Here is a 121,896-nt window from a genome sequence, read left to right on the forward strand (position 1 = left end):
TGGTCCAAGGGCACAGTGGATGGAATGGTGGGGGAAATAAGCTCTCTCCTGATGGCAGCAGCTGCCAGAACAGCTCATCAGCACCCAGTAACTGCACCTGTGTCCTGCCACCACAGGTGCTCTTTAACCCTGCTCTGGGGCTGCCTCCTCCTTCTATATGCCCAAGGAGAAGGACATGAGCAGCCCAGAGGGGAGCAGGTGGGGATGGGAGAAAGGGAGGGAGGGAAGCAGGAACTTCATCTCCCAGGGGCTCTCTTCATTGCACCAGCACACGTGGGTTTGAAATGATGGGATCAGAAATATTTGAGCAGCACGTCTGAGTACTTGTAATTGAGAATTTTTCTTTGATTTTCTTTTCTTTTTTTCCTGGAAAGTGTTGTATTGCTGAGTACTAGATTGTCCTCTATGACTTGAAATTATCAATATGTGCAGGTTTTTAAGATATATAGCTGCTTTTTGTTGTTGAAAAGAACTGTTCTATGAATTAGTTAATTTATATTCACAAAAATGATCTGGAATAAGCATTTCCAAGTCATCCAACCCTTTTTTTTTTTCAAGTTGCTCCCTGTTCCCCACAAATTTTCACCTGTTCATCCTGATGAAGGCTCGGAAAAGCCTCTCAGATTCTCTTTCAGGTGCTTCCTGTGCATCTCTGGCTGTGAAGCAACATTAGCAGTAGGCAGTGTCTGCTTGTTCTGCCATCCCTTGAGCCACTTGCTGGAAGCAGCTGCCCATGAAGGGACCAGAAGGAGCACGAGTCACAGTCTGGATGCACCAGAGCCCCTGCAGGGCTATCTACATCCTTCACCACATCTCAGAGAATACAAGTGTTCTGGACCTGAATTCCCAGACAATATTTTAGCAGGAGCCACTCCTCACTGGGAGAAATCTGAAAAGAAAAATCCAGGAGCAAGGACTTAAAGAAATGAATCTATCCCTTGTTTAAAAAGATGAAGTGCTGCAGGGAAGCATTGGTCTCTAGTGGGCACTTCCAGGTGTGGCAAGTTTTCTTTGTACTTAAGTAGTTGGCAATAGATCATCTACTGCTGTAATAATGTGATTTTGAACTATGATCCCTGATGCTGGCTTGGAGTTCATGGAAGAAAACCCTTGCTTAGTTATTATTAAAGCTCTCCATACGTCTTAGAGGTGCAGGTGCAGGTTTCCTGACAAGACAGTGATACTTGCCATTTGTTGTGCTGCTGCTGCTGAGACTGTTTATATTAAACCTGGCCACCATCAAATTTGGGGTGAGAATTATCTTCATACAGTTGGACCCAGTTGTTCCAGAATCAGTAGCATATTTTAACTATATTTGAAGTCCCTATTGCTTACAATTAGACTGGAAATTCATTGGGAGAATACTTAGCTAGAATGACTGACAGGATGAGGTAAGAGACATTATTTTATCTCTGATGTGAATTATTTTACATTTCCTTAGCTGGGTGTCATCCTGAAGGGGATGGAGTGAAGGAGAATGGTCCTCTTTGTAACAGTGAAGAATAGGAAGTTGGGACAAATAGAAGTTTTGTCCAAGTGCCTGTCAGGGGCACAGATACACACAATGGAGGGAAACTTAACACACCCTTATATAAAGGAGTGAAAGGCTATAAATTCTAGGTAATCAGGTCTTCATTTTTATGGATCTACACACCTATCCATTCCTTGGACACAGGACTTCATTATTTAAAGAAAAATGCTGGACAAAATCATAAAGATCCAAGTACTTTTCAGTTGCCTCAAAATTTCTTGACTGATAGTAAAACCAAAATTATATAAAAACAAAAAGGAAAAAAAAACAAAACAGAAATGAGACTCAAAAAAAGTATTGCTAGAAAAGAAGTGTAGCCTTAGATGAGCCCATCAAGTGCTGAATGGTTTGATAGGCTAGACTTGTGTTAGAGTGCTAATAAATACAAATAATTAAGCCATGAAAACACGTGGGTGGACATGTCTGCTGGTCAGCCTCAGAGCTGCTTTAACATAATATTGAGAAGGGAACTTGGAAAGGGAGACTCACCTGGCTGAAACACTTTTGGCCAGCTTTTAGGGCTCATCCTCTGAATATCAGCATTGATGCTGTCAGCATTTGGTGTGCTGCATTGGCAGGCAAAGAGAAGGGAATCAGGAACACAGCCATACCGTGATCCACAAGGAAGCTGATGCTGATCCACGAGAAATTAATCTTCAGACTCAGAAGGGTGAATGCTTGTGCTGTTGGTTAACATTCTCCTTGAAAACTAAAGCACACCTTTGCCTACATCTTCACACAAGTTTCTAAGCAAGTAAAAATTAGAATTCATATGGGTAAAAGTTCTTTATTATATATCTTTTCCCCTGAGCACGGCTGGTCAGTTCAAACTGCACCATCTGTGTCCATATGCACGCAAGACATTTCCAGACAAATGTCCATCAGCTTTCTATCCTTCAGGCTTTTTGAGATTATAGTGTGGCCTGAGCTCTATAATGAGTGGAGGGAGGGGTGTTGGTTGTACCACCAGAGAGATGCCTTGGCTCAATCTATTGGTATGTATTTCTCTCTTTCTCCACCTCTTCTGTCATCTCAGTGACACAAGTAATACACACCTCAGTACCATCCATGCACTTGACATGTCATTCTTCACCAGTTTAAAGCCTGCCATGTGCCATTCCTGCCATGGGTAGGAATTTTTAAGAGTGCTCAGTAGTGACAGTAAGTCCTGAAGAGCTACCCCACAACAAATTGAAAGTTTGACTTGGCAACTAGAGTCCTTGTTTATAGCTTATGACAAAGCTTGTCCTAAAGCTGAACAAGGTTTGGTGTATTTCAGTGTAGAATGTCTCAGAGTACTGAGTGACTACTACTATGGCTTTTTAAGACATACTGCCATGGCACGACATTGTACATAAGGGATTTTCTTAGGTTCTTTCCTCTCACATCCACTTTGTCATTGTTTGTAATTTCTCTGGCAGATGAGCTGAAAATCAAAATCTTACTGCTGGAGAGAATATACTGCACATCTGTTTCCAAGTCCAGAAATTAGTGAGATCATATTGTTTGTGGATCTACAAAGACATTCCCTTGTTCTAACAAAGACTAATGTCAGTTCTGTCCTGTTCCTGCTGTACATAGTTATATTATTGCTGTTTATATTTCCCTTATTACTTTTGAAAATCATTGCAGTTCATCTTGATCATCAAATTGGTGTGACACACAACACCATGTAGCTGCTTAATTATGCATGTGAGTGTTTTTTTGTCAAACTGCATCTTTCATGAGACAATCTCTAATAAGGAAATTACTCCTGTGTAGTTTTTTGTGAGGCACATCACTGCATGGCTTTGCAGACAGACACACCAGTGTTACATTTACATCATAGCGTGCTGCAGCCTGCTATGACACACAATGAGAAAATAGAAAAATACTGCTATTATGTCATGCTGACATTGTCTACTGTAAAATTTGTAGTGGCCACATTGCCCCAACAAAGCACAAGACTTACCTTCTCAAAACCAGCCTCATCATGGAGACCAGAACAGAGGAAAACCCTTGGGGGAGCTTCCAACAATTACAAAGCTACTGTTATTTGTCTGCAGCTTCTTTCTTTGCCTTCAGTGTCACTCCTGTGCAATGGCACTGGGGCAGAGGGAAAAGCTTCCTCTTTATCAGGGTCAAGAGGAATTACTTCTCCAGCACAGTGGCCCAGGACTCTGAGTCCAGACTGAAGCCAACTGACCTTCATACCAAAATCACCCCAGATGACACTCCTGGTGGTTTCAGCATGCAGTTAATGACTGAGCACTTCCTTTACTCCAGAAGCTGGCTCTATGGATATGGCAGGACACTGCACTGCCAGAGTCTGTACTCTAGGCACTGTGAGGAGACAGTGAGTCATTTTGTCCAATTGCTCTCTACAGCTTTGCACAGTATCTGATCAAAATATAAAGAAAAACCTATGTGATTGTTCTATAACTTTTGTAGGCTGAAGGATTACTTGTCAGCTACCTCTGTCTCTTTTGATTTCTGCATTAGATAAGTCTATTCTCTTGGACAGGAAGTGTTATGCTTCTTAAACTGTGCTTCTGCAAAGAAGACCTAAATAATTTGCTTCTTTGGCTCATTAGTTTGTCCTTGCACTTGAGAAAGGACAGTGCTGCTTATGAGTTGAATGCCCACTTCAGCTGATGAAGAATGGCAAAGAGATTAACATGGCTTTATCACCATTCTGTCTACACTTCATATTAAATTTCCTTGCAGATTAAGAATTATGCAAAATGCTTAAATCACTGCAGAACATTTTTTTGTGTTGTCCTGAGGGTAGTAAGAAATAATACTGAGAAAGGCAGATGGACAGAACAAAGAGCTGGGATATGGCAAAGATAGGCAGGACAATGACACAGTAATGAGCAAAGCAGTAGAACAAGAACCTGTAGATCAGTTTGGGAAGTAATACAGGGAAGTAAATGGTCATGATCAATATGTCATTTACCTACAGACAAGTGTCTGATAACCAGATTAAAGATGTTTCCCAAAACAATGATAATCTTATTTTAGTAAATTATGGCATAAATCAGTTTTCCCATATCTTTTATCTGCTTTCCCATACACAGTGACAGCACATGATAGAAATTCCTCAGATGAGGTGAGTCCCAATGTTCACAGGTCCTAGTTGTGGATCTCTATTTCTCCTCAAAGCCAGGCCCCCTCCTATGCTGTATGACAAGGTGTATTGGGAATCTGCCTCCCAAGGACTCACATTTTAGCTTTAAATCCCTGTAATTTTGTGTGTTACCCCAAATGCCTTATTTTCAATGGCTGCAAACTTTTTTTTTTTTTTTCATAATTAGACTAGCTGTGCATTCATTCCCATTTGGATAGAATTTAATTACCTAAATTCTGTACATCAATACATATGTCATGTCACTCTTTCAAAAAATGCAGCATCCTCCTCTTAACATTCAGTTAAATCTGGCTTTAGTTACTTCTGGGTTTGAATTTTTGATAGCTTTGGTATCCATAGTTTTAGGAAATTAACATATCAGATGGGTTATCTCCCTTTTTCTTGGCCTTTGTGTAGAATCCTTTCCTATCAAATACAGAAAATCATTATTCAGTACTATCCTTATTACTTAGACTATGACAGCTGAATAGAAACATGACTGCTGTCTCTTTTTATTCCTCTAAACAAGAAAATCTGCCCAATTGCTAGAATGGAGTTATACTGACTCATAATGGACTAATCATTCACACAACCCTACCAATTAACAATATTACACCAGGGATTAATTTGTCTTGTGACATTTAGGGCACATGTTGCACTTAGCAAGGGTGCATGCAGATACACATTAACTCCATAATCATTCTGTTATTAGCTCAAAGTCTTTCTCAAAGTGAAAATCCACCAGTACCCATAATCACCTGTGTAGAAAGCCATCATAAAACATATTTCTAGGAAGTTGCTGCCTTCAGTATTTTACATAATAGCTGCCCTGGTATTTTATATCATAAAGTGTCTTTAGCCATAAAATATTTCCATCTTCAAATACTTCTCTGCATCAAATCAGAATGTGTGGAGTGTTTCTACAAGACTGCACCCTTAAAGCTTTGATCCTGCAAGTGCTTGACTTTGATGACACTTGAATGTGGCTATTATTCATGTTTCTAAGGTTGAGCACATTCATGTCCACAGGATCATTCCTTAGCTCTGGAGCATCTTGAATCAGGAGCATTGCCTAGAGATGAGCATGCCCCTAGGAATAAATTTTCATTGATGTGCTTCCATGCACAGTGTATAAAGAACCAATGATGTATGTATTTCTTTTCATTTAATGAAAATAAACCCATCCTGTGTCCTCTGTGAGACTAGTTTATCACCAGTACATCACAGCCAAATGAGTCACGAGCCAGCTAAGGCCAGTCCTGCTCCTCAGGCCTCACCTCTGTGTCCCATGCTGGTTTCTACCCACAGGAAGCACAGCCTTTAGCAGCACTTCACAAGGACTGACTTAGAGGAGGGCATGATTACAAGTTCAGATCTATGTGTTTCATATATTCCAGGCAAATTCTGTCCTATTTTTATAGGCTCCTGCTGGGATGGAGCTCAAACAGGGAGTTTTGAATTAAACTTCTCTGGCAGCAGCCAACCCAATGAGTACAGGGCTTGAAAGGACCAGGGCTGTAAAAAAATATTAGTCACATAGCATTATTAAGTAGTGTTTCAGAAGAGCATACCTTGAGTTCATTCTTGCTAATTCAGCAAAACAGAAGAATAACTGCAGTTTGTTATTTTTCACATGGGCATTTACCATTTTTGAGCAACAGTAAAACAGGACAGGATTGGGACTGCAGCACGTGAGCAGCAGAGCAAGAAATACACAGGTTCCAACAATCACAGCATTTTCATTCACACAAGAAATATTTCTGTCTACCCAAAACCACCGTTGAAATCAGCAGCCAGGGTCACAAAAATAAAGCTGTGCACTGGGTTCTTAGTTTAATAGAGGAAAAAATGGCACACCATAACCTCCAGTATACAAAAAAACGACACACCATAACTGCACATACACACACATGCAGACTCAGTCCTGCAATGCCAATTTTATGGACAATGCCAGCTCTGCACCTGCCTTGCAGCTAGAGAGCAGAACCAGGGACTTCAAAGACAAATTTTGCATGCACTCACACACACACACAGAAAGAACAAAGGTGTGGCTCAGAAATAACCCTCTGAGCTCTTAGGGCAGGCTAATTCATCCCAAGACTCAGCAGCCTGAGAGCTGCCATCAGTGCTGCTGTGGGGGGATGCCACACTCTTGGGAAGGCCTCAACCCATTCCAAAATCCTTTCAGCTTCCCTGCCACTGGAAACATCCCTGCTGCTGCCCCCCACACCAATGAGCACCCCCCACTTCATCCCTCACCCCAGACAGTTTTCCCAGCCGGCGCTGCTGGTACCCTCCCATCCGCAGATATCCATGGCAACCGCTCTCGGCTGAGCTGGATTGAACGCCTCCCTTCTGCTCCTGCCTCCATCACGGGCAGCCAGTGGGCAGGGGGGTGGTTTTCCCTGCTCCCCCAGATTGGGGAATGCTCTCCTGCCTCCCCCTGTTCACTTCTCTCAGGCCAGCACTGCCCTCACCACCAGCACCCTCACTGGCAGCTGATGCTCGCTTAACCAAGGCGCTGTCGGCCGGCACCGCTCACACCCTCCCAAAATCAGCACTCAGCGGGCGAGCCTGGCAAATTGCTGACAAATCCAGAGCCTCTGGCTGTGCCAAGGCTTTTGTTGCACTGCCCTCAACAACCAGGCAGCCGTGTAATAAATGTGTTCTGGTAACACAATTAAACAGGGGGAATCAAATAGCTGTTATGGTTATAAAGCGTTTGTTGATGCCACAGATATTTAGGCAAGATAACAGACTGCACATCCTTTGCCTCTCCTTGCCAGAGGATGCCAGGATCTGATTTGCATGCCATGGCCCCGTGGCTCGGCTGCTGAGCCTTCAGAGGATTTGCAGCAAACCTGTGGGCTGTGAACTGCTCAGCAAGCACATGCAGACCCAACCCTTCCCACTGATTTCCTTTGTATTTCAAGGTATTGACAGCCCTGGGCCAAGCCAGGCTGCCAAAAATTTTGAACTCAGTTTGGGGAGCATTTCCATTCTCATTTGTAAGCTAATATTCTTTGGATATCCAGGTAAATCTGTCTAGAAGTTTGGCTTTGTTATCCTTGAATGAAACATATTTTTTTCACTTGGTTGCACTTCGTGCCAGATCCTCGGAAAGAAGAAAGACAAAGGAATTTGATGGGCACAGCACCAGCACAATCCTGCCCCACCTTTGCTGCAGCAGTTCAGAGGCTGATGCTAAATCTCTGTGCAGGTTTAGCTGAACCAGGCTGTCTCTAAAAGGAGGCTAAGAGACAGGCATGTCATCTTATTTTTATCATGGAGAGACCAGTGCCAAATGTGTCTGGATCTATATTCACAAGAATCTGCCTTCCCTTGGCCGATGCTGACTAACCCTGTACAGCTCTGCAGACTTAAAAAGGTCTTTCAGGATTTGTCACTGAATACACAGTCCATTAAAATGCCTTAGAATATACCTATGAAGCATCTGTGATAAATTTAAGTTTTAAGAAAAAAGCTGCAATTCATAACTATTTTAAATAGTAAAAAATTGGGTTTCCCTCCAAGCACACAGAAAATTAAGAGAATCTGCAACATGAATAATCTCTTTATATCCTCTTTTTAAAATCCAAATTTGAATGATGGTGGAGGGTGTGTTCCTGTTAGCTGGGATGCCTGAATGTTTTGGGGCACAGACATGTTTCAGGTGACTGATGGACCTGACAGGCTAAGATGGCACCAGCACGTTCTTCAGCTGCATTGTGAAAATAGCAGCCTACAGCAACATCAGAAACCTGTGTTTTCCCTAGACAGACACAGTGGATAGGCCACATATGTAGCATATTAATACATAGAGATGATATATACAGGCTCTTTGTCTCATCCTTCTAAAAAGGTTATTAACTGTCTTTCTTACATCTAAGGGGAGAGATTGGCCAGAGCTGTCATATGTTCCTGTCAGGTTTTTCATACCAGCACTGCAAATTAGGGCTTTGGGGAGTTAGTAAAAGAATAAAGATAGGTGATACAGAGCCAGGTGGAGAGAAATGCTGAATGTTGTATTTGCATAGGGTTTAACACAAACAGGATGGGAGTGAATCCATTCCTTTGCAGAGGGCTGGCTTGAGACCCATGAAATACCCCATTAACCCCTGATGGCTCCACAGCCAAGGTGGAGACAGATCCTTTGTACAGACAAAACACCCCCCTTAAAGAATAGCAGTCTGGCTTGGATGTCCACGGTGTTTCCAACTGACTACAAAAATATGAAATGCAACATTGGAAAACACCATCCCACAAAACTGTAAGACACAGCTATCACTAGAACCTGGAAGGGGAGATAAATATCTCATAGCAATTTTCTCCAAGGCAGAACAGCTATTATTGGCTAGGAATACAAGGGCTATAGAAGGGATGAATTTCTGAAGTACAAGTCCAGTTACAAGAATCCTTTGCTTTGGTGTGATTTGTTCACTGCATATGTTTACAAAAACAATTCTATCAGATCTTATTCTTTCATGTTGGCTATTCATTTATGATGTGGTACAGGCTATATCTTGTCATAAGCCTGGGTATCTCAGAGGCTGCCCCAATGTACAATGCCTCCATGAAAGGGAGGGGGAGAAGGACCACACCTGTTCCTGGCTGTTCCCACTCTAGAGTGAGGAATGTGGTCAAAAGAAGGAGAAACTGGCTAAAAAACCTAAGCAAATAGTAAATATTATTAACTGCCTGCAATTGAAGTTCAAAATACAGAACTACCACAGGAGAGTTTATTTCCAGCCTCACCCAAGCTTCACTTTCTTTGTTTAGATAGCTCAGGGCAGCTGGAGGCAGAACCTCATCATTTCATTGCTCAAAAAAGATCCATGAGCACCTCTTGTCACATACATACAATAGAACTAATACTAATAGTTATAATAGCAGCAATGGAAGGCTCATGCAAAAGACTTCAAGACCCATCCCTGCCCAGATAAAAAAAAAAAAAGAAATCCAAATACGTAAGTGTGAACTACAAATAAGCATTATGAGAGTCTCCAGGATTTGAATGTTTCTCAAAAATCTACATCAGCAGAAGGCTTTGCTTACTAGGAGAGAGATAACAAGGTTTGATCATGCAGTTAGAAATTTGACTTTAACTATTTTACTCCCATTGTTTTGAAGATATTCATGTTTCCTTAAAAAAAAACTTTCTCTACCCAAAACTGGGCTACTTCTGCTTGATTATTCAGTGAAGTCACCATAATTCTTCTTTATGATGCCAGTCTGTCACCTTCTAAATAATTGCCATGTCTAAAATTCAACATCATAAGTTTACAGTGAGATGAAGCAAGAGGGAAGAGGCAGTGGGGTTAAAAATACTTGGTGAAGTGAGCCTTTAAAAGCAGTCTCTAAATGCCTTTGGAAGTAGCCACAGAGGCTTGACAGAAAAAGAGAAAAACCACCTGAGAAGTAAGCAGATGTAGGCAATGACACAAGTCAAAGTGGCCCCAGTGTGAAAACTCTCCCGCACGAGACAAATGAGAGCATTTGGGTCACAGAACAGTCACGGCTGTGTGAAGGGTGGAACATATGGAAATTTTTGCTGTTAATTAGGGTGTGCCTATGGCAAGGCCACTGCAGTTGGACTTGCTTCAATTCACAAATGTTCAGCTCAGCATAATGGTCTGGTTGGAATTCAAAAAAGAAAACCAAGGGTTGTGGGTTTTTTCCTTTTTTTTTTTAAACAAATGCCAGAGCAGACTGTGTAGAAATCAGGAGGAATAACAGTACAAGGAATGGAAGAATGCCCAGAGTCTGAGCTGGGAAGGTGATGCCCCAGGTGAGACATCCTCTTTTGGGATGCCAGCTAGGACAGAAGACCCTTGCCTTTCCAATCTGCTCAGGGTCAGTTTCTGCCCTTCACAAAATGAGGATAGTGATGTTCAGTGGCTCTGTGAAGTTCACTGGGTTGGACAAAGGGGATCTGGACTTTGTTCTTGTCACTTCCATCACTGGCTGAGTGATGCTGGGCCAGTTCCTTTGCTCTACCCTGGGTTCCTCAGTTTAATCAGGGCTAACAATACCGACCCCCTCTATAAAGAGCTTTCCAGTCCACAAAAATCTGGATGTTATTATGATGACTGGCAATCACATCATGAGAGTGGGATTAATTTTTTCAAATTCAGAAGTTTAAAATATTTTAACTCCTTCCTAACAACCCCAAGATAATTCTACAGTCACTTTAGAAATTAACATTCTCTTTGGTGTTTGTACACAATATTTATGGGACTTGATCCAATCACCAAACATAGCTGCAGTCCAGAATATGAACTACATTTAGACTCACCTTTTGAAGGAACTGTTGAATACTCAGGAATTGAAATATTAACCAGTGAAGAGAAATACAAAGAAATGTGTATTGGATCCAGCTTTTCCAGGCTTATTTTCATTACTAATGATTTGGTAATAAAGAGAAATCTTACTTCTGATTCCTAAATAAATCAAAGCCATCCATATATCTGTTAAGGTGACGGCTGTTTCTCCAGCAAAATGGGATTTTTTGTCACTTTGCTCTTCTTTGAGCTGAAGGTTAACAAAAATTCAAATTCAGGACTAATGATGGATATCCAAAGACACGGGCTTTGGATGAGGTCTGTGGTGAACTACAGCATTGTGTCCTCACTGGGCCTCATACAAGTATGAAACTGTATTGTCACAGCACCCATGATGTACCTTAGGGACCTGACACAGCACTGATGCTCAGGGGGAAAACCTCGAGTTTATTTAATATAGTCCCTCAGTGCTAATTAAGAGCTTAGGAACTGATAGAGGATTTTAAATAAGCCTTTAAAATTATACTCTCTCACCTGAGAGCATGAATAGGTCCAAATTAGCATTTTGAATGAGATAAATTGCTGTAGATCCAAGCAGGTAATCAATCACAATTTATCTAGGCCTTTCCAGGGATAGAGAGAGTGAAGGAAACTGCAGTATTGAAAAGAAAAAGGACACAATACACCAGCCATGCTCCCTGCCCACTCCAGAATGAAGACAAGGAGGTTTTAGAGAGTCTCCACTACAAGGAGATGCCCCTTTTTGTGAGTAAGCTTTATGGGAAAAAAAAAAAAAAAAAAAAAAAAAAAAAAAGCTCCCTCCTTTAATTTCTTCTGCACAATCTGAGAAATGGAGCAAGTAAGACCAGCCAGTTGTGTTCCAGACACCATTTCCATGGTCTGTTGCCCTTTGACATTTTCTGCTCCTCATTCTCTGTTTCAGCAGCACACACATTTGACAGCCTGTGCTGCCCTATACATAGCCCTGCTGACTGCATCAGGTTCATGGAGGCTCAAGAGCAACTCAAATGGGAAAGAGAGCCCTCATTTAGTAATCCACAGTAATCTTGTAAATGCTGCACAAAGGTACCTCTAATTCCCCCACAGAGAAGGACACATTGACCCACAGACACTGGGGGACACCATGATTTTCCATCATTGTTTCAGGGGTTGAGGACCTGTAAGGGGTTTTTTGGCTGTTTTTGTTGTGTTGGGCTTTTATTCTGGAATGATAAAACAATGGAAATCTACATCACATGAGATCTTCCAAATATAGCCCATACTGATGAGAAGAGATATATTTATCTCCATTTGTTCTTTTCTGAGACCACCACAGATACAAAGAGTAGAGGTTATTAAGTCTGATGTCCCAGCTGTATTAGCCTTTCTATGCTGCAGCTGAATACACAGAATTAAATTTATTGATTAGGTTTGCATCACTGAACGCAGGTATCCAGAAAAAGATTCCTTCAGTGAACTGGAGGAAGCGACAGGGTTGAGGAAAAACATATTTTGATTTTTTTTCAGTTAAGACCTTGGAAAAAAAATGTATTTCAAAATATACAGCAGCAACGAGATGTTTCCACTGTGTGTGTATTTGCAGTCCAGTGTGTCAGAAAGTTGTGAAATTATTCATGGGCTTTTTCTCTGAGATAAGTCAGCAGAGACAGATATTATCTCCTCTCAGCTAGTTTCTCCTAGGCTTGAGATAGCCTCTGATGTTGATTGGCTTACTCATATGGCTAGAAAGATCAAATAGAAGACACAAGTTGGATGCTTTATTCAGATAACCATCCATTTTTTTGGCTTATTTGAAGTACACAGATAATAGCTGAAAATTTCCCAAAAAATACACAAAACCCCTCAATAATGTCAAGAGTCATTCTTGTCATATGTGGGAAGACTGTCTACAGTGAAACAACACTATTCCTTATTTATGTTCATTGCTATCCTTACAGAGGATATTATTTATTTATTTGTTTCCACAGAAATTTAATGATGGTCATTCACTCTAGACTGTTTTCACCCCTGTTTTCCTACAGAGTACACAAAGGACAGCAGTCTTCCCAGAGCTGCTTCTGCAGCAATCAAAATTGCAATCACAATTGTTATGTTGCAAGCAGCAAATTTCATATTTTCTGCTACTCTCCCTTCAGGGTAGGTCAGGTTTGAAGCAGTAGTTAGGATTCTATTTCATTGATAGACATGTCCAATAAGAATATGATTTATTTGAAAACACTGCCTATACTTGTTCAGTCAAGGAGTACAAAACTCTGCATTTTTAGACTCAGCTGAGCTGCACATTGCTTAGGTGCAAAATCTTTACCTTCTAGTATGGCTAATACCAGAATTGGCTTTCCTTGGCCAGATTCTGGAGGGATTTCTTTAAAAATCTAGACATGACCAAAAAAATCTAGACATGACCACTTAATTGACTCAAGCCAGAACGAAGATTACTTATTAAATAAAAAGGGTTTTGATTTAATCACCTTTCAGAACTGACTTAGATGGTCTGAAAATCCAGGAGGCAGTGTAGACACCTGCATCCTGAGGCCATGTGAGCAGCAGCTACACCACCCCTTAAACTGTGCTCCTTGAGCAGTTTGCAGCTAGATTAAAACAAGGTATGCATTTCTAAAACTTCAGCTAGTCCTCTATTGTGAGGCTTAAAGACAATTTTTTGTGGCTTCTGTGGCAAGAATCCTCAGCCCAAGTTAATTCAGAGGATAGATGAAGAAATACAGAATTATCTGAAAATGCAGTTGAGTATTATTGTTGTCACTATCTGCACTTAGTATTTGTGACAGACACTACAAGAAGTGCCAATACATTATTCAAGCAGTCCATCCTAGAAATAGGCAGCTGTGGTGAAGGGATGCTTGGACAAGCACTCTACACTGGACAAAATTCAAAGCAAAAGGACCTTCCCCAGTGACACAGGAATCACTCTCAGAAGCTTTGTTTTTGGGTGAGATACACCACAGCTGTAAACAGAGGCCTGGATAGCTGTGTGATCCACAAATGACAGCTCTGACACCTCTTTTCCTTTCCCACAGCACACCAAACAACATTTGAAGGCAGCCTTGCAGTAGCTCGTGGCAGACTTCATCTCACTCTGCCTTCTGGAGCATGTTGCCATTCTCTCTCCACAGGCTGCCACATCTGGTCTCTGTCCCAAGCCCACAGATACTCATCTCTGGGCTATGGAAGCAGCTGCACACTGCTTGGAGCAGGTGGAAAATCCCTGATCCATGCCAGGGCTGAAAGGAGTCTGTTGTGAAGGTATTTTAGACCTTACCTGCATTCAGAGAGACAGGAATGGTTATACAGCTTGCAGAATAGAATCAAACCTGCAGTGCTAAATCCAGAGATGCAAAATGCAGACTTTGGAACCATGGCAGAGATCTCAACAGAGTGACCAGAATAGGAAAATGTGGGGCTGTATGTATGATGGAGGATGGAAATGGGTGCAGGCAGCTGCCCCATATAGTACAGGAGTACACAGTGAATTGAGCAATGGTCACAGAGGTTCTGGGGTTATTCTGCTCTCACCCTGTCTTCTAGACAATCCCTGCTAGGTGGCTACATCCCAGTTACCAGGTTTCCCCAAAACAACTGGAAGAACCAAGGATTGCATCTTAGCATATAGAGTAAAATCTACCACTTTTCTAAGAAAAAAATCTCATTATAGACACCATTCCCCATATAAAAGAACATCAAAAGTGCCACACATCTACCCATTTGAAAGGCAAAACTGAGAAGGCCTGCCAGGTTCCCTTGCCTACAGAAGAAAAAGTCACCTCTGCCCAAAACAGGAGCCAGTGCTGATAGTTTCTAACTAATAGGTCAAAAGAGAATTACATGCTTGCACACTGGTTGGTTTACCAGAATAATTTATGTTGTTCAGCTAATTCCTCAGCTATAGCAACAATATTCACTGCTCACTGAGACTAAGTCTGTCAAGGGAGTAATTTTCCCCATGAAATATGTAAGCAGTTGAAGGAGCAGAGATGAGAATAGTCGATTTTTACATATCAGATACATTTTTGCTTTCTATAGTGACAGAACTTCAAAGGAGAGTTAAAATGTCAGGTGTGACTCAGTTTACACATCCATATGTGTCATCCAGCACAGTACCTGTTTGAAACAAGATTTCCTGGCACAAAGGACTGTGTTCCCTGTGCCAGGGGATGGAGTCAGTACTATAGCCACCTTATTTCCCCCTCTTTCACTTTTATCAGCTCATAAATTCTAAGCATACGAGAACACATTGTCTTTTTAGACAACAGGCTTCAAAAACAAGGGGGATAGATGTGTTTTCCCAGGGCTAGGTGGCTCAAAGGATTGTGCAGCAATAAAGATCTACTCACAAGGGGATTCACATGAGAAGACACACAGGATATGATGCTGGGAATTAAAAAAAAAAAAAATCAAGGCAGTTCACAAGACTAAGAAAACAAGAAAACATTCAAAAATGTAAAAATCCCCAAACCTGAGGCATTTCAGGATCCTAACTAGTAACTGCTGAAGCTGTGAGAAGACAAAGATCATTGAGCTGAAATATTGGTAGTAGTTCTTTCACAAGGGAATGAAAGGTCACAATGACGTCTTCTCTCCAAGATGTAGTTTCCTAATTTTCTCCCCAGTATCAGGAATGAATTCACTGAGAAAGCTGTGCCCTTGTGGAAGGCATGAAATCTTCTGCTCAATATTTACATCTTTACTGAGTGGTAATATGGAAAACAGGTTCAGGGAGTGTAGAAGCAGGCAGCTTGGGGAATACTCTGGCTTGGTCTGGGGCTCTGCAGAGGCAGACAGCCATCTACTGCCAGCAAATGAAATAGAAAACAGCCCCACAGGCTTTCTGAGAGCTGCATTTACAGAAAACCATGCCTCACAGGAAACAGCTTTGCTTGGCACATCAGGCTATCCATGCTAGCCAGCATCAGGACAAACCTGTCTCAGGAAAATGTAATATTTTCTTCTCCCACTGACATGTTCGTGCTGCATCTAGGGGAAAAAAATCAGGAGCAGATGATGGAATGGAAGCCTTTTTCATACAGATATGCTGCAGGTTTTTGGATTCCATTTGTGGAAAATCCCTTCTCCCCCCTCCCCACCCACCTCAGCATGCACAGTCGGATTCACAATGAATCCTCACAGACTGAAACACTGAGCTCTGACAAGGCAGGGCAGCAAATGGAGGTCAGCAGTGCAAATTGGAGCACTGGGAGCACACTGCAGGTAGCTGAGTATCAGATTATCCAGGCACCACAGCCTACAGCTTCCACCTGGAAGGCAGAGAAACAAAAGCCTCCCTTTGTGTCCCAGGGTTTTGCAGGAATTAAACACAGCTCCTCTTTGTGGTAGACCCAGACTCTCCCAAGGAGCAGGGAGCAGGCAGTGAACTCCCAGGCTGTCCTCAGGGAATGGACTATTTTAAGCCTGCTTGCAAACATCTCCCTGCCTATGTGCTGTATTTTCACGGAAGAATAATTTAATCTTCATTGCCATCATTAATTTTTGACAGAGAGCACCATATGACATCCTGTTTACAGCCCACTAAATCTCCATTATGAAGCCATGCTTACAGAAAGAAGAACAATCTGAAGAGCTGTGTTAACTTTTATGATTATATTCCAGCCCTGAAATACAGAAACATGATTGAAGCTACATACGTACAAAAAAAATTTGTTATGCTGTTTTCAGGATCCAGGGGGAAAGATTCTTATTTAAATAACCTATACTAATACAACAGATACCTTTAAAAAGACCTGCATAACATAATGGCATTCATCATTATGCAGTATTTACCTAGTTGTTTCCAGCTGTGTTGAACAGCACAGATAAGTTCTGCTATTTGGGGAAATTCTATGACAACAGCAGAGATTTAACTGTGGTGAGCAGGATTTTTTTAATATTTCTTATACTTATATTCCTTCATTTGGAAACCTAGGAGTTTTGGTGAGATCTGCTACTTTTCCTTGGAGTGTAAAACCATTGAGAATTAAAAACCACCATCAGCAAAGAGGCTTTTGACACAGAGACATCACAACCACCAAGGTTCTGAGAGGGACTTGTAAAACCAGGAAGAGTTCAGCAGCCACAACACAGCATGGCACAATTGCACCAGTTCAACAGCAGAGAAATCCCACAGTTTAGGCCTAGATTTACCCAACTAAGTAAGGCACACTCAATTAATTTAACACTTCTTCAAAAGTCAGTGGGACAAAAGAGGTCCATCCAGGGAGTAATTCTAGTCTTAGACCAAACTACTTGAAGAAAACATAAAGCCAGGATTATCCTCTGGAGCTGTCCCACTCTTCCCTTCCTGCAGAGAGTGCATAGAAATACTCAAATAAATGCCAAAACAGTGTGGAATAAATGTGGACAATAACTGTCCTCTAACCCACCTCCTTAGAGATGAGACTTTCTCTTTGCAGCAGTGTGAAGGACATCCAAGACACAGTGAAGTTTTCTAGTCCTACCTAACTATTTCAGGTGAGACTATTCTCTTCCACTATCTACTTTAGTAAGTATTTATTCTATTAAGCATTTTATGAAGCATTTAAGTATATATTTAATACAGTACTTCCCTTTCAATCTTGCTCCTAGCAGCAATCATTCTTCACATACACCCAATCTCCTTTGGATTCAAGAAAGTTGAGTCATGGCTTAATACTCTAAAATGATTCCCATTAACATTAGTTCCCAGTCATCAGTTTCTAAGGAAAACCTCAGTGGCAGTATTGAAGTGACAGCTCATGATAACACAGGGCAAACCTGTGTGGGTAACTCCAGTCAGCAGGAATCCCTGGAAAGTATTTATCTGGAAATCAAGGTGATAAAAATTAGACACTACAGACAACAGCCCTGTGGTTAATTTAATTTCCATAGATTAAGCAAAAATTTCTATAAAATTTTATTACTGTGTGCATTGTACAAATTCACACAAAGACTGGGTTTTGGATTCATTAATCTTTTCAGTCTCCAAAAACCAAGCAGCAAGTAGATGTAAGTATCTTTGGTAGAGGAATGAATAAAATTCTGGGCATCTTTTTTTGTTTGGTTGGGTTTGGGTTTTGGTTTTGTTTTCTCATTATTATTTGGGTTTGTTTTTTTTTTTTGTTTTGGCATTGTTTTTCTATTTTAGGTGATAGAGACAAAATTAAGAACAACAGTTTTGGCGGTTTCCTACCAAGTTCTCTCACAGTAAAGGGTTTTACAAAAAGAGCAGGAGATGTTTCTGTCACTATCATCAAGTAGTGCGAGACGACTGATGGCTATCAGATATGACCATATTTTTCTTTCTTTCTTTCATTTCCCCCCTATTTATTTATTTTTATTAGTAGTATAGCCTGTTGAACTTCACCCCCCAGCGAGAGCATTGCACAGCCTTCATCTGGGAAACACTGATGTCCTGTTTGACACCTCTTCCATGACCCACATGTATACTACCTCAATTCTGTTTTTTGCCTTCCCCACCCATTTTCTTGAAGAAAGGTTGTTCCCCTCTCTCGAAGCTTAATGCTCCCAGCTGCCTCCTGCCTATTTCCCATATTGGTGACAAGTGCCCTCCCCAAGACTGTCCCTAAGCCCTCAGTACCTTAGAGCCACATTCCTGCTTCCCAGCGCTATCTCAGCCATCACCAGAGGCTGCTGAGAGCTGGTAAAAGAGCAGAGGAAAGTTGGGGAGTGTTCTTTGAGCCCTGCAGAGCCCACCTTGCCTTTGCTGCCCGCACTCCCCTGTGGAGCTCTCTCTGCTGCTGCTCCACCAGTACCCACACCTGCCCCTTCACTTCAGGTTTCAGGGAGGGCACATGGACACAGCCTTGTTTTCCCTGAAGTTTACATCACATCTCAATTTCCTGGGTCATCTCTGTCTCAGCCTGCTGCCCTGCTCCTCCATCCTGCCTCCACAGCTGTGAGCTCTGTGAGCTACCTGGCTTCCTTCTGCCTTCCCCTCCAGCATGTAGCACTGAGAAAACAAAGCTTTTAGTGCAGGCTGTGGTCAGGAAAGAACTGAGCGAAACAATTACTTTTACTGGCATTTCTTTATTCCCATGGCTGTTAGGGGGAAAATTGAATAAGGGAGGGATAGGATTGGTGATCACATCAGCTCTGTGCTGTGGTTAAGGGCTGTGAACGCTGCTGAGAAACTGGTGATCTTTTTCCTCCCATCTATATCCAATGCATTTCTATCTAATTGCTCTGACATTTACCTAGTGGAGATCAGATGTAGGATTTGGAAGAGAGAATAGGTTTCAATGAATGTAACAATTAGATTATGTAAATGAGAAGAGTGCTTAAATACTGCAGTCTTTGCAGAAAGCTCAACATCCCAAACCTTTGCTAGCTACATGGTATAGTAGTCATGACTATGTGTGGCTTCTCATGTGAAGGCAAAGGGAGTAATAAAAGCTTCTGTAAAAGGATGACTAAAGGAAGCCACTCTCAGTACACAAGTTTTAAAGGCCCTGCAAAGTCAAAGAAACATGCTACACGTTCTTGATTCCTCTGTAATGAAATTATATCTATCATTACATGAACAGACCAATGTATATTCTGATATTAAAGAAAAGTTCAGCCATCAGACCATAAGGGTGCTGTTAATTTGGAGGGTTACAAAAAAGGCTGATGCCAAGGAGGTTTTGTGCTCTAGCTGCCTGACTTGGCATTTGGATTTTTATGAAAACTAGAGTTCCTCTTCACCTGCAGGTCAGAGATCAACCAAAGAGATGCAAGAATTTTGTGCACTGGATCTTTGTTCAAAAGCTCACCTCTTCCATTTCATGACTTCAGAAGTTTTAAGTGAACTTGCTCTTTGAGAAGAGAAGAATGTTTTACCCACTCCAGTTGTTCAAGTGACTTTGTGTTTTTGTGACTTGTTTCCTGTAGGAAAAGGAATCCTGTTTGTGGGAAGCAGCGATTGTGGGTGCCATCAGTGTGCTTTAGGGCTACAAAGCGTTTTGCTGGTAGGTGCTTCCTCCTCCCATTGTTACTGTGAAAGGCAGCAAACATTATATCTTAAGATGCTTACAGCTTGGAGAGGGTTACTGGCAGAGCTCTTGAGAGATTTCTCAACCAGATTTGTGACTCCAGGCACCTCCAGCAGGCAGTGAAAAGTGTCTTGGGTTTCTCCTCACATGCCTAATGCAATCCCAGCCCTTGTCCTCTCCTGCAGTGTATGTTCCTCCTTCTCTTCTGTTTCTCCTTTTGCTTCCCTGCCTCTAGCCCATTACACTTTTAGTTGTGTTTGTGATGTGCTGCTGTGCACACACACTATGGATGGTGACAGAGAACACATTTATTCTATCACAGATATATGGAACCAGGCCCTAAACTCCAGCATGCTCTGTCTACTTGAGGCAGCAGCAGTAGAAAATCCTTCTCCTTCACCTTTCCCTGCAGCCCCAGGCAGCAGCAAATCCTCCTTCACCTTTCACTCCAGCTCCAGGCAAAGTTTTATTGCTATTCATTTTCCCATTGCACACAGGATGGATTTTATTTCTGTGTTCAGAGGTTTACACCAAGACTCTTTTCAGACTCCCCTGAGATGAGGAGAAAGAAAAGGAAGAAAATAAAAATAATAATAAACCCCCCTGCAACTACTAGCTTGAATGACACAGCAGTTGAAGAACAGCAATTTTGGCGTGTGTGGAGAGACAGTGACAGCATCACACTTCTCTCTTCTCCTTTTCCTGCCCTCCCCAGCATGGTGGCTAGAGATCCCAACTTTGGAGTCTGGGAGCAAGAATGGGCTGGAAAGTCCTGTCAGGATTGTAGCTCACACTACAGGGAGCACACTCAATGGAGCAGAGGATCTGCCACAGCCTAGATAGCCTGAGGGGTCATGTTTTGTTTAATAGCATGCTCATTATAATTTCTCTCAAAGTATGTCATAAATGGGGGGAGTGGGAGGAGGAGAGGGTCTGTAATTGAGATCCTTTGAGGGTTCAGTCCTGCTCAATATTTGAATCTCTTAAGTATAAGAATAAACAAAGAGGCTGTGGAAGCTGTCCATGTTATGTTTCCACTGCTGGAGTTTTTTCCAAGATGCATTTTTTGACCAGAAATGCTTTTTGTTTCCTTAACAATTGTGCTAACCATTAGTTTATTACATAGAGGGACAAGAGGTGCTGCACCTATACTTTTCTTGCTTGTATTTGCAGTGGATGGGAGAGAAGGAAGTTGTAAATATTTTAGGACTCATCATAGCCAGAATAAGGTGGACATGAAAATTAGATGGATAAGATTTACTCTTTGGAGGTATCTCTACAAAGTCAGTGTTGACCCAAAAAGCTTGATGAAGGTTAAATCAAATCATCCCACCTCTACAGGCACTTACAATACAGTTGTACATCTGCCTAAACTGATCATAATTGCCCTGGGCTGGTGCTGCTCTTCCCACATCTTTGATTTAATGGTAAATTTTTGGGATAGTGTACATCTTCTGCCTTCTCATGAGATTTTGTGTTGTATAGGCTCTGTTACATCACAAATAAATATAGTTTCCTAAATGAAGGGCTCTTCTCTCAGCAGTTTTGCACCATTTGAGTGCTTTGCTCTCTAGGATGCTATGATCATTTCAAGTGGTGCTAGGAAAAATATATATTTTTTGTAAGAGGTAAGTAGGACAAATGCCAAGAAACCAGAATTCCTCCAAAACTGACATGGTGTCATAAGCTTTGGTATAAATAAGCTGCTATAAAAGGAGAAGTGTTTGTGATATCTACTTTATGATTTCATACCTTAATTCCATTTCTTCCTGCCTTCCCACACACAACCACTTTACACATCTCCAGCCCCCTCAGCTGAAGTTTCCTCCAGGGCTGTTTAACTGCATCAGGCTGTCTTCCACTGAGAGAGAGTTAAAAATAAAAACCCAACAGCTCCATGTACTAGGGGTGCTACCAGGATCCAAGCCCTGGACCTTTTAATGGCTGGCCAGCTGTGGCCATGCATGAAACATCATCTGGCATTGCCTATGCACAATGTCTGCAGGAGCATGCAAACCAACCCCAAGGAACAGCCAGGCAAGGCTCTCTGCCTTCTCACAAAAGATGGGAGAAATGATACTGTCCCTTGAGGTGATGGAAATACATTTTTTAGGAAAACACAACAGCTTAGGTGTTATGTTTCTCCAGCAGGCTGAGGTTGGTAAGAACATCACCCACAAGCCAAGGAAATGGTCACAAGTGTCACCCTTTGTGAAGATTGCAAACAGGACTACAGTGGCTACACATATGGGGCCAGCTGGCCTAAAGGGAAAAAAATACCCTGTCCTCCTACCAAGAATAAAAAGTACTAAAAGCAGTTATGCCACTGTGAGCAGTTTAGTGGCTCAGCATTCCTCATTTCCCTTCCCATTTACAGTAGGAAAAATATAGCTTTTACTTGTCTAGGGCAAAATATGATAAAATTTTGTTCTTTCAAAAGAACTGCCACTTTTCCTACTTCCACAACATGCAATACCAAAAGTCAGTGCAAAAATACTCATTTCAGCCTATCAAAGTCCTCTGGAGTTTTTAGGACACAAAGGTCACAAATTTTGGTCAGGATGATAGCTTGACAATGCATCCAACCTCAACAGCTGTGACTGTTCAGCAGGAAAAGGGCTGCAGGGAATCACTGCTCCCAGAACTGTGCAACCCCATCCCTGCTACCAGGACCCCAGGCTATGCACTATGGAGGCATATCAGTCACTGAGTTTTTAAGATACTCTCTCCCTCTCCAAAGCCTTAAGCACTGCTGAAGTTAATGTTGTTCCTAATTATATCTTAAATAAACATGTGACATCAAAAAATTACTCCATAGATTCTCCCTCATCTATATTTACTCAGGCATAATAGCAGCTGCCTACACGATTTTTGTCTTGCTAATGCACAGCAATAATCATTGAACCACCCACAGCCCATCTATTTTGGTAGAGTGCAGAAATAGACATTAAACCTATAAATGTCAGAGCATGCCTTAGATTCAGATGTTAGTATCATTTAAATTAGCACTTGAATGATGTTTCCACAACGTGAGAGCTTTTCAAATGATGGTATATTGCACGTGGAGTGCACTAGCCCTGCTTTATGCACCTTCAACCCATTAGGCCCATCTGTAATTTTTAGAGCTTTTAGAAAAGCAAAGGCAACATATAAGAAAGGGCTGTGGTCTTTTTTGTTTATGCCCAGAGGTCCCCAGGGAATTGCTGATGGCACAATTACCTGAGTATGTGAACATGGGGCTCTGGCTGGGAGGTAAACATGACTTGTGCTTGTTGTCCAGAGGCATTTGGGAGCAGCTGTGTCTGGATGGTTGGAACATCGCATTATCTGAACGTGTCCTCCACCTTCCTTTTGACCACCAAACCCCAATAAGATTAATTTAAAGAAAACTAAGCAAAAAGGACTGATTATTTGAGATTTAGTGGACATGGGGAAGCTTATTGCAAGGAAGCCTTGTTTTAAAAAGACAAAACCAGTGTAAGTGTGAAATCAGACAGCAGTCAGACCAGACCAACTCGATGCTGCTTTCAAGAAACACAAATTCTGCTCAAAAACAGTGCAAAAGGAGACACCTGGGATCAGATTGCTGGGAACAATATATGTGTGTTTTATATGAAGTACTACCATAATTCTCTTATACAAGAGCAAACAGAAACGCTGTTAAGATATCAATTTCTGAGAAGGCTCTATAAGACATTTAGTAAGTCCTTTCATTATAATAAAGACTTAGACCACAAACATCACAGTTTATTACAAACAACATGCAAATAGAGCATCATGCTTCATCAGGCAGGAGACTAAGTTGATACTCCACTCTAAAGTAAGAGCCACAGCAACCACCAAACCACCACACACACACATGGGCTGTAAAAAACCAACAGTGACACCTCGTGGGCAACATTCAAGCACAAATCGAATAACTATGATTCCTTCTGGACATCCACTTTAGAGATTGATCATTACAAAAAAAAAAGAAGGCATTTATTCTTTTCTAGCCCTGGGGAAAAAAAAAAAAAATCACCCTTTACTGAGTGCTGCAGAGGATGATGCAGACAGCTCAGCAGCTCCACACAGAACTAGTCAGGTATCCTGTATGGCACTTGTGTCATCTCTCATCAAAAATAAAACCCATGTAATAAAACCTTCTTACTTTCCTTTATCAGAGTGAAAACTTGAGTAAGCTGCAATTTGAGCACAGAAACAGTCTGGATAAGCTGCAAGAGAAGTTTTTTCAATGGGAGGACTACGAACCACAATTCCCAAATCTCTTATTAGAAGTGGCTGCTGAGCAAGAGTTCTGAAGAGAACAGCTAAGGACTGGAAGAACTCAAAGGAAATGCCAACAGAACATTTTGGTAAAGGAGCACTGCCAGCTCCTTCCTTTGGTCCACAGTTAAGGTCAGCATTAAAGTGAAACCAAACAGACCAAGTGCCAGTCTGCCCAGACTCTATTACACTGAAACCAGCCAGCACAGAACCTGTCAGCTGCTCAAGGCACACAGTCATCTTTGCTTCACTGCCCAGCTTTTTACTGTCACTGCAGAGCTCAACACACTTTCAGACAGACTGAGCTAACATGTTAAACTTTAGGCATATAAACCCTCTCTTGCACACTGGAGCAAGGATATAGCTAAATACTGGATATGTCTTTTGAAAAGAGTGTTAAATTTTGGGTTTTTTTAGTGATTAGAAAGACTGAAGAAGGAAAAGCATACATTAAAAGCATTCAAGAGCTAACAATGGCAGTAAAAAATAAGCACAGAAATACAGAATCAATTAGAATTCCTCTAAAGGATGGTGTAGCCTGGCATAAATCTTGTCATGTTACAGCCTGCACATGCCTGTCAACACCCATCTATGACTACAAAGACTGACTGGATAATCACTATTAACACTGCCTGGGGTTATTCACCTCAGCACAGAAAAGGTTATTCTCACTAGCACCTATGTGGTTTCAGGTTTAGATTAAGTGTCCAGATGCAGACCCTCAGGATCACAGTAGTAATATCAAATTCTTGGATAAACCACTGAAATTCTTTTGTATGTTACAAATTGTTCAGCTTTCTTGTAGTAATACTGAGCTAAGAAGCATCATGTTGAGGAGGGCACAATCAAACCACTTAAGATTAACTAGATTTGTGATTTCAAGAAAAGCAGTTTTCTGTAAAATCTAGTGTTTTTCTTAGACAAAAGTGAAAAAAATGCAACTTCCAGGCATCTTAAATAAACATTCCTCTTTTGAGGAGAGATATAAATATTCTACTTTGTAGGAGAAGAAAAAACCCAACAAACAACTTTCTGGCCAGATTCTCCATCCATAAAAGAAGTGAATACCAGAGTCTCCTACATTAGCCCTCCTTACCAGACTGACTTATTTTGGCTCTATTCCTGCCAAGTGCTACTCTTCACTTACCAGCCAGGCTGGGAGCTAGAAGGACATATGTTTTCCCAGACTTTGAAAAAGCTCTCTACCAGCAGAAAGCAGTCTAAGTCACCTGTTTCTGAAAACAGCAGATACTTTTCACTCAAGAGTTAGTTCTCCAGAAGCTGAGAGCAAAAACTGAGAGCTCTGTTGTGCTCAGGTCAGAGAGAACAATAGCTTTGTTCTGAAAACTTTTTTTTCCTATCAGAAAAATAAGATATAGAAATAGAAAAGCAATTTTTCTGATTCCAGGAAATGGTCTTTTTCCCAAGCAATTCTCCTTGTAGCTCTGCCTCTGGCCCACTGCACCTGAAGACCTCCCTCCTCACAAGTGGAACTGCAGAGAGCAACTGTAAAGCTGTTCATACATTACAGATGGACACAAACACACATCCAGTTCACTATTCTAAATAATCTTGCTAGTTATTAATCTGAAGATGGTCTGGAGGATACCTGCTTGAGTGCAGACTTTAAGCTACACAGCCTAGAGATACCCAGGTACAAGGCACTCTTGGGTTCAGCATACAAACATTTTCAGAAGTGTCCTGAACCATGAGGCACTCACCCCACTGTGGTTTTACTTCTGTAGTTTATTCCCATGTGTTGTTGCACCCTCCTCCCCCTCCAAAGCTAGATACACAGAGCTCATCAATCACTATTCTCAATATACATATGTACTAACTGAACTGCTACAGAACAAAAATAACTTTAAAAAATTTCATCTTCAATTAAGAACAATATAAGATTATTCTCCCTGAGAAGAATATCCATCCTTGTCCTCTGTGTACTTTTACAAATCCTGCAGGTTTTCTTCCTCACAACTAGAAACTAAAACCAGATCCTTTTCATATTTCATGTGAACGGTGCTATTGAGAATGAGATTGGCACTTGAAGTGTAGAAAAATAAAACTAGTCAGAAGCTATGGGAAATGCAGCAATGACATTTATTGGAATTTCTCCAGGCATTACATGAAAAAATTGTAAAGTGAAACAGAGGATAAAGCTCATTCAGTGCATCTTTAAAAAAAAGATGCACCTGAATAATCTTGGTTCTTTGTAATAGATGCTGCTGCACTTCCTGGGATTAGTTCTTTATGTACACATCAGTTAAAATTCACTCTGAATAAAACTGCAAAGAACTGCTTTTTCACTTGGCATTTCCCCATCTAGTACAATACAACATTCTTAAAACATCTAGACAGAGTCCACATAATTTTATACATTGTGCTAAGACCTTTCACCCCAAATGTAAAAAGAGAGATTGGTAAGTAAATCAGTATCTTTAATCAAATAAAACATCATGGAAGTAAAAAAACAACAACAAAAGACCCAGGAGAACTGAAGCCCCTGAGTTCCACAGCAATGTGAAGCAAGTAAGTGTTGTTGCTCCTCACTTTTATGGTAACATAAAACATAATACTCAGAATGCAGTGATATTCAGTCCTTGCTTTCTAAATTGGACAATCTTATATGAAAAGACACTGCTGTATTTGGCACTTTGTTTAATTGGTTTTCTTACTTAAAAGAATAAGTGTTTCCTGAAATACAGTAGAAATGGAAAGAGAGAACATGAGCCACTGTAAAACACAATTAAGGGTTCAGACATGCACTTCAAAATACTTCTCTATTACACATTTGTCTAAGTCTTCTCAAAAATTCCACTCAAAAAACCATTTTCAAATCTATATGCAACTTTTTATACCTCTATAAACATTAATTTCTCCCTTGAAATGATCAGAGTTAATCCCACCTTCTGTCCAGAACACATAAATTCATGACTTTTGTTTTAAAAAGAAGACCACAAAGCAGTATTAAAACAGGAATAGCTTGGAAAGTGTCATTAAAATTGTGCCTGTACTTCAGGATCCCCTTTGAAATGTATAGCCACTGTATATGTGAAAACTGAAAGGTACATAATATCTGAGACTTGCTTGGTCCTCTCTTGTGCACTCACACTTCCTGCAACCTACCTCAATTTTCTTCTCAAATAAAAGTTAAAACAGCTTTCTGCATCCTGATACAATTAGACAAGGCTTCTTGCAGCATTTCTTTGGTTAAGTGAGAACCCCTGACACACCTAACTCTTACAACAGGCAAGTCTCCAGTGGAAAACTAATATCAGGATAAATCCCATGCCACTGTTGTGCTTCCTTCCTCTCCTCATCACGACCAGCCCCAGGGCAGGTGGCAGCAGCCAGGCCAGGGAGGAAGTGGCAGTCCCTGCCAGCTCTTGCCTTTGCCAGCCCTGTGAGTGTGTGCAGGCCCCTGTTCTTGGCTCTGGGTATGGAGGCACAGCTATGATGTGATGCTCTTTTGTTTCCAGCTCCAACATGCATGTGGAATTACACTGCTGGCTGTACAGCCCAGGCAGTGGATGGCACTACAGCTCTCTCTGTGCAAACCATGTCATGATGCTTTGTCTCCTTATCTGTGCTCACAATCTCAGTAGAATTAAAAGAGAGGCACGCATGAGTTCACATGGATTTTCCACAGAAGACGTGAAACGTGCTGCTCTTTGGAGGGAAAATTACATTCTCCTTTTTTTTTTTCTTCAAGTATTATTCAACATATTCAATATACATATATATAAAGACACACTATCCTCATTTCACTACAAGACAAGCACATCCAGAGTGAATTTGCAGATCACCATTATCTTTCTCTACTCCAATTTCTCCTTTCCTTTAGGTCAACTCTAAATATACATCTACTCATCATAATTACATGTGAGAATCCTTTATTTCCCCCTTGTGATTTATTTACATAATCATAAAAAAATTAATAGCCTGAATTTGCATACTGACACTTGAAGGCCCATCTGTAGCTATGAGTGTCCCAGCACTATTTTTGGGTAATACCATTGCCTATATTGCTAAGTAGCTATTGTAAGCAGCATACAAATTTTTTCATTCCCTTTTTGTTTTTGAAGAAATGCTGCCTAGAAAACCCTGGTCTATGGCTTACTCCATATTTTATTATTTGGGTTGTAGTTTACTTCCTTCAGGAGCAGTTCACAGTCAGATAACACTTCTGCTGGCAAATACTTCACTATCTGCTCAAGAGTCTTTTGATATGTTATCTTCTCCTGTTCCAGGGACTGAATTACAGTCTTCATTTTGCTCTCTCGTGTCAAAACAGTCTCCAGGCTGGCTTCCAGACTCTGAATTTTAGCGTGAGCAACCTGTAAACAATAACATTATAATAAATTGATACATTCTGAAGACTTGACTTTTAATATTATGATATAGTATCTGCTAAGGAAAGAATTAGATAGCTACTTCTAAAAGACATCTGTGTAGGCAGACAATACAAGGAATGCATACTGTGTATCATATACAACATCTCCTCATAGTGGCCAGATCAATCTGAATAATTTCTCGAAGCTTTACAGAGGGAAGGAGATATACAATTTACAGTAAGCAAGGGACGCTGAGAGTAACAAGGAACTGGAGCCAGAGGGAGAAAAAGGAAATCAGCAGCTGGAGGACATGACCTGTCTGACAGTGATGGAACACAGGGAATCCTCTGTTATAAAGCAGAAGGCTGGAGAGGTTGAAGGGAAAGAGAACCTCACCATTAAGTCTAGAAGCAGACTGTGTTCCCTATTCTCCAATTAAAAACCTACAGCTTCCTCTGACTAACACTGGAAAGAAACTCTGGGCCACAGCAGCAGCAGGTCCCTCTGTGGGTACTGGAAGAATTCTGATTGTTCCTGGGAAAGGGTACAAGAAGAGGAATGAAGAAGTTACACAAACAAAATGGTGAAGAGGTTAAGTGCTGAGAAAGATGCATTTTGAAAGAGGCATTCTGAAAGAACAGAAAAGCTTTGATAAAGCCTTTCAAATCAGCCACTCAATTATTGCATGCCTTTAGTGCATTTTCAGAACAGCTGCAGTAAATAAACAAAGAAAAATAAAAAAGAAAAATTAATAATAGTAAAAAGTTCAAGCTATTCCTGTTTTCAGTATCAAAAGAACGCAGCACCCTTAGCCCATAAACACAAAAATAATGAGGACTTGATCTTTCCTTTTTTCATCCCATGCTCATTTCAGAAGCTGAAAGTGCTTTTTGAGCTCTTGGCAATGCTTGTACAAATTCACAAATATAACAAGCAATAGCCTGATGATGAAGAAAACAAGAACTTACCTTTGAAGAAAATGCAAGACAATACAACATATTGCAACTGAAACAAGTCTTGGCCAGGCTATGAGTCAAAGGGCAAACAGTGGAGGAGAGGAGGCCTTCATAAAGCACAATTTCACCAGGCAAAGTCTGGTGGGCTTTCAGATGTAATCAGGTCTGCTTGGACAAACCACCTTCCAAAAGTGGGACTGTGAGTTTCAGCAGAAGGAAACAAAACAACACTGCCTACCAAGACCTGGACAAAATATGTCTGCTGTACTATGGGTTATTTCTTAAAACTTTCCAATAGGGAAGCAGAGAGATAAAGGGACAGAGAACCCACTTTTCAGTAAGATACACCGATTTTGCCAACAGATTTTATGGCAGATAAGGGTAGAGAGATTTTGAGAAAAAAAGAAATCTAAATCAAGAAGGAGAAGTCCAAGGAATGACAAAGGAGTTAGAAGTATGCCTAGCAGAAGTGAATGGCTGTAATTAAGAGAGAGAACTGCTCAGCTGCACAAGGTCTTGCAGTAAGAAGACTTCTCACATACACTTAAAACATTTTCCTTTATTGGCTGAATCATAGGAATGACTCCACCATGAGTTTCTAGCCCAAGTTGTTTACCTGTAGCTTCTCCAACAAATCCATGTTTTGCCTCTTCAGATGATTGTTTGCCCTCTCCAGCTTCTCCAGAGGTTCACTTTCATCACAGGGACTCACATTTTCCTGTAGCTCATCCTGAAGAACATGGTACTCTACTTCATAGGCATGGAGCTGTTTTGAAATATCCATCTCAAACACCTGCCATGAGAGAAAAGACCATTTTTAACTACAATAGGGAGGACTTATTCCACATGAATGTTTGACTAAGAGTCAACTCTTCTTGATTAATGCTTTTCCTGTTCCCTTCAAAGAAGTATTTTAAGGGGATGTCTTGGAAAGAGCATTATAACAGAGTTGTAACCATAATAAATCATAGACTTCAGAATAAATTGGATCATGCCTTTCACAATTACCAAATACCATCTCTTACTAAGAGATGTATCAGCAGAAAAGTCTTATTCAATCCAAGAATTTTATAATATAATTTTATAATGACAAAGGTTTTTGACTCTTCCTCAGGAATATTAAGAAATTAAGATTAATAAGATCTCTGCCTTCAAAACTGGATCCCTTGACTCCAAGAGCTCATTTACAGACTTCTGTAAAAACATTCCTCATGGTTACAGTTTCCATGTGCTCTATCCCTGCATGATGACACACTACTTTTTTACTGGGATACTTTAGGGACAAAGCATTGTGAAGACTACAGAACTGAGCCCCTAACAGAGATGGGACATACAACCCTGATCTGTTAATACATGTAGTCACAGCCTCTCAGCTTCAGAAAATTACCAAGGATTCTAGACTAGGACTGGAAAAATGTCTACTGTGATATCAATTTTCCGTTCCTTATCCTAGATATCACAAACATTCCACCAACACAAGACACACATGGATTCCCTGAAAAACCAAGTTCTGTATTACTTTCAATGTTCTGTTCTATTCAAATGAGATAAAACTTTAAATTATGTAATGTTCAAGCTGGTAAGTACCATTTACCTCTACATAGCTACCTGATCAATCATCTGTGTATTACAGATCTGCATAATGTCTACATTTTTCTTTCATTACCCATTATAAGGGGATGGTCCTGGGAACTGCAAGACTGAGATAGCCAAACAACTGCCCCAGCAGCCAGGCTAGATAGCAGCAAGAGGATACAGGCAGTCTGCACAGGAATGCAGATCTGGGAGGCTGCTCAGCATGAGACCACAGTCAGCAGAGCAGAGCTGAGCTGAGCTGCTCTGCATGTAGCCACATTCAGCTCTGCAGGCAACATAACCATTCTTTACTCTATCAGACCTGGCTTTGCACAAAGCCATTTCTACCCTGTCCACACAGCACAGCTGCTCTGGAACCCATGCAGAGCACAGAACAGATTTAATGTCTAAGATCATCAGAAGAGTTAAACTACCATCTCTGTCATTCCAGTGTCAGTGAGTCACGAGAGACATGAAAGTGCCTGACACAGGTTTAGCATGGCAATGACAGTCAATGCAAAGAGGAAATGAAGATTTACATTGTCTAAAAATGAATTCTTATCTAACAGCACCTGAAAGAGTCAGACCTTAACAAGCCACAGGAATGCACAAGTGTTTACTCCACTCCTGCACATGGACATGGTTTTCTAGAGCTCTTCTGTTATCTCTGAACTACCACCTGAAGGGGGAGAGCTGCTCAAAGTTTTGCAATTAAGGTACTAGACTGAGGCTCATTCTCAATTTGCAGCCCCAATGCAGAGGAAGTTTAGTTATAGATATAAAGATTCCAGCCACTGACAGTATTTCTCAAGAAGCTTTACGTATCTTCTTCTGAGAAGACTTTTGCATATAGTGTAGGCATTACTCTTTTAAACTAAACTAAATGGGGGGGAAAAAGGAAAGAGAAAAACATCCTTACCTGAGTAATAATTTTTTCCATTTGAGGTTTTGTCATATCTGGAATAGTGGTTTTAAGAAAATCAACAATGTTCTCAAAACTCTCACATCCCATTATAGATGACTCTTGACTGCTAAGTAGGCTCAGTGCTACTTTAAATATGACTTCTGTTCCTTGGAGAAAAATAATGTCTAAAAGAGAAAATAAATAAAGTATCTTGAAAATGGGAGCTAGAGTCATTGGATTAATACATATATTTACTGGGATGCTCTTTTTAATCAATCACACACAGATGTATTCAGTTCAGAAGTGCAATCTGTCTTATTTCATCATGAAGATAAAGCATGAATTTTCTTCAATCTTACAGACGTGAGAGAGCATTAAAGAAAACAGTGCATGCTTATTATGTCTGTAGCAGTTATCTGCAATAAGCATTTCATCACTGTCTGCCAGAGACTGTTAACCTACTGCTAACTGGTTTTAGGGGCTCCTGTGACTGAAAAGCAATTGGGGAGCATGGGGAGCAGGTCACAACACAATAGTTTTCAACAGGCAGAAGCTAGTCCTTAAAAAAAAAAAAATCATTTCGATTCCACAACCAGTTACATTATTTTCAAAATTCATAGTAGTGATCTTACTGGCTATAATCTAAGCCCCAAACCCTTAGTTTGAGGTATAATTACATGGATAAGAGAGGAAGGTCTCTGGGCTCTACAGTAGACAAACCGCATAGAAATGTGACTCTTGAGGACAGTAAATAGAAATTCTGCCTCAGAATCAATGGTGGACTCCAAGTTACTGAGATGATGGCAGCACATGGGAACTCCAAATAAACCTCCTGAGCTGTTGGCTCTGTCACACCACAGGGTGTTTGTTCAGGGCTACATAACTGAAGAAATTCAGTTCCTGATCCTGATACTTAAAAGGCCATCCCTGGCCTAATCTAATATCACATGAGGCAGCCGTACCCCTCCAATGCAGTTCCTGAAATTCTCCCTTCTCAAGTCTATGATGGACACTCAAACAGCATAAATATAAGTATATAATTTGTGAAGGACAGACAATAGCCTTTTGTTCCTGGAATGACAATGGTCCATAAGATACTGAAAATTCAGGAATTCAAAGCATTAAGAAATAAAACGACACAGTAACTTTTCAATTTCAAAATGGGAACCTGCCTTGCAGGTTCTTGCAGAGAAATGAACACCAAACTTCCTTCCCATCTTCCTCACCCATAAAAAATTCATTTAGGAAAGGAAAAAAACAAACAACAAAAAAGAAAGAACCATAAAATGCTCGAGTGTCCCAGAATCCAGAAATCCCACCAGGAAACAGATATTCACATGACTGGTAGACCACTGAGAAAGAGATACACCAATCATTTGTTTACCCAGACAGCAGCCAGCACTGGGTAAAAAACTAATTAAAAACTTTAAATCAAAACCAACCACCCAAAACCCTCTTCCTGACACCAAGCCACCACACCACACAAATTGAGAACCTAACACAGTCCAGTATTAAAACACGAGACAAAGTCAAGTCAACCTTCTTAGAAAAAGACAAAAGGCGCCATATGAAAATGGGAAAAAAGTATCTGATTTATAAGGAAGTACCTTACACATGCATTTATATTTTTGTACAGTGAGTTTTGCATTAATAAATAAATTTAAATTTTTTTAAAAAAGAGCATTATTAGAGATTTGACTAAGTTGAAAGTTCTTATGGATAAGAAAATAACACAAAAATAATTACTTGACATCCTGATACTGTAAACACTACCAGGCATAATCAGTATTTAGGCTTCTGGACTAGATGTTGCCTGAAGAGAAGGTTTTAATGAAAAAACTACTTAAATGAAATCGGAGGCATATTAAGACTCTGAAATTGTTCAGTATATACATGAACATCTAAACCAGCCTTTAAGTTCAAATTAATTTGAATTTTTTTAAAAAGCACTTTAGAATCAGAATTCAGAAATTTATTTTCTTTTTTTCAGCTTGCATGTTTGACAAGATGAACTTTTCTATTGATATAAACTGAATACATTTGCATAAAATACATTTGCAACAATAAACTTTCTGCTCTTTACACTTCGTAAGTCTCTTAGGTAGCAAGAAAAGATATAATTATTTGCTCAAGTCTAATGTTTCAAGAAACATCTTTTGGATTTTCTTCTTAAGAAGGAGCTGACATCCCACCATGAAAAGTGTTGCTACTTGCCACCCACAACAAGCACCCTAAATGTCCCCAGCATGTAGAAAACTGCTCCTGGAGTGTTTCAAAACACAATAGACATTGTTCTGTTTATTATTTCAAAGGAATAAACTTTCTTACCAAACACTCTGGCTACAAATCCTAATGAAAATTGAGATGCAAACAGTGTAAGAAACCACGGTGCAGCATAAAGACTGGGACTGATTTCATTCTCTTCAAGATGATTATACAGGTCTCTGTGGTAATCATGCAGAAGCCTTGAGAGCTGATACATCTGAATCTACAGTGCATGAGGGGATTGGGGGGGAGAAAGTAAAGAAAGAAAAGTTCAGCTTTACTCAGTTTTCCAAATCATTCATATTTCATTCAAGGGAAATTAACTGCAATACAGATGGCACAGTAAAATGAAGCTTAATTGCCTCCTGGGGCCTCGAGTGGTATCTACTCACATATAAACAACCTGCCACTAATGAATTAAAACCAACAGGGCAGTCAATAACAAAGAACAGTTTGAACCTGATTGCTAATGAAGTATCATTTCAGATTCACAGGCTTAAGGTAAGAAGGGAATATACTGCTCTAACTTTGTCAAACCAGAACTTTCAGTCTTGCAGCAATGAAAGTAGTTGTATTTCTTCCAAGATGTCAAAACTCTCCATGAGTTGAGACTAAATTTACACATTTCAGCTTTAATTCTTTGAATTTTGGCCTTATTTTTGCTGCATTTAAAACTCCAATGCTACAGTCATCACTTTGGATAGTTTCTGTACCCACAGAATACATTTTACACAGAAGTGTACCACATACATATTTCCCAGCACACCTCTCAGTGGTCCTGTGGAATTTAAGATTCTGATGCAAAAGAGTGTTGCTGTACAACCTATAAAAGGTTGAAAGGGAAAACGGTTAGAAGGTGCTGTTCACAGATAAAAAATATCACTCTGTGGTAAATTATTTCCTTGTGATGTTTCTCTCAGAGCGCTGAAGATGAGAAGCAGACACATATTGATCAGTTGCCAGGTCCAATTTTATTGTCAACAGTGCTTTATGCTTAAGGTGAATCTGTTCCTCAGAAAGAAAATGACTCCTTAAATCCAGCTATTTTCCTGCTTCTAGAGGTCATGCTTGTTTTCTACCAAAAGCTGAGTGAACTTGAAGCTACCTGTTTGTCAGCACTGAGCACAAGCAGAGGATCACTTTCATTCAGGCAGAACAGCTAAATTTGTGCATGAATTTCAGTTCTTGCTTTAACTGTGTAAGATACCAATTAAGCCAGTTTGGACAGTGTCAATACAAAACATATATGTGAAATCAGAACTGCATCACAGAGCAGTAAACCAATTGGGTAGCTCATTATGAACTAAGGATCTAGATTACTACTTTTTCCAGACAACAACTAGAAAATCTAGGTCAAACAAGTTTTCATTATCCTGAAAAATCATCCAACATTTTTCTTCTACAGGACTGAAGCCAATTCTGCCTATAAACTTGGTGTGTTTCACTATTGTAAATGCAAAAGAATTTGCAGCACTCTGCTCCTATTAGGAAACAACCCAAATATAGTAAGATCCTCTAAGTGTTCTTGCCTAGTTTGTCTAGAGTAGAAAAAACTTCAACAGAAGAACTGCCTAGAAGCAAACTGGCAGGAAAGATAGGTCATTTAATTTAAAAGGCAAACAGTACTACAAGTGATAAACTTTCTGAAAAGTGTTTAAACTTTAAAAGTGTTCTTACTAAGACGTTCTGACAATGAAAGAGTCACACTCATTTGAATTAAAATATCAAATCCTGGACACATGAATGCTCTTAAATCATCAGAGGTTGGAAGTCTACAACTGCAGTATAACACACACATTTTCTAGGGAAAAAAAAGCCACAAAAAAGCCACGCATTTATCACACTTTGACCCTCACTGGTTTAAATATTGTGGGGTGGAATGGAACAGGAGGAGGTGAAACAATGCCTTTTATGGCTGTTCACTCTTAATTCATCAACAACAAACTTGTTATAACATACTTACATCCACAGTCCTCTATCATTTCTAGAACAAGCACATAGAGCTTATTTAACTACAACCTGTTCCATTGCTCTGGACATTTGCTAAATAGGCACCTAAAGTGACTGGTCATGAAAAGTGGGCTGAAACTCTCCCTTTAGTTTTACTCAATTATAAGTGTTTGCTATGCAGGGAGCGTGGGAAAAAAGGGGACTTTGTATCTGCTGCTTTGTTTTCTCTTCCTCCACTGTGGATTATAACAGCTTTAACTCATCAATGGTATATTCCTTTATAATATAAGGGGTTTTTAACATATCATAATTATTCAAATCAGTGGACAGTTACATGCCAAAGTGAAATATTTCTCAAACTTTAAACCCTGAAATTTATACAGATCTGAAAATTTTCTGTCTCCCTTCTAAACAGTCTTGAGTATCTACAGCGGTTATATAATACTGCAGAGCATGCATCATTGCATAAGATAATGAAACAATTAAAAATTCATCTGTTTTCTCTCTCTGTTGAGGGTGATGAAGTAGAAGACAATGAGGGAAAAAGAGATGAAATGATGAGTCAAGGCAGAGCATCCCCAAGTACAAATGCCTGCAGAATACATTAACTGGCCACTGTGTGTCACTATTGACTTGCCTTGGCCTTACAAGAGAGAAATCTACAGTACTCATGGACTGAAGAAAAACAAAATCTAATTCATTTTTAAGCTCCATCCACACACAACAAAGCATATCAGTTTTTTTTCTGGCATAAGGAAGAGAGAGCAGTGAGGAAAAGAAAAAGAAGTGCAAAATTTCTGAAGATATTACAGGGCTGTGTGACATGAAAAACTCTGCAAGTTTTAAATTTCTCTGTTTGCAAATTGAGAGGCAGAGAAAGGCTTGATAGTAAAATAGACATGCACCTCAAAACCTCCAAGACAGTATAAGAAGCTTCATAAGGCCCTGGAGAAGCTAAGAAACCCCCAAGAGCTCAGAAGTGATTTAAAGCTGAGGTTGGCTCCAGAAGGACTGCCTTACCTGCAGCGACATCATGTCTGGTCTGTACTGTTTACGGAAACCAAGGTCATACATGAGGAATTTCAGCATTTCAAAGGCCTGCTCTTCACTCATATGTAGAAGCAGCACTCCAGCTACAAAACTTATACCTTGGCAATAACCCACTTCTTTGTCCAGCAAAGAGTACGCTTTCAAGAGGTTGAACAGTGACAGCTGCCCTGCTCCCAGGTGTGTGGAAAAGTAAGGATGTGTAGGGAATGTCCGTCCTGATACAAAAAGAGAAGAGGAGTTGATATTCAATTCTTCTGAAGAAAAACCCCAATCCATCTAACAGACAGCATTTCTCTTCCCTCTCTTTGCTTTCATATGCAGTTTGCCTTTAATCAATCTGTGTCTTACCACTGATTTTGGACTGCACCTTTTGAACTCACATAATATTCTCATCTGCACAGAACTTGCAGAAGCAACTGACTTCTCTTTTCAGACAGATGCAGAAGGGTGTAAATATGAATGGCATAGCCTAAGAAATCATCTGCTTACAGGACTCTAAGAGGCATACACAGAATGTATCCTGATGACACAGAAAATGGAGCTCACAGAGCAGCATCTATCTTCAGCAACAGCTTCTAATATGACTGGTGTGTTTTTCACTCCAAGACCCACAAAAGCAGTCAGAAAGGACAGACTTACCTAGATCTACAAGGATGGCGTGCTGTTGAGCTGTCAGTTGTTTCAGAAGTTCTTTGTAAGAGATGTCTGGAGGCTGCTGCTTGTTTGGCAGCCTGTGCCTGACTCGGTGTTGCACAGCCAAAAACTGCCAAATTTCTCCCCGACGACTTTTTGGTACACCTGCAGGTCAGTCAAAAAAACAAGAGGCCTAAGTAAGGGGATATTTTCAGTGCTACAACAAAAAGAATTTGCTTTGTCATAATTTTGGCTGAAGCACTCTGGAGGATCCCTTACAAAGTGAACTCCACTCAGCAGTGCATTCACTCAGCCCCACAAACTAAACATGACCAACAAACTTAAGGGCAATCAGACTGAGCAGTACCCTGGGCAACAGGGGTACACATATCTCTTCCTTTGCCACTTCTGAGCTGTTAGCCTCCAGCAGGAAAAGATACACAACTACACTCAGAATGTGGCTGTTGCCTGTTTAGAAAAGCTGAACTAAATTCACAAGCATAACATACAGGGAAGTCCCACTCCTCTTTCCCTTTGCAAAGGGCTGCTCATGTCAGCCCACAGATGTGGAGAGATACATCCCCCTTCGATATCTGACTTTGTAAACCAACCTTTGAAAGTCAAAATGCCAATTCTGCTAATACCCTCTAGGTAAACAATTATTTAACAAGGAGACAAGTTAAAAAGCCATATCCTTGTTTCCAACTCTGAACTGCAACCCAACAGCAGAAGATAGGGTATCAAGGTAAATAATTTGTTGGCAGACTTCTGCAAGTCACTTACAGGAACTGCTTTATATCTACGACCATTTACTCTAGTAGCAACTTAAACTTCCCTTCTGTACCACAGCCAGATTACACTGAATTATTTTTCAGCATCTGTAACACAAACATGAGATTCTATGGAGGAGGGCAGAGCAGTGCAATCAGGCCCTACATCTGCATCATACTAACAAGGCCCTCTGGATACCCTCTTGGCCTATGGCTAATCCACAGGAATATCTACTTCAAGACAAAATCCACAGCCTTTCACTCCAGGAAATGAAATACAAAATGACTGTATTCCAAACTCTCCAAAACTTGGCTCTGATTCCTCTAGGTTTTGGGCACAGTCCACAGCAGACATTATGGTCCTGCCTTCTCAGTAAGCAAGTAAAATCAGAACATCTGAAATTCAGACTCAATTGGATCCCTGACCAGAACTCAAAAGCTCATAATGCTGGCTGCAGAGGCTCCAAGTTCAATCTTGAATGTAATGATAAATGGAAACAAGATGCTGCTTTCAGGAGTATGACTGTACATGTTTCTGCAGTGCTGACACTGCAAGCTGCTGGCACAGCAGAAATTATTTTCTGTTCTGCAGGAGAAGGCAGCACCTTTGTGTAAAGAAGACAATTTTTTGCTACTGGAAAAAGTGTACTGCTGATTTCTGTTGGTATCAAAAGGAAACACAAAATATGATCTTGAGACTTCAGAACTAAAAGCCCTCCTACATAAATACCTTCTTTTAAAGTGGAATGGATATCTTCCATGTCACATCGGATTTTGGCTCTGCAGTTTAGTAACTTCTTATCCCAAATATTTATGGCATCTTTCTGACATGTGCCAACTTCATCATAATCCAGTTTTACTTTTCTTGATTGGAGCTCATCTCTGCTTGCTAGAACACAGAACAAAAAGGAAGAGCACATGGAAAACCAGAAAATCAGAAAATTACAATGTAACAACAAATACGTTTCTGTATTCAAATTCTGCATTCCCACTCAAATTAAATACATCTATCCAATAATTTAACTACGAATAAACACAGCTAAAATTCATTAGTTTATAGCTTAGATGGACCAGTTGTCATAAGATGTTGCATATAACAATTTAACTTATCTTACTGGGTCATGAATATTAGCAATTCATGAAGCACATAAAAATATTTTTTAAAGCTTGGGGTAAAAAATACCCACTTAACAAAACTTTGCAGCACCTGCTCCGCAAAAACACCTTTGATCACGTTATTCTTGTTTATATTGAACATTACAATTGTTTGAGTATGGAAAGTCCCAAGCATATGAATATTTGTATTAGAGATTAAGGCAAGCAAGCTAGGCAGGTATCCTGAACTGAAGTCAATCACACTGGTTCCAGTTCTTACATGTCCCTTAAGAGAGTGAGATGGGCTCTTGGCACTGCTACCTAGCATCATCAGGCTGACTAGTGCAAACAGAATGAACCAGCAGGAACCATATCCAGAAAGATACATTTGTGCTAAAGCACAAAACTCTTGCTGTTATAAACTTAAAAGCTTTGCTGCATAGGACTACCTGGTACAAAGTATTTATTACACTACTTCTGAAATAAAAATGCATTGTCACCGTGGCATTTCATGGAGAAGCAGCTTTCTTTTCCATTACTAAGAAATTAACTCTGAATATTTTATTATTCATGATGCATGTGCAGACAAACACTCCAGTTCCTCTTACTACTGGTACAAAAAACTTAAACCAAGACTTGAATATGTCTTAATTTAGAGCTATGTTTGACTGTCATTGGAGTGAACTGCACATTTCACATCACCTCTGAGCTGCAACTGAGTTTAGCCAAAATTTGCCTTGATCTGTGCACACTACTTCTTGCAGAAGCCTCCTTTCTCTTACAAATGTATCCCCTTTCCTACCATCACCTCTAACTGAAAGCAAGCTCTTGCTCACATTTTTATCATCCTGCAAAACAATACCATCTTCACTTCAGATAGAGTCAATATTGGATCAATCCACAGGACTAGCTAATTTCAAAACTGACAAATTATTTCCAAAAGCTCAATGTTACACCTCTGAGATCTTACCCACTCAAGACTACAGGGGTCCCTGCAGAAGCAGGTATTGTACAAAGTGCAGTGTACTGCCATGAAAATAGGAGTGTGGGAATTTGCAGTTCAGCTGGGGTGATTTCATATGCTACCCTACTGCTGTATGATTTCACCCAAGAATTCCCACTCTCATAAGCAGCATGCAACAGCTGCAAGACAGCAATTACATATTTCAGTGTGACAACAAAGTCCCACATTAACTGTGCAACTAACCCTAGTGAAAGCCAGCAAGTCTGCCTGTTGATCATATGTGCCCCACCTCCTACCCCATCCTTGGTTGTTTTCAACCATCCTTGCTAACATTTTTCCCAATCATTTCTAGGTGGCCTGCTACTTTTTGCAGCTCTTATATTTCTAGGTGAACTACTGGGAAAAGGAGCTTCTACCTTCTCAGAGAAAAGAAAGGAAAAGAAAAAGAAAGCAAATTTGTGCAATTGACAGAACTTACCTTCTGTAAAATAAAGAACTAATAGCATTCAAGTCTCCTCGACAGCAAAAGGAATAGGAAAAGAGGTTCTATTAATATTTTGTACATAAAACTCAACAAATGATTAACAGAAATCCACTAGAAACAATTTCACAGTGATTCCTGTCTTAAACCAGTCTAATATATACAGCTAATAAATTCACAGCTAGGAACTGGCTTCAAGTAAAGAAATTTCTGCATTTCTGTTACTACATTTCCCTTTCCTGGGATGTATATTTAATTGTAGGCTAGGATGCAAAGAACCACCTGAACCTATGCTTGTCTGGGATATATCAGGTCTGTACATGTCCTGTCCATAAAATGGCCCATGTTATAACAGCCCACAGGAAGGAGACCTAGAGATAGGTGTTAGAACAGTTTACTTTTCATCCTTTGAAAACAAGGTGATGAATTCCAGTTAGCAAGAGCACCAGCTTCACCAGGAGTACTCATGAACCTGAATACAAGAATGGAGACATGCTCCTCAGAGCACAAACCAAGAATGTGGGCTGGCAAATGTGTGCCAGTTTGGCATCTCTACTGACAACACTCCTGTTTTCACCACAAATGATCAGGTTGGAAGAACCTGATTTCTACATATCTGTTACAGGATGGAAGCAACTTGTAACTGAGTCTGAAGGAACCAGACTGATTTAACAGTTTTCAGCACCCTCATCCACAGAGCGCAGGAATAGCAAAGAGTTTATCCTTCAGCAGCTCCAAGTATCAGAGGGAATAACATGAAATTAGTCACCACAGCAGATCTCCACCTTGCTCACTCCACAAAAATAGACTATTTGCTAAAATAGTTTATGAAATGAAGATTTTGGCTGGAGCTCTCTCTAGATGTTCCCTGAGAATCTAGGAGTTTCCACAGAACTGTGTGTCAACAGGGAGACAAACTGTAGAGAGAAACAGAACCAAGAAATACACTACATGTGTAGGAAATACATTCAAGGATGTATCCTTGTATGGAAATACTTCTGTCCTGATGTTTTTCTTTCCTCTCCCTGCCTTCCCAGTAAGCTAGTCTAAAGGAGAAAAAAGAGTTAACTAACCTCAACAAGATCACCATATTTGAAGTGGTATAGTAGTATGAAGAATCAGACTACCATATAGGTTATACAGCATAAAGGAGAAGATGAAGGCAGCACTTATAGAGGACACCTGGAATTTTCAACTTGCACCAAAAGCTTGTTTGTCTACTATACATTCTATCTTATTTGTGTGAGTCTTGACCAGACTTAATAAAACATCCTAGCCAGAAGCAGAGGCAGTTGACAATCAGAATAGTCAACTTTATATCCTTCTCTAACAGCACTCAATTTTCAGTGTACAGTGCTCATGTTCCAAAAAACAGAACTTTCTGACATACCTCAAGAGCCAGTTGCTCAAAAATCATATTTGGATGCAAGCATTAATAAATTACCACTGTGATGTGGTTAATGAAGAACAAAAAGCCTGGAGAGAAAGGCCATGAGCTGCAAAGGACTGAAACGAGATAGAAAGGGTAAGGTTTCACCACACCTAAGTGTTCACACAGCACCTGTTCTCCTCACTCCACTTCACACTAGAACTCCTAGACTCAGACAGATACAACACAGACTGCAGAATCCTTTGTATAACATGCACTCAAAAAGGAAAATGTACCACCTTCTTCTGTCACTAACATTACTCATTTTAAGTCAGGTAGACGGAGAACCTGGTAGACTGTGGATTAGGACTAGGAAAACACAGTTTTTTTCTAGAACTGTTAACTAAAAAGTTAGAGAACCACATCTGTGTTTGAGGTGCCCAGCACCAGACCAATTTTCATCTTCAGGCAGCAGGATCTGCAACAGCTTTTAGGGGTATTTTCTAAATAGCTAACCTTCCAGCTTCTGGTTTTCTTTTTCCATTCGAAGTAACAGAATTTGTTGATGGATGGCTTTTCTCCACAGACTTTGTAGTTCTTCTGAGTTTTTCCTCTCTCCAGTTTTATCTGGACCATCCTCATTTTGCAATACTAGAACAAGAGGGTCCTCCTCCAGGGGTGGAGCAAGAAGGGATAAGGGTAACAATTCACTTCCATCATGACCATCTGCAAAGAATCAGAGAGCTATTACAGGAAACTCAGATTGTTTGACATATCATGAAAATCTGTGTCATAGCAGAACAAAAACAGCTGTCTTTCACATTCAGCAGTGATTTGCTGATTCCAAAGAAGAGAAAATACAGTGCAACATACAGAATTCTTTTTTAAAAAGTGCTCTGTTTACATTAATAAAGTTATATTTAAATTAAGTAGTTAGATAAAAGGTCACCCAGTATTTCAAACCTTTCCCCTGACAGCTCCTTCCACAGTTACCACAAGACATTTACCCATAAAGCCTCCTTTACAGTCGAGCTTGTTTATTGCTATGGTTTACCATGGGTTCTACATTAAAGCTACTTTTTCCATCTGCTAGCCTGCACTACAGAGAGTGCTATAGCACTCTAAATACAGAGTTTGTAATTTTCCTATGGTTTTTAATTCTGCCAAACAGGACTTTATGAATAGCACAATTGCAGCTATTTCAGAGATTTCTACGTAGAACAGCTGTAAGCTGTAAGAATATTAACACACTCAACAGGTGCTATGTGCACTACAAGGACAAGATATAATACCTACCATTTTCTTCAAACACTCCTATTATGTACACAGGTCAGGGTAAAAATTTCTTAAATGTTAAAAAGAATATCTTAGTAAGCAAGACACCTGTCTTAACTTCCTGTCTACAGCAGCTATGGCAGATTGCAATTCATTTAATTTTGATGCCAAAATCCTCTCTTCAAAGCAAAAAAAAATAATCTAAAGCCAAATGAGGACAACTGATGTTTGGCGAGGTTCTAGCATGAATATTGTACCACACTGACTCCCTTTTCCCTTTCATATTATCACACGTTGCAGTTCATCACAGTATTAGTTAACAACTGCTTGTTTATTTTGTTTAAAAGCACACACAGACCTGGATGCTGCATCTTGGAAGGAGATTTATTCATAGGTGAAGCTACCTGCAGGAATATTCTCCGCCGCCAGGAGATGCGGCGAGGTGTGAGCGTGGCCCCCACAGCATTTAGAGATTCACTGCTGCATGCTGATGTTCTTTTCTTTCCCTCCCCATCACTGAAGGAAAGAAAAAGAAGATGGGGTATTTAAAGTCAGTATTCATTGTAGGGGAAAAAAAACCCTTTATTAACTCTGTCTAATGTATAACCAAAGCATTTGTGGGGAAGCTTAAGAAGGCAAAGCGTGTTGCGGGTGAGCTTCACCTTGAATACATTAAGTGCCCAATTGATTTCTTGTAGCACAGTGATGTGAAGTTTGCACTATATACCACCAGGAAGCATTCATAGCATTCATACAGGGCTCAGCTGGAAGCTCAGAATAAAAGCTTAACTCTTTGAGAAGCTAAGGGAGAAACATGGTAATATTTAGCCTCTAATTTTGAGCAATGGGTTTTGTTTTGCCATACATCAGTCTTCTGGGAGCAATCTGATGTAACACCCTTAAAAACAGAGACTGTGCTCCAGTGGAGCACAGCACTCCATTTAGTGCCATTTTAAATGTCATGCTGAGCTCACAAGTGAATATTTCATTGGAGACAATGTTCTGCCTTCTCATATAATCTCTTTCCTAAGCTTCAAGAAGTGGATGCTTCACTTGGATAAATGGAGACACATGTCCTCATGTTTCAACAGCTGTAGGAACAGAGACCCTGCAAACACAGGGAAGATCATCTCCCCAGCTGCCATGTAGAAATATAACTACACATTAATTTTAATAGTATCTTATACTGCTGGAAGAAACAAGGAGAGGAGACAGGAAAACTAACTGGGAGGACACACCAAGTACACCTTTCTACTGACTACTGCCAGAGAAAAAGACATTTATCTTTCATAAGTACTTGATCCACTTTCAGAAATACTTCAGAATTTTGCATTTGTGGTGGGAAATTAGGTTCTCAGAAATTGTATAACAATGGCCACATTGATTATCTGCCACAAATCCTTCCATGTAATGTCAACAGCACAAGGCAAAATTACAAGCTTTTAGGAAGAGAACATCAAACAGGGGGAGCTGTTTCTGCAGCTTCACCTTCATCGCAGGGAAAACTGCTTTATCAAAACAGTAGCTACATGCATTTGCAAGATTCCTCAGTTTCATCTTCTCCAACAGCTACACTTAAACCTTCATCCTGTAACAAATCCCGCTGCTACAGTGCAAGAATCCTAAAAAGTTAGATGAAAGAAAAGCCCAGCATGTTCACTATGTTTTTGGTGGGAAGGCAGCTGCAGGTGATAGCAGTTTGCCAGCTGGAGTCTGTCCCCCCACATCTGGCTTGCACAGAAGAGATCTGCAAGGGAGGACTATGAAGTTTCAGCTACACTATCTTAACCAGCACTCAGTAATTAAAACTGTGCTGACTTAATGTGCTGAATTTTCCAAGCTAGGACTGGCCTTTTTGGTGACCAAAGCTGTCACTATGCTAATGATCTATGACACCTCCCTGATATTTGTAAGCCTGAGTGACCAACTGGACTCACTGTCACACCAAGGTATCAGAACCTTCTTTGTACCCTGGCAGAGAAATAACCATGGCTTCCAATTCACCCACCCAGCACAAGGCACCAAGCCCTGCTCTCCTCTAAGAACAGTGCTAGTGTCTGGGAGCCCTGAATGACACACAGTCTGAATTGTTCTCCACTCCTGATTTAGCTTCCACAGTGCCTCAGTTCACCATAGCATCACACTATAGGTGTGCTAGGTGGTCTCTGTAGATCCCCATGTTGCATTAACCTAAACAGCATCTCTGACAATCTTCTTTGTCTAACTCTGTGTCCTTGATGATGGGTAACCACTGCTTGTGATAGCTGAACACAGACTACTTAGACTATAACACTAATTCTGAAACCACAGGTGCTGTTTTTTTAAAAAAAAACCTGTTATTTCAGTCCAACAGCTCTTGGAAATGGGAGTTTGGACATATATAACTCTAACTTATGTTTCTATAAATACCTGTAACAGAACTACTTCTCACTATTTCAACTCTTACATATCATCACATGTTGTAACACAAAAACTGAGTCATTCCAGGGCTTACTAAACAGACACTACGTAACAAGGGAATGAAAAGTTCCTTCCTACCGCTATGCACAAAAATCTGTGTTCAGCTACTGGGCCTCCAGACAGTCCTAGGAATAGTGTTCAATTTACAGTAGAAAAATCCACAGAAAGGCCATAATAAGGCCATAATAAGAAGGTGGCTATTTCTGGGTATGAAACTAACCTGTTTACACCATTTGAGTCACTGAGTTTACATTGGGATGAACTAATCTCATATGCTACGCCATGGAGTGTTCAAATCAGACAGTTCTGAAGGCCTGTGTTTCTGTTGTTAAATCCTCCCTTCACAAAAATCCCCTGTCATTTTAAGCAACCAATATTAATCACCTTCTCTTTCAAAGAGCTGTCCAAAAAGTGATTAGAGGAAAACTTTTGCAAGGCTCAGAAACACATCTTGTCATATTAACCCAGGAAAACACCAAGATTTAGGAGAGGGAACAAAGAGTTTCCTCATTTCAAGACAACTCCTAGCCTAGCAACAGATCTGAAGGTGTGAAACAATACCCTACAGAGCAAAAGCAGGAAGAAGTCAGAGTAAAATGGTAGTGTCTCCTACCCTAACGAGAAGACTCAGGAGGCTGGTGCAAAAACCAGTTTCTCTAAACAGGGTGGGGGTAAAGAAAAAAAATTAGCTATCAGCTCCCACAAAAGAGGTTTATTCATTTGAGTGGAGAGACTAAGCCAAAGCATCTCCAAAACAAGAAAAACAGCTTCTTAAATAGAGATCAGTCATTGCTACCAAAAAGCAGAGAGGAGTTTCCACCACCACCTAAGCAGACATCTTAGGTGGACATCTTCCTTCTACAAGGGGAACATGCTGCAAGGTCACCTAGTGGAAGAATCTCTGGGAAAAGATAACAATGTAATACTCTGCATATTTACGACAGATGCATCACAACTTAGTTTGGAGAATATTGGTTCTCTGCAGGGCTGCTTACCCTACACTTCTGACCCAATACAGAAACCAAACTGCATTTATCAGCTTGTATACAATAAAAAATGGACAGCTGTAAATTCAATATAAACCCTCAAATATTTCAGTCTCTACTTTCATCCTTAAGTTGTTCCAAGCAATAACTCAAGAGTACAGAGTACTGAAGGTTCCATCTCAGGTAACTGCAACTCAGTTTCACCCATTCACTATTCCATTAGGTCATGCATAGCATGAAGATGAGACAGCTAGTTCAGCGGAAGAAAATTAAAAAAAAAAAAAAAAAAAAAAGAAAGAAGAAATCTTAAAAAATTGGTCAGATTACAAATATGCTTATTGCTTGGTTTTAATTATCTAAATCTCTTCCCAGAACTGTTCTTTAAAATGCTCCCAAAGACTGATATTTAAAAAACCTAAATGCTACCCCATTTCTAGTAAACTCTACATAATACTTACCTGAATTATTTTGCACTCGGGTCCATGAAAGCCAAATGACTTGTGAATAAATACTGTTGTTGCTCATGCCACGACTTGCATTTTTCCCATTTTGCCTTCATTTCAACTCCTCCTCTTGACTGCTCTAAGTGGCAATTGAATCAATGCAACCTACTTAGCAATTTGGAGGCTGAGATGGTACGAAATCCCCCAGATCAAGTATAGAATTCAACTTCCCAGCACTTAAGCTGGCAGACACCTATATGTAAGACTAATACATGAGGCATTCCTCCCATCTGGGAAGAAGAAAAACCAGTTCCTACCAATTTACACCCCCTACTGGTTCTCACTCCTGTCATCTATTTTTATTCTGAATAATTACTTTCTGCTATTTTGTTTAAAGAATATTCTCAAGTATTTTACTTCCTTCATGAGATATGAAGCTGTTTTTAAAAAAGGAATCTGTTCAAATTCAGCTTAAATGATCCTTGCACAGCAACACAATGAACAGAGAAATTGTGGGCTAGTCAAACCTGCACTAAAGGTCACTCCATTTTTAAAAGTGCTGCTTTCATGTTTATATTAAAGTCTTGTTTACCTTTATGTTGACCAGACAATTTTTTTAATCCTTATCTGCAATTCTGTCCTATGCAGCACAACACACTTGTCAAAAGTCAAGATTATGTGGAAATCATTTCCACCCTAGCCTTCTCTCCAGAGAAATTTATTGACAATGTCATAAAAACATTCTGAAGGCACCTATAAATATTATGTTGATGTCAAAATTCACTATATTGTTCATTCCTTAAAGAAAGAAACTATATGGGGGGCTGTAACTAAATGATCTTTATGGTCCCTTCCAACCCAAACCATTCTGTGATTCAATAAAAAAGCCCTAAAAAAACAAAAGAAAACGAACAAAAAAAAAAAAAAAAAAAAAAAAAAAAAAAAAAAAAAAAAAAACCAAGAAAAAATCCCATGTCATTCTGTAACACTCTGTTTGTATAAGCCCATCTGACTGCTACAACTCAAAAAATCTTTCTAAAATTAATTCCAACTAAAACTGTCTCTGCTCTTGCACACTGAAGTTTGACAGAACACCAAGAAAAGTTGCCTGCTGCATCATGTGTAATCTCAAAGCTATATGATAAAGAAGAAAGGCAGATTTTTTTCTCCAGTGCAATAGGAATTCCACACTTCAGAAATGTGTAGCAACCAGGATTATTCTGGAAAATGCACTGAAGTTTTAATTAGGGCTCCTAACACTCAAACAGTTTATAGTCTGCAGATTGCAAAGCACTGACACACTGTGCTTAATTCCAACCTTCCAATCTACACTCGCTCACTTGAGAATGCTAAGAACACCTCACACTGATCCTACTGGGATAGACAGCAGTCTTTCCTCTCTGAAGAAAAAGAACCAAAGGTCAAAAAAATGCCAACAAACCAAAGAAGAAACCCACAAGAAAAAACACTGTAAAATATGAGAGCTTCCTCTCACTCCTAAACCTGATGGCATAACATACATTTGCAAGTTTTGGCCACTGTTAGTTGGACAATATATTTCATTCTCCACTAGCCAGTTGAAGTGGTGGATTACCTCAGTGACCATTATCACATTATCAGCATTATTCACTCAGCACTTCTTTCTGACTCTCTCTGTTGTATTCCCTTCACAAACCCAACCAGATGCAAACAGTGCACTCTTGCTACTGCAATTTCCTCACCATGACAGGTGACCCAGTTTCCCCTTGAAAGGCCTATAGCTAATGAGATCCCATTTTCACAAGAGTCTCCATACAAATTAAAGATCAAATAATATCAGAAATGTGCATACTGTAAAACCTAACTAGAAACATGGTGGTTTTCTAAGAATTACTCCTTGAAGATCTCCTCACCCCAAGAGTTCACAGTGCCTTGACCTGCCTGCATAACCAATTCCAATCTCAGAAATTTCAGTTTGGAATTATCTGGCATTAAAAAACAGTTTTCATACAGTACTCAATCCTTCACTCCCCAAACCCAGAAAGCTGGGTTTCATGGTGTCCATTACAAAATGGGCAAACTGAGCTGTGCTTTGGCTCAGCTTGGACCAACTCTGCTATCTGAGAAACAAAGCTGGAATGGAATCCAAATTAGAGGTAGTCTGTAAGAAACAGGTATGGGGGTTTTTTGCCACTTTTCATACCTTTTCTTCTTTCCAAATCCTCTTCAACTGGAAGTTATTTGTTAATTCTCTCCAAACATCTCACAGTTAGTATCATCTAGTTTACTTGGGGTTTCCCCTTCCTCATGCACAGGCAACCCACATTAGTACTGTACACTCTTCCCATTGCTCTTTTTTATTTTCCATGCCAGTGATCATGCTGGTTTGCATTCAGCAGAGAAAGCATTAAATTGGCATAACACTCCTAAAATCCACTGCATTTCATGTGACAAACCAATGCAGCAAATTTGCAACACTGCAACAGAAATAGGTGACAGCTACTTGATGTCAGCATAGAAGCCTTTAGTTTTAACAGACTTTTTTATCCAAAAGCCTGTTTGCCCATTTGCATCAAGGAAGTCTGTTAGAAATGCAGAGCACAAGGCAGAGAGGGAGAGATGCCATGTGCTGCATTCCACTGGGAATCCTGCTGTTAAGCTAGTGGCACTGGAGAACTAGGCAGGAGACAATGCTCTCACCTCTTGGAGAGGTCACTTTCTGAGTGCTGGAGCAACCTTCCTGAGCCCTGGTAAAAGGTTTTCAGGAAAGAAGGGGCAGAGAGAGAGGAGGGGAGACCAGGTGACGCAGATTCACTCTCACTGAGAGCGCGCCGAACCCCGACCACAGGACTGTGCAGGCAACAAGAGAACACAGCAGAGGGTCAGCACTGACTCAGACACAACCACAAAACCCCTGAGCAGAGACACTGGCCAAATACCTCATCTTGGCTTACAGTAACTTTGTTTTCCAGAAGATAAAATGTACCACATGCACTCCTGGGCATCTTCCCTGGGGATATTGATTTTGCTGTTACAGCTGATTTCTATTTAAAACTTTACAATGACTTTGCATAACAAGGAGATTACCTTATTTCTTAAGCTTTATTTAATGCCAAAGCAAATTCAGAAAAAAGGAATCTCTTAAATGTTCAGAAAGTATCCTTAGAAACCTTCTTCCAATAATATGAACCGCACTGTTTCTTCCCCTTCTATATTCTTTTGCTTTTGTAATCTACACATTAGGAAGCAGAGATTATATAAATGCAATCTTTCTGGATAAATTTTTGTGAAGTAATTAAATTAAAAAAGGTAGTCCTACTTTCCAGTTAAACATTATTTAGTATTGAAAGGGAGATAAAAATTCTGTTTCTTTTACTTAATATTTATGACTAATCCTCAAAAGGAAAGAACGAAAAATCCCATCTTAGAACCACACTGCCACAAACTGTTTTGACTAAAAATCTGCTGATGCCACTTAATCAGCGACTGCTTACAAGTTATTACAAAGTAATGCAGTCAGCAAGTCCTTCACTTTGAACTGTCAGGGTTTCCTGTTTGCATACAACACGGTCAGTGGGAAAAAAGTTTATCTCAGTAAAAAACACATTATTTATCTCTCTAGAAACACAATGCAACAAAGGCTAGTTTCTTACCCTTCACTCCATTCCATTCTCCCGAAACAAAATAAAATTTTTTGCCCTTCTCTATTAACTGGTGCAGCATTCACACTGATATTTTAATGTAGACATCAAACAGGTGACAAATTATTATTTAAAGCCATTTTTAGAAAGAGTCCAAAAAAGCAGAATTATAGCCAAGCACTGAAGCAGACAATAGGCTGGAGTATGTGATCCTCCAACAGAAAAAAAATTCAGCTCATCTGGGCCTGAGTTTTGTAAAGGGTTTGGAGTTTGTATAGTCACTTACAGCCAGCATAGAGGACAAAAAGAAGGCACAACCAAAGAGGCCCACAATGAATTGTGGGGACCTCTTCTGCTGAGCGAAGGAACTGTGTTCCATATATTAATAGCTGGAGAGTCTCCAAAAAGGAAGCAGAAAGAAGTTACAGAGGGAAGCTACAGAGGGAAATCACATGCCTCATAGTTCACTGGATGTGTTTAATCCTTATATCCTTCTGCAAGACTCCTCACCAGTTTTAATTCTGGACACAGTCTCTGTGAGATTTGACTAACACGGCTACGGACACATGAAGCTGTTAGCACCTTTTTCATCCTTGGCATTAAAGTTTCAGCCTGCCATCTCTGCTGCTTAAAGCACTGGGGGCCTCTTTTCCAAAGGGTCTGACTAACAAGACAGCCAAAAAGGCTCAGCTCAGAGGTGACAAAAACATAAATAAATAAATAAATAAATAAATAAATAGATTGGTGCTGGCGATGGATTGATGCCTCCCTTGAACCACTAATTCAGGGATTATTGAGTGACTGCAAAGTACCTAACTACTCAAGAGGCAGAGAAGGCAGGCTGAAAATAAGTAAACAAATGAACAAACCGACCGCGGAGAAGTGCAGAACCAACCTGAACCGAACTCCTTAGGTGCTGTCTCAGAGGCAGGGCTGCTGCAGCCCCCAGGAGGAGGGAGGGGGTGATGCTGGAGCGGGGACGGCAGGGGACCGCGGGCAGGTGTCACGGCACGCCCGACTCACCTGGTGGCCTCCACGCAGCTCTGCCGCAGCAGCGGGGAGCGGGCGCTCTGCGAGCGGCCGTTCTGGAAGGTGATCCTGCGCCTGGCACTGGAGGGAGGGTGGCTGAAGGTGTGCGCGCGCCTCCTGAACTGAGGGGAGTCCGAGCCTTCCTCGGGAAACGCCTGCCAGGCCGAGGACACCGGGGACGCCGGAGGAGTAGCTGGCGGGGAATCGCCCGGAGAAGTGTCCTGAAAGGAAGTGCTGGCGGAGTAAGGCCCGAGGCTCCGTGCCCTCAGCTGTCACTTAACCCGCAGGCAGCCAGCGCCGGGGTACCAAAGCCTCTCCCCTTCTGGGTCATGGCCTATTGTATGCTAATTATCACCCAAAGCAGACATCCTTTGACAGCTCGCTCCGAACCAGCAGCGGCCTTCTCCCAAAAAGTGAAAGCGGAGGGAGGAATAAAGCTGTACACGCAACACAAACACACTAATTACTCCAGGCATCCTCTCACAGGGATTGGCATTGCAGCTACCAGACCTGTCTCTTTTGGGAAAACACAGGGATGGAAAAGGCAGGGAAACTGCTTTCAGCTAGTTTCCTCGACATATCGCGAGCATACTTCCTGTACCGTCACAGCGACATCCTGGAAGAGAGACTGTTATTGCACAGCCAGTTTATGAGCAACTGTAGCAGGAAAACCATAACAGAATCTTCACCTCCTGGGAAAACCAGTAACCAACCCTCATGTGAGGTAAAACTTTAAAAACAGGAAACAAAAAGAAAGTGAACAGAGTTCCGCCCTCTTGCTGCCATTCAGCATCCCCAACAGCTGGGCTTAGGTCAAAAATTCTTACTTCCCTAAAGCAACTATTACTTACAGAAAGGATTCTTCACCTTCAGAGCACTTCCTTTTGTTGAGACATGACCTTACTTAATTACTTCAGTAAAACAAGGCAGAAACCAAAAATTCCTTGCTTTTTGTAAAAGCAAGGGAAGTGTAGGAAAAAAAGTACTGGCAATCAGATTAAAGCTGAAGCTTCAAGTCAGCATAAATCCCAGCTTTCTTACACCCTCTGCCTCTCAGTGGAAACATCTTTGAGTTTTGTATGTTGATGTGCTCTGTTCTACTTCCTTCAAATTACAGCAGAGCGCCGTGTCACGCTCCACTGAGAGCTGCATGAGAGCTCATTTGAGCTGACTCCTTACGTACTCTGTCAGAAACCAGGCTGCTGCAGCGTTCAAAGCTGTCCACACTCCCCAGGCGGCCCCGCATTCTGTTGGCTCCCTGCGAGAAAAAAGGCAACAAATTTAACCTGGTCTTGCTCCTCTTCTTGGGCAAAGATAGCAACACCTCCACAGCTGAACACAGGACAGTTCAGGAATTTGATGTGTCAAGCACTTTACAAAAAGTGACATCTCTAGCTGGCCAAACTGCATCTTCTCCCACATTGCTCTCAGGAGTTTTAAACCTGCAGCTCTATTGTTTGAGGCAAGTGAGTACTTCCTGACACTTCTGAGGCAAAACAGCTAAGTCGGCTCAAACAGCTGAGTTCAAAAAACTCCAGGATTCAGTACTGTGCATGCACTGCTCTTGATGGATGCAGCGGACACACTACACTCCCATGAGATGCACTTTATCAATATCTAAATATTTCAGACAAATTATATCCACCTGGGCAAAAGGAGTAAAAGCAAAAAAACTAAAACCAGGGAGAAATGCTGTCTTGGCAGCAAATCCAGCCAAATAGCACCAGACAAGACAAAATTTTTCATTTATAACGCAGATAAACCTGATGCAAACTTTCTAGAAATTTATGCTAAAGGATCTTTGCTGAATTTGTAACAGTCCTTTAGTTTCACAAGAAAAGAAAATAGATCCACAACACTTTTTACTAGCTTTTATTCCTAATGTTAACTGCCTGGTGATGTTTGCTGTTGGACACTTCTGACTGCTGAAGCAAGTTGTTTTCAGTACTTTATCAGGAGAAAAATAGCCTAGGTTTTAGGGAAACTTTAGACAAAGCTCCTCTTGGTATGTTTGCAATGCAGGGGAAGTTTTGTCAACATCATCAGAATTGATTTAGCCTCCTTTTTCCTGGTAAGAGTTATTTTCAAAACTTAGAGTGCTCTTTAAGTACATTATCCCACTTTAGCACATTACCAATAAATACTCTGTCTGAAGCATTTTTTCACTGAATCTTCCAAAAAAACTAAGAACAAAGTATAAGTTGGAAGTTCTCACTACCTTTGAAAATGCACACTTTTGGCACTGTAAGAAGGACTTTTTGGTTAAGAAGGAACTACAGAAGAGGTTACTGCAGCATGGAGTGGATGAAATATGTTCAAGAGGTCAAAGAAAGGTTATATTTATTTCTCTGAGGTACCTCATTAGGAAGCCTGTTTTTGGTCCAAACCTCATGAAAATAAGATCAGTCTAGCAAAACAAACAAGTGAAGAAGTGACATTCCTCTGACTATGTGAAGCCAGAGCACAGAAACCAACATGTTTTTTAAGGCAGGTAGTGAGTGCTTAAAATGCCACTTGATGCTATATACCTAGCTATAAAGGCATCCACTTAAAAGCCATCCATTCCTAGATACTGGTTACTATATACTTCTCTCTTTCTAACTTTCTTAAGATTGAGGCTAAGACTCTCCCCAACTTATACTGACTTCTAATTTCTATTTTGAAGTTTTTCTCTGTAAAAAGATGATGAATGCTGCTTTAAAAAAATAAATGTTGAGTTCTTTCACAGCCACTGCAGGGTTAGTGACCCACCACTAGAGTTAGATCACTAGCTAGTCACATGTCCCTTAGATGTGGAAAAGAAACCAGACACATCCAAGGCATGACTGTAGATGTCACCATTTGATGATATTCCAAACTGCTGAAATCACATGAATTTTCTGACTGCCATCACTCTTTTGCTCTCTTTTACATACAGTTACTCCCTCTCTCTCCATATTGAGACCAAGTCCCTAGTTGGTAAAATCTGCTACAGAAGAGAGGTCAAATTTGACCAGGAGAGTTTAAAGCTAGTTTCAGCCCTAGATCAAATGGACACCTACCTGTAAGTTCTAAGGATTCTCTCTGGACAAGAGTACTCTGTTTCCTTTATAGGAACATCCATGGCATCCTAGGTTACTTTATGACATGTCCATGTAAGCTGCAGGACAAGTGCAACTTAGTGCTTTTGAAGTTACTAGCAGAAGGAACTTAATGTCACTGGTCCAAATTATCCTGTACTCAGCTCATCATGTTTCCCCTGTAATGACACACTGGATCCCAGGCATACAGCCTTCTTCAGATATATGGCTCTTCTCTGACTCACCTTTCTGAGTGGAGGACACTAAGCAAAACCTGCCATTCATTTACCAAAAGACTACTTAATGTAAGAGTTTTCCAGTGGTTACCTGCAATTTCACATCATATCTGGCTAGGAACTTCTTCATTAAAATGAAGATCAACTCACTTTTTAAGACTATGGCTTTTTTCCCTCTGTAAAAGGAACTTTGTTACTAGTTTCTAAAGATTCTTAGTGCCTAATATGAGCAATTGTAGCTATAAGCTGGAAGGTATTATTTCTCACAACAGAGAGATTTCCCATATATGCAAGGCACATTTACTCACACTTTGCAAAACCAATTACATGTCTCTTTATGGGATCATGCAACCATTCTGATTGAATTTTATTCTGAAGCAACATATCCAACAATACTCAGCTGGCTCACTTGCCACCTACAATGAATATTCATTATTCAGAAATTTGTCTTTTTTCCCCTCAGTATGTGTGGCCTTATAGTAAACTTTCTAATACAGCTAAGTCACAATCAATCCAGCTGTAACTCAGATTTCACAACAGGGATATTGCTTCATTAAGCATTTATCAGACTGAGGACAAAACAAAGAAAAATCTGATAGGTCTTTACTGTCAAGGATATCTGGGACAGCTGATGATAATGAGTTGTTAAACTTACCCTTGAGAAGATATTTTCCAGAGAGCTAGTCAAGGATTTCTTTGCCTTGTTTTTCAGAATGTCAAGTTTAAACCGGCCACCACTGGTGGTGTTTTCTGGAACTGCACTGTTAGAAATGACCTGTTGAAATGGGCAAGGACACTATTCAGCTTGGGCAATTCTTTTTTTAATTGTGAAGACTGTTTCCAAAGACTAGACGTGAACCATGTTACATAAGAAACAAAGTACCCTTGGCCTTATTTTAAATAAAACACCACAAACATAGTACCCTTCTTCCAAAAAAAAAAAACCCCAAACAAGAAACCAAAACAGTCTCCCAAACAAACAAACCAACCAAACCCCAGTTAAAGGCACATTCCATCCCACTATACTATAAAAGCATACCAATTTAACAATACTGTTGCCCATTTTCTTTGCAAGTTCATAGCTTAAACTAAAACTGATGCCCTTTTCATTCCTGTTCTTCCTAGATATTATTGCTTGGGCATAGGGATCAAGGGGGAAAGAAAAAGAAGAATTATTCTCACACTATAAGGAAATACAGACATAAAATTAATTGGTTGTCTTTCTTCCCCTGTATGTCCCCTCAACTTATAAAATCCAGGTGAGCCACTATAAATTAAATCAGATTTCTCTTCCTGTACAGTCCTTTCTTAACCATAATACCCAGCTTCAGGTACTCCTGAAGAAATCTGGCAGTGGTCTTACAAGTAATTAAGACAGCATTTTACTAGGGTGGGAAGGGGGAGAGGAATAAGACAAAACACAAAGCTTTACCGATGGCGCTTCACCAATGTGGATGTGCGTTTTCTGCTTAGTCTCACAGAGCTGACGGAGGTGTAAGATCACCAGCTCATTTTCCTCCTGGTCATTGTCAGGCTTCATTTTCTGTCAGCAACAGCAAACAAAGGAGTTGGTCTTTGAAGTCATGACTTGCTTATTTTTCCTTCCTATGTAGTATTCCTTGAAACACTGATACACCAAACACCAGAGAGCACTGCTATGGCAAATTGCAATTCTGTCTGTGTGCCTTCACACTCCTGAGCAAGACAGAACAAAAACTGAAAAATGTTGCAGGCTGTAGAGAGAAGGGAGCCTTATGCCCATAATTTTGTTCTCTAAGACTGTCTGTTAGTCTACAGCCTTCTAAGTGGCATAAGGAAATCAAGCCACTCTATTCTTCAGGAATCCAGAGAGGAGCACAGCCTTTGGAAGCCTAAATCATTGCATACTCCATCCACTAGAGTATATCGACTTACACTAGAATGCTGTGCCCAAGTAAGGCAAAAAAGAAAAATTCTGAAAATTCCGGACGTGTTCCTGATACCTGCATGTCCCTCCTGCTCTCAGCCTACTTCCACATCACTTTCAAGCAGGGAAACGTGTTTACAGATGAAAAACTAAGCTCAGAACAAAAATTATACTCTTACATAAGAACAGAGTATCTCAGCAAATCTGGGAAACAAAACTTTTCCAACAGCAGTGTATCACACATGAGGTTAAGTTGGAGCATGTTATTTCAGTATGATTTTTGGTGGAAAAATAGTAAATTCTAGATAAACTAAACAACAAATCAAACAAATCTAAAGCAAAAATACCCAGTCCCTTTTATCATGGACTCTTTCAAATTAGGAAGAACAGCCTCTAAGGTATTACCTGAACACGTTCAAAAATGTCTGCTTGCTCATTGTCAGTTAGCAATGACAGATGTCTCTGAATTACAAGTTTGGCTCTTGGTGGATAGAGTCCTAGGAAAAGAATGGACCATTAAAGATCCTCAAACAATCTCTCAAAACACTTTTGAGCAAAATGACAGTAGAAGATATGAACCTGCATTTGAGTTTATACAGGTTAAATATATGACAGTTGTATGTCCAATGTATACATGATATAAAATAACTGAGGTTTTGCTAAACCACATGGCTTTGTCTCCTTTCTTTAGCAAGAAAAAATATAACCAGCAGCAGCTAGGTGGCTGACTCCTGTATAAAAGTTTGTGCTCCCTACTCCAACAATGTCTTCTGTCCTAATGACAAGAAATCACTGACAGCTGGAAGCCTGACAACTGTATGGGAAAGGAGAAGGAAAGGGTTATAATGGGAGAGATAATCAATACATAGGATACTTTGAAGTTTTAAGATGCTTTTTACTGAAAAATTTAGATGCCTTTCTGCCCAAGGAAAGGATAGAGTAGAGGTCATATCAGAGAACTGAAGACACTTTTAAAAACAAGAACAGCATAAAAGCTGTAAGAATAAAGGAAAGAATTTCTGATATTCAATCAAGTGCACATTTTGTCACAGAGGTAATTCTAGGAAGCTACAAAAAATGTGAGTGAAAACAAATCCCTCAAACCAGATGAAATTTTTTTTTTTCATCTAAGGTAGATGTCATTCATAAAAAATTGTAATCAGAACAAATTAATTATTTTTATTTCAAAATCACACAGCTTTAGGTTTGATTTTGCTAAATGTCTAGACTCAAAGCAGGTGGATTTAAAAAAAAGGGACACTAAAATAAGTTTTTCAGTCACTAAATAGAAAGCTTATAGTAGCTACTACTACATACAGTACTCTCTCTAGTTGCTGCCCCAAGAGAGATTTTATTTTGATACTGCGAACTTTTTAAGTTACTTACACTGCCTTATACAGCAGCCTCTAACAGTTACAGAAAACTTTCCCAGCTCAGCTTTACTACTTCTGAATACCTGTTGTTAAACCCAGAAACTGTAAGTCACAGCCTAGCAAAATTTCACCTCACTGTGATTTTACACTTAGCTTTTCATCCACCAGAGGGAAGCAAGTGGCAACAGTGACTTTCAATGAATGGGAGAACTGTAAGTATCAAGCACCACCATAACCACACCAGAAAACACAAGATTATTTGATTTTTGTAACGTATTTACTTTTTTTTGCATACAATACTTTACAAAGACACATGGCTGAGTGACCATAAAAATAGGATCTTAACTGTTTTTAAAAAATTCTGTCTTGTAAGACTTTTTGCATGTGTGCTGGCATACTTCACTTCCAGAGACAGTACAAAAGTTTGTCTATTCATACCTGTCTTAACTTTTTTAAATTATATATTAATCTTTTAACTTAATAATTTATTTTCCCATAATATAACTAGTTTTTGAAGTGTGTGAGGGAATAAACACAAAGAAGGATAAAATAACCCCTCACAGGAAAGAAGGAACAGACAGGAAAGAAAGATCCTTTTTGATCATGACCATCTTTTTGTGAGTCATTTTGAAAGCATGCAACTTGAGAAAAAAAAACCAAACAAACAAATGGAAGGTCAGCTGGTGGGTTTTGCTGCTCTGATTAAGAGAGGTATGATGATGAAAGAGTATGTATTTAGAACAGAAGCTAGACTATATTCATTTGCAGTATCATAATTGCTAGCACTCCACCTAAACACAGAGAAGCAAAGTGACAGTAAGAATTACATACTGGGATACTTTCACCTCTGCTCTCACATTGCCTAAGTTATTCCTCTAGAAAAATTTGCAAAGCACATTTAGAAGATAAACTCAGCTGCTACCTTCAATCCTTTCACAAAGTTTGTGCAATGAATGCATAGGGCAGGCCTCACACAGTTTAATCTGTGTCTTGGCACTTTGCAGGGCTGCAGCAGTGCTGAAGGCTTGCTTCAGGGTCAGCATTACCTCATCAACCTGTATGGAAAGGAGGGAAAAGAGTATATAAACAAAAATACATGCCATGTACACAAAATTAGACTTATAAATCACATCTCAGCTGCTTTACAATTAAAGAAAAAGATAAAACTATACAAAGGCATTTGCTATTTTCTAAATAATTTGGTTGAATTCCCAGCTTTCTGCCTTTTCTGTAGATGATCACTATCTTAAAGTTCTGCCAGACAGTGTGATTTTGATGTCTCACTGCAGCTACTCAAGCTTACTGGGAAAGCACCCACTATTTTAAGAGGCTGCAAGTGAGAAGTTTTGGCTTGAATATATGCTGGCTAAATAAAAAACATTAATTTCTTTAGCTTCAAGTCTTTCTTGTAAACATGTCCCCTCTTAATCTCTGTCCTCCCACCACTAAACCATTTTAGCACCAACCCCACAGAGCCATCCCTGCTGGCAGACAGGAGCCCCCCACAGCAGTTCCCTTTTCTCCTGGATCCCAGACTGCCTACCAGCTTCATTACAATCACTGCATGCCCTTAAGTGCTGCTGGCCTGCCCTGCAGCCTGCCCTGATCTTTCCTCTGCCACTACACCACAAACACAGCACAAGAAAAGCTCAATTTGTCCCTAAGGTTGAGCACACAGCATTTCTCCACACTCATTCAAATGTGCTCCCATACCTGGCACACAAAGCACTTGGAGTTCCCCTCTCTGTATTTCAGGGGAATACAATGCTTATTAAAAGCTGTTTGCTCAGGATCAGCAAGGAAAGAGGGAGACAGCAGCTTGAGAACAATTTTAGGAACAAAATCAGTATTCTACTTCACAATCAGGTTCTCATTGTGCTTATTACTTTGTTTTATAAGCAGGGAGCAGAAAGCTGAAATATTTAAGACCAAAATCATCCAGTTGAACATTAAAAACATACAGACTTTTTTGAGGGTCTGTCACTTGTGTGGGAAAAAGGACAAAAACACCTAGAAATTGAATCTGGAAAGCTCTGCCCTGCCACAGCTGAACTGCCACCAGGATCCCAGTGATTGCATCTGAAAGTAGCTCAGGAATGTTTATTTCACACTGCAGTGTGGGCATACCCATGCGTATCAGCACTAGAATAAGCAAAGAGGTTCATAAAAACATAAAAACCACTTAAGCCTTTGAATTATGCATAGTCAGATTTATCAATAGGTCAGATGTAACCTTCCTGTTAGTACAATGATAAAGCTGATTTCATAGCAAGCTCCCGTTTTGACAAAAACGCAGCCTCAGCTGTACATCTAGAGCTGTTAGCTATTTAAAGTTTTACTGATATAAATCTATTCAAGCTAGTCAGTGGATTAACAAATTACATTTTCAGCTAGCTAGAAAAGTGATTTTTAAGTTTATCTGAGAAAGAGTTAGCAGCTGTTACCAGCACTGTCAGAAACAAACACCTTTCAGAACAGGAAACCAACTTCTTTTAAAGTGTCACATTTTTAAAATAAAAATGGGGTAGCCAAAAGTATTTCCTGTATGAATCTCACACTATTAAGCTATCTCTTATCAGTAAAATCAGTGGCATCTGGAACTTCATTTAATTGATACAATGTCCAATGTACTTTTTTATAGTTATATACATCCAGGAATACTATGGTTTTTTCCTTCTGTGATCAGATGCTGCTACTTTCTTCTCCTGAGGAACAAAACAGACTACAGGATAAAAGCTAAAGTCAGATGTAGTCTTAAGACACATGCAGGGTCAGCCAGTAGTTTAAATCCTACCCTGAAGGGTATGTTTGGGTTTTATCACCAGCTTTGTTACTGATTCAATATGTCTTTACATGTTTAACAGGGAACCAAGTCTCTCAAAAGTTACAATTGGAAGAGTTAATCAAATACAGAGCCCCAATATGCTCACAGTCTGCATGCATGAGCACACCCATATGGATTCATCTATTTGTTATTGATCTATGCATCAGCAGAGTATCAGGATGTGGCTGTGTATGATCAGAATGCACACATTTCCTACTGCAAACCTGCATGGGCACAGCTGATGTCCTGCACCTGAGCAGATGTGAGCACTGAGGCTCAGCTGGCACAGCAGAATAACAGAGACTCCTATTCAGGAAATGCCTTGGAAATGCTCTGATGAAATGGTAAGGATCTTTAATAATTACTCACCAGAGACTCACTTGCACACTGGAACACATAGCAAACATACTGGCTTAACCCAGGTTCCACAGATTCCCGGCAAATAAAACCAAAGTGATCAACGTGTTTTATACCCTAAAAGAGTTTAAAAACAGCATTAGTGGATTTTATAAACAGTCTACAAAAATTGTAATAACTATAAATGCATACGCCTAATGATCTATTTTACAGGTAGTATAATTATTTAAAAATTGCTTTTTGTATTTAAGTTACATAAAGATCTTTATATAATCAAAACCAAAGTTCTACAGCAACAAATCTGGACCAGAATTTATTCCATTAGCAAAACTGGATTTTCAGGGAAGCAAACTAAAGACCACTGGGTTGTATTTGGAATTGCCTCCACAGTGAAAATTTGATGCTACAAGCCATGCTAAAACATAGTATCAGGGTAGCAGCAGACTCTTGCTTTCCTGTAACACATGTTAGGACTACACCAAAAAAAAAAAAAAAAAAAAGGGAATGAGTGGCAACATAACAGAATCCCAACTAAATTCTGAAATAAATACAGAATCCCAACTAAATTCTGAAATAAATTCTTTGAGACTGAGAGTTACATACCAGAAGTTTCAAGATTTACTACACATTACTACTGACACTTTTTTTAAAGATCTCCATATAACAGCTCATCAGGGAATGTTGCCTTGCTAAAAACAGCACTGAGAAGATCAAAGAAAAGACAGCTGCTTCCTAAGAAGCACTATATTCCCAGTCTCAGTTCATGGAACATGACTCACTATTGTTAAAGCTTTTGCCAATGTTTTTATCATCTGAGTATGGTAATAGTAGATTTTCTCCAAATGAAAGCCTAATCCCTCAAGTTCAAATACAACAAAAATCAGAACAGGGCTGCTTGGATCCATCTCCAAAGAAAACATCTATATCATAAAAGAGAGGAGGAGGCAAAGCACTTGCCTGTCACTGCAGAAAACATGTGACAGACTGAACATATTGTCACTATACACTGATGTTTTTAAAAACAAAATTCCAGAAGTCACATTTGTGCCACTTAAGATGACAAAAATGGCATTTAGTTGAACCATAGTCCAACTAATCTTGACTTCATTTTCTCATGACATATGAAGTCTCCAAAAGCATAAAATAAAAAGGTCAGGTATATACACGTTGATCCATAGAACAGTGAGGTGTTGACCTCTGTTTTGCAAGAAAACATATTTATTAAAGGTGGTTTGGTGAGATGCCAGTTCCCTCCTTACTGACAGTGCCTGAACAAGTCTACTACTGTCTTGACTTCTCAGACTCCACAGGAGAACATTTGAGGGGGGAGACAGATGTGACACTTGCCCTAGTGAAGCACAAATAGGACAGTATGTTCCCAAATCAACAGTACTTCCATCACATTTCTTTAAGACAGCAGCTTTAAGAGGTCATGGCAAAGGAGCCAAGTTTTCTGTTGCTCTGGGTTCCCTCAAGGGGAAGGCTGCAACAAGAAAACTTCTACAGCTACTTGATATCTTAGTTTAGGCTGCACACTCAGAGGTTTATCACCTCTGCTGCTTGACAATTATAAAGAGTGTGGATAATTACTTAACTGCAGCAGCTCAACCATGCTTAAACTATAAAATACCTTTATTAGACCAAACTAAGAGAATCCAGAATGCAAATTGGCAATAACATCTCCTTTTCATTGTTTGTAAAGCTTGGAAGGACAAATACTCCTAAGCCACAGTCCCACAATACATAGTAAATCACTGCTCTATAAATCAGAACAGAGGAGCCCTGGGGCTAGCACCAAGTTCTTAAAGGAAGTACTGATGAGGTTTATGCAACCAATGCTTAGTCTTGAACAAATTAATATTTTATTTCTATTGAACACAGAACCCCTACTCTGAAGTAACCGTTTCGCGTTTAAAAGAAACAAAACTAAAACAAAAAAACAAACAAAATCCTCAAAGTATTGTGAGTGCCTCTTTGAGTTACTGAAGAATGCAAACTAACAGAAGCTTTGCTCCAAATGAAAGTGAAGAGGTGGAGTGAAAAACACACAGAATTACCTGACACTATTTACTGTACAAATTTTTATGATGAGAAGTTCAGCCTTGATGGTTTCCATGGTCTCATTGGTCACCATACTTTAAAGTCTGCAGAAAAAAGGCTGTTCCCTCTTAGGACTGTTTTGTTTAACTATTATATAAGTATGTAAATACAACCTAGGAGCCCAGTACCTGAAGCTGAAGTGTCACTTCAGTACACCCAAAAAGCAGAAGACCCAAGTCATCTGCAAATTCTTTCCATACCTCTGCTTCAAGAATCATTTTGATCTCTATTTATTACAAAGCTATTACTACACTGCCAGATGATACTGTCCCATTCTGCATTTGCATTGGCTTTTTTCCTCTACCAAAAGCAATACAATTGTAGTTAAAATGTGGTCATTTTACAGACCTGGATCTTTAGCAGGTAGCTCAAGACACAACTTGAGTTACAAGTATTGCTTAATTCTTAATTTGTCTAGGCATTGATAGCCCAGTCATGCAAGAGAAGACTTGTTATTAGCACTAAAATGAATGCACTTGGGGGTGAAATACAGGTTTAGAGAATGCCAAAAGTGTACTTTAAACTAGAATAATCATGTTTAAGAAGGCCTGAAGTCATGATGTGGCATGGCAAATGAAAAGAGATAATAAAGTAAGACCTCAAAGCTAAAAGTGTCTGTAGTAACTGGCGCTGAACAAGAGCAAGATGGAAAGGTGAACACCTTAGCCTTGGCATTTAACCTTACAAGAAAAGATTATTTATTACTGAACATAGCTAGGTACACCTATGGCCATATTCTCCAGAAGAAATGATGCAGGTGAACTGCTTTTTTTCTGAAGGGTTGATTTGATGCTCTCCTACTTTCATTCTGAAGGCTTCAGGAACTTAGCTGCTCAGAAACAGTACACTCAGAGCATCCTAAATGGAGATTAAACTGCTTCCAAAAACATATCCAATACTCTCCCAAAGCAGAACAGTTTATACCTTGTTTGCTGATGAATGATTGAAGTTGCTGGTATTACACAGCTCAGATGGGTTATTTTGCACTCATCTTTTCTGGAAAAAGAATTCTACATTTCTTTTTTTCTCTTGCCTATAGACCAGCAAGGGAATACAGCTGAAGAGCAAATAAAATATTTTTCTCCTGATGATCTACATATTGCATCTTATTAATGCTTACCTGAGAACATGAGGAGATATCTTTAAAATTCTTTTCAAACACAACAGATTTGGTATCTGGACTGATGAGGTTAACTTCAAACCTTCCAACCTAAGAGGGAGAAAATAAATCTAATTTATGACTGTCTTGGGGGCATAGCATTTACAGCAACAAAAATGACAGAATCTCGCCCATTCTTGTTCACATAGAGTACCTTTTGGCACAACAGCTTACTCAGCAGGAACAAGGGTGCCAGGGTGCTGTAATTCTGCCCATGTTGAGTAAGAATATTTCAGCAAGAACAATACACTCAGTTGAATAACAAAAACGACTTGGAAAAAACACAGCTTTTCTTCCCCTCCCCCACCTTTTCTTCCATTTATTTTAGTCCTAAGATTATATGCTTGACAGACAATACTAAAACCTTTAGGAAACAATGTGGCTACATTAAAAGCTGAAAACAAAATTTGGGAATTCTTGGTTTTTAAGTTATACCGTAGATTAGCTGAGAAACTAAGACAATACTTTTTGGTTTGTACTAATTCCAAATGAGGAAGAGTAGGTTCTGCAGCAAACTACCTTTCAGCTTTCCCAAACTGCTTCTCAAGCCCATGGAATTTATTCTACAGACCTCAGAGATCCTTTCAGCTAAATCCTTTTCATTACTAGTGTTAAGCTGTGGTTTTCTGAAGGGCAATGCATTCTCACTTCAGTTATCATTTCCTCAAGAGAATAAAAACCAAGAATGATTCTTAAAACAAATGGAAAGACAAAATCCAGGCATTTAGCCCACTGTTATTTTAAGGTCCAAAGATTTTTCCTTTTATGGGTCACCTCCTTTAGCTGTGCTTCTGTTTTCTCAAAACAAGTTCCAAAGATGTGAAATGCACTTCAGGCAAGAGAAGAAATAGCCATTGGAGTCTGTAGGAAGAAGCCATCAGTGCAGAGATGTTTGAATACTCAAGAGGAGACATTAATACAAATTATCAAAAAGAGGCTGGCTCAAACACAAGGCTGTGCAAGTCTTATGTGAAGTTTTCTCTTTTTAAGTGCTCAAAAATGAGGTTTTGTTTGCACGGTTTGAAAGAATATTCATGTTTTTCAGCTAGGTTCTAAATATCACCCTCACACACAATCCTCCAGAACTACATATAAAATAATTATTTCACTAAAAAACTCTGCTCCTTTAAGTGATTACTCCATAAATAAATACTTTTTCTAAAATTTTGCCTGAGCTCACGAGTTGAGGTGAAACTTCAGGCTACTTGTGTTCCAACCATTTATGAACAGATACAAAAAGATTTATGACAAATCAAGAAGCCATACCGGATCCATTTCACTCATCTTTCAAAATTTGTCTCAAACTGCACAGGGTGAGAAGAGGGGGTACAAAACCAAGAGGAATTGTCCTGGAACAGACCTGGAACAGCATTGTCCTGTTCTTCTCGGAGTCGGAGGGCTGGACGTGGCTGGGAGCGCTGGCGTGCCGCCGGCGGGCCTGCGCCTTCAGGTTAGCGTCGTGCACCCTCCTGTGCGTGAGGGCCGTGACGCTGCTGCAGCGGGAGCGGAACTCCTGCTGCTCCTCAAAGCCGGAGTCCTCCAGGATCCTCTCGGGAAAGCAGCCTCGGGCGCCGCCCAGGCCGGCCAGGTTGGTGTGGCTGCCGATGGTGAAGGTGGCAGCACGGCCCGGAGGGCTGGCGGGGCTGTCCGGCTCCTCGAAGGGGCTGTCCAGGGGAGAAGCTGGGGCGCTCTCCTCGCACAGGGACACGTCCCAGCCCGGCTCGGCGCCCCGCTGCTCGCCCTGCAGCTTCAGGCGCTGCCGCTCGTGCAGGCTGAACTGCTCCATGCAGTCATCGATCAGGGTGGACGGAGCCTTCTTGTGAGCCACGGTCACCTTCCCACAGTACAGGACCTCGAACTTCTGGGAGTCATAGAAGGCATCTTCACTCTCCTTACTTGGTTTGGCATCTTCTTTCAGTGCTGCTTTAGAGACTTGTCTTATGCTGCTGATGACATCAGGAACCTAAGGGGACAGTGTGAAAGGCCTTTTTAGTAACCACAAATGAGACAGCAGAGACAATGATGCATCAAGCATCTGTTAAGGTAAGAATTTACACAAGCTATTTATTTCTCCAGCAGAGTGCCACAAACTTCTTGGCAAAGAATATGAAACCAGTAAAGTCTAAACGCTGTTTGGACAATTTGTGCAGTGGAAGCAGAGCAAATAATTTCTAATTTTTCTTCTGGAACGCCTTCCAGTAACATAAGGTTTTAAATTACCAGAAGGTCAATTGGCAAATATTCACATCCTTTTTTTGTTTGTTTGTTATTAGTGAGACTACCTTCTCTTTCCATTGTCCTCTGCCCACACTGGCATGTTTTACTGCTGTATTCTGTAAAGGGCCATCACTGTTCCTTTGTTTATATTTTGCAGAGACACTTATTCTATTCTTAAGACTGTTTCAGGAACAGTTTTGTGAAAAAGAGACCAACAATCTCCATCAGTTACAACTGACAGTTTTGGAATAGAAGTAGCAAGAATATGAACATTTTACTGAAGTACCATGTACGACTGCATTAGGTCTCACTTATTATCAACTATAAAAACCTTGCCCCACCCTTCCCATGGCACAGTTCACCTTAAGATCACACTTCCCTGATGCCTCAGTCATTGTGCAATTAAGCAGAACACACAAATCTCCATTCTTCTCTGCACAGAACCCCCCTATACCCTGTAGGGCCAAACTGCGCATCTCCAGAAGAAACTCAATTTCAGCCCTGTATCACACAGTCTTTCAAAGACACCTGGTTCTTCCTCCATTTTATCCCAATCACCCTGAGAGGAATCTGCTTTCAGTACCAACGTATTTAATATGCAAGCTCATTTTTCATTTTGGCTTCACAAAAGAAAACAAGGACTTAACTCCACTAACTTTAGATCAGAGTGGTAATAGCTGCTCTCTGTTTAGTACCTACTCTTCTGAACCATACACCTTTCACACATATCCCATTTTTTCTGAAACTATAATGTATGGCAGCATACTACATGCATTGGGGAAGTTACAAGTGACAATGAGATAAAGAGAGAATATCAATCCAATTTTCTTTGCAAGAGAAATCAGTTCTCAACATTCAACTAATCCAATACAATAAATCAACAGCTTTTGTATTCTATACAGCTTCTCACTTTAATATTTGATATTTTTCAAATAATTTTTCTATTAAAAGAAGGCAACTTAAGTCACACCTTAGTAAATAATCCATGGTCCCTAGAGTATCTCTTTCTTTCAGTCACATGATACCAGCTGAAGCTTGCTACTGAGGCAGCAGTCTCATACACCAACACTTTTGCAAGTCACAGTGGAAAATTACCTCATCTTAATCCCCATCTCCCACTACACACTCCTCATCCCTTGGGCATTCAACTCAAATCTGCTTCCAGTTCATTTATTGCAAAATGAAGTTCAATTACCCTGAGGTTTGCTGACTGTTTGGCTTCTATCCCTTTAGATGTCACCATCATCTCAGTTTTCAGAGAGGCTAAAAGCTAAGTCTAGATCTGACACTGATATGAGACTATAACTATTCTTCCCTCATTCTCACTACTGGGCTGCTTTACCACTACCCAAGGTCCATTTCCTCCCAGCCATGGCAGTTCAGCTGGTAATGCATAATCCCCACTTTGCACTTGCCTGTTTGTATTCCAAGGTGCAGCTCTTTTTCCACTGATTGGTCTTTTATTCTCTCTACGGCCTGTGCTTAAAGAAGCTCTAGAGTTTAAATTTCTTAGTTCTCTATTTTAACAAAATTCACAAACTAGCTATCTTTTCATTAAAATTTCCCCTTTTAGAATCCAGAAGCTGTTACAGGGCAATTTACATATATTTCTATTCAAAATACAGTGACAAATGATAGTTCTATTCAAAATGCATACACATTACACACAACCAACTAGAATAACCACTGTCAGCTGTTTAATCAGCAATTTAAATTTTTTTAGAAGTGTATCATCACTTCCACTCCAATAACTGGGTTTTGCCTCCTGCTTATCACCTCTAAGATAAAAAACCTGGATATTCCTAAGTTTTTCTAAAAAGACTCAGTAGCTTCCTAACACATTCTTCCACCAGCAAATGTCAAAACAGGCTGGGGATAAGACACTACCAACCCTACCCCAACAGTAATACCCACCCATTCCCTCTTCTGTCAGAGATCTCCCTCACAAATGCACAGTTATAAGTAATAGCAATTTTACTTAGAGAAACCCACCACCCTAAGTATCCTGCTGTTTATCACTTTTATTTCCATCTTTTCCAGATTGTGTATGCTTCTCAGACACTAGTATTTAAGCCACAATTATCATTTCAGTATCTCTGCTCCTTAGAAAGCTTTTGGAATACATAAATTGTTACAGTATTTTCACTTGTGCATAGAGGGATCCCAGCATTACAGCAGGGGTTTCAGCTCATACAGCCCAAACAATCCTTATTCCCTGCTTTGTTTAGATATATTTTTTACTATGCTATTTTTTTTGGTGTTCCCTCATCAGCATTCACTTTTTTACTTCTTTTCAACCTATAGACAGAACTAAAGAAAAATATCAAAGTGAACATTTTGAGACCTGTTTAATCTATGTAGTTATGAATACTTTTGTTATGTACAGATGAAGAGAAAAGCAATGTTATACAATACAGTGATGTCACAATTGATAACTAATATCTGTCAGATGGCCCAGAAGCAGGTCCAGATGCTTGATAGTTGTTTCATGGGTACTCTCAGCAGCATGATGTAAAAAACAGCTTCAAGTATAACATCCAAGACAGATGCTAACATTGCCAGGCTATTAGTTGTGCACATGAATTGTATTGGTGTTTAGTGTTCAGGAGTAACTGTGTGCTGCTGCTGATGTACTCAGTGACTGACAATGTGCCAGCCTGTGCTGTTAGACCTGACCCTCTTCACTCCCAGAGTGACACTTTCTTATCAAGAACCAAGAGCTGCTTTTGAGATGTACCTTATCAGGGTACAGTATTTTCATGTAAAGATTTGACTTTGAGCAAAACCCCTAAGTGGGATCTAGTGGAGTCTGAACAGTTTGCATCTGTGTTTTCCTGAAATGCAAGATGCAGGAAAAGTTACATAATTATCAAGCATACATCCCAGTATGGCTTTTTACACATTTCTTTGACGTATATCATTGGGTTTTGACATTTTTGCTCCTCTGTGTACCAAGAAACCTCAGTCATAAAAGTTTCACCATCAAAGTTGTGTAACTTTTTTGGATTTGGATATTAGGTTATTATCTCTTAATGTCAAAATTGCAGGGCAAAGTTAGACAAGATAATAAGCAGAATGGAGCTTTTAAAATACAGAATTAACTGGATGAAAATTTTTAACTACTCTTGGAAATCAGTTTTGGAATATTAAGATGACAGACTCCTAAAACAGTCAAAACTTCCTAATGTGTTTCCAAGTTCTAGTATTTCCCTGCAGAAGTCTCATTAAACTAAGCAGCCAGAGGGGAGCAATGGGATTCTTACTCCTGAAACCCACAGAGCCACTGACAATCTTCCTGGACATTTACTACCAGCTGTTACAGTAGAGCAAAATTAAAATGTTAGTGAGTTATTGTAAAAGTTTTCAGCATTCACCTGAATATAAAGAAATTTAATCCTTAAAATATTTAAGCAATTTATCTATTTAACACACTCAATTTTTTTTTTTTTTTTTTGTAAAGCCTTGAAGACAGTTAAACCAAGAAGAAAGACTGGATTAGACAGGGCTACACAGCATATTCTCAGGGTGAGAGAGGCACATTTCCAGCCCAAACAAACCCTGTGGTGGGACACTTCAAGAAGATTCAATTCTCCCAGACTTTGCCTCTTCCAAATCCCATGGTCTAGGGGCCTATCATCTTTTTCCAAATATTGTTGGACAGAGAAGGAAATAACTATGTTCCAAAGTTTGCACAGGGCTTCTCAGTCCAGAAAGGTAGGAGCTAATGGTGCAGTGCTGGAACAGCAGTTCTCAAATGCAGAAACATAATGTTGGCCATTATCATAGGTTTTATTAATGAAGTTGCCCTATGCTGCTGAGTAGTAGCAGACTATTTCATGAATCAGAACAAGGAAATTACCCCCCACCCCAATACACTCACTCAAATGTGCTGGAGCAGCACACAAACCTTCTCTAATGCAGCAGTGACCTCATGCTTAAACAGTGACAGGCACACTGAAACAAAAACCAAACAAAATGGATCTGAGAGCTTTCTTCCCCTCCAGGATGTCAAGAGCATCCATGCCTGTCAGGAAAAAACAGCAGCATGTGTACTTTAAGACCCTTGAAACAGTGCTCATAGTAACTCCTTGATCTCTGAACAGAGCCAAGAGAACTCAAGAGCAGAGATCCTTCCTCAGGGGCTGCTCCAAACAAAACCCCCAAATGCAAGAGGCCATAATATAAGACAGGATGGACAGTGGGTACCATAACTACAAAACTAAAGCTGTGATACTAGTTTGGCTCTTCACTGTGAACAAAACTTAGTTGAGGAAAAAAAACCAAAACAACAAAAAACAACCCCAATACCAAAACCAATCAAGGAAGACTGTGAGTTAAGAAGCAAGCAAGTGCTCTATGATGTCATTGAAGAGGCAACATTTCTCTCCAGGGAAATATATTTGATCTAATAGGAGCAAATAAAGAAAAAAAAATCAACCCCATACTTGGGAGTCCAAAGCAAATTTGTTATTCACATCCAAGTAGCCTAAGATTGTATGAATTAGTCTTCACCCAAACAGAACTGATTCAAAACATGGGGACTCAATAAGGAAAAGTTAGCTGTACTCAATCAGAACAGATGGTACTGGCCAAGCTCTGCATCACCTACAATTAGATTCTTCTCTGGAAAAACAACATAATAAGTAAAGCATGACACTGACACAAAACTTGTTTACCACAGGCAGTAGTTTAGATAGTTGAAACCAATGACAGTACAAATTTAGCCAGATAATCCCCAAACTCCTCTATTAGTACAACACACCTATGATCTTGGTAAGACACCTTCTGAAATACTGCAGCACATCAATATGGCCAGATAGTGTAAGGTGGCTGCACTCAGTTAACTCCTGCTCTGCAATTCAAGGGCTAGATCTAGTTCTGTCCCTTGTGACTATACCTGTAACAGTGCTAATTCAAAAAGGAGAGTGAACATCTTCCTCCTGCATTAGTAGCACACTGCACAAAGGGCATGTCATTAGTACTGCCAAGAAATATTCTACAGTACATCAAGACACTTCACTGTGTTCTACACAGAATAGTATCCTCATGTTGGAAAGAAACATCACTTTAATTGATATAAGGAATGCAAGGTCTTTCATCTGACTAAAGTGCAGATTAAAACCAAAGGGAGGACTGCAGAAAAACAATTACCACCAAATTCGTTTCATGTCATGTAAGTGAGGTTTTGTTAAAATTAATTCCAAGTGCCACAACCCTTAAAACCTCAAAACCAGAACTTCTGTCATGAGTATGTGTCATCAATATCTTCAAGCTGCAAAACACAGAGACTGTTGAGCCTACCAAATCATGCCTGATGCAGCATAACAGTACAACATTTTGTCACAAGTCTAGAAAGGGCAGAGCATCTCCGTTGTAACACTACATGCTTTCCTGAACAGCAGTGGCAGAAGTGGAAGCATTAAAAAATAAATCCTTTTGAATTTACAAGAGCATCCAGTGAAAAAGGTGGATGCCCCCTTTTTGCTGGAGTGATAACTTTCAAATGAATCCTTCAGCAATTACTGAGCTGTCCTTTCAATTTTAATCCAAACTTAGAGCTTAAATGCTATGGATATTGCAAAGAAGAACAAAATTTGCTGGCTGGATTTCATTATTTCCACAGATGAACAGAATTTCACTGTGCAGAGTAGCTGCAGCTCTTCCTAATTTGTGTCTAGCTTCCACATGGAAAATTTCAGTCTGGAATTTATTAACAGAGCAAAGCCTTCTTCATACCATAAGGCTTATAAACATAAGTGTGACTGTGAAGTACTAATCTAGCAAACACGTCTAACAAATGTGGCTACTTAATGGCAGCATTTCTAGCAAGGCAGTTATTTTCAAAACAAGGGAAAAGCTCAACCCCTCTCACTTCATCACCACGCAAAGTGCAGTGGCAGATCCCTTCCAGCGTACGGAGACGGGAGATGAATGAACTTCACACACACACACACACAGCAGCAGTCAGTACCTTGGGGTGAGAGATCCAGCTCGGAAGCAGAGGCATGTCCAAGCAGAACTGTCACCAAACCTGAGTGTCATGAACACCCAGACTCAGGAACAGACTCCTGGGATAGGGGAGTGCAGAAAGGATCCCCCTCTGACAAAGGGCTGGCAGTGCTGCCACGGCATTTCCTCCGGCTCGTTTCGTGATCTCACAGCAGAGCCAGAGATCCCTGCAGCAGCCGTTACTCTCCACAAGCCAAGGATTTCCTGCCTTGGGGCTGGAAGCATCCACGCTGCCTTGCATTTGAATAATGCACCCCACTCATGATCCAGCTATGTACACTTAAAAGCAAACAAAAGAGAAACAGGAAACTGTTCAGAAATCAACACCCTGCACTTTGCTCATTACTGGGAGTTTGACATCTATCAATAAGAAAACAATGCAGTGTGAGAAAAAAATAGGAGCAATTGGAATGACTCTCCTTTTAGTTAACTTGCATATCTACAAGATAGGAGAATCCAGCCACAGCACTGAACATGAACAGAGACAAAACAAGCTGCATATCATATCCTGCTATGTACCAGGCATTTGACAAGGAGGTAAAGTTCTTATCTTAAAAAAAAACACAGCCAAATGCCAGCCAAAGTGCAGATATCCGTAACTATTCTCAACTAGAAAGAAGGGTGGGAGAGGGAAAAAAATTGTTTTCCTTTAACTGCTATAAATGTTTTTACTGCCATCCAGTTAGTCCAGCACTGATCATTCAGACCTGTTGTACTCCTAAAACTGCTGCTTTCCACTCTGGTGACAGTACTCCACTTAACAGTTTTCACCATTAAAAATGCATCTGTCTGATGGAGATAAAAGACCAGCTTGGCATGGTTTAACTTATGCAGTCACACTGCATAAGCAATTTGCTGACTTTGTTTATGCTCAAGGTATTTAGAAACTAGAACAGAAGAATCTGCCTCCATCAGCTGACTGACTGCTGAAGGAATACTATCTTCTTTTTTACAGAAATAAGGAGGATTTACAGCCATGAGAAATGCTATCACAAAGAGAAAGGAGTAACAGCCAAATCACTAAGCAATTCTAAAGCCCATCTGCACTTACTGTACAGTCTAAAAATAACACTTTAGAAAACTCCAAGTCAGGTTCTCAGCAGGCAGTAATAAGCATCTGCCATCAACTCAATCTGCTGCATGTCTGGGCCAACACAATACAAGCCCAGTAGCAGAAAGCTGGAACACAGGGGCTGGCAAAGAAAGTTTCAGTGAAAGCAGTTTTTGGAGCTTCAAGCTGACTGCCATCCCTGGCAGCTAGTGCTTTCACAGTTCTTCTCTACAGGTTCATGAATTTAGCCGAAGTTTAAAGCACCAGAACACACATTAAATGATTTCACAGAGGAACATTACAGGATTGCATAGAATAAAGTTTTGCTTTCAGGAGACAGACTTCCTCTTATTTTCCTGGCCTACACTTTTCTCAGGTGAGTGGTCAAGACCCAGCTAGGTTTGCTTCTGAAGAACTGCTAAAGAGTAGTGCATGTATTTTACTCTGACATTCAGCCTCATGCTACATACTGGGGAGATCACATATTCCTACCGAGGGCAAAGCTGAGGACTACTACTACACCACCCTAAAGAGAGATTTTTTTTAGATAGGTAAGTGAAAATAAAATAAAATAGAATTCAGTTTTCAAAGTAACTCTTATTCAAGACCAACCCAGGAATTGCTTACACTGTTGTGTTTTGATACAGTCAACAAGCAGAAAAAAGTACCAGAGTTGCACAGCATGCATTTAGCAAACCATCACAGTATCTAATTTGCAGCTGGAAACTTGTGGATCACCTAACACATTCTGTGTGCTACACACACACACAAGACGCTTCTATGCCAAATACCCAAATTTAAGTAAGCAGTATAATGATAGAAAGTGGATCAAGTTACTCTACCAGGAAAGAATGTCTAAGAGTTACAAGATGGTTTAGATGCCTGAGCAGGCAATAGGTGCTTCTCTTTACATTTCCATGCAAGCACTCTACAGCAGTGTATCAAAGAACTTCAGTGATGGCAGTGACAGCAGAGCACAGAGGAGCAGTGCCTAAGCAAGGAAGGCTCTTGCACACAGTACTTTGCTCCTAGTTTAGGCCAGCCAGGTGTGATGTATTTCCACCTTTCAGATAAAGCTCACATTCACTGAGCTTGAGTACTCTGCAACCCACAGAAGTGTCAGTACAGAGGTTTCATGATGATCCTTATGCTCTTGAACATGTAGATTAGAAAAACAATTCATCTACTTTGAGCATATGCAAGTTTGTTTCCAAGTTTAGGACACAGTTCCCAGTGAAAGACTTAGCAAAGCACAGCTTGCTTGGAACAGCAGTTCTTCTTAAACTTCTTTAAGCCAAGTTCTTACAAATTATAAAAGCACAGATTCGGATATTAGCTAGGAATTTTCTCCTGAAAACCACGTTTTAGCTTAACTTGGAAGTTCTAGTAAGAGGTTTATTAAAGATGTTGTTTTTAAAACTCCATCGTGTTTAACACATACCCTATTTTTAAAAGGGCTTGCCTGAGAAGATAAGGCAGTCACGTGGACAGGCCCAAACAATTAATGCATTCTCTGCATTCATTTCCTTTTGGGGGGTGGGGGGGAAACTTGGAGAGCTCATTTAAGTATTTTGTCCATTTTTGGTCAATATCTACTTCTCCAATAGAGATCAGAAGATCATGAACTTCATTTTAGCAGATTCAAAGTGAAAATACTGAAATAAATGCTCCGTGCACCATGTTTAAGAAGGTGGCAAATTTTTAATTCTGTAGATAGAAGTTCTCAAGATTTTAAATTTAAAGTACTAACTAATATGTTGATTCATTATGAAATGAACACACTTTGCTCTGCTTTTCCCTAGTCAAGAAATCAAGATTTCAGAACTCCTACATGGCAGATCATGAAGACTCCTAAAGTGAGTATCCATCCCAGATTTGGTTAAAACCTACCATGATACCCATGGATGACACCACTTTTATAACTTGTTTGCTACAATAACCACCTTCTTCTACAATCACAGAAGAAGATGGTAAGTGGTTTAATTCAGTGCTGACTCTGGGAGATGGGAGAAGCTAGATTCTATACAGTCTAGCAAATGTGGGTGTACTTGGTCCAAGGAAGTCAGGCACTGCAATAACTTCTAGCTCCCTTAATGAGGTTAGAAATTCCTCAGCAACATGAAAGCAAGGAGTTAGTTCTTTTCCTATTTGATGTTTTCCCACAAACTCTCAACTGCAGTAGGAGGTTTCAGACTACAAGCTTTCCTTAAAAAAGGATCTGCTTACAGAAAGTCGGACACCAAAAGCAGCATCATGCAGCAGTGATACTGTGGCAGAGACAAAATGTGTTACTATTGGGTTCAAGGCTCCTTTTGTCACAAGAACACTCACTAAGAAACTGTGAAAGACAAAGGCACATGATTCATCAGACAGTGTGGACAGAGTAAAGAAAATAGATTGCAACCTAGTAGCATTTCAACAGCTTTGTCACACCTGCCAAGTAATGTTCAATAGTTTTCTAGTACTTTGGAAATACACACCTGCACACGCTCCAGCTTGTCTGCTAAACTCACAGCTCACAAGAGCAACTGCATTGTCTTGTGACAGTACCAGATGCCTCAGCAACCAGTAGTACAAATAATTATTCCAAGATAACAACCAGCAAAGAACCCAAGTATAAACACAGCAAGGAAGGATTTCAAAGCTGTACTCATCCAGATGCTGCACTGCAGACTGCTCTGAAATGAGGTGCTGGGAACTTCCACCTCCTTCAGCACCAAACTCTTAAACCACCACTTTGCCTCGGGGAATAATGAATACCACGCCTGAAGGCAAAGTTAGCACAGCACAAAACACTACTCTCCCTGGGAGTCACATTAGCCTAATCTTGTCAATCACTAACTGCTTAAAATACCAAGATTCCATCAGCTGGTAGCTGTAAAGAGAATTAAATCATTAGATAGTTAGAGTGATCAAATGCAAATCCATACAGACACAGCTGGATGGGCGAGTATTTAAAATTTAATAGCTGAAAGTAATTAAATGCATGGTCCTTTTGCGTTTTGAGGTAGAGAAATTCTAAAAGAGCTACAGACTTACTGTTACTACTAATAATAATACAAAAACAAAAAAAAACCAACAGCAACAAAAAAAAAAAAACAAACCCCACAAAAAACCAAACCAAACTAAACCAAAAACAATTCACAAGACCCAGGGGCAACAGAAAAGAAAGTGCTTTCCCAGAAAGCTTTGATATAAAGGAGTCAGTAAAGTAAACAGACAGTAAAGACCTTTCAGAGAAACAACTTTATAAGGCAAGACTCTTGTACCAATAGTGACATACACAAAGAGTAAGCTAAGGGTGTGACAGAGACCCATGAGACCATTTATATGCATTTCCAAAAAGCTGTGAGAGCATTTTGCTTTGGTTATGAATATAGGTTCTACAAAACTGAAAGGAGAAAGGGAGCAGAGGCACTTAACCACTGTGTAAGAAAGCACAACAGCTATATAGACAAGATGGGTGGGAAGGAGTTGTTTCTGAGCTCATTGAGGAGGTTCTACTCATTTTTTAGGCAACATTTTCATATCCATCAGTTAAAGTAACTCTAGCACTGCTTCACTAATTGCTACTGGTAGATGTTACTTATTTCAGTACAGCTACACTTTATTTTCTGACTTTATTGAGTCTGGTACATGCTGGGTATTTCTAAACCAGCAGGTGCACAGCACTGCCTGACAGCATAAACAGCAGGATTTTTGGAATTGCCTTGAGATCATAGGTAAGAACAGCCAGGCTGCATTAAGTAACTGCAGGTAACTTTTTGATAACAACATTCACTGATGAGTAGCATTGGCTTTAGTAAGTCCTAGCAACACAGTGACAAATTAACTCAGGATTTCTGGAATTTCAGTTCATTATTAATGCAGAGCCCACACTGCTTCACCTTCCCTAGCAGCATCTTCATTTTAGCAGTTCTACTGTGTTGCATGGCAAGGTTTTGGTAGCAAAGGGGTGACTTCCCTGAGAAGCTCCCAGAGTTTCCCCAATGTCCAACAAAGTCAGTGCCAGCCAGCTCCAGGACAGACCCACCACTGACCATGGCAGTGATGGTGGTAGCTCCTCCAGGATAATGTATTTGAGAAGAGGAAAAAAACCTGTGCAATGGCAGCAAGGACAGAAAAATGAGAACACACGAGGGGAACAGCCCTGCAGACACCAAGGTCAGTGCAGAAGGAGGGTCAGGAGCTGATCCAGGTGCCAGAGCTGAGATTCCCCTGCAGCCCATCGTGCAGACCTGCAGCCTGAGGTGCCCCTGCAGCCTGTGGCGATCCATTCTGGAGCAGAGAGCCACCTGCAGCCCCTGGAGGATGCTATGCTGGAGCAGTGGAAGATCAAAGGAGACTATGACTCCATGGGAAGCCCATGTTGGAGCAGGCTCCTGGCAGGGACCTGTGGACCCATGTAGAGAGGAGCCAGCAGTGGAGACAGTTTGCTGGCAGGACTCCAGCAGGAGACCCATGCTAGAACAGCCTGTTCCTGAAGGACTACACCCTCTGGGAGGGGCCCACGCTGGAGCAGTCTGTTCCTGCAGAGCTGTACCCGTGGGAAAGACTCAGATGGAGAAGATGGTGGAGAGCTGTCTCCTGGACAGTGTGAAGAGTCCTGCTCCTGAGGAAGAAGGAGTGGCAGAGAAATGTGTGATGAATCCCCATTCCCTGTACCCTAGAGTGAGGGGAAGGTGTTTTCAAGATTTGTTTTTCTTTCTCATTACCCTACTCTGGTTTGATTGGTAATAAATTAAACTCAAGCCGAGTCTGCTTTGCCCATGACAGTAATTGCTGAGTGGTATCTCCATGTCCTTACCTTGACTCACAAGCCTTTTGTTATATTTTCTCAGCCCTGTTCAGCTGAGGATGAGTGAGAGGGAGGCTTTGGTGGGTGTCTGGTGTCCAGGACAGCCCCCCACATCAGTGCTATTAGCACTTCTCAGCTGGATACCTGTAGAAGGTATGTCCCTGCTTGTAAAGGAGAAGGGCAGCATAATCCCAATGTCTAGGGATTGGTAAAAGTATACTTAGATTTAACATGGAAAATCCCATCATGTGGCTCCTGTCTGGCCTGGAAATAGAAACACTTATTTCTGGTCTGAAGGATGAGGGATGAGAAGGGAAGAAGGATTTTGTCACTGACACAGCAGTGTTCTCATGACATTTAAGTAAGTTATTTGGAAGGATAATGTAAATACCATTCACTTCACCTTACTACAGGAGTTTCTTTATAATTTCACCTAAGGTATTGTCATGCTCAGCTGCCATCAAAGCAGATACACCTTCAAATAATGTTTCAGAAATAAGTATGTGAGCTGTTCTCTCATAGAAGTTAACAGTCCCCTCTGGACTGAGGAAATTAAAACTCAGTTTACCCCGACTTTGTCCTTCTACAGCTTATTTTTCACTTCCAGTAGTTCAGATAATGAAAGATTTCTCTCTGCAACTGGAAATCAGTTTGCTGATGAACATACAAACTATTACTGAAATCAGAAAAAAGGTTCCCTAAGCAGTGAACTTCATTCCTCCTGCTCATCAACTCTCTCTCCCCTGGGGGAGCTTAGCTGATCTGGGAATTATCTATGTTAGGAATCTATTCTTGGTCATGTCTGAATGTCCTGTTCTCACTGAAGTCAAGGCTGAAACTTGTTTTGCCAAGCCAGTGAGGAAACACTGTATCATAAAAGTTAAGCCTGTTTCTTAACTACCTCTCCTGTGATTCCCAGCATCCAAGCTCGGAAGACAAGGAATGTCTTCCTCTGGTGGGATTCCCAAGTTTCCAGTTTCACCTGTGACACCCACAAGGGCTTCCCAAACAATTCCATACATTTCTATATGGTAGGTACTGGTAAACTTCAAGGAGAAACAACAAAAAGCTCAACTTCAAGGGTAATCTCAAATGTGATAGAAATGTACAACACTAGTTAGATTTATTTATTCTCTAGGGAATTTTTAAACCATCTGGCATAGTCTCAAGTGCTATAGTTTCTGTTTGTTCAAGAGCTCTCAGGGAGCAGAAGCTAGCATAGGACACAAATTGGATCATTTCTGTGGTTTTGCTCTTGTAAAAACTTAATATCTTAAATAAATTAGGTAACTTCAAGACAGAGTTATGATACAATGAAGTGGGTTTATCAGATCCACACCTTATCAAGAGAATTTTATCAGAACTTATGAGAGTTCAGAAATTAATATGGAGTTCAGCTAGAAGCAAAATCCAAAAAATATATAATCAATTTGAGAAGCCACTATGGAAATCATAGACCAAGATGTATTTCAAAGGGATTTACACAAACAAAAATAAAACTGAAAAGATTAACATCCCCACCCATATTTTTTCGTGAACAGAAGTCCACCAGTGTGTAAATTTTTTTGTTTGGGTTTGTTTATTTTTTTAAGACCTTTATGAGAGGGTTATGAACCATTGGAGCTAACCATGACAAAATGTGAAGTGAAAATAAGAGGAAAATATAAAGAACAGGTGTGTTTGCTCACAAACATGGGTATGTAAAAGTTTCAAAGTGCCAGCTGAGAGCAGCTTTCTGCAGTGCTACAACCTGCCAAGCTGAGGTTGGTCTCCACATCCTCAAACCTACATCCCATGAACAGACTTCAACACTCTATTTTCCCTCATGGGAACACTGGGAATAACTATCTCAGACTTGGATGTTCAATTTAGTATCACACTAAAAGCATTGCACCTCCTCTACCCAAGCAGAGGAAGTTTGAAAGGAGCCATTTTATGACATTTACGCTTATCAAAAACCTTGTTCAATCTGTTGGACTCCTCCAAAGATGCATCACATATAAACAACAGTCTTGGAATTAAACAATTTGGAATTGCTATCAGCACGTAATACTTAAAAAACTGTCTTACATTCAGTTAGTAGCAGATTCATGATCATTTTTAGCCCAATTTATTTAGGTTATGCCAGCTCTGAAGCTGACCATAGCAGACAGGGGTTCTAGAAGAACACAATAAAATAGTTGTTGCAAGGAATTTTTAAGTCCCAACAGCATTTGGTAAAAAAACTATTTTAGTTTTATTTAGTACTATTTTAGCAAACTAAAACTTGTGCCCTTTTTTCATAATAGAACACAAGAGGAAAGCAATCCAGGAAATAAGAGCTAATCAAAGGAAAAGGAAAGAAAAATGAAAAAAGACTAACACACAAACTCAGGTAATTACAGGGATACAGAACAAAGCCTGTTACAAGTTACTGGATTGACAGGTCTGAAATTTTTATGTACAATTAAGGAGTAGCAGTCTTTTGAGTTAAAAAAAAAAAAAAAAAACACTATCCAAAGTGTCAGAAGCTGTCACTTCTGGAAAACAGTCACTGGATTAAGTGGATAAATTGTTAAGTAGGAGGATGGTTTTAAGGCAGCACTTCAAAGAAACAGATTAGGTAACAACAGATGCATGTCATGTAGTAACATCCTAGTATTATACCTTGTTCCTAAATGGCATGGAGGTGAAATATTGGGTTTAAGACACCAAGAGTTTTTTCCAATGGAAAATATTGTAAGATTAGGACACTGGTGAAGAATGACTGACAATCCTAGCATTTTATTAGGTTTTTTTTTCTGTATCTATGAACAGAGGCAGGAAATTAAGATCAAATTGAGGTCATGTGGCTACAGTAGATGTTGACTGTAACTAGTATTTTACCATAAACAAACAAGGCAGAGTCATCTTTGCAAGCAGTTTTTGTCAATAATCCTGTATTGTATATAAACTACACTGACTGCTTGTTGTGAATTCCCAAGCTGATAAGAACTGTTCATGGTGCACAGACTTCACAAATAGCCCCACCTCAATAAAACTTGGGGATGCAAAGCTGTTACTCAGAAATTGGGATTCCCCTCAAACTTAACGTTACATCTTATTCCATAGTCTATAAAATTACAGCAAAATAGTTGTCATTTACTCTTCTAAGGAAAAAAAAAAGCATAATTTTCCCCAGTTTATGGAATATCCTACAATCTCGTTCTGCAAAAAAACCTAAAGAGACATTTGGAAAAACATGTATGCAATTAGGATTTAAAAAGAGGATTTTAAAAAAGAGCAAGCTGCTAAAAACACACTTGATGTCAACCCAATACTGAAACTCCCAAACATTTATAAAAGCTACAGTGCACAGCCTAAATATTTTTCAACCTATAATTATATGCAGCTTAATTGGAAAGCCTCAAATTTACAAGAACTACCCAAGTGGTGACAAGATGACAGAAGAAATTCCTACTGGAAACGGAAACCCCACTCCCCAAGAGCTGGGGTTAGAAGGGTTCATAGGCGCAGCTGGAAAGGAAGAGATTTCCTCAGAGTTGAGATGTTAAAGAGATTTCCTGCTACCACCTCCCCAGTATTCTCTCAAGATGTCACATCAAAAATTGTGGTGAACCTGCAGCATTAGGTTAATAGTTGGCCCTGATGATCTTACAGGGATTTTCCAACTTTAACAAATCTATGATCTATCCCAATAGCTGCTTAGGAATAGGATTGCAGACATTGTTGTATTTCTATTAAGCTTGGCTGGATGCTCACACCCACAGAAGGTAAGAGTGTACCTTCAAACATCCATTCACAAAAAGCATTCAATTTTGCCATCCCAGCTTTACCTCAGCACTTCCACAGACTTTATGAGCAGACTTTCCTTGAATACAAAGAACTGAGGCTGATTCTACCCAGCAGGTGTTGCTCATAAACTGACTAAGCTAAATTTTCAGAGCTTTTAAGTTCCTAGATAATTAAAAAATATTTAATAGACTGAGTAGGGGAAGGGGAGCTGCTTTTTACAACACAAGAATTCCCTTCATCACATTAAGAACAAAGCTGCATTTATATAATTTCACTGCTTATCTGAACACTACCCTGTGCTATCTAACAAAATACACACTGCACTTTTCTGATAAAACACCCTGTGCTAAGGTAGCTGTGCCTACTGGGATGGGAACATGTGTCATGGGCCCTATTACAAGCAGCACAGAAACAGATGATTTCAGGCTTTATGTACTCAGCTTGGGTTTAATCAGCAGTGAAGGCTCTGCACACCTGCAAGCCTGAAAGAACACTGCTGCCATGGCTTTATTTCTATCCTAACTTGAGACCTTGTCATCTTAACCTTTATCTTCTAACACCATCAGCCACATCAGGCTGAGCATCTCAGCCAAGAGCTTCCCATTTAGACAGCCAGAAAACAGACTGCAAGACTTTTTTTTTTTTTTTTTTTTTCAGTGAGGTCCTGAGGTCATCAAGGAAGGGGCCAAGCAACACCCATATCAAAAGGTGCAGTAAATTACCCTTGCAACAATGCACAGAGGGCTTGCCTCTTGGAACAGAAGCCTGACCAAGAGGCTGAAATGATCACCCTCATTCATATTGTTTTGCCATATCTTTAGGCTCTGCGAGGACCCTCTGGAAGTGCTTTTAATTTTAAAAGCAGAAGCTACTAAATTATTCTTTATTTTAGTCTGGAGAGGAAAAAAAGAAAATAATTTGTTTACTACAGTATTCTTTATATTTACAAATGAAATTTCATTTCTTTGGTAGATCTCTCAGTTTACCACTAGAAGAATAAGGTTATAATATTTAATTTTCTACAGTACAACTGCTTGGGAGAAATAAAGAACTAGATGAGAAATTGAGACCCTTGGAAGCAAATTCTCCCCTGCACCAGCACTGTTTCTCCATTACTGTAAAAGTGCAGGCTTTAATCTCTTTCCTTCCACAGCCATGTCCAGAAGAGTTCAGACAGACTGATCGACCATTTCTAGTCAGCAGGACTCTGTGAAAGCACAGAAAGTCTTCCCCTCAAACCAACCTGCAGGATCAGTTTCAAATGCCTACAAAGGTTCATGATCTGAGGTATGTGGCAAGTTTTCTATGAAGTAATTGCAGAAGGCTATGCGGTAGAAAAAGAAAATTAGTACCACTAGTATACCATTCATACCATTAGTATGAAAATTAGTACCACTTTTTTGTTGTAGAATGTTTAAACAAGAGCAGCTTATTTATCAAGAAAAAAAAAAAAAAAGACAAAAATTGCATTTTTATTATGTCTTGTAGCCAATAATGTGCAAGTTAAATCTGCACAGGGAGAAGGAGAGGATAGTCTCTCTCTTCCCAAAACTTGAACCAAATAACTGAGTCCATCTTTCCCAAGAAGAAGATGACAGCAGACAAAGCTTTCCCTCCATGTCACCTGTGTCATTTGTACATCCAGCTGCACAGTGACACTTCCCAAAGCAGCCAGGTTATAGCAAACAATATCACAGCTCACACAAGGTGAACCAGCAGTGTTCACTCAGCATCTCTGTTGAGTGTTTCTGAAGTCACTCCTGCTAGCATCGTGTCTCTGCACGTTCAAGGAATCTGATGGAAGATTGGAAGATGCCAGCCCCTCAAATTTCAGCAACAGGAAACAGCCATCATCAAATAATTAATTTATTCTTTTAAATATACCACTGAGTCTTTAGGCACCAAGCAATCAAAAACACACCAACAATGCAAGATGAAGGTGAACTTGGACAGATCAGATGGTAAGATATACAGGTGCTTTACAGTGAATTCTGACAGGAAACACTTCAATGCACTGCTAAGCACTATCATAAATTTGGTGAGACCTGCATTTAAAAAATGAAAAGCTCTGATTTGCTGAAGTCATACTGAATTTTTATCCAAGTTTATTTTTAGGCATCAAGTTCTATTTTTTTCATACTTCACAAAATGAGATTTCAGATACTTCATTCCCTAGTAAAGCTGATTTACATTACATAGCACATAAGTAGCATGAAGAGCATAATCTGATTTGTGGTGGCTCATGAACGACAGACAGGACATTTACACATGCTACTTAAAACTTCATCTCTTAGGAAGGAAGATATTTGCCTACCTATGGTTCTTCAGTCCAACTCAGTAGGGCTGGGAAGAAATTCAGTTGTTCTCAAAAGCTTGTTTTCAGGATTCAGAAACCAGGCAACACGCAGGCTGCATCTGCACATCTTATCTTTTGCTGAAAGCACAGCCAGCTTAACCATCCTTACAAGCAAACAGGTGCTTGTAGCAACAACCAGGACTTGAGAGATTTAGCTTCTCATAAACCCTTTGGTTTATATTAAATTCTAGCACTGATTCTGATGTTATTTCTTGTTTCACAGAATGAAACTGTCAAAATAAAGGTACAGAGTAACAGACTGTAGCAACATGTTTTTTCTTTCCTTTTTACATGAAACTAGCTTCTGGAAACAGGACTCAGATTGGAATTCCACACTGCCTGTGTCAGTTCTATTCTTAGATGAGCCTAGTCTATCACAGAGGTAAGTGTAGTCATTTTCTGGGGGATAGTCAGGGATATAAGAACACTGCTTATGCACAGGCAGTTGGATTTCATCCCCAGCATCATGAGGCATGGCAGGATAATGCTGAGAAATTGCATCCTCAAGCACAGAAAGAGCAAACACACATTTAATATCATTCTTTTGCTGCACCCAATGTGCAGCACTTAAACTTCATTCCTTGCTTCAGATATTTGAACCTCTCAGGAAAAAGCAGAGCATCCCAGTACCTATCCAGCAAAAGGAAAGAGTGTCTGGAATGAAACACCTACTATTTACAAAACCAGAGTGAGAGACCTTATTGGGATCTCCACAGCTCACCTGGAGGTGCCCAGTCTGCCTTTGTAAGGAATCAATCACAGTGTGCTAGCAGGCTTCTCACAGTGAAAGAGTTGCATGCCCAGCCATGGGACTGGAAGAAATAATCACAGGTTCCTTGTGAAACCTCTACAGGACCATCTACAGGAACCCTGTACACCTCCTTTCCTGGCTAAAAAACATAGTTTCTGAAATTGCATCATCAGCTCCTTCTTGTCTTCTCCATTCTCACAAGCACCCAGGGCTCGTGTCTCCCACTGAGTCTGGCTGCTCTGCCACCTTTAGAGCAGCCTTTGCTGGGAAGGCCAGGTGGGGTGCAGAGAGAAAGTGACCAAGTGGCTGTGGGAAGCACAGATGCCCACACAGAGCAGGACTGAGCAGCTCATGCTGAGGGCACCTGTTCTGCTGGGCTGCCAATGCACACAGGGGTGTGTGCACAGCAAGCACCAGCTACAGCTGGCAGAGCACACTGCTTCTTGCCCAGAAACTACCTGAGGACATGGAATTAGCTAGGAAACTCAAAGACTGTGCAAAACAAAGAACTTCACAAACTGCTTTACATTAAAGAAATTCTTATTGTGCATTTTATTTGTGCGTTTTTACGTTCCTTCTTACTTCTGGCTCCATCTCACTGGACATTTTCATGTACATTTTCCAGGAAATGCTGAAGGCCTAACTGAATCTTCTGAGGTACCCAACACATTATAATACACTTTTCTTATCTCTTTTAAACAGAAGGAAATGGATCAAAACAAGAAAGTATGTAACTCATGAAGGGGCAGCAGTGTTTGTTGTACAGCAATCTGGATTTTCCCAATTTGTGAATGAGAAGCTGCATTACAGTTTTACATGAACACTAGCACAGAGTTATTTCAGGCATGGTGAAGACCACAAATTGAAACCCTCCTTCCTGCTCCCTCTTAGCCATACACACATTGCAGCATTTCACCAGTTACAGTCACAGCTCTCCAGAGCATTAAGCTAAATGTTGCCCATTAAGACTACGTTATTCATTATCTCCAATGCTACACTGATTTTGTGTGTTTAAGCTCAACCTGTTCCTATTTACACTTCACAGCATGTCACTGAACACCACCCACTATTTAAGAACACTGAAAACATTGAACAACATTTCCCTATCTTAGATACTGCCTCAGAAGCCAAACTGTTGGCTTTACAAGAGCAACAGGATGGAGCTGTATCCCCAACAGGACAGCAGAGAGCCCAACACACATCCAATCAGCTTATCTCACAGGGCACATCCAGAGCTTCCAGATGTTAAGACTTGAGATTTTCCAAATGCATAAGAGCTATCCCCTCACCTCCTTCCACAAAGTATTTTTCAAGGGCATTATACTACCAAGCTGGAATATCTGTTATATGGCTTCAAGGACGGAAACGATTAAGTGTTTGATTTCAAGGAGTGTTACACAACCCTCATGCACAGAAACAAATCTTCAGCCTTGGAAGAGACAGCAAAGATTTTGCCATCCTGTAATATAATGCCACAGCTACCTAAGCTACAATCAAATTCAATGTTAAAAAATTACTGAAGTCAACTTTTTGGCATACGTGTTTTCAACAGAAAAATGAACTCTAAACAGCACATAAAATGCTAGTGTAGAAGTACTGTGTTTGACTAGTCAGGAATCTACATAATATTAGTCTTATGCTGATTATATTTTCTAAACTGAGCTAAGCAATTCATGCATACAATATTTCTATTATTGTTAATCAAAACAGCTTTCTCATGCTTTAGGCAAGAGTATTTCTTGTGAGTGAATAGACTAGATTAATAATTTAGTAGGTAGCTAATAAAAGATGGAAAGGAGTTTTACTACTCCATGTGAATGAGGTACAATAGCTATCTCATGCAGGAGATGGAACTTAAACCTGTAGCTGAATCCCATCCTGCCCTGTCCCACCCCCAAACAGCTTTCTGTTTTCCCCCTCTGAAACAAGTTGGACTGAAGAATCTGATTCTCACAGCAGAAACAAAGCTAGACAGCAGAGTGCCCTGCATCTCACTGATGCCTGGTCAGGCACCCCAGACTCCACAGACTGGATCTGGTAGACCATCACCAACTATAATGTGCCAGGTGTAGGTGCCTGAGAAAAAACTCAAAAGCATGAAACAGCAATAGAGTGAGAACCTACTTACAGGCAGCTCTGATTTTTATCATCTCTTCTTATACAACCCCCAAGGTTACTGTCTAAGTATCCCAAACTGGCAAGAGTTACTTCTGAAGAACAACAAACAGAGTCCCCACTTTCCAGTTGCCCAGGCTCCATTCAGGAGAGGATTAAGTTTTGCAGTAGCTGAGGGGGCCATGGGCAGGACACAGAGATTACTCTACCACTGTGTGTCACTGCTGGGGCCAGGTGAAGAGAGTTCCCCCAGGGAGAAGGACTTCCATCTGGCTGAGAAAACACAGTGGACAGAGCCATCCACTGCTATGGGGTGGGGTTTTTTCCTATATGAATCATTTCTTCTACCCCCTGTACAGCAACCATTATTGTTGTTGTTATGGTTCATTTTCTTATCTCTTTGCTGTTTCTAGTAAACTGTTCTTATCTCAACCCATAATCTTTGCCTCCTGTGCCTCCAATTCTCCACTCCAGCCACCTGCATGAGGGAGGGGGGAGGCAGAGCAAACTGCAGTGTGGGAGCACTAAATTGGAGAGTATCACTCCTAAACCATGACATCAGTTTGTTCAAATAGCTAACAATAAAGAAAAAATAATCCAGTCTGGCTTCCACCAAGGCAATTGGAAATACTTGTTTTTAATAAGAACCCAAGTTTACTGAATCTGATCTGGTATTTCAAATTATACTATTGATTATATATTATTACTTATTATTATATAATCAAAACCTTTCATTTACTTACCATTCTCTTCCTAGTTATTTCCTATTACCTTCCTCTCACTGCCTCGTAGAAGTAAAAAATCAATCCTTACTCTTAAGAAATTTATTCTTCCTAAAGAAAATCCTTCATAAATTCCACACTGATAACATTTTAAAAATTAATTGAGGCAAGGGGTATTTCCTAATATCCAACTACCTAACGATGACAACTTATGTACTTTAATTTTGCCTTTATCCAGAATTTAACTTTCTTTTCTGGGAAAGAGAATAATTGCATTAAAGGAAAAACAAAAAAAAAAAGGTAAGGAAATGCACCGTATCTTCTTCCTATCTTCCTAAAGAACCCTTTCTAAAGAGCTCTTTAGCCCTCAATCCTGGCTAAATGAGCAACTGCCCTTTGAGTTTAGTGACCAGGGGTACTACTTGTTATCATCCAAAGCATCAACAGCCAGGAAGGCAGGACATTTCCTATGGCATTCAGCATTACCTGAGAGATGCATTTTAAAGGCTTCCACTTTCAGTCTCAGGTAGTAAGTACCCTCTAATAGAAAGAAGGTCACACATCAGACTTCAGTCACAGTAACAACTTTCTGCCCTACCACCTCCACCACACCCTCATGTGGCCATTAAGAGCTTGTTCCTCTCTTAATCCATAACTCTGAAATGAGGCATTGGCTTCACAGGGAGCAGTCTCCCTGCTACCAGCTCTGGATCCTTTCTGGCAGAGTTTATGGTTAGCAGGATAATTCCTAAGGAGGCTTATGTGATTTGTGTCGAGCAAGCCTGGGATCCCCTGGGAGTCCTATCACAAAGCTCAAGTGAGTTGCTACAGGATCAGCTCATGTGCATTTACTGAACAATTTATCACACACACTTTGACAGCTCTGGCAGCTGCAGAAAGCCCTTCCAGGCCCTCCCTTCCAGCAGGGATTCTCTAGCTTCCAAAAAATCCTTGCTCAAGTTTTAGACATTAATCAATGTTTTCTTGATGACCTTTGCTCATGCAAAGCAACTACACATTTTAAAATCAGTCTGAGATACAGATTCCCTCTGTATGGCAAGTGGTCCTGCTGGGTCCAAATGGTTAACTTTGGGCAACAATATTGATTAAGCAGAAATTTAAGGAGTCTGCCCAAGGTTCTTTGTGACAGACCCTAATTCCTGGACCAGCTTTATCAAAACTGTGTCTCACACGGACAGTTTTCTACAAAAGTGTATGACCTTTCAGAAAACAGTAGAGTCTACTACAGAAGTAAATAAAAAGTTGGAGAATAAAAAATCTGTCCAGAAAGCTGTACAAAGAAATCCTCCTGTATCATTCTACCTATGATTTTACAAAAAGACAACTTTACAATTTGGTTCATAGAGGTGATAAAGTTATACACAGAAAGAAAACATTTTTGCACCCCAAAGCCAACTTCTCTCTGCTTGAAGAGGACATACAAAGAAACTTAGTTTTTTGGGTTGTTGAGGGTTTTATTATTTTAGACAAAACAAAGATCTGGGAAAAAAAACAAAGCTCAAATACTGAGACGCAGAGTTGTGTGAAAGATAAATCCTTGCCAATTACTACTAGAGGAAGAAAAGCTTATCTTTCACCTAAATTTGCAGGAAAAAACTAAGGAAAAAAAAATTAGCAAATCTGTATCAAGGTTCAAATCATACAAAGGCCTTACAGTTACCATACAGGAGAGATAGTCTTGGGTAATTTGACTTCTGACAACTGGAAAACTGTTTGTGGGTGAAATTATGCAAACAAGGTCAGAGAGTGTCATCTACAAAACAGTGAACTGTAGGAAACAACCTGTTTGCTGGAAGTTGCATGGCACTGTGAGGGCAACCTGAGCACCTTCCAATTCCATCATCTGGGAAACAAGGTATCGCTAAAAACCAACCTACATAATATCAGTTAAATTCCTGGCTTGTAAGGGCCATTATCAAAGTATTTCATCAAGTGTAACAGCACCTGTACTAACTTAGATTCTCTCTGCTGCTTTTTTTCTCCTGCCCCCAGCTATGATCTAAAGGATATTATCCAAGAAATTACTACAGCTATAGAGACAGTTGCAAAAACAGAAACAGTTGGGTAAGAGTGAAGAACTTTAGCTTTAAACATGAAGAATGCTGTTGGAGTTAAGTCTTTTAAGATGTTGATCTCTCACATGACAGCTTTTCATTAATTGTGGCAGGAGTCAAAATATTCCTAGGAAGCCTGAAAAAATTAGTAAGGGATTTTGTTCATGATGACAGAAGGTAGAAGAGCAGCAGCCAGCATTTTCCCAGTGCTCTGGGGAAAGCAGCACAGGCAGTAGTGAGATCTCCCTCAGTGAGAGCCCAATCCAACACTAAGTGGGCAGAAGTTGCTCTTTACAGCTCCTAGTTTAAAGGACCAACAAAACAGGCTAGGACTATACCTTGTCAACCATACATCCTGCAGTGGAAAATCCTTTCTTTTGGTCACAATTGCCAACCATGAAATATCACACCATGAAATACTCCAAAACATTACTTTTTCCCCAACTAAAGCTCTAATGGAAGAACAGCATTGCTTCTTCTGATATGTAGGCAGACACTATGTGACAGCACAGAACTCCCCATCCAGACTTTCTTCCTGAAAATGTCATGGAGTCAAGGGAACTATCTCACAGCATTATAAAATACTATTGCTACATCAGTGATTCAGTCTGGCAGTCTCTCCAAAACCATCAACATAAACAGAAGAGGCCTTGTGCCTCAAGTAGGAATGCAGATAAAGGCACTGAGTTCCAACTACAAAATGAAAACTAGGTGAATGCACCCAGAACAAAAATTCTTTTCAGACAGCCTGAGACAGGGCAAGTTTATTTTTGTGGGTGTAATATTTATTCTCAGGCATAAGACTCAGGCTAGTAACTTACCCAGATCCTAGTATCTGGAACTATAAAGGCAGAGCAATATGTCACTAGCCAGTGGATTTTTTTAAAATCCTTTGAAACCACTAGTTGGAAAGAAGCATGCAAACACTCTAGAGGGATGAAGTACTAACTTGAAATAAATGCTTAAAACACTCAAGAGATTACATATGCATGTACTGGGTGATAAGTTCTTCTATGGATCAATTGCTAATAAATAAATCCTTCTGCAACTCGAACTCCAGCTCCTTTGAATCCAGCTGTAGAACCACAGAGACTCAAAATCTTAATGGAAGGGAGACTTAGAAGGGCTAAGTGTCTAAATGACCAGTCAGAAGTCAAAGTATACACCTAACACTGGACAGTTATCAGGCAGATGCCACTTTTGCAGCTAATGGGTGGCCACATCACCCTACCCAAGCAGAGCTCCACAACATGCTCACCTTCTCTCTGCACAGCATCTCCCAGGCTGGCTGTGCTGACACCTGGCTGAGGTGGGAGGGAAGTGCTGTATGCCTGCTGTGTTACCACTCCAAGTAAAACACTGGACTTTTAGTGGGAAGAAACCAAAGGGAAATAATCTGTATGTTCTTTCTCTTGAAATGTGCATGCTCTAAAGCACAGGCTGGCACCACTGCATGCTATAAAAGCTTGATCTGACTAGACACTACAAATGCATCACCCATCAAATGTACACTGACAGTCATTCAGTAAGAAAATTCAAAATCATATTGTCACAATCCGCCAGTCATACATTCCCTACAAGTTACTCTCTTTGGGACAGCAAGCAGAAAAAAACCCATCCTTTAAGAATTACATTTTTGCACATGCAGCGTAATTCAACACCACAAAGAGAAAAAAGAACTGTGCATTTCAGACTGAATCTACTGCTAGCATTCACCAACAAGAATCCCTTCCAGGTCCAGAGAGTTGCCAACATTCTGGAGTTTTGTTACACAACTGCAAGAACTGCTTCAGCTCCCACCGTGCAGTTTTGCCCAGTAGCAATTGTTAAAGGCTGTTTTTCCCGCTGTGTTATGGAACAATGGGAATGATTAATGTACCCAAGAGCAATACTCGAGTCAACGATTATTGATATCAAGTGTTGGTGCTTGGCATGAGATGAACTGAGTTCTGTTACATTACAGACAACTCTCCTCTGCCAAAACCCTAGCCTCATTTTTCCAGAGGGAAAATAAAAACAACCTCCACATAAGTAAAAACATTTTTAGGAAGGTTATCCACTTTAAAAAGATATAGCTAGTCCCATTGTTTATTTTGTATAGATAGAAAAATACATAATACTAAACCCTGACACATTTGATCTGACATTTAGAAAAATTCAGAAGCATTACGACTTCAGCTTTACCCACAACTTGTCTCTTCTAGTACAGGGCAGTAACAAGAATCACTACTGTGTTTCAGTCCACTTTCTTTTTAATCAAGGTTGTTTGTTTGTTTATGCAGCCCTTATGAGCTGGGTGAAAGTACAGTTTTGCTTAGGTACACTTTGGTCACCACCAGCTCTCCCCTAGGAATTATTGTTCATGACCACAAAATTTGCTTATCTTAATATTTCAGTATATTCTGCTATTTGTACTGAACATCCTTTTAATCAAAAGGTACAGATACCGCTGGGTCCTTTGAAGCACTTCAAAGCTTCCCTTTTTGAAAGCAGCCACAGCAGCACACACAGCCACAGCTCACCCCAGTGAGCAGCAGCTCAGGGAGCCTCTTTCATCCAGCATGAGACATGTCTTGTGAGGCCAGGCCTCGCACATTCAGCTCTGGACATGGATAGAAAGGTGGGAGAGAGTGGGGGAAGCAGGAAAGAGCTATTATTTCTCTACATAGGTGATATACTGCTATGCAAGTGTTTATTGCACTGATGATAAATGTGAGCGCTTCAGCAGTGGAATACCAAACACGTACAGCTTCTAAAAAGTGCGTACAAAGTGAGGTGCACAAGTGCAGAATGTCTTCCAACTAGGGTCTTATGATTTTTGAGAAATTATTTGGGGGCCAAAACCCTTCCATTTTTAAGATTTTGTAAAATGTAAGCATTACAGTAACTAAGTTAGATCTAAATAATATGCTTGTATATGACTGCACACAATTTCACTGGTTTTTTAGTGCTCATGTTTAAAAATGAAGAATGTGGAAGCTTGGCACCCATTCTATATGCATATAGTTTAAGGAACTCCAAAAACTACAAAGGAATGGACATAAAATTTTTCAAAAAAGAAATTTCCTGCCTTAAATAGAGGTATGATCCTCACAAGTCAATAGAAAAACACAGTGGGATGAATACAGGGTTACAAGGAGGGAATAAGACTTGGGAGTTTTTAAAGAAGTTTTATAACAGCACCAAGATCACAGAAGTGACATAGCAGAATACAAAGACACATGGATGCAATTATTTTGTCTCTCCAGACTATTTCAACTCTTCCTGCAACAACAATTCTTCTGTCCCTCTCATCTCCTCTAGCATTGTTCTAATGTATGTAGTAGAAGCATCGTATGATTTTCACCACTGGACCTCTTAAACACTAAGATTATCAACAGAATACTTCTATTTACATTCCTTTAAACTGAAACTGCTGAAGAGTGAAAAGAGCTCACCATACAGCTGGGTCAATGAAACAATGACCTTAGGTCAAAATGCACACTCCTTAGGAAGCTGGTGGCTGCAGTTGTGGGGTACCAGATTATGGACAGCAGAAGCATGTGTCTAGGAAGTTCATGTTTGTGCAAATACTATGTGCACTCTTAACCACCAAAGCACTATGAATCACCTTTGCTGTTGAGTGCAATCAAGTGGAAGAATAAACAGCAGGTACAAGACATCTAATTTCTAACTGGCCTTGTTATTCCTACAGGACATCTGAGCCTTACTTACCTACCTGCCTTAACAAACCAGAGAAATCTGTATCAAGTCAGCACAGCAGAAAATACCTTATAAAGATTTTAAGTACCACTTAGGTTCCACAACTATTAGAAAACAATTTAGTTCTAAAGACCTGAAAATCTTAATCTGTATTTTGCATTTGCTGTAATTCCATAATCAGTGATGCACACATTCCTTCTTGCAAGCTATGAGAAACATGCATCAGAAAACCCAGGATATAAGTGCCTGGCAGAACAACAGCATGTGGCTATGTTTGCTACTGTTGGACAGTAGCAAAGTTGGATACTAGTACTAAAGAAAAAAACAAACACACAAAACAGAACAAAAACAAAACAAAAAACAAACAAAACAAAACAAAGAAAAGAAAACCATCTCCCACTCCATACACACACAGCAACCATAAAACATCAGCACCATCAGCAACCAAATCCCATAATCATACCCAAGCACAGGCTGGGACTATATTTTAACACTTCTTTTTAGTCTAGCATGGAAATTATTTCATTAGTGATATTAAACTGCAATGCAAATTTTCAGAAATCCTGGCAGAAAAGATTACAGTGAAGTTTTTTCATCATGACACTTTTCATCTGCAGGCAATTTGACAACCCTATTGGGCAAACATTAGGGAAATACCTCTGGTTCTGCAATTTGGAGTGTAGGTTTTTCTCATTAATTAAATACAAAGGCAGCAAAATCCAGGTGACATATAAGCATTCAATCATTCATTTAGATCAGCATTGGAGCATTTAAACTCCTTTTTTGACACAAATATTAATCCAAGGAATTTACAGCACTTTTTTCATAGTCCTGCATAATATTGGAAATAACTTGCAAACATTCTATTTTGTGCCAATAAACAGAACAATTTTAACGACCTACTTCATGTATAAATAGAAAGGAAATGAGCCATAAAAATGGATGCCAAAACTGCCACATTCATCAGAATGAAGATGGTCCAACCCAGTTCTCCTCTGCAGGAGCTTCCTCTTCCTAGAGAAACAGCCTCTTCATCAGTTAAGACTACTTCATTTACAAAGGTAAGAAGACACAGTTCCTGTTAGATGTGACCAGCTTCCCAACAACTAATTCTCCCTACACACCCAGAAGCTTTTCTGAGATCATTTTTTGGTCATTTGCTTCTCCAGTCTGAGTGGCTAGAGCTGCCTGTAAGCTCCTCTTGAGAAATGCAGCAGTCAGTCAAAAAGAGTCTCCTCACACCTGCTTTCCTTTAAAACAATCAGATCCTCAGCAGCTTATCAAGTCATTCAGCAGCTTTCTCTTGTTCACTGTGGGTAAGTTGCTGGCCCAGTTATTTTCACTGGTGCTCTTAAGGCTCTCAAAATAAAATCCCTTGAAAACACTGTTTAATGCCTTTCAGCCTGCCACTTGCTTTCTATTGCAGTCCAAAGTCTCATCCTTGCTCACTCACCGTGCATACAAACTCATTCCCAAGGACTCTGTTGGCTTTCACCATCTCACCCCTCTGGCTTGCTCAAACGCTAAGGATGAAACCTAGCAGCACTGGCTTGCAGGGCAGTACAGAAAAACAGTGAGACTGCATCAGATCTGACCCCTTCTCCCCTTATACCTCCAACATTTACATGCACGTGCTGCTTTCCACTCTCAGTACCCCCTACACTCTGTGTGTAAGGAAAAGTTTCTTCCCCAAGCGAGTGGCGGGCAATGGAACAGGTCCCCAGGAATGTGGTCACAGCATCAAGCCTGACAGAGTTCAAGAAGCACTGGAAAAATGCTTGAGGCACATGGTGTGATTGTGTTCAGGGCTGGAAGTGGAACTGATGATCCTTGCGGGTCCCTTCCAGCTAAGGATATTCGGTGATTTCACGATTCAGCCAACTCCCAGGACATGATACAATCACTTCAACACCATGCCATTGTGTCATCCCTGCAACTCCAGCCTCATGTTCTTAGCTCCCTGAACTATGCAAAGTGCCTACCTACCCTTGGAGGCCCTGTGACCACAAGAGACCCAGATAAAACTCCAAGCAGATGCTGGCCAGGGTGGAGGAGCCAGAACCCTCTGGAGGGAACTGGCTGGGCAAGTTCAAACACAAGTCTACCATACTGGTGCTGGAGTCAAGAACCACTTCCCAGAGGAGATACCTTTATCAGGATATACATCAATTGAAATAGGAAGCTCTTCAAAGACAAGATCATGTCTTTATTTATATTTGCACTACTCCCTCTGCAATGCAGCGCTGACTCGTAACTGTTCAGCTGTGCGAGAGAGACTGAACTGCTAATGCTATCAGCTCCATGCTAATTAGATTAAATCTGCCACTCAAAACTGTACTTAAAACACTTTCAACATCCAGCAAGGCACAAGCTTCATTGACATTGTTGTTCTCCAAGAATGTTACAACTAGTGATGCCCTCATATGCTTCTTGATATCAATACATTTAACATTCACTGTTTCAGCAGTCACCTCTCCTAGAATGAACCCCATCATAGCACACTGAATCCAACAGGAGTGGGCTCATAACACATGTAATAGCTGCTCCTATCTGAACACTGAAATAGTGTTTTGGTAAATAGATGCACCTTGTATGACTGACGGAGACATCATTTCAAAATGGTAATGTTTTGTGAAATACGTGCACAGTCATAGGATTTTCACTGTTATCTCCCACTACCTCTCAATAGGAAATCCCAGCTGTAATGTGAAGGTAGCAGGTGAAGCCTTTTTGGACAGAAGAAGGTAACAGCCTGATGCATAACACTGTGCACTAAAGCCTCTGTTTGGGTAATACAGTGAATTTTTTTCCTTAGCTTCAGCTTTCTCCCACAACTGAAAGAACATCATAATTAGATTCCACCTGAGCCCCTCAAATGTTTGGGGAATAGGACCCATCACCCAAAGCAAGCTTCCTTTCCTTTATCTCCCTCATTTTCATAGATCTCTGAAGTACAAGTTCCACAGCACTGAAGTGTCAGCTCTACCAGACACAGAAACACTATATACACTAGAGATCTCTGTATTTAAGCAACCTGTAAATCTATAAAGATAAATAGGCTATGACTTTTGCACTCTTTATTTATTCCTCATCTCCATTCAAGTAGTACTTTTTTATACAGTACAAAGTCCACCCCAAAATAATGAATGCCCCAACAATGTAGTTATTCTAATTAGTTTCCTATTGAAGGCTAAACCATTTTAGAATTTCTCTCCAAAGGGACCATTCCAGGTGACATATTAAGTACAACCCACGTGGCAGCCTGTTCTAAACAGACAATCCTGTCATCATCATCATCCTAAATAGTTTTACTCTCAAGGCAACACCACAGAACCCTCATAACAGCATACATAGAAAAGGAAAGGCATAGAAAAAGGAATAGTAAAACTGATTAGAGTACAGATTTTACATCAAAAAACAGGAGCTCCAATGCAGCAGATACAAATAATTTCCATATGTTTTAGGACAGGTGGTTTTTTTGTAGCTTAAAAAAAAAAAAAAAAATAGCAGAGACAGTTTGACAACCTCCCTTTTATAATCCAACCTTCTTTTTAGCTTCATTGGTCATTCTGGTAACTCATTTTAATATTAAAAAAAAATCAAGCATTATTGTTCTGCTATTTTGGGGAGGAAGCTGTATTTTTTTTGCTGACAAATAAAGTGCAACAGTACTTTCTGCCTTCAATTGCACTACTTTCTCCTACAGCTGCAAATTTTGTCTGGAGTTTCATCAGGCTAACTGAGGGCAGAGCCTACAAGTTGAACACAGCTAACCTTGCTGGGAGGCAGAACAGGTCCACGGGACACCTGCTCTGAACTAACACTTCAGTTAGGAACATGTAAACATTCCTGGTTAATGACAAAACATGCAAGGGCTTTGACTGTGCATGAGGAACACAGCAGCTGATTAAGGTGTTGATTTTGTCAGTCACTGGCTCCCAAGGAAAAACCTAGCCAAAGTTTCCATTATCTAAAGTAAACGCTAATCAGCCTTTTCAAATACTCAGCAATGTGAATTGAAGCCCTTAGTTAATTTAAATTACTTCTTTTTTTTTCAAATATGCCTGTCAAAACCTGTCTGATACAAGCTTTTCAACTTACAGTGAAATAATGCACTGCTGTAGCTACAACAAAAAAAGATAAGAATACAGACCTGTTCTAAGATGATGCCCCATCCAGAACAATATGCTTGGCTGGAAGATGCTTAACCATTTAGCAGTTTTTAAAAAATAAGTATGGGACACATACTTTAATTAATTGCAACACTACCTGGGCGTTTCCCCCTAACCTGAGCACACACTAACCTGCTGGGCTTTGTGTTTCATCCTTTCCCCACCCTCAGTGGATCAAGACTGCAACCCTGACTTCAACCAACACACACTGATTTTTCAACAAGGTCTCATTGCTGGTCACTGTATACCTCTCCACTGCTACCCTTTCTTTCCTTTCCTTATACCTCTTCTTACCTGTTATATGTCTTTACATTGTTCCACTTCTAACCAAAACACATACATTTAATAAAGTACCAAGCACTTTATTCTAGCTTACTGTTTGAAAGTTGGCAAGTAAATGTTTGCTAATCACCCAGTGTAAAATCAAATAGCCTTCCCCTAAACCTGCTCAGCAGACTGGGGCATAACACACACATCCCACAAAAATACAAGAACATGTGCAATAATACTGTAGCTTTCTTGTGGAAAACCATAGCAACTGGACCAATTGATACCCAACTTAGGTATGAACAGCCCTTGAACTCTTTTCCCTTTAGCTGTTGCCAAGTTGTTTCCAGCAGTTCTTGGTGCTGTTTGCCCAGCTCATCTGTGAAATATGGTTTTATCCCCCTAAGAAACATTCAGGTCTATTTTAAAATAAAAGCATTACAACAGACATATTAAAAAATAAAAATAAAAAAAAGCATTGCAACAGAAATAATACAAACGTATAAAATAATAATAATACACACAGAAATATTACATATGTATTTATTTCTCAAATAAATGTTTTCTTGGCTGTTTTTTTAATAATGGCAACTAGCAAAATGCATGCTTTTGTAGATTGCTGTTACTCAGTTATCCTACTGAACATTAACGAACAATTAGCTAAGAAAACTGAGAGTTACTCTGTAGCACTTTCTAATTTAGGAGGAGAAAAATTTCTCAGAATATGGAGTCTAAGAACACAGTTGCAGGCATAGAAGGTGGAGAAGCTTTCAAGTAGCCCTAATTTGTAATTCATACCACATTTAATAATCTGCAAATCCAGATTATTCAGCAAATATTCACATCTGTTAAGTTTTTTTCCCAATCACACTGCTTCAAAGCTTACTGTCAAAATTAATCCTTCCTGTCACTTATGACATTTTTTTTTTTTAAATATACCAATTTTTTAAGGAAAGAACAGCACAATGTTATTACTTAAAAGCATAATATTTTTACTCCTATATTTCTAAGCTACTGGAACGTAAATTGCAACACAATTAAATATAGAAGTAGATGAAGTATAAATAACTTCATCTGAATGACTGCAGCAGAAATATCTTCCCTGTTTATCTTTGGGGGTTTAAAAATTTAAGCTGCCTCCCAATGTATTTGGCTGATATGACATCTTCAGCCAGTTTAGTAACCTTTCTGACAGCCCTTGAACAAGTGAAATTAAAGTTAAGCAGCTGAGACAAACAGTTCAAGAAATATATCCAAAAGAGCTAGCAAAAGCTTTTGATGAGATGCAAATGCTTTACTGGTGCAGTAAACATCATTGTTACAGCAGATTTAATTTGTGAAAACATTTGGAGGAAACTTTAAATAACTGTCATCCTTCCCCTTCAATTAAAAAGTGACAGCTTAAACTATGCACAAACTGCAACACCCTGGCTAGCAGCCTGCTGACTGCTAGAAATATTAGAGACTGAACCAGGACAGCTTTACAGACTGCCTTTGCACTGCAAGAGAGCCTGAAGGGAAATAAGTCCAATGTTGCCACATTTGCAATCCTCCTCCAGGTGATGCAGTGCTTTTCCAAAGGCATTTCTGTCCTAACATCCTCACCAACACTTCACACTACTCCAAAGGAGAAGCAGCATATGGCTTGTGACAGGAAAGGGTTTAAATATAGGTGGGAATAGGAAGCTCTAACACATGCTTGCTGTGGTTTCCCTTCTCCTGCCAGGGTAGGACAAGGAAAATAACCCCAAGGCCATGGCTTCCAAGTTACCTACTACTCCCATTTTTTTCTGCAAATTAGCTCCTGTTGTGTTATTTTACATCTAAATGGGCAGGGAAAGTAGCCAGATTGTGTGTCCAGGAGGATGAACAAACTGCAGAAGCAATAAAAACTTTCTGGCATTTAAGGGAGGCTGCATGGGAGACAATGTGAGTCCAACCATTCTGGGCCAATGCTAAAGCCTCTCTAAGGTATGCCAAGGAGCACTTCTCTTCCAAGAAACCTCCTGAGTGCAAGTTATGAGCTCCTACTCCACTTCTGAGAGTTGGAAGCTTATTTGGACTACAAGAAAACTTGTATTAGCTAATCATAAAGCATAATTGCTGAGAGCTTAAGCAAACTCCAGAAATAAAGATAACCATGGTTTCTGGCTGATGAGACATGCAGCCAAAAAAAGGTTCAGCAGAATCATGCAGTTTTGCACCATGTTTTCCCCAATTACATGAGGGGTTTTGTTTTGGTTACAAACCATGTGAAATACCTGAGCTTTAACACTTGCAAAATTGCTGGAAGAAAACCCTTCAGAATACACCACTGGAACTCGTGCTGATCATCATTTCCTCATTGGTTATGTGGTTTTATGGTACATTTTGTGTCTTATTTAGATTGGGAACCACAAAATGCAAAGTAATATTCCAAAATGAATAATGACTTTGCTTCTCAGCCTACACACATGCTAAATGCACAAAAAAAAAAAAAAAAAAAAAAAAATTAGTCAGTGCTTCCTTAGATTTTAGGTTCTTTTCTATCTCTAGTGTACAACAGTGGAAAAGTAAAGGAAGAAATTTACCTTTTCTATTTAATTTTGAAGACGAAAACTAAAAGGAAAAAAAGTCAGTCACTGTAAACAACACATTTCTTAAAAAAAAGTTATATTCCTGACTGACTACTCCATGGACCAATGTCTGGCTGTAAAAAAAACAAGATTTAGATCTAATTTGGGATGTCTTAAAAACAGGGGTATTAACAAATGAAGAATGATTTCTACCTTATCAACACGGGATGTTTATTCCTGATAAACTTCATGCACCAACGTTCGTCTTTAATATATTAAAAATAGCTCTTGCATAACACAATACTTGTCCATGGTGCCTGAAGGTTATGTTCCTCAGAACTCTTCTGGTGTTTCCAAAAAAAGGCTTAAAGGACTGTATGTAGATTAGGAACCCCAAACTAGAAGGTTCTACATGGTTGACCTTGAGCCACTGTAAAGCGAGAATATTTATAACTTTAAAAAAAATTTTTAATAAATTGTATAATCTGAGTGATGGCCTGGATGTTAGGAACTCTCATGTTCTGATTCACTGCTCAGAGGACAGGACCAGTGCTTTGGGGACTAGCCTCAGCTCCAGCTAATCAACAGATCTAGAATGTAGCTTGGATCTTTCCACACTGGGGATCAGCCAGCAGTCAGCAGCCAAACATCTGCTTTCAAAAAGGCAGAAAGCAGCAACAGAAAAAAAAAAAAAATCTTGCAAGAAAGCAGATCCAGTTTCTGAGGAAAAGGGATTTTTTTGGCATGCCTGGTTTCCAGAGGCAGATTCTGACCCTCTTCTGTAACACATGCCACCAACCCTGTATGAGAGTCCCGTGGTGCCCTCTGAACAAGGCAGGCTTGCTCCTCAGACTGAGGTGTCCTCTGGGGTGCAGCAGGGCTCTGCTCCTGCTCTGGGGGCTCTCTAATGAAGAACAGCATGTAGGAGGCAGAGTGAACCTGGACCTCATGTCATGGACACAGCAAAGCAGAATCACCAGCTGAAAATCATTCCTGGTCTCTCCCATACTACAAGTACCAATAAAGGACCTCGCTTATTTTCTGACATCAAGAAACAATCCCAATGGATTTCACCTTGTAAAGACAAATCTGTCACCTACCTTTGATATGAAAACTAGAACAGTGCAATTTGTGCAGCTTACTTGTGCAAAACAGAGCAATTTTGATGAACTCCTGTTAGAGCTATATAAAGCTTGCACTGAACAACTAAAATAGACTGGTATTCTGATGGGTACGTGAGGCAATCTCCCATGGAAATTTCCTTCCTGTTGCAATCCTAATTGAAACAATATGTTAGTAAATAAGTGCCAAACTCTCTACTGCTTCCTTCACACCATTTGTTCCAAAGCTTTCTGAACCTCACCAGCTCACTGACAGTCTTGAAAAAAAAACAAACTGTGAAAGAGTCTTAATGAATGGAACTCCTCCTCTCTTTAAATACCACAGTTGGAGCATGTGCATACACATATATATATATAAATGCAAAAGAGTTGTATTTCAGCTTCTTTCTAATTTTTTATGTTCACATCTAGTTAGGTTGATTCTTAAAATTCTTTTGAAATGCAATTTAGCTGGACCTGTAAAGGCACATAATAAACTCCATTTGACAAAACCAGCTGATAACCAAAATCAAGTAAAATTGACTGTTTCAGTGAAGTATAATAGTTAAATAAAGCATATGGTCCACCCAGCACATGCTGACCCTTTAAAGTGTTATTTATTTTAAGAGATCTCTCACCCTGTTAGGACCATTTGTCTCTGCCTACAGCCGGCAAAGAATTTTGATCTTCACTTGTCAGTTCGTACTTAAAAATAAGATCAGTTTATTTTAAACAAGTTTGTAATACTGAATGGATACATGGCACCAAATCTGCTTCTGTCTCAAATGCAGTCTAAGCTGATTGTTTCAAATTCTGAAATACCTAAAAGTGATTAAAAACTGCAGCAGTTTCTCTACTCTATAATAAAAAAAAAAAAAAAAATTAAGAGACCAAGCAGCCATTCCCAACAGAGCTGAAAACTTCAAGGGAAATGGAAGTTTGTTTGGACAGAGGAACCTGTCTTTACAGGTAATCTAGATATTAATCAATGAAAACCCAAGGAAATCTGAAGAAATGCCCAAAGTTTTTCTCTAGATATTCAAAATGTGTCTCACAATTACATTTGAGAATAAATGGTGAATTTTTTAAGAGGTGACAGACTTCTCTTCTCAAAGAGAGTCATATATGCCCTTAATACATGCTAACATTCTAAAAAGTAGTTGCTGTATATTCAGAGCGGGTACTAAAATTTAGGCTATAAAAGCCTGTCCTTTACATTCAGTAAATGAGTAATCATTTCCCTTCTGAAACTCCATTTGATAAACAGAAGCATTTATCAGGAAATACCTTCTCAAAAATGAGATCAGTCACTTTCAACTACACAGAGCCCAGTCTAACCATCGTGTCTAGAATTCAAAAGCAGCTGAAGGCATTTTTCACAGATGGTAATAAAAAGGGTAATGCACTCTTTACTACAGAGGCGTGACTGAATTCATTTAAGCTGTGAAATTACTTCTAATGCTATTGGAAGGCCTTTCTCTTGAAAATAAAATTATTGGGACTGAACCATGCAGGGAACTAATAATTTCTTGAACTTCTTAACATCTCTGAATTAACAGAAACAGCTAGATTTTCATCAGTCCCACCTTTCCCATAACACCAGGGGAACATCTACCACACACCTGGCTCTACATGCTTATGGCTAAGATGTTAATTCCCTCCTAGTTTTAATCTGACCTGAAAAGCATCTCCTTAGGGTTTTCTTCTTTCAGAAGCAGGCCAAGCATGGACTGCACAAGTATGGGTTTCAGGGACGACCAACAGGTCCTCACCTCTTCATAACCCTAAAACTGCTGTGCCAGGAAGATGCTCTGTCTCCTGGTGTTTGTTCAGAAGAAAGAATATGAGACTAGGATCAGCTAACTGCATCAACATTTTCCATCCTTCTTGAAGAGGACCTTAAGAAGAAATCTCTATTTTTAGAGTCACCCCTACCCCCAAAGGCCAGGGCTCTTCTCTAGTTCCTCTTGTCAGTACATCTGGAGGTGCTTAAAATACAACAGAAAACACAACATAGTTCAGCCACTGCTAAGGAAGAAATACACTTTTGCTTGGGTTTTGGATCACCACAAGCAACTCTTTCAAGGCATCTGGAAATGCCTTGTGCAGATTCTTCAGTGTGGACTCACTCTTAATGTCTGTGCCACATTTCTAACAAAAATGCTTTTCCCAAAACACCCCGAAGGTATCAGAAAGTCAGATAAAACTGTAATCTACTACAAGAAGTATATGGAAGAAAAGATCCAATAGTAGGTTCTTTAGTTCCTAAGTTTTTGGGGAAAAATTAACAGCTTATTCTTAAAATATCTTGCAATTATTTGAAGTTGCTGCTCCATGGTAAAGTATGCCTTCTGGAAGAGGATAGGTGACATCTTACACACTTTTCTATTAAAGCACATTTCAAACCAGCTAATGAATAAATGAAAGAACACATGCCTTGTTAAAAATAAAAATTTATGAAAAGCTTCCATCTGGAAACAAGACCTTACCATAGTGCTCTTCAGATTAGCCTTCCCAGTCAAGTATTGGGCTTACAGCCCATTTCAGGAATATTCATACACAAGCCAAGTCCTGAAGTCAGCCAGAGTTGTCCAAGAACACCTGAAAGGCCTTTAGAAATCAGCTTGGACAGAACCAGCACTTGATAAGTATTTAAGCATGTAAAAGCAGCAGAATAATGTGGGTCTGTGTGATACCTGGCACTTTTGTGCCAGCCCAGCTGTAACACTGGGCGATTGTGCTCCAGCAGGAGCTGCAGCTCACAAGGCAGAGGCATGACTGCAAGGGCTCAGACAGAGGCTGTTTACAAGCTGGGAAACAACCTGAAGGGAGGTTCCAGAAATTGTAACTTTATTAGAAATTATAGCTATGATCCCATGTTCTCAGCAGCGGATCTAGAAGGAAGGGCTTAAAGGAAAGGAACTTATCTATGCAAAGAGAGAGAGCTGGACATTTAAAGATGATTAGTCCCACAGACAGGAGGTAGAGGATTGCTGAAACAGGACTCATGTTGTTCAAAGCAGCCATCAGCACCACAGCTGCAGATTCCTTTATGTAAAACTGCAGAACCAGCTGCAAAAAAATTCACTTCTTGATTACATCCAAATTACTTCACAAGTTCTAAGTGTTCCCATGGATCACTTTTCAGGAGGCATGGATGTTTTTGCTTTACACTACTGTGTGTGGGAATTCCTGGGATACACAGTGAAAGATGCAACACAAACATTAGATACTTTGACTCTAATACAGCAGAGTGAAAGTTACATATGCTTGAGAAAATATAATTATGATAGAAATAAAATTTCCCTGCAGTTGAGACAAAACCATCCTTCACTGAAAAGCTGGAGAAATACACAAGCATCCCCAAACACATGAAATACACATTTTTGTTAATCTGGACTATTAAAAATGGCCACTGACTCAATCTATTCTTCAAAATAACTGATCTTGTTTACAGTCCTAATAAGCATTCTGCACATAAAGTCAACCCACCTCCATCAGTACCTTTTTTTATTTTAACTTACTCATCTCTAAAAAAAGCTACACCTAGTCTAATCATATCAATTTATTTCCAACCTATCTCTGGAGCACAAAGAAATAATGCTTTTATGAATAGAATTTCCCTGCTTGAGCTATTAAAAATATTTCCATGCAACAGCATCCTTTAATGAGTAATTTTGATGTAGTTAACATCCCCTCTTTTCTTAGCCAATACCATCTGTTAGTTTATACTCTGGAGGCTCAAACTAGGTTTGCACTGATGTATTCTGCCATCAGTGCTGCTGCTACAGGCTGAGACCATCCAGGTTGACAGAAAGAAGCTACTGGGTAATGAAGAACTACCAGAGCACTAATGGGCTACCTGGTCAAAAGACAGGGACAAAAGACAGGTTCTCTGTGGGACTAGAATCTGTGAGTGGCTAGATGCAACATTGCTTAAAAAATTACTGCTGTGTTTGGGGGTTTGTCCTTTATTTTATTCAAACTGTGCAGACAAGTGGTGACATGGGTAACATGAGGTATTCAGATAGTTACTTATACTCTGTAAGCAGACTGGCAACTAACAGTGTGTGCTGTTAGAAATAACATGACTAGAAATAGGAGGAGTGTATTTGCCAGAGTCACTGGTTAATTATTCAGGAGTCTGATTATCATGCAGGACACTAAAAGCCTCCCTCTCCTATGGCTGGCCACAGCAGACTCCTCCACAGATGCCTCCAGGAGACTCCCATGGAAGCATTACTATTCCCCCATGGAGCAGGGGAATTGCCCTGCTTTCGCCCTTAGCTTCAGCCTGTGTGGCTGCCCTCTCTGAAATGGCACTCTGAAATTCTGTAATGTACTGTTTCAGGTCCCATCAATTTGCCAGCTTCTTTAAGACCAGTGAGAGAACTGAAGGATTGTTAAAAACTATACCTACTCACCCTTTGCCACAGTCCACTGGGGCAGGGGCTGCAATTACTCTTGATGCTCAATTTGAGACTGCTTGCTTGTAAAAAAGCAGCTGTGAGGCAAAGGCAATATTAAGGAAGGTAGAAGCCCTCTTTGTTTTACAATTAATTAACTAATCTGTCAAAACTATCTTCCAATAGACATGATGTTCAGAGACAAACTGAATATAAATTTTTGAGAGGATTAATTTTACATAGTTCCATACTCTGAGGCTCATATTAAACACATTCAAACCACATTAGATAGACATTAGATAGACATAACCATCAGCATAGGCACCTACAACAGCAGCCTGGTACTGCATTAAGAAGCAGAGAATAATAGTCAGGAGACTTTCAAGGACAGATTTTAACTTCCTAATTTGATATATGAACCCTATCTGTATTAACTGTATTAAAAGAATGTGTTCTCTGCTATTATTACTAGTGGATTGACAAGAGAAGAATAAATTAGAAATTGGTAATTATGTCAATGTTCTAAATATGTTTGCACATTTGAAAACCTGAGGCACTAGAAAATGCTGTTGAACCAATTAAATGTTCCAGAGATTAAAGTATGCTTATCTGGAGTGCACTTTTCACAGCAGTTTTTAGCAGGTTCAAGTTTACTTTGCTTTTAAGCAGGCAATCCACCAGCTGTGGCAGCAGCCATGCAATAACAAACATCCTTCAGCAGCAATTTGTCTCCCTACCAGCTATAAATGACTCAGCTGTTCATATGAGGCTCCAGGAGTTATTTTGCTAATATTACAGACTTTTACCACACAGCACACCATCCCTTCCCTCTACAGTAGAGGCTGGGTTTTTTCATCTGTTTGAGTTTTTTTTTGTTACTCACACCTTCCTTCTGAAACAGAAAACATTTGTGTTGGTCACTGAGGAGACCAGCTTTCACTTTTCATCAACCACTGGCAGTACAACTTAAAAATAAATTTGTGCTGGGTCATGTGCTTTAAAAAAAGGGTGTGAAGGTGAAACTAAATTTCAAATGCAAAGGAACTTTGAGCAAGTAAAAGCATTCAAACAGCTCTATTAAAATTGAAATTAACACCATGCATTATTTATTTTCACATAAAATTTTCTGTTCAAGTTCCTATCCAATAAACAGCTGCTACCAGAACACATATTTTAAAAACCTGTTAATATCAATTAAAAAAAAAAAAAAAAAGATACTTCTAAAATGTGATACTTGAAACAAGCAATATAAACAGGAATAAAGTTAACATTTTTATAATCCTGATAGCTGTATCTGAAAAGCTCAGCTCATGCCAGCATGCACTCAAAAGAATGAATGACTGCTTTTTTTCCTTTCAAGTTTTATTTTGAGGCCAGCAGCTTGTGGGAAGCAATAGGGTTAAAGGGATTATTATCTTTTTTTCCCCTATGGTCAGAATCATGACTCTTCATGACTGATAGTACTGCATGAAGCACCAACAACTCCTTCAAAGTTCAAAGATTATAATCCTGGATTGGGGCAATTTCAAGGAGCTGAGAGAAACAGAGGAGCAAGAGATATGACATAAGAAAATAATAAGCAGTAGCCTTCTATACACAGAGTAAAAAGACTGGAAAAGTCCAAAAATTCAAAAAGTAATGCATCTGTTGACAATCAGCAAGGGATCTCACAGGGACCTGTGCTCTTTACTGTTCTGTGGGCAGCTCAGGTTTCTGTACCAGATTCCCCATTACCTTCATGGTGCAGTTCCCAATCCTACCTACACTGTGACCTCTCTCAGGTGTCAACTAGAGGAAACATCCCTTCAAGAAGTGTGCTCCCCTGGAAGAACACTCAGTGCACATCACAAAGTCCCCCAAACTCCTATTGGCACGTAGATTGGGTATTATTTTAGGTCTCTGCAATGCTCCAAATTACAATAACAACCCATGCTGAAACTGAATTAGAAACCTATCACATCCTTACTCACCTGTTTATTCAACTGAGCTGAAAGTTATTTTGACATTTTAACAGGAGCAGAACAGGCAGAAACAAAAAACTTCTGGAATATTACTCTTATGGTATAGTAATAGTAAGAGACTAGTAAGAGACTGCTATATTTGTTATTAGGATGACATTTGAAGCAGTAACAGAGTAGTGAAGCAGCTTCTAGCAGCTTGATGATCTTCTAGCAGCTGGTGATCCTACAGGAAAGTGCTGCAATTCAGACAGTGATTTGTGTGCCTTGGATCCTGTTTCAGAGCAGGGCTCTCTAGACAGAGTCTTAAGTTGTTCACTGAATAGTCCCCTGAAACCAACCCAAAGCAATTAAAGAGGGGATGAAAGCATGAAGCAGACCCTGCATAGTTTCATGCAGGGCTCTTGTGAGTGCACAACAACAGCCCTTCCAGGAGCAGTGATCCATTACAATTCACACACTGAGATGGCTGGGGAGCCCACGTGGCAGCAGCAGGCTCAAGTGAATTAACTGACCTGTGTAACAGGACACTATTAAGCCTACTCTTTATTTCTAACAAACTAGCCCAGGACAGGGCTGGATGCTGTGCTTCCACAAGCACAGCAACAACCTGTGCGACTCCACAAAATATTCTGAGCTTTCCACAGAGCTACAGTAAGAATTTCAAAATCTGCAAAACAAGTGTCAAAGCTAGTGGAACTCTGCCAAGTTCTTCAGGTTATGGTAGACTACATGTATAAAGTCTAACAGTAGAACTGCAAAACATAACAGCAGGATTAAATAGCTAAAAGAATCTCCAGTATTAGAGGCTGGGTTGCTGAACACTGAAATAGTACTGCAACATTTCATTTTGATCCTTCAAGCTTAGTATAAGAGGAAAGCTTATGATAATCCAGATAATAATATCAGTCTTGCAGATTAGTTACTTGATAGGTAATGAACAGCAGCATGTATATATACATCCCTGCCTTGCTGAGGTTGACACTTCTACAAGTAACATCCTAAAGCATCCAGCCTGTTGTGCTGCAGATATACAAGAATTAACTATTTAACCTTTTTATGGTGGTCATGTGAGAACTCAAAGCAGAAGTATATCAAATATGTTGTCAAATTTCAAAAAATTAAACTCAGATAAGAAATAAACCAAAACTAAGCTCCTGTTCAGCTTACTACCAATGGTATTGTTAAAAATGGGGTTTAACCTCTAATTTTCACTAAACATGAAGTTCCCTTTCAAACTCCCATACAACTGCAACCAGCAAGGCTACAATTTAAAGTAAAACAGATGAAATACAGAACAGTGAGCAATCACACAGGAACGAAATACTTGGTGACATAAACACAAAACTCAAGCAAACCCAGCAGGCTGGGCTGGCCTCTGTTTCTCATGCTCACAACCTGCAGTGGTGTATATTTTAAGGACCACATATATATTGAACAAAGGGAAAAAAAATTCCCTAAAAAACTCCACAGCATTTATACAGATTGATTGATATCCCTATATATGTATATGTATACATATATATATATTTTTTGTTTTTCTATATCACCTTCTTCTGTAGTGATTTCTGCAGACAGAAGGTCACTATGGAAGAAACTTATTCATTTTGTAAACTTCACACTATCCCACTAAACTGCAGATACTATTTTTAGTTCTCCCTAGCACTAAGCAGACAGGGAATCCAAGGCACAGTGCCAGGATGTAAACCCACTCCTTCTGAGATGGCTTTAATCATGTTGCCTTGCTCCTACTTGGCTCCCATGTTTAGGTCAGCAAATTTTCTCAAGGCTAAATCTGAATATATGCACACATATGCCATGGATAATCTGGGTGTGTTTCTTCATGAATAATTTAAATAAAAGTACGGTGTATTGCTCCTACTGAAAGGCTCATTTGATTTTCTTTTGGCAAGGTTCACCCAAAAAACTGCTGCTGAAAAAAGCCAACATCTTGTGTCTATTTATAATGTAGCTGGTTTACAAAAAAAGTGTATCCTCTTCACAAGTTATTTTTTGTACTGCTAAAGTTTGCAGTCGTGCTGCACAGAAAATTGAGGCCCTCAGTGAGTACAACCATAAAATCAGGCCAGAAGTATTGTGTACAAAAGGGATACTTGTTTTAAAATGTTCTGCTTAAAAAAGTGTTGTACAAAAGCCTAACCCAAATTTTACATAAAGAGCAATGTTTTCCATAGAAAGCTCTCTTATCAGTTGTGGGATTTGCACATCAGAGCAGCATTTCGGGATCTTAAATTATATTCTTGTTTTTTTGTTTTTGTATAGTACAGTAGCTTGTTTGGCAATTTGTGACCTAACTGCTTAATTGCCACGGTACCATGACACTGAGGGCAGTCTGGTATGTATTTTCATGGCCAAGTATGGCAGCAGGTCATACACACAATCCCTTCACCTTCTAACTTGCACACCAGCAGGAATGCATTTTTTCACCTTAGACTGCCAAGGCTATAATTCTGCATGCTGCTGGGGCAGGCAGGAATTGCAGACCTTTGTGTTTGCACAGCACCTGAAGGTCAAACCTCAGCACAGGCTTTAGCTGGAGCTGGTGTGAAGCTTCATTTTGCCCTTCAGCCAAGCAGCCAGCAAGCAACTGGCTCCTCCCTGGCAAATACAGCACTGTTAAATATACATTACCCCACTCTATTTTTATTTAGAAATCTTACCGTAACTTGAGATGGAGCTGTTAGGAATAATCAAGCCAAAGCAAGAAACAAGCCATGAAGAGCCACATGAAAATATGCTTCAACAAGTTAGCACTGCACCTCCTAGCCTTTCCCTGCTCTGTTACTGAATATTTACTCTATTTCAGAAATACTTAAGAACCCACAGACCACTAACTGTTCCCAAAGTTCCTGGGACATTGCTGCTTTTTGCTCTTTTTCTGAATTAACATAACAAACAGGAAATGCATATCTGTGTCACATAATACATGAAATATATTTAACATCAGCATTCTAAAAAATAAATATTTATTTATCTTGCTAGGAAAAACAAAATCATGAACAGTTGGGAAGGCAGTCACTGCTATGCCCTGGAGGATAATATTCTGACTTCCCTCAACATGTTTTTCAATGCATCAAGGATCTCTAAACAGCACTGTGCAGATCTGCATGCTCCTGCCAAGAAGAGCAATGAAATAAAACATAACCCCAGTCATTTTAACAGAGTAAGCTCTTTGTTAAGGTTTATCAACATACAAAAATGAACTTCATGACTGGAATATACCTTTAAAGTCAGCTGTAATGGGGGAGGGAAAACTGCAGAGCTAGGGATGGTGGAGCTGGAAAAAAGCCACACTTCTATGGTATTGGTTTTATCTTACCCAACAGCTTCTACAAGTCTTTCACACTGGCTTTGAACAAAGCTCGCTTTCATGTTTGCATTTTAAATTTATTTAATCCTTCAGAAAAGTGCCACGTGCCCAATACTGGAGAATCCTACCTATCTTCAGCAGATGCAGAAGAAAATCCTCACCACATTACTCTTCCAAATTTCTAGAAAACATGATTTTTAAAAGCCTATCTAATACTGAATACATAAAATGATTTTAAAAAGGGAAGTTATGGATTCTGTGAGAAAGCAACCAGATTTCAACAGAAACGAAGACAACTCACTGCTACAAGTAGCTTATAAAGTCAGGAAATGTGGTTGAATAGATACAATTCCTCCAAAGCATCAAGCAGAGTTTCTGAATAGCATTAGCCTCCAATAAAAATTTAAAAATGAAAAAAAAAAAAGTGTTTCTTTTTTGCAGTGGTTCAACTGAAGTATTTTGGCACTCTTACAAAGGATCCAAACTGAAAGGAGTTGTAACACAACTACATAATTATTAGCTCATGACACATTTTTGAGGCTCTGAACAGAAAATTTACGACATGTCATCCATGTATTTACTATATGGCATCAACCTTATCTGAACTTCACGCTGTGACAGCCTTTGAAGTACACATTGAAAGTTTTTGTTCAGTTGACTCAACCAAAACCGCACAAAAGGACACAAAAACCACGTTTAGGCACTGCAGCTGAAGCCAAGACACAAAGTTTGATCCTGCTAAGGTAAAATGATACCTATTAGTCTCACTGGTACCAAGATTTTCCTTTTTTTGGTCCAGAAAGAGTCTGCTAAGGGAGCAGTGGAAATCCTGGCAGCACCACCCTCTCCAAAAGAGGAGTGAGTAATTAACTTCTCACTCTAAGTCCTAATTCCCTGCAGCAGGGAGCAGGGGCAGGGGGCTAAGCAGCCCATTTCACTTAAGAGGGATGGCTTTAAGCAGGCTTTGCCTCAAACAGTGAGGCACAGTTGCTGCTTATTTCAAGCAGAGTGGCTGCTACACAGAGGCAGAGCCAAGGAAGGGAGAGTGGCTTGAGACCATCACAGGCTTTGTGCTGGTAGAGCATGACTGAAATCAGAATAAAAACTAACAGGATATTTCAAAATACATAGTTAACTTTTATAAAATGTAAAACTTAAGACTCTAATAAGGTTCCCATGAGCCCTTTCAGTCTTCAAACCCTTGCATGTGGTTTTGTTTGCTTGTGTGGGTTTTTATGTTCTTTTCTCTGCAGTCTTAAATACAGTATCAGAACTAAACCCATCCAGCAACTGAAATAGAGTAATTTCAGTTCTACAGGACCATCAAGAATATTTATTTGCCCACCTCACTGATCTACCAGATATCACCTGATTAATACACCTGAAAAGGAGTAAAAAGCTCCAACATGTTCATGGATGAAAGCAGACATATCCAAAAATTATGCATGTTCTTTGGTACCCTAAACAAATCACAAAATAGGAAGTCACATAGTTCATGCATCCCTGGTGTAATCACTTCCATATTTTTGTCCTGCCCTGTGACATTCAGTATTATCTTTTTATACTTTGACCTCTCCAGGGACAATACAGCCATTTGTCAAATGACCATATGCTGTCTTGCACTGGTGATGCTCTGCTTTATTTTGGAACCCATGTAACAGCACATGGTCTTGATGTATGTGTGTCAGAACACAAGGTGACAGACACTGTATTACAGGTGATACAGAACAGGAAACACAGAGCCTATTTCTAAATTAAATCACTTCACTTTGCTGCCTTAAATTTGGTTTTCAGCAGCCCTGGAAACACCACATTATTTAATAACCTCTACCAGTAGATTTTTACCCTTGAAGGTCTTGTAGGTCATTTTATCTTCTTGTGGTCTCTAAAGCTGTCTCAGAACAACACATAACACAAAGGTGGAAGATACCACAGTCCACATATGTGACAAGAGACAAAAGCCACATTGGAAATAAACTCCTCCTTTTTTTTCTTGTCCCTGCGCTTGAAACAGTATCTGAAACCACAAAGGAAATAAAACCAGGTGGCAGAGGACAGCTGGTACCATGAGGGGACCATGCCAGTGCTGCTGAAAATCTGCATGAGCTACAGAGCAGGCAGCAATCTCTGAACTGGTCCCAGCTCACTGCGGAATTCATTCACCACTTTACCTCAGGGAAACTCAAGATGTTCAGGGAGCTCCAAATGAGAAGATCGATGGAAGAGATCCAAGGAACGGTGAGCTGTGCACAGCAAATGCTGTACCAAACCTTAGCAAAGAGCAGAGATTGACAGGCATCAGGAACACCACTGTTTTGTAATGGCTGGTTAGAAATCAAATGTTTTCTAGAACTCACTTTTAGAAATAACCACCTCCAAGCATTTTGGTCAGAGATTTTCACCATCCCTAAAAATCAAACTCTCCTTGCTGCCAAGACACACATATGCTAGCTAAATCTTTTTGAAGACAGATTTCCATTTAATTGTTTTTTAAAAGAAACTGCCTCTGCATTGACAGACAGGACAAAAAAAAAAAACCAAACAAACCCTAGAAACAAATAATCATAAGAGAAGCCTTGACCTTGTATTCTCAGGTACATACAAGCTCCTTTCTTTAAAACAGCCCTATTATCTGGTCACTGTTTACTTACAGCCACTCTCAGTGAAATACATAATTTCATGTACTTTGTTTTGCCTTTTTGAAAATACAGTCCTCCAAGACATTGCTTCTACTCCTCAAATAATGGGTGGTTTTCATGAACGGAAAAAGGAAAAAATGAATTAATTCTTTCCACAAACATAACAGACAAGGGTATTTCAAACCATTCCCTTTCCTCTCCTAAACATCAGCCAGCAATAAAAAGGCCACATATTGCCATTTAGAAACACTTAACAATTTTAATGTTGTTATTTTTTATTCTGCTTGTGATGCGGGAAAAAAATATTATGGAAGGATATTCAAAACCAAAATTTAAAGATAGCTTTACAATCCTAAAATGAAAAGTACTCTCATTTTCAGGAAAAAAGATGTGCCAAATCTATTAAGGAAATCAAAAACGAAACCTTAAGCTCTCAACTTTCAGTTTCAAAAAAAAAGGGAGTGTAAGACTTTTCATCTGAGGCTGTATAGCCCATGTAAGCTAGAGATAATAAGGCTGCTCACCAAACAATTCTGCATTCATTGCAAGCCCTTAACATCCATGCTGTGTTCTGAGTCATTGCTTTTCAGTTCCTCAACCCATTAATTAAATTCTGACCCACAAGAACTTAGAAAACATTTTTTTTTTCAGTCCCTCCAAGATTTATTTTCTTGGTAAAAACTGGGACAACCTATTTTTCTCATGAAAAATCTTTCCTCAGCAACCAAATTGCACTATCAAACAAATGCCTTCTCTCCCAATACAGAAACCTTCAAAAGCTACAGCATATCTATTTTGTCATGTCTGTTATACCTATTCAAAACACATCTTATCAGACAACTCAGCAATACTTTAACATGAATTCCAACAATGCTGAATATGTGTAATGCCTACACCTTGACTTTACTGCCATTCAGCTCATGCTCCTGTATCACATAAAAATCAAAGTACAACAGAAATATGCATGTAAACTTGACAAACTTTGTTCTTTAAACATTTCTAACTTGCATTCTTCAGTAAGAAACTTCATGTAACATGATACTCATAGAACATAAAAGCCTCCTTTGGCTAGACTTTGTACTGATGCCTTGCTTTTCCAGAACAATTGTCATACATCCTTGCTTTACTGAAACACATTACCCAACAGAAAAGAAACATATTCTTGGAATAGACAAGTGTTCCTGACAAGTGGGCTGTCTCTGGCTCTTGTCTGTGAGCTTCTACCTGTCCAGTTCTTATCCCAGCTTTACACTGTCACCAAAAGGCTCCATCACTTCTGCTTCACCTTGAGAAAGCCTAGACCCTAACACGTGGGTGTAGCACAAAGACACAGCTACAGAATATATCCACAAGAGCTAAATTCAACTGGGGTCTGTCCACCTGAACTTTTTCTTTTTCCCACAGTCAGACTGGATTACTTTTGAAACCTTAAAACAAGACACTTTCATAATGCTTATAAGTTTGAGAAGAGAAAACCAAAATGCATTAAATGAGTTCTTAATTAACCAGGGGAAACAACTATTTTCACTAATAAGAATCAAGTATAGTATAATTTGATTTCAGATGCCAGTTCATGTTAAAAAAAATCCTCTCAAAACAGGCTGATTCATGTTTCAAGCAGGAAGCACACAATCTAGATCAGCATGATAATAATAAAAAAACTGCAGAAAGAGATCATACCATAAACCTTTCCCCCAGAGAACAGAGAGCTCAAGGCAATTGTCAAACTGCACACAATTAAAATCTAGTTTACAGAATAAAATCAGTATTTAATGGTAAAAATGCATTAAAGTTGAGCTTGAAGATACTAATTAAATAGCCTTTTCTCAGTGGCTTCAAGAAGAGGTTATGCCTGCCATATTTATAAACTCTAACTTTTGGGTTAAAAAAAATAAAAATCTGTTCCCAGAATTGTAAAGAAAAAAAAAATAAAATGAGACAGTGCTGTCATCTGATTCTACGTACAGTCTGCGCATACTCGATAATTCTCAAATGACAGCAACACAAAATAACAAATCTCTGGCTGCTACTCACAGGCTACCAGGCAACACCAAATAGCAACTCCCCTTATCCACTCCAGATGGCTGCTGATTTTAACAGTTACAAGAAGCAGCAAACACTAGTAAGTTCCGAGGGAGGAAAAAAAGGCAAACATTTCTCTTCCCATCTCCACCAGTCAAATGGCTTCAGATCCTCCACTTGTAATTAAACAGCCAAAGAAAGAGACACACACCCACACTGCCAATCCAATAAAAGCATCTTAGCATGCACTGCCATGCTGACAGGCTCGGGGTTTGACACTCTGCTGAGATACCACTCCAGAACAGCAGTCACCTCACTGGCTCCTACCTTTCAGCTCTAAAATCTGCAGGCTTTCAAATTAAATACAAAGGTGTTTCATACTACTAGCTTGCTCTCTCATTTTTCTCCAGTCAGAGCAAATAATGTTAAAAGATGTTATCTTCTACCTGATGTCATCAGAGCACATATCACACTGGCTTTTCATCAGTCATTTGGTAAAGAAACTCACAGAGAATGGCAAGAGGCAGTGCTTTTTTCTATCAATATCAGCCCATTTTTTGACCATAGTGAATGCACGTGCATCCTAAACACTGTGCAGTACAGCTGGTGGACAAAGCTACAGGCTTGAAGCCAAAACTTTCACTCTCACCTACATTGTTTTTTAAATTATCATGGTAGCACTCGTCCCAATCATTAACCTCCCACTTTTATAATTAACACCCACCATTCAAAATTATGGCTCTAACTCAAAGACCACAAGACATCTTCTGTACCTTTCCTTGGCTGCAGACTTACTTGTGTGCTGGCAAAATGGACAATATCATGACTTTGCAGTAATCTCTGGTGAATCTGAAGTCAGGATAACTTCCACAGAATCACAGAATGGTTTGGCTTGGAAGGGGTCTTAACGACCAGCTCGTTCCACCCCCACTGCCAGGAAGACCTTCCACTAGACCAGGTTGCTCAAAGCCCCATCCAACCATGAAATTTCAGGGGTTGGAGTACTCACAACTTCTCTGGAAATTATCTTCTCTATAGCTTCTGGAAAGGCCATCTGACCCTTCACCTTCTTGGCCACTTATTGATAACATGTGCCTCCAACCCACCTGCCTTGATGTAAACAGTTATTAGGGTTGCATAGTAAAGCAAATGAGGGAAGCAGTTTGGAAATTCTCCAGAGAAGGTAAGGAAAAGCAAGCTTAACACCACTCAATTCCTGGATCCTGTTTGCTGTATTCTGTTTGCACAAACAGTTGTGCTGCCATGAGGACAAAGCTGGGAGGAAGAAACAAGGAGTTGAGGCTTGAAGAGAACAGGATCACTTTTCTCAGTAGCAGTGCCAACTTAGGTTGGCTGAAAGTCACTGTAGCCTAAGATGGAAAATGAGGTTGTCTTAAAATAACAGCTGTGAAAAATACTTTCTAAGTTAATACACAACACTAGGCTCATGTAAACATTACAAAAGAGAAGTGTGTAAAGATCTTGAAAGCATGCAAGGACAGCATCAATTCTATAATAAACAATTAAGAGCTTAGAAAGCAGACTTTTAGAGCTAGTAACCTGCAGTTTGACTTCACCCATTCAGGATTAAGCTTTAGCACAGACCAACAGTGAGATACCTGCACAGGCTTAGCCAACCAAACCTCAACAAACTGATTATGAAACTCAGGGTGGGGAGGGGGGAAATCTACCTTCTTTTCCTTTTGGTACCTTGAAAAAACCTGCCTGTTAGTCAGACACTTGTGAATCACATCACTAGCTCTGCATTTACTACCCTCACTGTAGCTCAAAATCGTGTGCTGAGTAATGCTCATAGGAGGGATGGATATATTCTTTATTAATGATAACAAAGTTTAAAAAATCTTAACAGGTGTAACTAAAACCTGAACAAGATACAGTCACACTAACAACTTCTTTCAATAGGGAGACTTTACCTACAGTATCAGTTTGATTTAATTCAGTGCACATAAGGGCACCTTCCCCATGAGGAAAGAAGGAAAGACATATGGATAGAGCTTTAATCAGAAACAGCTTTCCAAATGTAAATAAATGTATGTTGTACTTTGCACGTTCACTGGAGTACTGGGGATTCACTATCTTCAAGCAAGATTGTTTTACAAACTCACAGTACCAGTACAGACCTCCCCCAGAAATAAATTTGATTCAGCATCTTCTGCCAACAGCAGGAACCTTAGTTTGCCTGAACTCCCAAAAGGACATTTGGGCTCCTCCTCTGCCAAAAAATGATCCCCTCCACGCTCTTGCTGCGTGCTCTCCTGGCAGAGCACAACCCACAGCAGTTGCCAAGAAGTTAAGCACAGTTACCTCCAGTTGGGATACTGCCTGTCCTTAAGCCACAGCTATGAATGCAACCTAAATGCCTCATGTTCTCCCTGGCTCAAATAGAAGTTAATATACCGAGAACTTTTCAGTAGTTTTCTTAATACTTCCTACCCTTCTCACTTAAGCAAACCCAAACAAAGAAACCCCAGCAGCTGGTCAGTACATGCAGTAAGTCAGCTGCCTTCTAACTGCAATAGTTTTTCCTCTAGTTAGTGAAAACTGAGGAGAAGGTATTCTGACTTGCTCAACCAAAGGACTGTTATCAAAAGGCATTTTTCTTGCTGTCATCTTGCTAAATTGATTATCCAACCTACACGTCCACCCGCTATTGCTCATATACTCTAACGGGGAGAGAAAGAAGTCCGCTGCACATTTGATGTGTTAGCCAAAGCCGGCTAGATAGTCAGGAAAATACAATGTTACTGTTAGGTCTCTTTTTCCAGTTGGCACTTTATCAAAAATGTCCCCACCCAACCTAGCCTTGTTTGCAGCACTACTGCATGTGCCTGAGCACGGCCAGGTGTCCTTAGCGTGACCCGAGAGCACAACGGGACCCGCAGGTCACGAAGGATCGTTCGTGCACCACGGGGGTCTGAGCAAAAGCACCATCCTCCACTACTCCATCCCCGTCCAGCACTGACAGCGCCGCCGGGCCGCTCTAACACAACCCCTGCCCGTGGAGCAAGCCGTGCCCTTGCCACTGAGCCGCTGCAGGATGCGAGGCCTCCCCACGGGGGGTGACCGGAGGAGAGGGGCTCCACGCCGCCGGGCACTGCGCTCCGCAGAGTTGGTACCCCGGGCCGGCAAGGCACCGCACGGCCCCGCGGGGTGTGTCCCCAGTGTCCCCCGCTCCCGCGGAGCCCAGGGGCGCTGCACCGCGGAGCTGGAGGGGCAGAGCCCGGCGGGCACGGCCGGCCCCGAGCGGGACCCCACGCCGCGGGTGGGCGTGCGGAGGCACCACCCTGCACGCCCGGGACACCGGAGCGCAGCGCCCGGGGTCCCGCCCGGCCAGGACAGGAGCCAAGCGGGGACACCCCGGGCAGCGCCCCCGCCCCCTGCCCGCACTCGCCTGGTTGGGGTCGGTGGCCCGGAAGACGTGGCAGGCCATGGGGGAGTCAGGGTTGTCGGGCTGCGCCTTGATCAGGTAGGCGAAGTAGGTGAGGTCGTGGCTGTTGTGGATGAAGCGGGCGATGTGCTGCGCCTTGTGCTCGAAGATGAAGACGGCGGGCGCGGGGCCGGCGGCGGGCCCGGGGCTGGCGGGCACGCAGCGCAGCGTGGGCGAGCCCAGCAGCAGCAGCACCTCGCGGGCCGGCCCCGCGCTGCCCGGGGCGCCGCCGGGCTCCTGCCGCTGCCCGCGGCGCCGGATCTCGGCCACCAGCCAGGGCAGCATGGGCAGCGTGGTCCGCCGGTCCAGGCACGACGAGCCCACGTACCACAGCCTGAAACGCTTCTCCCCCGGCGGCGCCGGCTGCGGCTCGGGCTCGGGCTCCAGGGGGTGGGAGAGCGGCTCGCCCTCCCCTCGCTTCTCCATGGCGGGAGTCGGGGCGCAGTGCGCGGGGCTCCGCGCCGCTTCCCCCGGCGCCAGGTGCAGCCGGCGGGGCCTGCGCTCGGCCGGGGCCGCCGCTAAAGGCGCATCCCGCCGGGCACGTCCCCGCCGCCGCGCCGCCTCCTCCTGCCCGCGTGGGGTCAGCCCGCGGGGCGGGGAAGGACGGCCGAGACACCCCACTCCTCCTCCTGCTCCTGCTCCTCAACGCCCCGGGGCGGAGCGGCGAGGCTACGCCCCGAGCGGGCTGCCCGTGCTGAGCCCCCGCGGCTCAGGGGCGGGACAGCCCCGCCGACCCGGGCCCCGCAGGAAAGCGGGCGAGCGCTCCGCTCCCGGCGCTGCGGACTGGGCGCTGCCTGCGGCTCGCAGCGCGGCCGGCCCTCAAGGGACGGCCAGGAGGAGGAGAGCCGCAAGGGGAGGAAGGTCGCCGCACGGCGGGGAAAAGGAGGGGGGGAGGCTGGCCGTTTGCAGAAGCTCCCGAGCGCTGTCTGAGTTGGGTTTGATTCCGACGAGTCGAAGAGTCGCTGGGGAGACGCGGGGAGCGGCAGGGAGCGGGGGCTTCGCTCCCACGGCCGCCTGTCCCCGCGAGGAGAGCCAGCCACGGCAGCCTCCCCTGAGCACTGCCGAGTCT

At 40.4% G+C, this 121,896-nt stretch overlaps 1 protein-coding gene across 3 annotated transcripts; it reads right to left on the reverse strand.

The window, feature by feature from the left end:
- Positions 1-26,262: 26,262 nt before the first annotated feature.
- On the reverse strand, positions 26,263-121,420 carry TBC1D4 (TBC1 domain family member 4). 3 transcript variants are annotated; one of them, XM_056494483.1, is made up of 20 exons: positions 120,792-121,406; positions 66,720-67,322; positions 65,321-65,410; positions 62,113-62,217; positions 59,842-59,974; positions 57,952-58,043; positions 57,073-57,183; positions 56,296-56,415; positions 53,529-53,603; positions 52,340-52,566; positions 50,376-50,525; positions 44,166-44,323; positions 43,049-43,258; positions 39,354-39,512; positions 37,860-38,018; positions 37,191-37,435; positions 34,284-34,443; positions 31,971-32,140; positions 30,093-30,269; positions 26,263-28,523 (listed from the first exon to the last, which is right to left on the reverse strand). In XM_056494483.1, exons 1-20 carry the CDS (start codon positions 121,251-121,253, stop codon positions 28,296-28,298), a joined length of 3,834 nt encoding a protein of 1,277 aa, XP_056350458.1. In that variant the 5' UTR covers positions 121,254-121,406; the 3' UTR covers positions 26,263-28,295. The 3 variants fall into 3 exon arrangements, with proteins under 3 accessions (XP_056350458.1, XP_056350640.1, XP_056350552.1); XM_056494665.1 differs by lacking the exon at positions 120,792-121,406 and adding an exon at positions 114,890-115,222; XM_056494577.1 differs by lacking the exon at positions 50,376-50,525 and having other exon boundaries at positions 120,792-121,420.
- Between the last annotated feature and the right edge of the window lie 476 nt (positions 121,421-121,896).

Source organism: Oenanthe melanoleuca, chromosome 1 (genome assembly GCF_029582105.1).
Source record: "Oenanthe melanoleuca isolate GR-GAL-2019-014 chromosome 1, OMel1.0, whole genome shotgun sequence".
Classification (NCBI taxonomy): domain Eukaryota; kingdom Metazoa; phylum Chordata; class Aves; order Passeriformes; family Muscicapidae; genus Oenanthe; species Oenanthe melanoleuca.

Excerpts from the sequence above, each read along its gene's own strand:
- TBC1D4 (XM_056494483.1), bottom strand. The coding sequence starts at position 121,253 with ATGGAGAAGCGAGGGGAGGGCGAGCCGCTCTCCCACCCCCTGGAGCCC. Across the intron at positions 57,184-57,951 it reads ACATTTTTGAACGTGTTCAG|AAAATGAAGCCTGACAATGA; the intron begins GTAATACCTTAG and ends TGTTGCTGACAG. Across the intron at positions 32,141-34,283 it reads ATTTGTAGCCAGAGTGTTTG|ACATTATTTTTCTCCAAGGA; the intron begins GTAAGAAAGTTT and ends TTTCTCTTTTAG.